Below are 121,846 nucleotides of genomic sequence, written 5' to 3'. Positions count from 1 at the left end.
TTCTTGTACGCATGCATGTGTGACATTATCTAGTCATTGTCTTTCTTCAAAACCTTTGAAATCTCTTACATTTTACGTGAATTTCAAAATAGAAATTCCTGTTGTATGCTTTGAGACAAAACTCATTTACAAAGTAAACTATTGAAGTGATTCAGGGGCAGGAGAATACGAAGTCGTTCTCTAGATACGCCTGCCTGCCGCGTTCCAAGACTGCCTGAAGACCCATGTTTTTTGAAAGTGCTGAAATGCATTAAAGAATTAAGTGATCTTATAGAAAAGAATAATATGGCTTGCTTGGATATTGCCTCTCATTTTTCACATTGAGGAGGAACTGAAATTATATATAGTCACAGAAATGACTGGTCCTCAATATGAATACCAGCCAAAAAATAGCCCCTCTGATTTACTTTTTAAATTTTAAGTCAAGAGCAATAGTCATCTAAAAAAAGTGGTATGTGTTTCTGATTGTAAATGAAACGCATGCCCATTACATGCCCTTTGGAAATCCAGGTAAGTGCAGAGAAGAAAGTGGTGATTGTTCCCAGTTCCCACCCCTCAAAACAAACCACTGCCAACACTGGAGTGTGTTTCTATTTCACCTGTGCACGTAGCGCTTACCATGCTTTAGGTCATACTGTATTCACTTTAGAATATACTGGTTTTCATTTACAATAGTGCATTCTAAGGATCTTTCCATAACACAGGAAGAATTTTAAATTATTTGTAATGGTACAATAGTATTCTACAGTTCAAGGCTCCCATAATTTATTTAACCACTCTCTGTTGTGATGCATTTAGGTTGTTTTAGATTATTAAACATACTATGTCGAGCATATATAGACATTTCAGTGGCCACATACTTGATTATATCTTTAGTTGTGGGATTACTGAATCAATAATAATAATGTGTTGAATGACAAGTACATTATCATTAAAAATGAAAAGCAAAAACATGGAAAGAATGACGATGATTTTAAGAAGCAAAGCAAATGTGTATGTCTTACTGTTTTCCAAGAATTGATGTTAACTATTAGCTCTGATTAGAGAAGAACTGTGATAGTCCCCTACTCCCATCTCATAATGGCAAGGGAGTGGTCTGGAATCCACAGGCACTAACTCATGAAATGCTGTCACCTTCCATCAATTTGGGAAATGCCATTACACGTGGCATTCCTCAGGAGTGCGCCATTAAAATTGCAATAGAAACGGCTCTCCACTGTCTTTGAGACAAAACTCAAAGACAAAACTCAAAGCCAGCGTGAGCTGCGCTGATGAGATGACTATGTGTGTAATTAAGCTATGGACTTTCATATGCACTGAGGAGTATTTTCAGTTACAATCCCTGAGTGGTCACTTTGCAAGCAACGTGAGTTGTCCAACTTGAAAATGCATGAACGACCTAGGACAAGACCCTCAACATATTAGTTTCCTGCATGTGAAACAAGTAAGATAATGATCTCGGGTGGGGGAGGGGCAATGGAAAAGGTTATGTAAGTATAAACTCATTTTAAAGTTATCAGTAACTGATTATCATAATTTGAATATTTAAGATCATCGGTCCTTACAAATTTTACCTACTGTAAGACTGCATGCTAAATTGGGTTTTCTAATCTTTTCTCCCCCAGTTTTAACATTAGAGGAGAGAAAATGCCAATAACAGTCAGTTTTACTTTGAAGCTCATAAATCTTTATGCGAAGAAAGTCAGTGAAGCAGGCTGCGGGGACATTGCATTCTGGGCTGCTGTTAATAACTCGCATGGAATATTGGAATATTCAGCCAATATAACATATCAAATCCATAATCATTGCCAGAAGGGTTTTCAGGGTGTTTTTCCCCATCCATCTAATAAAGTTGATCAGAAAAGGCCAAATTCATAAAGCATCACAGACCTTCCCAGTCTTTTGGTAAAAATACTTTTGAAGCAATTTAGCAGTTTACTTCCAATCTGAAATGATAGAATATTGATCCAATCTTTAAAGTGACAGGATTTAACATGAACAAGAACCCCTAAGTCAAGAACCACCTTCGGCAGAGAACTTCGATAACGTATATTATTTGGTTGACATAAACACTATTAGCAAACAGGTATAATGTGTTTTCTTTTCAAAGAAAATTTTTATGAAACAAGAATGAGGTTATTATATCTTACTGACAACTCTTTATTGATAGAAACTTCAAATCTGCTACTTTTCTTGGATGTTGTGTTGCTATAAAAAGGTCGTTAGTAACAAATCTAATAAATAGTAAACCCTACTCTTCTGATTTAGAATATTCTGACTTGGTGATGCAGTTTTAAAGCTCTTTCCCACTACATTTGCCTCTTTTTCTTTTATTTCTGTTGTTTCTGTCATTTCTACTATTTTTTCCATTTTCAAATCTGGATGCCTATTTTGTGATAGCTGATCATCTAAACTGAAATTTTAAACTGAAGCTTTCGTATCACCTGATCAGGTCACCTCACAACCATGCACGGCCCACATCAATTCTACCCTGGATGGTTTTCTTTCAGCTGCCAGAGGAACGAGGCTGTGTTCTGACTGTCTGTAAGTGGAAGAAAAAGATTCTACTCAGCCCTTCTTCTTATCTTTCCAACCCATTATTGTGACTGCCTTCAAGCAAGCAAATCAGGGGAAACCTTTGATCATTTTTCTTTCATCTCACTTTGCTAAATTTACTTTTTCCTTCAGGAAACTTCTGAAATTTGTCCCTTTCTCCATGAAGTTATTGCTGGGGAAACTTCACCCATATTTTCATGCTACCACTGTGGCTCTTGCAAATTTCTCCTTCCTGCTATGTGTCTTTTCAAACCACAGGGTGGGTAAAATACTATATAAAAACAATCTTTCCCATTAATCATCTCACTTTCTCCCTCGGACAGCCTTTCAGATCGCTTAACCCCTGCACCTTTTTGTTCCTAAGTCGCTTTAATTGCATGCCCTCCATCCGTTTGTTTTCTGATCAGTTTCTTTGCTGCTTTGGGTTTTGCTCAGTTGAATCCCTCTGCTCTCTTCATGGCCACTTATTCCTACCGTTTAAGAAGATGGAGATGATGTAGGTGCTGCAAACATGCCTTATTTGGCACAAAGTGGACCCTCTTCCTTTGGAGAACAGCCAGATGGTTGGAAGGCCAGGGATCTTTCATAGGATAGCGGGTAGATGACACGGAGGAGACAGATAGAGAGCCAGCCCTGTGTGGGGCGAGAAGGGCCAGGAAGTCGGCACAGGGCCCCGCGTGGGCTCGGCACCCCGGTCGGCTGCCCAGTAGCCTGCGTTTCTGGTCAGGCAGGGTGTTGACAGGAAGAGCAGCTCCATAGGAGCCCAGAGATGTATTTCAACACCACTGAGGCAGATCAAAGAAGTTGATCAATTTTCCCCCACTAATATTTGTCACCAAATAATCAATAAACCACTGAAATGCAACCAGCAACAGTCCAGACAATTTCTTGAAGTCTAAATGTCTTAGTTGCCTTTATGGAAATGGATTTATTTTTACTTACTGTTTGATGTTAAACCTCCGACATCCCACTTCATTCTACGCTATGAATGAGGCTTAGCATCCAGCCAGGAAGCAGGCTCTCTTGACCTTTTGACTGAGTTGTGCATTCTAAAATTTTGTTTCTCCTGTGTGTCTTTTTGAACACAAGAGTAGGCTTCCACATAGAAATGATTTTTAGGAAGAATCCTTAGAATCCTAAGGTGGGCCCCCACATGCCTGGTGTCGCCCATGACGGAGCTAAGCTGACTCCCCCGGCACCTGATTCTCGGACGTGCACTTGTCAGCGCAAGTGCCCATCTTTGGTTCCAACGGCATGAGGCCTCCGTCGTCGTGTGCAGGTTTCGGTGGCAAGACTGCCCGCGCCTCGCTCCCAGCGGCTGGCCCCGAAGCCAGTCAGCGCCCCCTCGCTCAGGTCCTCGCCTGCAGAATGGCAGGAAGAACAGCACTTACATTCCATGAGAACTGTGAAAACTACATGAGAATCTGCGTGGGGCTGAGCGCAGGTGAGGAAATGGTTTCTGGAGGCATCTGAGAAAGACTTCCCTTCCTCTCTAACTGGGAGCCGGGCACCCCTGACGGCTGACAGGCGGGCAGAAGCTGGTGCTGGGGAGCAGGACGGAGAGCTGGCAAGGACTGGTTCTCCACAGGCCTCACCGAGCCGCTGAACCAGACAATTCTGGAACCCCTCGTTATGAATGTCCTGTTACACAAATTTGTGTATTTGTGTCTGTTATGTAAGCGAGTCTGCCTTGAGGTTCCTGTTGCTTTCTCACGGACACATCTTAACTAAGTGAATTTGATGAGCTGTCGAACTTGAGAAGAGCAGAAGGGTCAGAGGCTGCAGACCCCGGGGTCAAAGAGGGTCCAGGTCAGACTGAGCCCCACTCATGCCCAGATGACCGGAAAGCCTGGGGACCCTGGGGGCCGGGGTGGCCCACCTGCTGGGGCTCCCGTGAGCCCAGGGGAGCACACCGACGTGCTTCAGGAAAATAAAATCAGTAAGAACAAACTGTTTTACTGAAAGTATTTTAACCCTAACACACCCTTGTCCTGAGAGCTGTTGATGGGCCTGGGCTGGAAGGGTGTGGGGGCTGGTTTCTCCTTGCTCTTATTAATGAGAAAACTTTATAGCTAGAGTTACTTAGGGGCAGAAAATTGAATTGATGAAGATGTGGGCACATACAGCAAGAGAAAATTATTGTTATAATGTCAGTGCATGAAGGTCTGCATTGACATTTTTATCAGTCAGACGAGACAAATGGGCATTACTTTCAACAAGTAAGTTTCTTGACTAAAAAAGCTGGATATTGGTCTTTATGCTACAGGTTTGGTGTGGCAGGGAGTGGGGGGGAGTCTGTAGTGCATTTTTTTGTAATACCTTTTTTAGCAAAATAAGACTGAAAATACGAAGATCTGTAGACCTTTCCAAATTAAATATTCATTAAGCAACACGACTTTCTGGAAATGTCAACAGGAAAGAGTCATAATTCTATCATGATTCTATCACAGTCCATCGGATCTGTTGGCTTGAAGGTTTACACTCTGAAGCCTGGTAGCTTTTCACCTCAGAACATATAGTCTGAATATTGGTGGCATAGGTAAATAAAATGAATTATCCCAAATAATGCCTAGAAAATGGGTATTGTAGCACTGTTGGAAAAAACTAATAATTTTTTATCATGAAATTGTGATAGGAAATAAATGATTGTGTAATTTCTGTAAGACTATATCCTTTATTATTGGTATGAATATTTGCTTACTTTTCCTGTAGCTGGGGACCAACACATTCACCCGAGTGCCTCACCTTTCCCACAGCCCGGTCTCCCCACTGGATGTCCACCGCGACAAGGTTCGGTGATTTTGGACCCTGATCCACGTTGCTGCCGGGCTGCTCATTCCTTTTCTGCCTGCTGACTCCCGACTCTGTTGCGCCTCTTCGTCGTGGTCCTGCACCTGCTTTTGGCCCATTTCCCTCCACGGCTCTGACCCTTACTTTGGGTCTGAGGGCACCTGCAGACTCAATGTGCCAGCACTGCTGGTTTCTGGAGAAATCAGGCAGGCCCTCCAGGCAGCTCAGGCATGTCAGCTGAAGGGGGTCCACAGGGGAGAGGGCAGGACTCTACACACATCCTTCATTATTTGCGCATAATTATTTCCAAAATTTGATTAAAGGTTTCATTTCCTGTAACTGGCCTTTAATTCCTATGATCATTATTTTTTAAATAGCAGTATTTTTATTGTTGGAAAATAAATATAAGCCACAGACTGGTAACACAGATAAAAAGTGTTCATAATTATGTGCTATAGGTGGCTAAAAACTTGGTCAACATATTATTTACGTGTCAGAACTCCAAAGACATACACATTAATTTTTCAGGTGGCTGTTTTGCTGGTGGTTCAGAGATTGTAAGTGGGGAGGACTGGCTGCTCTGGAGGGACATCTTATCCCCACCAAGTCGGGGTGCTGCTTGCACAAAGCAGTGCACTTCAGCACGTGGACATGGGATATGGAAACACAGGGTACAACCTCGTCAGGTTGGGGCGAGGAGTGAAAGCTGCTTGGAGTAGAATTTGCTGTCCTCACCTTGGACCTGACTGGTCCCACTGAGTCATATAAAGCCAAGTCTGGGAGGCTTGAGGGCATTGAGTGACTGGTTCTTTGAAGGAATGAATATCTTTTTTCCCTTTCATCTGCTGTATCTGACATGGTGCCATATATTAAGCTTACAGCTGTTTGTTGAATCAGTGAATAAAGAGGATTATAAAGTGAGGATCAGAAGAGCCCGATGACTAGTGAGACAATAGAACCGGAAAAAAAGAAAAGAGAAAAGAACTGAAGCCTGGTGTTCAGCCTCCAGTGCAGTGTCACGTTTATGCAAACACTCTGAGCGGCTTTCACCAAGCCTGTCCTTCGTGGTAGGTGATGAACATGGGTGCTGGTGGTATGAAAACTCCAGCACATTTCTGTGACAAGGAAATGAGGAAACAGTTTCCAGCAGAAAATTATTTTTGACCTAATTCGAAGTTTTAATGGGTCTCTTCCCACTTTCAAGTTTCTCTTTTCATGTCACTGGTCAAAAGTGGTCGGCGGCCCACGAAGCATACAGCATTCTTGTTAATGACATTCAAGACCTTTGTGACATTGCGTAAAGATGATTCTCTTCTATCTTTCATGGAGCTGAGCTAGGATAATAGTGTATTCCATTCTGAGAAGAAAAAAAAAATGGATGGAATCATGATCCAACCCTTGTATAACTGAAAATTCAGGAACATTAGATTATCTCAGCATTTCTTTTTTGAGTTCTGCTAGAAAATGCATTCTGAGATGAATACTTACTGACTTATTTTTCCCTTGTATCCTTGGCTTTCTTTTCTATATTTCTACCATATAATGAATACTTTTGTGTGAGCCTTTTACACTTTTACTGTAACAAGTCAGCCAAATAGCCGAATAGAATCGATTCAAACAGAAGTGCCTTTCTTTTGCTCACATTCCAATTTTGAAGAGACAATATTGTGTGAAGAAAGGACATTTCCTATTGAGCCTCCTTTTGATAAGCCAGTATGAACATATGTTAGGAAAGGAAATTCATATTATACCAAAAAAAAGCAGCATTTCTGCTGCTCGATTACTGAAGGTATTAGAACTTTTAATGTGCTTGTAACAGTGCCTGGCCACAGAGCACATGCTCTGTATGGATTTGAAAACTAAGAATATAGTCACAGGAGCCAAGTCATGGATGTACGGTAACAAGAGGCCTGGATTCTAGGGTATAAGCATACATTTCCCAAACCTGTAATACTGATCACATAAGAAAACACTGATTTTCATTATTTTGGCTTGATTCTGGAGGCAGTAATTAACAGCTTACTATATCGTGTTTATTTTTACTTCCAGGTGTAGGCTGAACCAGGAACGCCTCACAGAGCCCGTCAGCTAAGAGCATCCTGGGGCCGCTGGGCCTCCTGAACCACAATCTCAGAGGCGGGCCGGGCAGCTGCCTTTCAAGGCCCCCAAGTGGCCCTTGCGCCCGCCAGCCTCCGAGGGCCCCTCGGGTCCCTCCCGTAGGACTGCCTGCGGGGAGGGGCCACCGCCGCATCAGGGGGTGGGGCCAAGGCATCCTCTCCTCCAGGACCCGGATTCAGAAACCTAATGCTTTGCTAAAAATTAAATAAAATAAGAACAAAACCTATATATGGAAGTAAAAATAAATACGATATATCAAGTTGTTATTTACTGCCTCCAGAATCAAGTCAAAAGTAATGAAAAACAGTGTTTTCTCATGTGATTAGTATATTACAGGTTTGGAAATGTACGGTTATTCCCTAGAATTCAGGCTTCTTGTGACCATACAGCATGACTTGGCTACTGTGACTATATTTTTGGTTTTCAAATCCATACAGAGCGTGCGCTCTGTGGCCAGGCATTGTTATAAGCACATTATAAGTTCTAATACAATTAATAATCCAGCAGCAAAAATGCTGCTTTTTTTGATATGAGTTTCAATTTCCAACTATGTTCATACTGGCTTACCGAAAGGAGAATTCATGGAAAATGTCCTTGACTAGAATGAACCTGATTTTCAGCAGCTCAGAACGTGAGTCCCCTTTTCAGATGCAGCAGTAGGGAGACCCGGAGAGGTTAAAGTACGTGATTAAAAGCAGCACAGCTGTGTGTTTAAGAGCCTAAGTACTGGATGCTGAGTGCCGCTAGCTTTCCTTGCAAGATTAGACGTTTAACTAGAAATTCAATGCTTTTGACAAGACGGGAGTTGATATGGATCCAGTTTTAAAACTTCTGCATACAGCCTCTCACCCCGCACAGGACACTATCTTCACGCTTCGCTATCTTGACCTCTACTCTGCGCTGAGTTTTGTGCATTTCCGCTCAGTTTAGCAGGTGTTTCCTCACCACCTGCAATGAGGAGCACACCACCCTGAAACACACACTTTGCCTTCCCTCTGTGCACTACATCGGAAGCATTTGTCATTGACTATTTATATTTTGTCTTAATTTGCAGCTCAAAACAAATGAAAGAATCATAGCTTATCAGATTTTATATTAAGAAATGACTAGTTATTTAATCATTTTTCATATTCAACAATCTTTGTACTTTTAGATTGATGCAGTAAATTAATTAGCTATTTAGCCGATATAAAACCTTAATGTGTTGAGTTATGAATATTTAATATAGCAATTTTTCTCTTCATCTTTATAATATGCTTCTGGTGATAATTTTTGAAGTATGGAACATTGGTACCTAGTTTTCTCTCCTGTTCTAAACTTAGAAATCACTATTTCAAATCTGAGCTGGGATTGTGGACATGATAAACAGAAATCGCAATAGAATGTATTGCCCTTAAAAAAAGCTGAATGCAGACTCACAAATGGCCTGAAAACGGAGGTGCTCTGCTCTCTCTGCTAGTGCACGCCCGCTCATCCTGCCTCGGGCTCACGTAGGCTCTGAAGGGCAGTCCTGGAGTCACTCTGCAGGGGGCCTCAGGTACAGAAGGGTGTTCATGTCATATCTTTAATGGTAGTTAACATATGCGACATTTTCTGTGTGTCAGAGTCTGCTATGTGCTTCAAGTGAATTACTGTCACTTAGTTTTCACAATGACCTATTATTGTCTTCATTTCATAGATAGGAAAAGACTTAGAGAGATTAAATAGGTTTCCAAGGTGACACAGCCAGGGTGTGGCAAAGCTGGCGTTTGGGTTGAGTTGTCTGACTCTACATTTTGCACTGTTATCCCCAGTGGTGAAACTCTTAAATCACTCATTTAGAGGAATGAATAGTTAATTGAATGGAAGTTAATGTGTGCCTCAAGCCTAAAGCAGGATTGGATTTCAAGAGTTTTTCCAACCTCCCTTACCATTCTCATAAGCCTTTCTTATTACTTATTTCTTAGCACTTGTATTTTAAAGACATTCAGACAGGAATTAATATAAACCGTTTAATGACCACATTGTGCACTTGTAAGGCAATAATCATGCCTCACTCGGTGCCTGGCATATAAATAGGAGCTCAACCCAATATGCATAGTGAATGAATCGGTGGAATTGAAACGTATTTCACACGTATGGCAACACGAGCCACTCTGCAGGATTTCCCTGTGACACTGTTAAGGGGAGTGTCTCTGACATGGCACCAGGTGGCCTGCAGGGGGCACTCTCACGCCCTCCACTCCGGGCCCATTGCAGACATCGCAGGAGGGAAGAGGGCGCCTCATATCTCAAACTATTTTGTCTACTTTACCACCCAGTAGGTGGAGGGAAGAATTTCTGGCCCCAGCAACAGCCTACCCAATGAGAGACTGCTCCAACTCAGCCAATGAGCAGCCACGACATGGGGCCAGTTTTCTCCAATGGGCTTTCTGCTTAGAAGGGCCCACCTTCCTCCAGAAGAGCGCGGCCTGCGCTGGACCTCGGGCTTCCCTGTGGCTCCGTAGCCTCTGCATTGAGGTTCTCTGCTGTTCCTGAACAAACCCGTTTTGCTGGTTAGATACCTGGAGCTTTCTTTTCAAGGCTAACACCCCTTTCTGCTTCTTGATTAGCTCTGTGATAGGACTATGATTGGATCTTGCATTTCTCCAATGGGAACAGAAAATACAGTGAACCGTTAACCTAGTGTCCATCGATTTGGACTTAAGGACAATTGAGTCTTGGCTTGCCTGCAGTTTACCTTTTCAGGATTAATGAAGAACGATATACTAAACAAATCACAATAGCGATGGAATCACTGACTCTTGGGCATTTGGTTGGAGCGATGATCCCTGACGTTTGAAAGAAATGCACGTGACTGACTGGACGCACAGGGATGCCTTGATGCAGGAGACTTGTCCGTTTAGTGAGGCCGAGCCGACCTCCGTGTAGGGGCGCTTCGTGTTTTATGCTACAGACCAATGCAGCTACTGCCACCCGACAGCGCCCGACTGCTGCTGGGAGCATTGAGCACCGCAGACTCCCTGTCCTCAGGAGGCTTAGCACCAGCCAGCATTTTAGAGAAAGAATTTTACAGCCCAGGGCGCGCTCCGGCATCCGCTGCACGGACCCCGACCGGACCCCCGGCGCCGGCAGAGGGTGCGTTCCGCCCCCGCGCAAGCTTCCCTCAGGCTGCGTGGGCCGCGGCCCAGGGCGCCCCGCCCCTGCGCTGAAGCCCTGACGGCAGGTGGGCGGTGCCTGCACGCCTGCTCCTCCCCCACCGCCCAGGTAAGCCCCGCCCTGGCGGCCCCGCTGCCTTCCCACGCCCGGTTGCGGTGTCTCCGGGCCGAGCCAGGGCGTCGCCCCAGTGCTGCTGCTTCTGGGGTGGCGGGAGCGCCGGCCCAGGGCGTGTGGGCGCGCCCGGTGGGAGCGCGGGCGGCTGGGCCTCCGCGGGCCCGGGGCCGCCTCGGAGAGCTCTGGCGCTCGAGGCCGCCGCACACTGTGTGCAGGACGCCGGTGGCAGAGGCGGGACACGGCCTCGCTCCAAGGCCCCGGGCTTGTGCTGCGGCGGGTGTGCGAGTGCGGAAACTGGCGGCATCGCGGCCTGTGCCGCGGGAACCCCATAAGGTGCGGGGCGGGCGGCCTCCTGGAGGCGGCCCCTCCAAGGGCGTGAGACCCAGGCGCCTGGGAGGCGGCGAGGCGGGGAACGACCCGAGACCGGGCGCGGAGTTGGCTCCCCCGTGCTTCCGCCCGGGACGTGGCCGAGGCCGCCCGACTGGGCCGCCTGAGCTTTGGGAACTTGGGGTTCGGACTGGCAGGAATTTGTGCCCGAATTCCGGAAGGATCCGTGCATAAGACATGTACTGTTTCGTATTCCTAAGATAACGACGCCTTGGGCAGAGCCCGCCACGTGGCCTCCGCTCGGAGGACGCGTCGTCGGCGTCAGACCCTCGTGGGCACCCACGGCCCCTCCCGGGCGTGCGCGCCGCGCTGGGGGTCAGGCCCGCCCGCCGAGCACGCAGCCTGCATGTCTTGTAACGCTTGTCATCTGGCTACTTTCAGAGCCGAACGGCCTACGAATGACGACATTCAGAGGTCGGACTAGGAGTGAAGGGGGGGCTCCAGCTGGTGACTGTTGGTCTGGTTTTTGTTCTTAGTCACGAACGGTGGTAGGAGTCCCAGTGCTGGGATCAGATTTCCCAAACCAGGATGTTGGAGTTCTTAGCGCTTAGAAAGTGTTATAGGTTTATCATATATAAAGGTATTAGGAGCCCAGTGGATATAGTGAGGAACGGAGAATATTTCCGCGCTTTCTTGGGGCGTGCGTGCATCAGGCGCACTAATCGCCGCACGGACACCTGGAGCGGAAGGTCAGAGGCGCAAAGTTTCATGAAGCTGGTTACGTTAGGCCCGGTCTCCGGAGCATTATTAGATAAACACAGGAATGCGGTGAAGAATGGGCTGGGCGGAGCTAAGACATCAATCAGAAGGCAGGGGGTCATAAAGGCCGGAGGATTAATGGTTTGTGGAAAACGGCGCATTTTTAGATACATTAGGTTGTAGAATTGAGCGGGCATCGTATGGAAGGATAATGGGGCCTGGGGGTAGCGGAGTGAGGGCCGTGCTTCAAGAGTGCAGGGGGGTATTAGGGCGGGATGCTGCGGAGAAAGAATGAGGATCTGCAAACAGCCCCTGCAGGCTTGGACAAGCACGCCCAGCTGGTCACGGGGACGTGATGGGAGAGGATTTTATTTTGCCTTTCTTAAACCTGGGAGCGGCCTGCCCATGCCTGAATCCTGAGAGGTGGCAGTCAGTACAACAGATTGAAAAAGCAGGGAGGAGGTGGTGATGGAGGAGACACGGCGGGTGGCCTGCAGTTGCACGGAGTCTTAGGACGTTGCCTACACAAGGTCGGGCAGCCATTGGACGCTTTGCCGAGGAGCCCAGCGCTGACTACCAGCCTGCTTACACACTAGCCGAGCACCCAGGATCCAGCCTGCTTACCTGTCCACTCTCTGTTAGTCAGCTGATTATCTCCATGCTTGTCAGGTGTGATGGGGATTTCAGTTTGGAACACACAGTGAGCTCAGTGCAGCTCAGAGGAACTGACGTGGTGAAGGGGCATCTTCACGGGTGGATGGTCTCACCAGGCACTTTGTTCCCACACCCATCTCGCCCAGGCTGCCTTCTTGTTAGCCTCCCGTCCCTGCCCGGCTCTCTGTTCACTGGGGGGCTCTGCCCACCCCACCCCCGTCCTGGAACTTGGTATGTTATTTCTTCAGTGGGTTGGTGGGGTGGGAAGACTTCCAGGAACCAACCTTTGCAAGCCAGTCACTGCTGCGAGGTAGTGACTAAATATGAACTGTGTGGCCATTTAATGTCCCTCATGCGGTGCTGTTTCCCACTGGGGAAAGGAAAGGGTCTGGGGAACGGCCAGCTGATCCTCGGTCCGGCTGCTATGGACTCAGCCTTTAATACCCTTTGGAGGAGCCATGACGAGCACATATATTGTTACTTTATTAGGAATTTTTGGTAACAGCCAATGAAGGCTCCTTTGTTTGTTTTTCATTTACAGTTTTAATGTTCTCTGGGTCAGGTGACCGGGGAAGCCCCCTGCTAGTTCCCCCTGCAGGGAAGTGAAGGTGTTTTGCTGCTGTGGTTTTGAGTCATCCAGCACTTGAGTGGTGGCTGGGTGCCTTTACAACCGATTTTATTGCTCTATTTAAAAGAGCCCAAAAGCACTCCTGTTAAAATTTATTTGGCGTGATTCAAGGAGGACCTTTTGTAAGAATCAGCCTCCTGCGCGGTGCGGAAACACTGATAGATACAAAGACTGGATATTAGACAATGTGAGCGACATCTGAAGAGGAGTGTTAATAGGAGGCGGTGGCCACCGTGCGTTTTGTTATCTGGTTTACAGTGAAAGATGGCAAATAAAAACAACAGTAGAAGTACAGCCCTGCAGGAAGCCTGCCCCTCACGGTTTGGTTTGTAACCAGGGCCCCAAGCATGTTTTCTGAGTGACAGTGTCTGTCCTTCAGTGACATTCCTGAAGCACTGCGTTTCATCTAGAGCAAGTGCGGGCATCCTTTTCCTGCACAGGGCCAGGTAGTAAATATTTGCTGCTCTGTGGGCCTCGCTCTTGCCTTAGCAGCTGTGCAGCGCTGAGCTGTAGCTCTGAAGCGGCGTTAGAGGATATGGAGGGAATGATGTGGCCGTTTCCATAAATCATGGATTTTAGAAGCAAAGCTGCCCGGATCTGGCCTTTGGGCCGTGGTTTGCGCACCTCCGAGCCCCCCATTGGACAGAGCATTACGGTGAGTGGGGGTCAGTTCTGTGAGGAGGCGGACTTGGCCAGACACTCGTGACCCCGTGTCTAGCACAGTGCCTGACAAGTAAGAGATAATTGCACATATCTGTAGAATAAAAGAATGAGGAACAAAGGTATCTGATGGAAACTTACCTGCTCGGGCTGGATGGTTCTGTATCCAGTGCTCAGGTGCCGTAAGGTGTATCCTGTGTTACCATGGTTTCAGATAGAGCAGATATTCTGCGGCTGCGTGTTTAATTCAGAGAGATCCCAGGGGAGGCTTGAAGAATGAGAGTGGAGAACAGTGGCCTGTGAGTCTCTCCCAGTAACAATGCATTTGCCTCCTTCACAAGGGATCCTGGGAGGGAACATCCCCGCCTCTCGCCCAGCTTAGGGCTTTCCTGGTTCGCTCTGTTCTGTATTATGCTGGGTCTCTTCGTGGGTCTGCATATCTCCCCACCCCTCCGTCCTGCAGGTTCGCACCATGCCTGGCTCCCACCATATCAGAAGGATGACCGTGTAGGGTGAGAAGTCCCAGCGCCTGTAAGGAGGTTCCTCTCCCACAGGTGCCCCACTTTTGTGACTGTGTCCTTCTCTGTCCCTTAGGCCTGGGCAGTGAGGGCTCCCCTTGCCCACTTAGATAATCACACTTTTAGAAACAGTGTTTTTGTCAGACTGCTCATGTCCTCCGAGTGGAGGCGCCTTTGACTCTGCTGGTACCCTGGTAGCCCCAATATTCTTATCATTTTCTCAGACACCTCTGCCTGTCACTGAGTGACTGTTAAGTCCCCCAGATTCAGTGACTGTGGCTTCTGTTTCTTATAATCACAGGATTTCATGGTGAACGTGCTCCCGGAAGCTGACCCACGTAACTTTTCTGTTCCGAGTTTGGGTAGCGCTGCCCCATCCCTGCCATCACTCACCCTGTGCCACTGGGAGCTCACTGTCCCTACCACCACCCCACAGTGCAGACGCACCACATGAAGGTGACCCACGCACACTCCTCCCGTGGCCCTTGTCCCTGGGGTCTCATGGAACAAGTCCCGTTCCCATTCACCCCGTCCTTAGCAGACCACAGGGTCTTGCATCCCTTTGCCTTCTCCCGCCATCTCAAGCCTGGCGCTCTCCGCTGTGGTCTGAGCCTCTGAGATGAGCATCACCCTATCTACCAGGAGGGCATGTGCCCAAGGGGCATGCACAGAATCAGTTCCTCTTTTCTTGTTTTGCAAAAGGAGTGGGCAACTGACTGACCCCCACTCTGTGCTCGCCTCTCTGCTGATCTCGGCATCGCATGTCATGTGAAGAGCTGTCTTTGACAATGGTTTAAGTTTCCCACCATTAGATTTGTCTATATGTCAATGCTATCCATCAAAGGAAGCGTAGCAAGTAAGAGGCTGTGTCTACTATCCAGTTTTCTTTTGCCTTTCTTCAAATATCAGAAGTACTCTGACCACCCTTGATTGGCCTAGGGGGCACTATCTAAGTATTTTGCTCAACTGTTTATTTAGGTTTCAAATCTGAACATCAGATACCAGCAGACTCATAGAATTTGAGTAATTTATTCCCTTTTTCTCCTGGGCATTCACCCTGCACCTCTTGAGTTTTGGAAATAAAATATATTGAAATGCAGTATTTTTTGGTTGATAATCCAGGTGAATTTAAGGAAATGTTCTGAAGTAATTTCTTCAGTATACCATTCATTTAAGTAATACCATCAATTTCTGTAATGAAAGTGCAGTTTATTTTTTAACAGGCTTCCAGAATATCTGTCAGCTTTAATTCTTCCTTCTGATTTATTCAGTGAGCTCATTCCCCATTTCATTTTTGATTAGATTGCTTTCACCATGGCAGAACTCTGGAAAATAAATCCTCTCGTATTTAATGTGTACTTTGGTTTAATCTGGATGAATAAAAGAGTGAAAACAACCCATTAGAAAGTAATTGTGATTGCTGGAGAGAGAGATGTGACTTTGTTCATCTTTAGTATATTGTTAGGAAACAAATTCCAGAGACTGCTTAATGATTGCTCCTTTCCCCATGCTTTACTTCTATTTTCATGAATACCTGTCTCTTGCAAGACTAAAAAACAAAACAAAAACATCCTTGTGATTCTTTTCGAGTTCCCCAAAATGGGTTTTTGAGTAGCTGATTTACAATCCATTTCTTCTTATCTCTTGGAGCAAGTGGGAAAAAGCTACTTTCCTTCTCTTCTGAAATGTCTGCGTCCTTTACCTACTGTTCTATTATTCATGCATTAGTTTGTATTTTATTTATTTTCTCATTTATCTGCCTCCCCTAGTGGAAGAAAAGCTCCTGCAGAGAGGGCATCCTTATCTCCAGTGTTTGGCACACACAGAAAATGGTGTTGAGGGTTATTAGCTGGCAGAGTGTAAGTTGCTCTCCGCCTGAATAACCGTACACAAATACCTAGTTCGCAGGAAGTTGCTGCTTCCTAAAAAAATTACTTCTCTTGTAAATAACGGCTCCAGAGTTCTCACTCTTACAAAGATTGTTTTGTCTTTTAATTAATAATTCATCCACTGCCCACCATCCATCAATTTATTTGATAATCACTAAACACTATCTCATCTATATGATAAATGGATTTTAAAAATCACGTATGCTTCCAGTGAACTCTCTTCATCAAAATCAGTTCCCCAAGACCAAACTTTTGGTACTTTAAATGCTGCAAGCATGCAAGTAGCCACAGCACAACCCTGGATAGGAAACGAAGCAGCCGTTCCAGCTGAAAGACCCTGGTTTCCTACCAGATTGTCGGTGCCCAGATCTTTCATGGCAGCGACAGACGAATTCCCAGCTTCCAAGTATTTTCCAAAAATATGAGTGCTGCACAGAATTGGCCATGAGGCAGGCAGCTGGCCTCTCATTATTGATGGGCTTACCTAAGTCTCATCCCTACCGATCAAAAGCTAGGGTTCAGTACAGAGTGAAGGAAATGGCTTCAGAGAATAGTTCAAGGGGTCTGAGGGAGTAGTTTATCAGCATTACCTTGGACATGGTGCACTTTCCGGTAATTCCAGTATGTGTTTCTGACGTGGGCTGTCGCCTCGCTGCTGAATCCTGGGCTCACATTCGAGGCTTCCCTCACTCCTCTGCCTCCTGCCGGCCTGCCTGCAAGCCCTGGTGTGTCTCGGGGGTTGTCCAGGGCGCCTCCTGTCTGTGTGAGTCCCCGTGGCTCAGCCAAGTCCGCCTTCCAGCTCTCTGACATTCCTGGTGTCAGTGGCCCCAGCCCCTCGCCCCCAGCATAAGCCTCCCCGACACCGGGAGTCTGTGACACACATTCAGCATAGTTTTGGTGCCAGGAAGTTGTATTAAACTTGGAGTCTGTTAAAATACAGATACAGCAACAACTTTCTAGGGTCTCTCCCCTTTGTTTTCTATTAGTACAGACACATATACAAAAAATATTTGACCCTGATATGAAATGTCAGGGATCATTTTGCTAATTTAAAAATAACTGTGGGATTTCTATTTTTAGCTCCCAAATTTTGAAATAGAAAGTGTGCATGTGTGTGTGTGTACGTGCTTACTTACGCATTTGCATGTAAACATTAAATACAGGTGTAGAATGTGAGGTCTTCCTTCTCATGTTGAAAGACTGAACTTTTAGTAGTTTCAATTAAGAAAATGTTGACTTTTTTCTTTTGTAAGTTTTAAATTGGTACTAACAATGTTTAAAAGATTTTTAAGATATTTAAACTTTTCTACATATTGCCTGGTAATAAAGACATAATGTGAAATCATCATGCTAAGACGCTGTTTTAAGTGTTTATTCTGGTTATTGTTAGTATCATCATGTTGTAGCTTTCAGTGCTGTAACCTTTCAGCCTTGAACATTAAACTCTTCTTGCCACTGAGTGAATGAGTAAATCCAGAGAAACACATTTGCACACACTTCATGTATGTATGTTTTATACACATGTTCCCAGATACACAGACTGAACAGGCTAAACTTTGCTGAGCTTTGACTGTGTGCCAAGCACTGAGTTAAGTCCTTTACATAGATTATCTCCTTAGACTCTCACAACATCCCCGATAAGGCAGCTTCTATATTTGCCTGCTTTTTCAGATAAGCATAACCAAGCTGTCTGGCGTCACAGCGGGAGCGTCCGGCCTCACAGTGCCCCACGTGGATGCCGTGTGAGTCCAGGCTCAGATTCGGGAGCATGGGTCAGTGCATGCAGCCTTCCCACCTGTGCAGAGGTCCGCCCTTATCTCAGACACATGCCGTTCCGCCTCTGCTCGAGGAACCGCCGTGATGGGAGTTCCGTAGCTGCACAGGGCAGCCCATTCCACTGTTGGCCTCTAGATACCCTTTGCAACTGCTCAATGGAAAGTCGCCTCCCTGTAAGTTCATGCATCGGGCCTGTCCTGCCTTTGGAGACTGACGGACCCTCTCTGCCCTCCTCACCTGGTGCCTCAGTCCACCCTCTATGGGTCCACGTGCGCCCCTGGACCCTCAGCGCTCCAGCCACCCTTCCTGATGCTCTTTCTCAGTCGGTCCTTTCTGACAGGTTGCAGCTCACAGAACTGGACACAGCAGGACAGCTGTCGGCGCTGTGCAGAGGCTTCTGGCCTGAGCTGCAGCTCCTCAGTGCAGGTGTCGGGGCCCCTGCCTGCTGTGTGACACTGGGCTCTGTGGGTCGCCTGGGGCCTGTGGGCGCCCCCCTCCTGGCCTGCTCTCCTGCTCTCCCAGCGTAACTGGCTCTCGCCCCTCCCTGTGCGTCTTCGCTGTGAAGTCACCTGCTAACCGAGTGCTTAAATAACCACTGTATTTAAAATGGCAAAAATCCCTTAACTTCTCTCTGAATGTCACATGCCATAGTCTTCTCAGCTGTGTTTACCACAGTTTGTCCTACATACATTGTCCGTATTTTCATTTGTGACCCTCACTCCCTCCCCTGACAAGACTGTAAACAACATGAGCTCAAGAATTCACCTCTTTTCACCTCTGCTCTGTTCTGTGGATGTAGCAGGTGATCTGGAAGCACTTGTTAAGTAAATGGTGAGGTGCCACCATGTTTATGTTGCTGACGTGGCCCAGCCACCAAAAAGCACAATGAATGTTTTCCAGTTTTTTAACAGAAGAAAAGTACAGCTGCAGATGGACAGATTGTTCTTGTGATATTTCAATTTCATAAATGAATTGGTCAGTTCATTTCCTTGTGCTACAAGGGTGTTTTCTGACAGGACAGTTTTCTGACCTGGAGTCTTGGTGTGAGATGATAGAATTCTCGTATTAAAAAAATGCTAGTGAGGTGAAAAAATGTAGTTTATCCCTGGCTTCAGTTTCTGGCAACTCGACATCATGGTTTGGTGGGTAAGTGTATGAGTGTTTTTATTTTGCGTATTTTTATTTTAAAGTAACAACCAATTATTGACTTTCCTGTTCATGCGCCTACCGTAGCTGCTCATCATTCATTTGATTTCTGAGATCTGATTTCCAGCGTGTTATAGCTACACGACTTCGCCTCGAGGGATCACAGCCCCAGCTAAGTGGCCGTCTCTGGGTCAACATGGTTCGGGGTTAGGGTGAGGGGTAATTGGGGCAAAGGGAATGGAAGCGCAGACGTACGCAGGCCCACAGACAGGAGTCCAGGTGGGCCGGAGGGCCGCTGGGAGCTGGCTTGCCTCCCAGCCAGCCAGCGTGTGGTAGACGTGCTACCTCCCCAGAGAGTTTGGGTTGGGTTAGGAAGCCCTCACTCACCTACTTGCTGGAGATCCTGGGGTTAAGATCACTGGCAGTTGCACAGAGTGCCTCATTTCCATGAGAATCCGCCTTTTGTGGCTTAGTGGCTTGTTCCATGAGCCAGTGGGCTGCCTGGTCTCAATGGACTGAAACAAGTGAGGTGCCTACTGGCAGCTGCAGAGAGAACTTCCTCAGCAAAAATGGGTCTCGGGACATAGGAAAAAAATTAAAAGATAAGCTTCCTTACCCAGAAGAGTTGACTCTGGACCTATGAATTATTGGCATGTGCTTTTTTGCTATTGAATGTTTGCATGTCTACCCAGATCAAATAATGCTTTCAGCTGTTCTGAATTTAAATTTGCAGACTCGTGTATGGTCAGAACACCTGAAAAGCCCACACTACTTATTTAAACTTATTTTTAATCTGCTCTAAATGGATTTTAATCACAAAGGACCTGTCAGAGGAGTGCTGTAAATCTATCATGGCTAAATGCCAGAGCACTGCACATATGTACTTGATATATATGTCAAGTGGTGGCCAACTGCATGGCTTATTTACACCCATGTTTTAAATGGGAAGGGGAGTGTTGTAGAAGAATCTGAATCCAGTAGATGCAGGAAAATGCCTCTGATTTTACAAAGTGTGCAGGGACATCATGGATACAAGGTCAGTGTATACTTTGATCAAGAACAGCAGCCATGCTGGAAGCTTCTGTTAAGTAAACAGTTACCTTTGTCTGAGAAGTGAGCATTTGCACACAGAAATGACTGCTTTTCTGGTTCTATCAGAACTGCATTTGTTCACTCTTACTAATGGGGTGTTAAGGAAGACACTGATCAATGCAGTGGTTATACTAATACAATTGGGTAGGAGGGCACAAAGTTAGGGGATTACGTGGTTTCCCCAGCCCCACACACACATGAAGGGCACGGGGACAGCAGGGCTATAATGCAGCACTGGTTCCAGAGAAAAACAGCTCGTTCGTGAGTGCCTCCCACGTGCTGGGACAGCCATCTCTGCTGCCCAGCCAGGACCGACTTTATTCTTTAACGCTATCTCATCAGAATGGTGCTAATACAGTTTTCACTGTATGAGTGACATGAGATGCAGAATCACTCTGTCCTTCTGCTGGCAAGGGGGAGACCTGGATTCAACATGCAGGCTGTCCACTCTGAAGTCTGGGCTTCAGCCCCTCAGCCACCCAGCCAGCTGAGACTGCACATACTCAGAGCCTCCTGGGGGTGCTGGTGGAGTGAACAAGGGGAAGGTGACACCCTGGCCTGCAAGGAACTTAGTCCTACCAAGGGGAAAGAAAAGAAGCAGACGGCTTTAGCCAGGGGACAGAATCAGGGACTAAAGTGATGGGTGGACCAGGGTCAGAAGAGGAAAAGCCTACATGGGCTGAAATGGTTAGGGAAGGCTTCCTGCAAGAGGTGGACAGTGGCATATGCCTGAAGTGCTGTATAAAATCTCCACCACAATATTATATCCTTTAGTGTTGAGGTTCTGATAAGAATTTTATGAATGGCATCCCAGCAGAATCTTAGCATTGTTTATATTTTTTTAATTGTTTTTTTATTAAGGCATCATTGATAAACAATCTTATGAAGGTTTCACATGACCAACATTGTGGTTACTACATTCACCCATATTATCAAGTCCCCCCACACCCCACTGCAGTCACTGTCCATTAGTGTAGGAAGATGCCACAGAGTCACTGCTTGTCTTCTCTGTGCTGGACTGCCTTCCCCATGACCCCCCTACATTCTGTGTGTTAATCATAATGCCCCTCAATCTCATTCTCCCTCCATTCCCTCCCATCTTCTCCATCCCTCCCCTTTGGTAACCGCTAAGTCCCTTCTTGGAGTCTGTGATTCTGCTGCTGTTTTGTTCCTTCAATTTTGCTTCATTGTTATACTCCACAAATGAGTGAAGTCATTTGGTACTTGTCTTTCTCCACCTGACTTATTTCCGTGAGCATAGTACCCTCCAGCTCCATCCATGTTGTTGCAAATGGTAGGATTTGTTTTCTTCTTATGGCTGAATAATGTTCCATTGTGTATATGTACCACATCTTCTTTATCCATTCATCTACTGATGGACACTTAGATTGCTTCCATTTCTTGGCTATTGTAAATAGTGCTGCGATAAACATAGGGGTGCATATGTCTTTTTGAACCTGAGATCTTGTTTTCTTCAAGTAAATTCGTAGGAGTGGAATTCCTGGGTCAAATGGTATTTATTTCTATTTTTAGTTTTTTGAGGAACCTCCATATAGCTTTCCATAACTATTGAACTAGCTTACATTCCCACCAGCAGTGTAGGAGGGTTCCCCTTTCTCCACATCCTCGCCAGCACTTGTTGTTTCTTGTCTTTGGATGGTGGCCATCCTAACTGGTGTGAGGTGATCTCTCACTGTGGTTTTAATTTGCATTTCCCTGATGATTAGCGATGTGGAGCATCTTTTCATGTGTCTGTTGGCCGTGTGAATTTTTTCTTTAGAGAGTTATCTGTTCAGATCCTCTGCCCTTTTTTTAATCAGGTTATTTGCTTTTTGGGTGTTGAGGAGTGTGAGTTCTTTATATATTTTGGATGTTAACCCCTTGTTGGAAATGTTATTTACAAATACATTGTCCCATACTGTAGGAATCCTTTTTCTTCTACTGATGGTGTCCTTTGCTGTATAGAAGCTTTTTAGTCTGGTGTAGTCCCATTTGCTCATATTTACTTTTGTTTCCCTTGTCCAAGGAGATGTGTTCAGGAAAAAGTTGCTCATGTTTATATTCAAGACATTTTTTTGCCTGTGTTTTCTTCTAAGAGTTTTATGGTTTCATGACTTACATTCAGGTCTTTAATCTGTTTCAAGTTTACTTTTCTGTATGGAGTTAGACAATCCAGTTTCATTCTCTTACATGTAGCTGTCCAGTTTTTGCCAATACCAGCTGTGGAAGAGGCTGTTGTTTCCCCATTGTATATCCATAGCTTCTTTATCATATATTAGTTGGCCATATATGTGTGGGTTTATATCTGGGCTCTCTATTCTGTTCCATTGATCTATGCATCTGTTCTCGTGCCAGTACCAAATTGTCTTGATTACTGTGGCTTTGTAGTAGAGCCTCAAGTCAGAGAGCATAATTCCCCAGCTTTATTCTTCCTTCTAAGAATTGCTTTGCCTATTCGGGCCCTGGCAGTGGAGGCAGGCATTGTGGCCAGGAAGGAGGAAAGAGCTCTTTCCTCCCAGCAGCCCCTGCACTGCTGTCCTACAACCACTGCCATCATTCCAGGTGCTGAGCAGCTACAGAGAGTAGAGCTTCTGGGCACTAGAGGGCACTGTCTAAACAAAATCATTATTCCATAGTAATTATTAGGACTATGAAATGGCAAGAGAACATGGTATAAACCCAAGTCACACAAACATCAGAAAGAGAGCCAAGTGAAGCTGAAATCACCAATTTTCTTGGTAAAGATTTTTTGTTTGTTTTGTGGGTTTTTTTGTTTATTTTTATTTTTATTTTTTTGAAGAACATTATATTTACTAGGCTCTCCCCTACCCCAAGTCCCCCCCACAAACCCCATTACAGTCACTGTCCATCAGCATAGTAAGATGTTGTAGAATCACTACTTGTCTTCTCTATGTTGCAAAGCCCTCCCCTTTCCTCCACCCCCCACATTATACATGCTAATCATAATGCCCCCTTTCTTTCCCCCCTCACCTTTGTCCCTCCCTTCCCACCCATCCTTCCCAGTCCCTTTCCCTTTGGTAACTGTTAGTCCATTCTTGGGTTCTGTGATTCTGCTGCTGTTTTATTCCTTCAGTTTTTCTTTTGTTCTTATACTCCAAAGATGAGTGAAATCATTTGGTATTTGTCTTTCTCTGCTTGGTTTATTTTACTGAGCATAATACCCTCTAGCTCCATCCATGTTGTTGTGAATGGTAGGATTTGTTTTCTTCTTATGGCTGAATAATATCCTATTGTGTATAAGTTTTTTTCCCAGAGCAGCCAGATATGGATCCCTGCTTTCCACAAGCAGCCAGAATCCCCGTCTCCCCAGGAATGCTGCCTGTATTAACTTTCCAACCCGGTAGTCATGCGAGTCTCATGAAAGCACCGTGAAATGTAGGTTTGTGCTCCCAGCGCAGATCTCTGGAGCTGGGTATTCAGCCGTCCCAGGCCTCCACTCCCTCCCTGCTCCATTTGTCTTCCTCCCACCAGTGACCTGGGGCGGGGGTGGGGCTCGGGTCCCGTGGAGCCACAGGTCCGGTACATTACCCCGTTCGCTGAGGTCTGCTCTTTTCTCCAGGCATGTGCAGTCTGACGCGTCCTCTTTCCTGTTGCTCTCTCAGGATTAGTTGTGCCAATTAAATTTTCTGATTGTATCCAGTTTTAGGAGGAAGCCTCTGTCTCTCCTCTCACGCCACCATCTTTAATCCCAATCTGATCGGTAAAGAGTTTCAAAATAAAAATGTTCACAGAGACATATAAAAATATTCAAGATCTCAGGGAGGACTTCAAGAAAAAGAGAAACTTTGAAAAATATAGTATCTGAAATGAAACATAAAATGGATGCATTTAAAAGAGTAGATGAGGTACAGTAGATGGTAAATGGAATAGAAATTAGAGAAGAGAAATATAAAGAAGCTGAGGCAGAGAGAAAAAAGGAACTCTAGAAATGAAAGAATATTCAGAGAACTGTTCAATCAATCCAAACAGAACAATATTCGCACTATACAGGTACAAGAAGAAGAAGAGAAAGAAAAAGGGATAGGAAGTTATCAATATCAGTTACTCAAAACAGAACCCATTATTGTACCTATATTGACTGTATATATAAATTTTCAGCACTTTATTTTATAAAGTAAGTGTCTAAGGAGGGGCTATCATGGATAAAGCTCCAGTGTTCACAGAATTCTGGCTGCCAGCGTGCTCAGTAATGGGAGAATCCCACTTGCAGTGAGGGGCTCATTCACATGTGGCACTTCTGTGCAGGAGGCTTGCAGAAACCTCAGGACTGAGACAGGCCCAGGAGAGTGGAGAAGGTGCAGGGCAGTGTCAGTGGGGTGGCCCTCCGGGATCGTGCTTGTGGGCTGGTTCTCATGTCCTTTCCAAGCTCCTCTGCCTGTCCAGCTTCCTGGATGAGTTCGGGCTTCGTTGCACGATGATGTAACAGCCTGGGTCCCACAGTCGTGGTCAGCCGGGCAAGCAGCCCCGGCCAGTGATGCTGCTCAGGGGCTGAAGTGCCCTCGGCAGTGGGGGCCATCAGCGCCCAGAATTCCTGACATCTTGGTGTTCCTAAAACCACTCACAGGTGTGAGGACTCTCAGGGAGATCCTCGTACAGCCATCCGCTTGTCCCTTGATGTCCCGCAGTGAATCTGCCACATGGTCTCAGCAGCTTGTCTTTCTCCACCCTTATCATCACCCATCACAAACGGCACATTTTACCTCAGAGTGCTTGTGATTGTTGGCATGACTCGCTGTTAATAATGAAAGTTTAATTACGACCGGATTTCAGAGGACAGACAGCACGAGGGCCGCGTCTGGGACCCCCGAGGGCTATCCGCACACCCTGTAAAGCAGCAGTAGATGCAGCAGACCTAGCACTGCACACACCGGGCGTCCTCCTCCTGGGGACCCAGGACGGTGGCTCCCAGGGCTTCGGGTGGGGAACCTGGAGGTCATGTGGTCTCCCCGGCGTCATTCTTTGCTCTGACTTTGATTAAATCTCTTATCAGATGGACTTATGCTTCATTTTTTTCTGTTCTTATCCTCTGACCCTCCTCCATTATAATGAACATTAAAAACAAGGACTACATCTAATTCGTCTGTGGTCAGATTCTAACACAGTGTGGCCTCGAGCGTTCTGTACATTCACATGTCTGTGGAACTGAATGACTGTCACCGAGCTGACAGACACCACGCAGAAGGTTTAGAAGGCTGACCACAGGCTTGGTCTTTGTTGGTAAAATACAAGGTTAATGGCGTATTGTTTTGGTGTGTGGCAAACTTTTGTATTATTTCAGTCTGTTTACCTTGGTAAATTCTATGAGAATACACGTTTTATCTTTAATGAAGAAAACAATTGATTCTAGGAATATTACAACTGTGGTTAAAATTACTGTGTTATGTATTTGCAAGTTGCTAAAAGACACTTGGAAATCTCACTAAATGTTGGCTGTTAGCAGTTACCAGGGTGGGAGAGGTAAAGCTCTGCTTAAGGTAGGTTTTTTTATAAGTAATGCTTTGTGAAAGGGATAAAATCTCTCACCATTCTCAGTAGTTGAGTCTAACATGTTGTTCAAGTTCAAAGTTGGACTTACGTTCATGTCACAGAGTACTCGGTGGGGCCTCGCAGGTGGGGCTCAGCAGCCAAGGCCCCCACGGGAGGCTCAGCACTCAGGGATTCCAGCGGGGGGTGGGGTAGGGGCTGCATGATGTACGGGAAAGAGCATGTGTTGCTTTGATACCAGGCTTGGGCTGTACCATTAAGAATTAAAATAACTGCAAATTCCAGGTTCCTAATCTGTTAAAAAAGAAACAAAATATCTGGTAGAGAGGAGTGGAAAGTAGAAATACTGACTTCATAGGGTTATTGTGAGATGAGCAGTGAAACTTCCACAAATAAAAGTGCTTTTTATCATTTTATTCTTGTTCGAGGGTTGAGAGTCATATGCAGTTTTGGGGTGGACCACAGCTTGGAGAAAGCAATTCCAGCCTTTGACAGTGATCCTGTTTGCAGGCCTGGAGGACGGCAGGGATTCTCTCTGTGTGGCCCTCAGACCAGCAGCGTCAGGATTGACTGGCAGCAGGTAAGAAATGCGGTTATCCACCAAGTCCTGATGTAATCGGAAAAGACGGTGGTGGAGCCCCTGAGTCTGTTCGCTGAGCCCTCCGGGCATCCGAGGCAGGTCCGAGTGTGAGAACCACTGGAACAGGATAAAGAAGGGACAGTCACTCGCCTTGGGTTTCCTGGACGGCTCTCACCCTGCATCCCTGAAGGGCTGCTTCCCGTGCATCGCCTTTCCAGTGATCGCCTTTTCTTGGCTTCTTCTCGGGTGTTTTGTCCACATCAGCAGCTGCAGGCCAGCAAAGGGGAGTGCACGTGCTTGTTTATTTTTTTGTCTGACCTTTACTCATGTTCCTTTCAAGGGTTTGCCCTTGTCACTCACTGTTCAGAGGAAAAACTCGGATCCATGACGATGCAGGCCCACTGTCCCACAGGCGAACGGCAGTAGCCAGAAGCTCGGGGGAAGCGTCCAGCAGGTCTCCGCGGCTCCCCGCGCATGTGCCCCGCTCAGGGGTTCTCCTGGCCTGGGTCTTCTCCCCCGTCGCCTCCACATTCTGAAGTCAGACTCCCCAGCCCCCTGGGACGTTCGCTCTGTTTGGGTTCCACCTCCTCCAATGGGGCCCAGAAGCCACCTTGTAGGACCCACCTTGCTTCCCTCTCTGGGGAATCACCGCCCTGCGCTGCGTTCCACCCCGTATTCGAAGATTGTTTTATATTTTGCGTTGTTTTCTAGTTGACCAAGTGGAGTGTAAATCTGGTCCTTTTAAACCCCATCTTACCTAGGAACCCACTGTTTTGTCGAGGTAAGATTTGCATTCAATTTAATGGAAAATATTTTGCGTGCCGCCGGTGGTCTGACAGGTCAGCGCACCCGTGGGACTCGGCCCTGCATGACCGTCGCTTTGGGAAAGCCTTTCCCACATCTTCCCAGTTAGCCCCCTTTCCCATCTCCTGGATGACGCGTTAGTATTTTTCCACCACTGGTTAATTTAAATGGGATCTTAGAGTATGTACGTTTTTCACGTCAGTCTTCACTGTTCACTCAGAATAATGTTTTGAGACCCTCCCACCATGGTGAGCACGTGAAAACTGAGGAAAGGAAGCCTCCTGGTAGTGGTGTGGGGAGGCCTGCGGGGGGAGCTCCATGCCCACACCTCCTGGCCAGCTGTGGCCCCTTTACAACTGAGTAGGAGGGAATATCTGCCTTCAGCAACAGTCCAGCCAATTACAGACTGCTATAGTTCAGCCAATGAGCGGTCATGACAAGTGGGACCAGTTTCACCCAATGGGCTTTCTGCTTAGAACAGGCCCCTCCCACTTCTTCCATAAAAGCGTGCATAGGCGTTGTGCTCCAAGCATCGTGCGGCCGTGTGGTGGGCGTGCCTCTCCCGCCGGAGCCCTCAGCTCCCCGCGGCCCCTGTGCGGCCCAAGGGCCCGCCGCACTGTGCGCACTGTGTAAGGTGAGTGCAGGCAGGCCACTCCTGTTCCCGGCCGAGTAGTGCTCCGCGGTGTGCCCTTCGGGTCCGGGCGGCTGGAGCGACAGGCCATGGTCCCCGTCTGGGTCTGTCGGGCGGGTGCACAGGGGCGCCTGCTGGGCCGGGGGTGACCTCCCACTGGGGCCCGAGCCTCCCCGGTGGCCGGGCGGCGGTGCGCATGAGCTCCCAGGGCGATGGCTGCTGCTGGCGGGCCCCACGCGCGCACACGCAGACGGTGAGCATTGCCTCCAGTTTGTGATTTTGCTCTCCATTTTCTCAGTGATGTCTTTTTTTAGCAGACCCGCTTCTGCTGAAGTCTTAATTTATCAGTGTTTCTCTAATGCTCAGTGCTTTCTGTGGCTTCTCTGATCTTTTCAGTTACCCAATTTGTACTGTTTTCTTGTAGTTTTAATTTTTATATTTATATTTAAGACTATGACTCAACTAAGTTCAATTTTTGTGTAAGATTGAAATAGATGGCAGGGCTTATTTTTGCCATATATTTAATGGCTCCTGAACTCTGTTAAAAAGACTTTACTTCCCCAATAGCCAAGGTGTTTTTTTCAAAAATGAGTTGACTGGGAAAGTATGTGTCTAGTTCTCAGCTTCTATTTTATTTCATGTTTTTGTCTATATCCTAATACCTTATTGTCTTCATTGCTTTGCCTATATATTAAATGTTGCAGTTAAGCAGTTTGATGTTTCCAGATTTGTTCTTTTTCAAGATTATTTTGGCTATTCTAGTTTTTTAAAATTTATGAAAGTTAGAATTTATCAAGTTCTACAATGAAGTTGATTGGAATTTTGATTAGGATTGTATATATGTCAATTTGAGATTTTAAGCTTTTAAAAATCTTAATAATATTGTCTTCCAATCCATAAACACAGCATCTCTCTCAACTTATTTAGCTCTCTAATTTTCCTGGAAAATGTTTTATAGTTTCAAGGTAGAAGTCTTTCACATCTGCTTTTTAATTTATTCTTAATTATTTTGCTTTTTAAAAATTCTAACTTAAATTGATTTTGTGTAGGCATATAATAGATTTTTGCATATTGACCTTGTGTTCTGAGACCTTGCTAAGCTCACTTATAAATTCTAGCAGTAGTTGTTTAAGATTCCCTAGGGTTTTCTGAAGGCATTCATGCTGTATATTAGTAAATAGAATCTTACTTGTTTCTCTCCAACCTCTCTGTATTTATTTATTCCTGAAATGAGAAGGGTGCATATCCCTGTGTTTCTGTCTTAGGGATAAAGCATTCAGTGTTTTGTCCTCAAGTGTGATGTTTCCTGTGAGTTTTGTTACTGTCATAGTAAGTTCTCTTCTGTCATTTGTTTTGTTTTTGTTTACAAAAGTTTTTTAAATAATGAATCAGTTTGACTTTCTCAAATTTTTTTATGGAACTGTTAAGTTGATCATATTTTTTTTAAGCAGTTAATTCTGTTAGTATGTTGAATACAGTGATTGATTTTTGAATGTGAAACTAATCCTGCATTCTTGTAAAAGCTCCTTGATGGTGGTGGTCATGATTCTTAGGTGTTGCTGGGTTTGACTTGCTAGTTTTGCATAAAGGATTTTTGAATCTGTGTTTGTTACATACTGGTTTCTAGTTTTTCTTTTTTTGTAATCTCAAATTTTTATCAGTTTTGATATTAAGAGTTATACCAGTATACACATCACATTTTAGAACAAGTGATGTTTCCTCTTTCTGTGTTTCTCAGAAAAACTGTGAAGTTCTATCCTCCCTCCTATATTTTTTGAAAGATTGTGTGTAAACTTGACATACTTTCTTCTTTTATTATTTAATAGAATCATTAGTGAAACTGTATGGATATGGAATTTTTTATGAGGTTTTTAATCATTCAATTCCTTTAATAGGGATTTTGTCAGTATTGCTCAGTATATTTTCTCAAGAAATCTATTCATCATAAGTTCTCAAATTACTACCATATATTGGTCGTAAGTAAGAAAGTACCTTTTTAATGATTGGAGAATAGTGAAAATCCTTCTGTTATTCTTGACCTTAGTTTGATTAATGTCTTTTCTTTTTTCTTTATAAGTCCTTCCAGACATTTATCAATTTTATAAATTTAAAAAAAAACTAATGCCTTTTTAATTTTCTTCACTGTTTTCATATTTAATCATATCCTGATTCTATCTTTATATCCTTCCTTCTACTTCCTCTGGTTTTAATTTTATTTTTCTAATTTTCTAAGGTAGAAATGTAGGTCCTTGAATTTAAACCTTTCATCTTTCATAAAATAAGTAATCGGAGCTATAAATTTTTCTTTACAAGCTGTTTTAGCTTCCTCTAATTTCAGGATGTTTTTATTATCATTAAGTTTGAAATATAATTTAATTACATTTCTAATTTTTTCTTTGTCCCCTATCTTACTTAGAAATGTATTGTTATTTTTCATGTATTTGAGGGATTTTCTAGGTATTAATGTTTTTCATATCATGTAGGATTTTAGTCTTTTTAAATTGAATGAGAATTGGGCCTTACCATATGGTCTGTCTTGTTTAATGTCCAGGGTGAACTTGAAAAGAATATGTTTGCATCTGTATTTACAGGCTGCTCTGTAAATGCCAGTCAGTTCAAGATGGCAGTGTATTTGAGATCTTTTATATTATCGTTGTTATTCGAGGTCTAGTTGGCGTGTCCGTCACCGAGAGCAGTGTGTAAAGTCCTCACATGTGACTGTGGATTTGTCTCTCTCCCGGAAGGTCTCAGTTTCTGCTTTGTGCGTTTGGAAATTCCGTTACTCCTGTTAGGGGCCTGCACACCTAGGCTTGCTCATCTTCCCAGTTAACTGACCTGTTTACAAATGATTATGAATTGTTCCTCCTCATCTCTGGCAGCATTTTCTTGTCATCAAGTTTCTTTTTTCTGATACTAATAGAGCCATTAAACATTTCTTATATTCACTGTTGGCATTTTCAGTTACTTTCAACACATTTTCATCAAAATAGTTGATCACCTTAACCTACATAGTCACAAGTAGCCTTCAAACATGAATCAGATAACTTAGTAGAGCATCTAGGCAAAAGTTTTCTTTGGGGATAAATTGCCAAATAAATGGGCAAATTAATGATTTTCTCTATTTCAGTAAAGCTTTTGTGAGGGAATAAAACCCAACTCTACAAGTTTCTCATAGTAATGAAAGGACAAATAGATTTAGAGTCAGATGCCGTGATCAGTTAAAGGCCTGAATTTTTTACTTTATAGCTTGAACTACTTGGAGAAATTCTAGTGGTTTTAAACAAATGATTTTGATTACCCTGGAGTAAAACTGAGCCACAGATGCAGCTAAGGCTGGTTCCTATTGTTTGTTTCATTTTTAAGATGAAACGGATTGATGTTATTTTCAATAAAAGAGCTCTTCTGTAGCTGATGGAAAAAAAGGTTCTAGAAATTCTCACTACAAGTGGCGTCACTATAAAAGGGAAAAAGGGAAAAGGTGCCAGTGCAGCGGCTGTTGGCCTGCACCTCCCAGGGCACCCAGGCCTGGCCCCAGGGTTGTCCCGAAGCCCGTTCTGGGACCTAGTGAACTTGTTTGGGGCTGTAAGCTCAGGTTGGTCAGATCTGAGTTGTAAGGTGGAAGGCAAGTTCTGGTAGGAGTTTGGAAAGTTCCTCATGGTTGCCCCGGAGAAGTAGACAGCAGCTGTTAGGTCCCCGATTGCTGACGCTTTTGATCCTGAACAGGCCCCGCTGTGTGGGTGGAGACAGGTAGCAGCTGCCATGGTGCGAAGAAAGCTGGGGACCAGCTGCTGCTGCGGTACCCTGCAGGGTGTCTGGGGACACATGCCGTCTGCTGCTCCTTGTTGCCCTGGACTGTGCTGTGTGGACCCTCTGGAATGGTCTGCAGCTTCTCCTGTGCCTTAGCTGGTTAGGGATGCTAGTGGTACTGAGGGGGCAGGGCTGGGAGCATGGCTTCTGGGGATGGAGGGCTGGGAGCATGGTTCCTGGGGACGGAGGCTCGTGGTGGAGAACATTCACAGCTGTAAAACAGGGTTGAGCATCTGGGCCAGAGCAGATGGAAGCAGACAGGTGTGGAGGCGAGCCTGCGGGCCGGTCCTGAGCTGTGGCTTACCCACAAGGGCCATACTGCCTCTGTGTTTGGGGCAGGTTGAGAGGCTGAGTTTGCAGGGACAGAAGTGCAAAGGACAGCACAGGAATGTCTGGAATCACAGTCCCAGTACTTGTGAGACAGCCGCTGGCTCTAAATAGGCTGTCTCAGGCTAGTCAGGGCAGAACTGCACTCTTTCTAAGGTGGGTGTCTAAGTAGAAAGTAAACGAAATATGCGACTTGTAGGATGAAGCCCCCTGAGAGCCCGAAGCCCGGGCAGCTGCACCCTGAGGCTTGTGCCCTTCCTGGGACGGCTGTGGGAGCCACCGGCGGCAAGCAGGATGCCTTTCCAGAGTGACAGTGAGCCTTAAGGAGACATTTCTGGGGCTGTCGAGCTTTCTTGAGCTTGTCCCTTACGTGCATGCAGAGGGGTGTCTAAGCAGGCACTGCATAAGTGGCTAGAAAAAAAATCTCATTTCTCAGTGTGTCGTTTATACAAAGGATCTTTGGGTGGGGTGGGTTGCCTGGCCTGGGGGACTGGGCCGCCCACCCGCCTGCTGTGTTCTCCTCTGTTCCCGGAAGCACTGGCCCCGCCCTTGCGGCCCCCAGAAGCTGCGGGACTGGCCAACCCTCTGTTGCTCCTTCTGGTTGTTTCTTTGGTTTCTGTCTTCATCCTACGGTCTTTCTCATTTTATGACTTTTTCCGTTTATAGAGTATAGCCTCATAAAGATTCCCAATTTGTGGAGCTTACGCATTTGAGGTATGTTGATTATCGAACTCGTTAATCGAACTGTAAGAATGAAATGTTCTTACACTTTGTGATGAGGATTATGTCTGTATCAGGGTGTGAGAGATCTGTGTACCTAGGAAACACCTATAGTTCTTCCATTACTCTTAAACATAGGTGCTAGTGGTGGGTGTCAGGTCCTCCATCTGCGAATTCACTTTGTGGGGGATGGTTGCTGACGGTGCCCTGTGTACATGCCTGCGTTTCTGAATTGCAGTGCGTTTGCTGACTTACAAATGTGTGAGACGCACTTTACTGTGTGAATTTCTGCGTTATTCCTTGCAGGAAGCCAGAGAAAACCTTTCCAGTGACAACGAATCATTAAGGAATCTGAAGGCGGGGGCTGCATAAGAGAAAACAGTGTTAGAACCTATAGGCACAGACATTAAACCTCAGACTAGCTAAGTCTCTCAATAGGAGGAAAGTGATAGATGGTTGACCTGCTTCGCGGGAAAAGAAACAGCAAGAAGTAGGAAAATCAGACAGCCTTGTATCTTTACGAGCCTCTTGTCAGGCAGACTCTCTTTGCTGGGAAGGCTTTTAAAGGCCCCCTAAATAATTCAAGTGCACAGATTTGAAATCCTGAGTAAGTCCGGTTCTTTTATGTAAAATGTTCACATGACGTCTATCTGCTGAGCACCTCACGGGACAGTGATGCTGACACTACACCAGTCATGAGGGAGTTGGTCAGCTGGATCCGATCCAAAACTACACCTTAGACCTTGTCCAAGCTACTGAACTGATCATCCGAAAGGTTTTGGAGCACCTATTGTTCTGGCATTGCGGAGGCCCTCTGGGCCCCGGCCCCTGCTGGGTGGGTGTGCACCCCACTGCCGGGCCCTGGGGCCTCTGTCCCCACACCTCGGCTCTTGCTCACCTCAGCGGCCAAGGGAGCATCCAGCCGTGCGTGCAGCTCCGACCCTCCTGGGGCAGCAGGCGTCACTGTGGGGCTCACATGACATAAAGTCCGGCCTCCTGCCTTACAGCTCAGCCTCTGACCAAAACTGGGGGTCACATAGATTCTGTCTCCCTTGTAAGCTCTTTACTCAGAAGTATTTCGGTGAAAGTTCACGGGTGTGCTGTACAAAGGCCTAAGTTTAGCGGGAGTCTGGTCACGGGAAGCGGTCAGTAGGGTTCCTCACCGAGTGAATGAAGGTGGGAGCTTCCGGGGAGCTCGTTAAATCCCCCTCCTGCACCACAGCGTGTAACCGCCAGGCTCTGGCCTGGAGCCCTCTGGGACTACTGCCCTGCGCCAGTCCACTGGCCCAGGGGCCCCGGAGAGGGCCCACTCTGCCTGGAGTCCTGGGCCGCCGTGGCTGGGGGCTCCCTGCCTGGTCGCATAGGAAAGCTTTTCTGCCCCCCTTCAGGATCCACTGTGCCCTTGGACTGTTGGAAATAAAGCCAGCCACACCTGAACGAAGGGGCATGCACTTGCCTGTGGGCACGGAGGGCCTGGTGGACGTGGGGACAACTGGCCGGGCAGGTAGGCCGGAGAGCCTGGGAGACGGAATTCTCTTTCCACGGCGATTCGCTCAGGTCTGAAGGCACTTGGGTGTTTACAGCTTCTCAGTATGTTTGCTGTGGCGCTGTCTCGCTCTCATCTCCCCCCCCTCCACCCCACACTGGTGACCTGCTGGTGGCTTTATGGTGGACGGAGCCTCAGAACAGAGGAGAAGGTCTCCGGGGGATGGAGCTTCTCACCGTGACCACAGAATGATGGGTCTGGAGCTCTGCAGGCTACCCACAAAACCCACCTTCCTTGTCCCCGTAATGTCGGCCTAGGAAGTCTACACAGGCAGTATTCCTATGGGGTTAGTGCCAGGACATTCTCCTGTCTCACATGGAGTGTTCTGAAATGTTCACTGTGGAGAACTTGGAAGTGGGGAAGTGGGGCCGGAGTTCCCCAGCTCACGCTCAGGGGAGTGTCCGTGTTTTGGCGAGTGACCGGTCTGTCATCTGCCCTGCTCTTTCCCTCTGTCCGTCTCTCTCTCTCCCTCTCTGAATCTATCAGTATGTCCATCTCTGTGGACTGTTTTTTTTTTCAGATTTCCAGTTTTATCATATTTACTATTTTACATTTTACTCTGCAGTTAACATCATGTGGAAGATATTTTCCCATAGTTTTAAATATTTTCAAAAACATTTTCAGTTCAACTGTGTAATATGTTACAATTTAATTAGTGCCTCTCTGTTGGTAGGTGTGCAAGCTGGGGACAGGTTTTTTGTTTGTCTTGTGACTATAACTAATCGTGTAAGGCCAGCAATGGGCATAAAGTTTTGGATTGTAGGGACTGTGGTCGTTTCTGTAAGATAAAATTTTAGAACTTGTATTTTGGGGCCAAAGGGGGATAAGTATTTTGAAGGTGTTTGATACATATTAGGAAAATATTTTCCTGGATGACTGTCTAATTTAAGCTTCTGTCATTCTTATATAGAGTGACCTGGGGCTTTTAAAACTTTTCATCACTGAGATGAAGCTAACTTGGAGCTGAACTAACTGTAGAATTCAGGATTTTAATTCTATACAATTTTGACAGCTCAGAGAATTGATTAGTTGAGAGCAAATAAAGTTCAATAGAGGAAAATGAGGGAGGGTAGGAGAAATAGGGCAGATAAAAATTGCCAAAGTACTGTTCTCAGAGCAGCCCTTTCTTCACACATTGCCTGCAGGAGGATCAGAGGCCCGAGGGAATGTGCCTCTATCTCCCCCAGCCCCCGGGGGACTTTGTTTTGGAAAGGAAAGGAAAGCCCATTTGAACTAATGCTCTATTCCACAAACACTGCTAAAATTCTGTATTTTCAGCTATTAAGAATTCAAAGACACTAAAAGCCTTCTTGGGGAACATTAAATGTTCATTTTAATTATTCACTATAATTATTTGAGCATCAGTTGAATTTTAAAAGGCTTTCTGAAAGATACTCATCTCCTCAGTTAAACAGATAATATATTTAGGAAGCTAACCTTTTTTTCTGTGAAATTTTTGGGGAAATAGAATTACCTTTCATTTGCCACAGTGAAATAAAAACAGCATATGTTTGTATACGCACACACTCCAAAACATGAGAAACAGTTAAAAAAAAGCCTGCTTCTGCCTCGTCATAGGTGCTTGTGCGTGTGTTCTGAGTGGGGTTTGCCCTGGAGAAGCCTCTGCCCAGTGAAGGAGGCGGCCCGGGGTGGACGGCCCGGACGGCTTCCTGGGTGATCTTACTTCTGCTGAGTGATACTCGTTCAGTGTGGCTTTAAGACTATTAGCAAATCACGTGTGGTGACTTAAAAATGAGAACATTTAATTAAGCACCTCATTTACATCAGTTAATTAAATATCTCTGAAAAAGGAGAAAGGCCAGGGAGTTTGCTGTATTTTCATTATCCAGAGACCCTTCTCCACTGTCCCGAACGTGTTGTTTTCCTTTTTCTTTTTTTTTAGCCTATATTCTCTCCATCTGTTAACTGAGTGCCAGACCCTTTTCTGAGAAACACTTTGAATAGGGTGCTTGCTCTTTTTGTCGTTTTGGGCCTGTTCTGTAGGCAACAGCAGGCTGCCTTCCCTGGGAGGGGCGCCACGTCTCTGCCCTGCTCTCTGGAACACCGGCAGCCAGAGACTGCTGCCACACCCCATGAGGGGGGGTGCGGGGGGTTAGAATGAGGGGCGCTGTGACCCCAGTCTATCTGTCCTGACCACATCTCGCCCTTGCTCTGTGCTATGGCTGGGAAAGGTGAGAAACACAGTGGCTGTCCTTTGCCTTTGGAAATCCACACTTCATAAATTTTCTTTCTGATTTGATATATTTGGACAATTTAGAAAAGTGTAATCAGGAAATTACTAGGGCAAATGCAGGAAGTTTTAAAATTAGGGACTTAGGAAAATTTGACATACAAAAAAAAAATAAGGTCACCAGTAGTGCTGCAGTAGATAAATCCTAAACTGTCTGCTTGTCAGTCCTGGTTTTCAATTATGAAAATGGCTGTGATGAATACATCGTACACACATTTTTGTGTTCATCTCTGATTATATAAGCCACCTTTTGCTACCTGTCAGCCTGTGTATTTTTGGGGCTAAGTCATAGATAGCAGGTAAGCACACATCTTGGTAGGCAGGGATTGATCTGAAAAGAATTTCTGTGGTGGCATCTCAGCTGCCGAGGCTTGTGAGCAAGGAGATGCGAAAGCGAATGGGGTTGGGCTGCACGACCTACAGACACACACACACACACACACACACTCACTCTCTCTCTCTCTCTCTCTCTCTCTCTCTCTCTCTCTCTCTTTCAAATCTCCCTTGGAGAGATTCTGATATGTGCCCTGGTTAGAAACAAGTAAATGAATTAATGTGTTTTTTCCACCCCAAGAATTTGTCAGCTTGTCTGTACCTACTGATTTGAATTTTAATACATTTGATATGCACATGTATGCATTTTTTTCTGCATATTTTTTAATATTGTTTTTAGTTCCTTAGAAATTTTTTTCCATTATTTGGTGTCAAGTTGTATTATAAACTTAACTAATTAGTGTTACTCTGCAAAATCAAATTTTGAGCAAATGAGATGTAATGCAGAAGTTAAAAGGAGTTCCTGTAACTTTTTCTCGTTAAGCGATAGGAACGAACCAGAATGGGTGACCCGGCGTGGAGTGTGAGGACCGCAAAGCTGGCCCTGGCCTTGGCCATCATCCACTCGAAGCCAGCAGGCAGCAGCAGCAGAGAGTACACGGAGCGCCTTGCCAGGGCCGTGTCTGGGCAGGAGTCGAAGGTCGAAGCCTTGGAGGCTGAAGTCCTGGAATTACGTCAGAAACTTCTCCTGAGCAGGATTTGTTCAGGGTTGTCCAAGAGCGGTGAGTGTATGAAAGTACCAGTTGCTAATACAGTGATCTGTTTTATTTTAGCTCCACAGTTATTTGGAAATTGTGTCGTTTCCTAAAACTACACTTCTTCCTCTGGAAAGACATCTTTACTTGTAGTCATTCATTAGAAGTTCACTATCATTTTCTAATGAAGGAGGCTGTGTGAGCTATCGGGAGGAAGGTGGAGAATTAAAATAGTTTGGACATGAAGGCAATAATGTTTCACATTTACTGCATCAGTTAACTTACACGTCTCCTTCTTCAGCCTTATTATTTTATGTCGCTTTCATATTTAATAATTCACCTGGCAGTCATGTATCAAGTACTAGCTGCGGGCCAGGCGTGCAGTTGGTGGTGAGTGCCCAAGACATACGAGGATGCGCTGTCCTTGCCATTCAGTGTCTGCCCTTCTAACAGGGAAAAGGGAGCCAGAAGTAATTAACTCAGGTGTGGTGAGTACCATTCAGAGATGCTGATGGTGCAGAGGAGGAAGCCATTCGTTCGTTCTGCCTGGTTTCTGCCAAGCTTCTCAGGCTTGAGTCAGGGCGGTGGTCACTGAGCAGAGCACGACCAGAGGCACAGCAGTGGACACATGGCCCATCCGGGATGCTGCCCGCATCGCTGTCAGCATGCACGGGAGCCGGAAAGTGCAGACATGACGGGAGAGAAAGGCAGAGGTGAATTGGGACCAGGTTCAGATGGGCCTTGGATGTCAACCTAAGGCTCACTTTACTGTATTTCCTGTCGGTGAGATGGCTGTGCAGTATTAGTCTCCCCAGGACCCTATGGGAGTGAAAGGAGGGGACGGCTAATAATTGCATGAGGACAGTGGTGTAAAACTAGGACTCAGGTGAGCAAAATGGACATGTGGTTCCCTGTTCTTCGGGAGCCCCACTTTCTTGACAGAGAATCGACCCTCCTGTTGGAACTGGGAAGCATGGTTCTGGTGATTCTGTAAACATGTAAAGTGCATCACATTTTCCCTGGTTTCCAGTTAGGCTTCACATTAGATCCTTGCTTGTGATCGTGGCCCTAGACAGCCTCCCCATTATAACCCCTGCCCCAGCCGCCTGGGCTTCCTTCCAGCCCTGGAGGCGCCACACGCTGTGGCCTCTGTTACGTCCTTCTCTGTGACTCTCCAAGTGGCTGGCCTCTTCCGTTCCTAGAGTCTCACTCTGAGGACGCCTCCTCGGAGACCCCTCCATGTGCAGGGCACCCCTGCCGAAACCTGCTATGAGTTGTTTGTCTATGTGCCTGGCTGCTGCTTTATCCCCTGAGCTGGTCTGAGGTCACCACGGGGCGGATCCCAGAGCTGCTCAGTGCCCACCGGAAGCCTGGCACGAGAATGTGCTCGACGCCAGCTTGTCCCGTGGGAGCGGAGCCCCGAGGGTGTTTGGTGATAGCGGCGGTGGGAGGCCCGGAGACCAGTGTCACCAAAGCCCGCATGAAGAGCGATGAGGTGGACCAGGCCTGCGACGGAGCGAGAAGGAAGCTGGCCGCATGTGAATGACTTCAGAGCAGACGCCTCAGACACCAGTCAGTGGCTTCGGGGCACAGGTAGGGGAGGGGAGGTATTTGGGGTGACCGAGGTGGGCGACCGCAGCTTGCTGAGATGACCGTAGGGCCTCTAGGTCACGAACATAGCAGTAAGCTCAGAATAAAAGGTCGAGTCTGGGTCTGAGTGTAGGCTGATCCTGAACATGCAGGGGTCACCTGGAGGGAAGGCAGGGGTGTGGCCCTGAGACCCAGAGGGGGCGGGCAGGCCAGGGACGCAGACACAGACCTGGGGTTCCATTTCGCTTACTGAGTAGTTGAAGGTACAGCAGATGAGCCTCACCTGGAGAACAGAGTGGAGGGGGCGCCCCGTGGACCCCAGCATCCGGGGTGGGCAGAGGACAAGGAGTCCTTGGGGGAATGCCTGTCCCATTGGGACTGCTCGGTAAGAGCGCGCGCGCGTCTGCTGAGAGTGACAAGGTGCGTGCTGCCTTCAGTTTAGGGGGAGCAGGAACTCTCGCCGACCTAGTGCCAAGCTGTCCCAAGACCCCAGCACTGGGTGGGCAGGAGCGGTGTCCTGTGATTCACGGCCACAGTTTCGGCTCCCCAGGGTCTTTCTAGGGAGTGGGCTCTCAATACCCAGTGAATGGCAGACATAATCAGTTTTTTAATTTTTTTCTGCATTTGTACTGTTGACGTAATGGCACACGTGTGAAATCACTCTGGTCATCGGAAACTGACCATCGCCAGCATCTGTGACATCAAAGCCGGTGTTTAGCCTGAAGGGTCTGCTCGCAGCTCTGCTGGGGTGGGGGCACTCTCTCTGGAGCACGGGTGTGCCAGAGAGAAGGCAAACAAAGTTGGTCGTGGGATGATGCCACGTCTTGGTTTGGATTAAGCGCTCCTCGGCGGTGGGAGGGCGGGCAGCGGGACCAAAGCAGCCAGATGCCTGATGCACGCCTCGGGACCGGGGCGATGTGGCAGCTGCCCGGTGCCCAGCTCCTTCCCTGTAAGGAAGCTGCCCCCTGGCTGCCCGTGCAGAAGCGCCCCACCTGACATTGTTTCTGCAGAAATGTGCCCATGTGCAGTGGGTTGATCACAAAATTTAGACTTTTCTTGCCGATTTGGTTCTAAGGTGAGTCAGGGGCCAGTGAAAGGTAGAAAGTGATCTTCTGAGCTTCTGATAAGGATTTGCCTCTTTGTGTAAATAGATTGAGGCTCATGAAAGAGTAATTAAAACATCTTTACATCGACCACTTGCTTCCTATGTGGAGGCCCCTGCCACATGAAGATGTGCTGTCTGGAATTGTGGTAGCCACTTTGCAACTGTGATGCAGCAAATACACATGGGCGCCGGCCAGGATGGTGAGGTTTCTGACCCATCCCAGGATGGGGCGAGGCGGTGCGGGTCCTTGGCATCGCCCGGTGCTCAGAGCTGCTCCAGGGTTACTTGAGGAGGAGCGGTGGCCAGCGTGGGATGTGGCTGAGCTGTGGCAGTCCACGTGTTCCCTTCCCTGTGTCTGAGCACAGCCCAATCTGTAGAGCAGCCGGGGGCCAGGCCAGTGCACACCAGAGCATACCGCTGCTTCCCCCAGCAATCTTCTTGGTCTGTGGGAGGGAAAATGAGAGAGAAGAGCTACGTTCTGTACACTGAACGTCCTGGTGCAGATGGCCTCATACTGTTGGGAAGGATGCATCTACATCTGGGTAGTGGGTGAGGGAGACCTGAAATAATTAGGCTGGCCAGGAGGTGTTAGTGGCCATTCTTAACTTTAGATTAGGGGTTGAAGGGACTGGTGACAGGGCAGGTGGGGCCTTGTTAGTGGGACAAATGCACAGCACTACCATGAGCAGATTAGAGTTAAATGTGGGGGAGCGTGTGTGTCAGGACGGGGTGGGGGCAGGCCGGGGGCCTCTGGACAGTGTTGTGCAGATGTGCTCAGAGAGGGCGCACGTGCGGAGCTTCAGAGTCTCTTTCCTCTAACAGAGATGCACTCAGCAGCTTCATGAGTGACAGGCGGGCTACGGGGTGGCACCCGGCTGGAGCAGAAGGACAGCGGGAGAAAACTGGGACAGTTGATTCATAAACTTAGGTGCCCTTTTGGAAAAGACTCTTGGAATGCAGAGCGTGTGTAGCGCCCCTGGGGTTGTGCAGGGCAGTGATTGGTGTGGGTTGGACTTTGCTCCAAGTTTGGGCTCAGGGGAAGCAGCCCACCCACCAGGTGGCATCAGGAGCCCCCTGCCCTTTGGTGCGTGTATCCCCTGCTCCTCATGTCCCTCTGTGCTGCTCGTGCCCTGAGGTTTGGGTCCCCAGCCTTCCAGTGCCTGCCCCAGGCTGCGCCTCTCATCGCAGTGAGTCTGGATTCAGGAAAAGGTTTGTAGCTAGACTGGTGTTGACGGGGGCTTGGCTGCCCTGGCAGGCCTCACCAGAGGCAGCAGGGGGCTGTGGGTCCCGGCCCACCAGCCCCAGCCCCAGCTCTCTGGCCTCGCCGTGCCCCAAACCATGTCCTGCCTCACAGCCCCATTCATGGAGCTCAGCTGTATATGTCAGGCAGTCACTGATTTATGGACGTTGAAAAAACACGGAGAGTGAATAAGCATTTCCTGCTTACTGTTCACATAACGTTTTATAAATTGTCAAATATAATAACGATGGAAATTCGCTTAAAATTATAGTTGATTTAAGACATATATGCATAATATACATAAACATCAGAGAATGTGTCCTTGATTTAATACAGATTCACATGAAAGGCTCAAAAATAATTTACAGTGAATTTATAATTATGTGTTAGACATGTTCTCATTACATAAACATTCAATTAATCTTTTGATGTTAGAGACCATCAGTGTACAAAGGAATTAAAGTCAGAAAAGCTCAGAATATTAAGTGGCTTTAAGTGTGAGGAGGCGATCACCTAGGAATGGGAGCTTCTTAGTTACCTTAGCAGGAGGCCTGGTGGGGAGAGAGGTGGGGGCAGGAGGGCCGGCGGTGCAGCAGGTATGGGCCCGCAGAGCCCACTCTGTGAGGGCAGCGAGCCTTCTGCCCCATGCAGTGCTGCACAGGGCCCCCACCAGCCTGCCTGCATCTCCCCGAGCACCGGACGGGGTCCTCCATCTCAGCCTGAGCTGGGCTGCAGGAAGGTGTCCGGGTCCCGGGTGACCCCCCAGGTGGCGGTCTGTGTCCCCTGCATTTCTCCCCATTCCCCTGTCCCGCCTGACTGGCCCTGGTTAGGCCCCTGTTTGCTGTGGCAACCTTGCCTTTCAAACCTGGATCACAGCCCAGCATCAGATCTTCTCATTTACCTGAGGAAAATCCACAACCCTTAAAATGGGCTGCAGGCTCCCCCATAATTTGGTGCCTGCTTGTCTCTGGCCACCCCCTCACCAGGTGTCCACCTTCTGCACTGGGACACACACAGTTTCTTCCATGTCTTCATGGTCGCAGGCTTAGGCAGGTGTTCTCACTCTCCTTTTCTGTCTGTGCCCTTTTTTCTGTGTAGTTTTAAGATCCCTGCACTTTTGCTCACTGCCTCCCTCACCTAGAGTGGGGGGGGTCCCCATACTGTGCTGTACTTTTCACAGCGTTTGGGAGCCAGATGATGACTGTGTAAGCCTGTCTTCCCACAGGACCTAAGCCCTGTGCTTGCAGGGCCGCGCCCGCTGGCACCCCTGTGTTCCTGGCACCAGCACACAGCCTGGCTCAGGGACTGGCATGGGACACTTGGGGTTTTTGCTAACGTGCACATTTGGACATGATTTGTGCGACTGCTAATACCTGGAATGAAATGGCCTTGGGAATCTGTCTCCAGAGCTGTCAAAGTCCCACAGTGATGGGGGATCCCAGAGAGCAAGATGCAACGTCCTAGGGAGGGAGACCCATGAAGATCAGGTGAGTGCCTGGACCCTCACCCTTGAGGAGCTGGCTGCCTGTAAATGTAGGGTAATTGGAGCAGAGTGACGGGAGGGATGATTTTGCTTCCCATCTAAAACTACTCAGAATACCTTTTCATTCCTACGTCTTTGTTCATATGTTTTTGGAATAGTTTAACCTGTAGCAAATTTTAATCAAGTCCTTATACTTAGGATTATATTTGTTTTTTGGTACCATGAGGATTCTGAATTAATATTTGGATCCTAGACATCCTGAAATTTACTTTTTAGAATAAATTCAATGTGCAGTGGACAGAATCTGGATGATAGTTCAGGCTCGGAAAATTTTGGACTAGTATCAGTTCCATCATCCAAACAAGAAGGGCATGGGATGAATAGGGGCTCTGGAGCGGGTTTGGGATTCGGCACGTCTGGCATGCTCCCCGGTGGCGTGGAAGGCACTGGTCTGAGGGCCACAGTCTGAGTAGCAAGGTCCTGGACAGTTTTGGGGGGTCATCTGTGAAGGGAAGGAAGAAGGCAGTTGGTAGTCGGGGAGCATGCCCGGTGGAGGGAAGGTGCTCCTGTCCAGGTGGCAGAGACCCCACCCTGGTGCTCTGCAGGAGGGAGTCTGCAGAGGGGACAGTGGGAGATGGGGAAGGAGGAGGGTGGAGTGGCAGTCTTGGTGGCCAGGGCCCAAGACTGGAGGAAACGCACCTCTTCTCTGAGGCTTCTGAGGGGACACAGGCATCCCTGTGTCCGTGGCTCTGCACGCTGGCTGCTCCCCCAGAGCGCTCCTCTGAAGCACGTTCCCTCCCTGCTCCGGCACCCCTACTCGTGACGCCACCACCTGGTCTGTCTGCTTTTCAAACTGTGTTGGATTCATCCTTGCCTTTCTTTGCTTCCTGCCTCAGCTGGGGTCCCAGGGGTCCTCCATGCCTCCTCCTTTGGTCGTAGAAGAGGAAATGAGGGAGGCAGGTCTGTAACCTGCCTAAGGTTTAGTGGGTGGGAAATGGGATGGGGTTCCTGTAATCCTAGAACATCTTTGTAGTATTTTAGGGTACCCTTAAACCAGTGGTTCTCAACTCTGGCCCCAGAACAACTGCAATCAGCATCAGGCAGGAATTTGTTAAAAATGCAGAATCTCAGGCCCCACTCCTTACTTACCCACCTCAGCAAGCCTAGGGTCTCACAAGCCTCTGGGTGGTTCTGGTGAAAACCTAGAACCACTGGTTTAGACAAAAGTGAGGTGTAAGTCTGGGGGGCATAACAGGACCTCTCTGGGAAAGGGCCGCTGGGAACCTCTTCGTCTCTTACCCGGAAAATCCAAGTGATAAATCAAGAGGGATTTGGAAGAGACTTAGTACCAATTGATGATATTTGAACCCAGCCACCAAAGAACGGAGAGCCCGACAGAGCTGAGGCAGGCGGGAGAAGTCAGGGAAAACAAAGACGCAGAAGAGTGACGCCAGCACAGCCCTGAAACGGTGCCTCGCGCTGTCTCCTACTGCTCAGCGAAACCCGCACAGGAGATCCCCTGAAAGCATGACGGGAACCCCAGGAGTGTGAGTTGTAGGTTGTCTGGACCTCCTCCTTTCCCTCATTATCCCTCGTCCCGTCTCCCTGCCTCATCCTTACTTCCCTTGTCCCTTCCAGTGAGCACCCATGTGCTCTCATGGAGGATTCGGCATCTGCCGTGTTTCTGGGTGCATGAGCTGGGCAGTTGTATGAGAGCCCCACCTCTTTTTTGCAAGGGAGACTTCATTTTTTATACTTATTTAGAGTAATATAAAAGTTGCCTTGTAGGGGATAATTGTGGGGTAGGAAATGTAGTATACTGTATACTAGAAATCAGTAGAAAATTTAAATTCTGATTAAACTGTACTGTTTTACCTATTGCTATAAATGAATGGTAGCATGTTATAGGCAGGAAGGCCAAACACGTTTACTCATCAGTAGTTTCCACATCATGCATGTGGATCTGTAAGCACAACATATTCGCATTGCATTCTGGGGTATACTGAGAGCTAAACACATAGAGCTGCCCACAGCACAGAAGGAAATCGAAGGGACTCCTGATGGTCGTGGAGACTGAGCCCACAGATCAGTAAGATTCTACAAAGCCAGCATTGCACGCAGGAGCTGGGAGGGTCTCCCCGTGGGGCAGGTGGGGCTGCAGGGTGACAGGCGGGGCCCTGCTCCTTACCAGGAGGGGCGGGACCTGCGTTTCCTATTGCAGGCAAGTGGCAGGCTGGTCATGCAAATCTTGTGTTTTGGAAACAGCATTTATGTGAATTTTTAAGTTCAACTTGCCTGTAAGCATTTCTTAGAGTTGCTGCGGAATTTCAGTTCCCCACAGAGAAGCGTGTGCTGCTGCAGAGGCCCTGAGGGTGGGGGCTGTGCTCAGCCACTGAGCACGTTCCTTACTTCACATCATCGATTATTCTGTACTGAGCGCGCAATGATTTTTCAGTTTTTTCGGTCTCTTCCATTTCTCTTGGAGTCAGAGAGAAATACTGCCTGTGTCTAAGACATTCAGGCTAAGCCCGCCAAGTTTTGTGCTTTGAAATAAATAAGGGAAAAGGATTGCTTCCAAACAAGCCGCTCTTCGGCTCTGAAACGCCTGGCTCTACCCATTCCTCGTTATCTTCCCATTAGTAAGTCACCTGAGGGCAGACCACTCCGCTTTGTGTCCTCCAGGGGGCTGGGGGCACTGAGATCTTACACAGGGTGCTTTCTCATGGGTGTTTCTGGGCCTGATATTTAAAACACCACCTGTGATTAGGCTGGTAAATATTTGTAGCAGAAGTATGGGATTTCCTATGTAAAATGTAATACACGAAACGTTAACTTGTACACAGTTTGACAACCACGTCGTGAAAAAGTAACTGGTAAAAATTTAATCATTATTCTACATACTTTTAATTGTATTTGGAGTTTTTCTAATTTATCAGTAAAGCAGAATATGCAGATTTTAAGCATCTTTCCTGCCTGTCCTTGTTATTCTGATAACAGATACCTTTTCTCCTGGAATTAGGTATGATTTGTCCATTTCTTCTATAAAACAAAATTTTTGACAGAATGCCTTATGCTTCACTCGTCATGCTAATTAGATGCATTTTGCATATTTTAATACCTAATTTTTGCCTTTAACATCCCCAAATTTACCTCTACCTGTGCATCCTATGAAGTGTTTGTTTTCATCTGATGGTTTTTTGGCCTGTGAACCACAGGGTGCCTCATCGAATCTGTAATTTCCAGGCAGGAGCTGGTCCAAAGTAGGCGAGGTCCACGCTGGTGGGTGGCCTCGTGTGGCCGGCCATGTGCCCTCTGATGTCTGGCAGGACAAGAATCCCGCAGGACCTGGCCCTAGAGACCTGAGGGCTCAGTGAGCTGTAATTTCCCAGCCCCTCCGAAACTTCTCTTTAAACAGGTGTTTTGTCTGTGCCCGGATGCCTGTGGTGGTGAACACGGTGATGCAGACTCACTGATCACTCACCTAACGGCAAACGTCTTAGGAACCCAGGCCGTGGGTGCCCACAGGTCGGTGTGAAAGAGCACAGTTCCGGCAGTCGGATTAACAGTTGCATTCATTTTGAGTGACTTTGTGACAGGCTTTGCCTGCTTGCAGTTGTTAGACACCTGCTAGAGGTCTGGGCAGGTGCCCTGTACCCTGTTGTACGTCAGCCTGGGCTGTGGGGTGACCAGAGCCTGGCTTCCGGGTGCAGCCCCGACCCGGCCTGTCAGGTCTCTGAGGGCTGCATGAAGCATCGATGGTCTTTCACAGCCCCGAGGTTAATCTGCAGAACAGCCACGATGAGGAACACTGGTTTAAGGCAGACTTATTTTCTGTATTTAACCCAAATGCTCTTCTTACCACCCAGTTTTAATTCCCTTGTTTTTCTGGAGTTTTCTGTGTCTTATGCTGCAGTTCCCTACTAGAAAGAAAAGAAGACACAGATGCTGGCCCTTCATAGGGGACACATCTGACTGTAGGATTGGTCTGAGCTAACCTGCTCCGCTTGTGAGCTTGGGGACTGTGGGTGACACCAGCGAGAGGGATGGCGGGTTGACAGGTGTGTGGGCTGCTGGGGGAGGAGCCGTTGAATTGTCTGTGCGGCTGGGCTGGGATTGAACTTGCGCCCTTGGTGGGCTTTCAAGCTCTATTGTGTGAATAGTGAGCATCTACAGAATGAAAGCTGGCATTTATTCTAACCCTTTTTTCTTTCCGAAGGGTAAGAGTCACAGTGCCTAGCTGCTTCCACCCTGCAGAGCAGGACCATGAGGCATATCTTTATAATTATTTTTTTATTAAGGTATCATTGATATACAATCTTATGAAGGTTTCACATTGAAAAATATTGTGGTTACTACATTCACTCATATTTTCAAGTCCCCCCCACATACCCCATTACAGTCACTGTCCATCAGCATAGTAAGATGCTATAGAGTCACTACGTGTCTTCTCTGTGCTACACTGTCTTCCCATGATCCCCCCCACACCATGTGTACAAATCATAACGCCCCTCAATCCCCTTCTCCCTCCCTCCCCACCACCTTCTTCACCCCTCCCCTTTGATAACCCCTCACCTTTGGAGTCTTGTGTCTGCTGCTATTTTGTTCCTTCAGTTTTGCTTCATTGCTATACTCCACAAATGAGTGAAATCATTTGGTACTTGTCTTTCTCCGCCTGGCTTATTTCACTGAGCACAATACCCTTTAGCGCCATCCATGTTGTTGTAAATGATAGGATTTGTTTTCTTCTTATAGCTGAATAGTATTCCGTTATATATATGTACCACATCTTCTTTACCCATTCATCTATGAGGGACACTTAGGTTGCTTCCATATCTTGGCTATTGTAAACAGTGGTGAGATAAACATAGGGGTGCCTATGTCTTTTTGAATCTGGTAATTCTTCAGGTAAATTCCTAGGAGTGGAGTTCCTGGATCAAATGGTATTTCTGTTTTTAGTTTTTTGAGGAACCTCCATATTGTTTTCCATAATGGCTGAACTAATTTACATTCCCACCAGCAGTGTAGGAGGGTTCCCCTTTCCCCGCATCCTCACCAGCATTTGTTGTTTCTTGTCTTTGGATGGTGGCCATCCTAACTGGTGTGAGGTGATATCTCATTGTGGTTTTAATTTGCATTTCCCTGACAATTTACAATGTGGAGCATCTTTTCAATGCACCTGTTGGCCATCTGAATTTCTTCTTTGGAGAAGTATCTGTTCAGATCCTCTGGCCATTTATTAATCAGGTTATTTGTTTTTTGGGTGCTGAGGCATATGAGTTTCTTTGTATAGTTTGGATATTAACCCTTTGTCAGATATGTCATTTACAAGTATATTCTCCCATACTGTAGGATGCCTTTTTGTTCTTCTGATGGTGCCCTTTGCTGTACAGAAGCTTTTTCATTTGATGTAGTCCCATTTGTTTGTTTTTGCTTGTTTCCCTTGCTCGAGAAAATGTGTTCAGGAAAAAGTTGCTTGTGTTTATATTCGAGACATTTTTGCCTATGTTTTCTTCTAAGAGTTTTATGGTTTCATGACTTACATTCAGGTCTTTGATCCATTTCAAGTTTACTTTTGTATATGGAGTTAGATAGTAATCCAGTTTCTCTTACATGTAGCTGTCCATTTGTGCCAACACCAGCTGTTGAAGAGACTGTTATTTCCCCATCGTATATCCATGGCTCCTTTATTGTATATTAATGGGCCATGTATGTGTGGGTTTATATCTGGGCTCTCTCTTCTGTTCCATTGATCTGTGGGTTTGTTCTTGTGCCAGTACCAAATTGTCTTGATTACTGTGGCTTTGTAGTAGAACTTGAAGTTGGGGAGTATAATTCCCCCGAGCTTTATTCTTCCTTCTCAGGATTGCTTTGGCTATTCAGGGTCTTTTGTGGTTCCATATGAATTTTAGTATTATTTCTTCTAGTTCATTGAAGAATGCTGTTGGTATTTTGATAGGGATTGCATTGAATCCACAGACTGCTTTAGGCTGGATGACCATTTTGACAATATTAATTCTTCCTATCCATGAGCACGGGATGTATTTCCATTTATTAGTGTCTTCTTTAATGGCTCTCATGAGTGTCTTGTAGTTTTCAGGATATAGGTCTTTCACTTCCTTGGTTAGATTTATTCTTAGGCATTTTATTCTTTTTGATGCAGTTGTGAATGGAATTGTTTTCCGGATTTCTCTTTCTGCTAGTTCATCATTACTGTATAGGAAAATGCAACAGATTTCTGTGTATTAATTTTGTATCCTGCAACCTAAAATCTTTGTCTAGTTTTGTATGAAGGAATTTTAGCTACAGAAAGATAACGGATTTTTTGTTTTCTATCTCAGGAGACCCATCTTCCCAGCTTCAGGCTCAGGACCCTGGAAGTTCTGAAAACACAGTGACTCTGCTGGAAGATTCTGGGTGTGATTTGTCCAACGAACAGAGAACTGAATCTTCAGAAGTGTCCCAGGAGTTTGTGGAGAGCCGTCCCCCCACCCTCTTTCCGCTGCTGCCCTCTCTGAAAAGGCATCATGGTGCTCCAGCAAATCCTCTCTCTTCCCACATGCAATTCTTACAACATCTCCTTGAACTGAAGACCTTGACGGAATCAGGGCGTCTGAAAACAGACTTCAGCCACTTTGAAAACGACTCTTCCACAGTATGTGATTCTGTTTGCCAGTTGCTAGATGGCCTAATCACTTTTTACCGTAATCCCAAATTTCCTTTTTCAAGCTTTTGGACAGAAGCTGTTGACACTTTAGCTAGACTGATTAGCGATTTTAACTACTCTAATCATATTCTTATGAAGTGTTCCAAGAAGTTGGAAGAATTTGAGAGAACCTTGCTCCACGATATTGTAAGGAACAGGAATATAAATCGGGTAAGTAATAAATCTCTTCTCTCCATGAAATATGTCAGTGGTTTTGGCGCACATGCGGCCTGAATGATGTCTGCTGCTGCCTCTTAGTTTTGTGACTCAGAGACCCTGGTTAGACCTTCCCGTGCAGCCACCTGCAGCCCCTGCCCGCCGTCAGGCCCCCACCCCGGCTCTGCTGCAGCCTCACTCTCCTCCCAGATGCCTGCGTCCAGCCCACAGCAGAGGCACCTTCAGGCTTTTCACTGGGTGTCTGTGTTGCTCGCCTTCTGTTCCCTCATCTGCGTGTGCTTCCCATTGCTCAAAAGGTCCTGACGCTTCATAAAGCTGCCAGCAGTGGCGTCTCCTGGCCCCGGGCTTGGCGAGAGTGAGCTCTGATGACAGGCCCCTGTGCCGTACAGAGCCCGTTCATTTCCTGGCGGCAACTCCCAGATCCCTGCAGGCCAATGTTTTCTGTGCTTTGGGAATCTCCGTGGTGAGTGCCTGATACCCCGCGGGCCTCTGCAGATGGGCAGGATTGGACAGTCACACGGCACACGGCTTTATTGTTTTTCCCCTTATGTGACATGGCTGAGGAGGCTTGGCCCAGGGATTCCTTTCCTGCAGGTGACACTGAGGTGGCCTGAGTTGTTTGTGGTTTGGCTCTTGAGGCCACTGGGGAGGTTCTTTGATTTTTTTTCTCTCTTCCTCGCTATCTAATTCTCCAGGAAATTCCAAATGCCTTCAAACTTTTATCCTTTTTAATTGACTACTAAAAATATCACAGAGGAGAGTAAAAGCTGTAATTCATTACTGACTGTGCTTCACTGTCGGGAAAGGCCGCTGGGACTTCCTCCTCCTGCGACCTCACTGCTGAGTGTGTCCTCGGCCCTGTGCTTGTACAGTGTCGGCTTGGCCCGCATTTTCAACTCTGACAGAATTTGAACTCATGACCTAATTCATTGCATACACGTTTGTTCTTTTCTATTATATACGATTTGATCAATACTATAGAAGACTTTACAAGCAAGCTTTTGCCATTTGTGACCAATATTGCATTTTCTGTCAGGAAAATTGACATTTTTTTCTACTTGAAATGGTTTATCAGGAAATACCAGATTTTAGTAGCATCTGAGATAAATACTCTGTGTCCTAGCCATCAATAAATATTTCAGATACTTAAAGTCCTTAGTATTTTTTGCATATTTTTGCTTTCTTCTTTCAAAACGACTTGAAACAGGCTGATGTGATTTAGAACCTCCCAGATTCTGGCATTTATGTCCCTCATCAGGTACCAGATGATGCCCATGTCTTGCAGCCTAATCTTTGCTGAAGGGCTCGGCCCCACAGGAGTGGCCCTGGGAACCGTGCGGCAGTAGGAGGGCACAGGAAGAGCCTGGGGTGCTGCATTTGGGTCTGAGGTGCACACTCCCCATGCCATTTACTGCGGGGCAAGCCATGTGGCCTAGCTGGGCAGCATGGAAGGAGGAGGGGGTGGATGGCCCTGGTCTTTTCTTGGCGAGATAATGCCGTGTTTAGAGAAAGTGAGGTCACTGTCCTTATCACTGAGATGACTTGTGGATAAGCTTTAAGTGGCATCTCCCTGGGGATTTTCCTCCAGCAGATGCCTCTCGGGTTAAATCATCCAAACTCTTGCTGTGACCAGCAGCATCACTACTGTCCACAGTGTCCAGACATGTTCACAGCATCTTCATAAGAAAAATCGATCAGTGGTCGCTCTTTATAAGTGTTTTCCCAGCCTTGTTAGCTTTCCTTTAGTGATGAACAAAATTTCCAGAAAGGACATATTCTGACCTGGAATATAGGCTCGGGTAGCTCCTATTACTGCATTTTTATCAACACCACCCTTGGTTGATTAAAACAAAATGTCATAGTTCAGAAAAATTTTCCTTCTTTGAAAAAAACTTGTTTCCATAGACTGGATGTGTTTAATTAAATTGAATTGCTTAAAAACTTGAGCCCTAATATGATTTAATCAAAGTGAACTTGTGTTTGTGCAGTGTGATAGGAAAAGGTGTGGTGTGAATAATACTCTGACAGAGGGATTTCACATATGTATAAGTTCATGTGTAGCTAGGTTTTAAATAAAAGTATTCAATAACATTCTCAGTATGTTTAGTAATAAAATTGTTCTGACTGTAACTTGGTTTTTCTTTCATGATCAATAAGAATTTGGTATTGTTCAAAATCTTCAGGTCATCATGTGAATACCAGTAACCTGAGGGCTGTTTGTATTCAGAAGATAGGAGGTTGAAATGAGATACCCTGGCACTTGTGAATAATTCCCTGATATAAGCTTGTTTGAAATGATTAGTACGTTTAAGGAAAAATACATGATATGTGATTTTTTAGATTTGGATAAATCCTATTCATTTTTGTGCTGTCAGCAGGGGTCTGCGTGGCCACCCGGGGGTCCCAGGGAGTGTCCTGAGCTGCTCTGGGTCGAGCTGCCCACCCCACACAGGCCCAGAGGGCACCCCTCCTGCTGGTCCCCCCTCACTCGCTTGGGGTCAGCAGTGCTCACCCTTAAGGTGTTTGGTGCCCCTAAGTGGTCCTCTGACAGCCTGGCCTTTTCTCTGTTTCCAGGCCTCCGAGCGTATGTGTCCCTCTGGTTAAGAGCGTGGGCTGCCCAGCGCTGTCCGGCCACTTTCTTCCCAGGCCAGGACACCGTCCTGCACGCACCGTGCTGGGGGGCTCGTCCTTTCTAGGGCTGTAAGGTGATCTTCATCTTAAACTTTCATTTGTTTGGAGAGATGATCATATTAAGTTAAATACTGAAATCTCTATGACCATTGAGCTTTTGGGTATTTGATATATATTGATTGCTAAATCTTAAGAGATGTAATAGTAAGTTATTTAGAAAGCTCTTTCTTCAGATTCCTAATTTTTTTTAGCCAAAAAGCAACTCTTAGACATATTAGTTGTGAAACTGATAATCAAATTGTGTCTTGTAAGCAGAACAATGTTCCCAGAAAGTGCCCACATCCTGACCCTCGGAGCTTGTGCCGTATTTGTTATGTGGTGGGTGGGTTGGGAAGTAAGGTTGCTAACCAGCTGGTCGGGATGAGGCGATGACCCTGGATACCCACGTGGGCCCAGGACTCACAGGCCCTTGGAGGGGAAGAGGGAGCAAGAGAGTCTGTTCAGATCAGAGGGACTTGAAGAGGCTGTGCTGTCGGTCTTACGGACAGAGGACGGCGTCACGAGCCGAAAAATGCAGGTTGTAAAAGGCAAGGACGTGGTGTCTTCGCAAGGCTGTGCGAGAACACAAGGCTGCTGACGCCTTCACTCAGGCCCAGCACGGCCACAGCCGAGGTCCCGCCCTGGGGGCCCAGCCTGGGCAGGTTGGGCTCTTCTAAACGGCCGAGTTCGTGGTAGTTTGCTGCAGTGGTAACAGGAATACAGTGTGTTTACTGTTTTCACAGTGTCCTCATGGGCTGCACCATCACCGTGCATCCATGCCCACAGGCATATGCCACTGCGCACCCATGCCCATGGGCCGTGCCACTGCGCACCCATGCCCACGGGCATTCACACAGGAATTCTGGGGGGTCAGCATGGTTCGCGTTCTTCCTTCCTCTTGTGGGTAAAAAAAGTGAGGCTCAGAGAGATTTCTGGGGCCGCCAAGCTGCTGAGCAGTGTTGTCAACACGAGTGTGGCTCTGCTTGCATCCCAGCATCTCCCCTCACTCCTGAAATGTGGGAAAACTGACCCAGATGATAGGGTTCGTGAAGATCCTGCCATTGCAGCCCCCATTCCTGCTCTGCCCCCCTCCCTCCTGCCTGGATTCCTGCCTCCTCGGATCTTCCTCTAAGCCATCCTCAGCATTGTCACGATAAGTCCTTCAGCGGCTTCTGTGGACTTAAGTGCGCGCTCCCCTCCGCCAGGCCCTGCCCACCGCTTTGGCATGATCTTCCTCCTTCCGTCCTCAGCACCCTTCACTCCAGCCAGACAAAACGCGGTGATTCTCCAGGTACTTTCTCTTCCTTTCCTCCCATGTGCCTTAGTCTGTCAGTCCTCGGGCCTGGGACGCCCTTCACCCAGATGCCTGGTCTGAGGAGGGACCCTGGTTCATGGGGACGCAGCACCCTTGCGAGCCGGGCTCCGTGGTAGCTCCTCCGAAGGCCGTCCCTGCTGCCCTGCTCGCCCCTCTCCCCGTGTGTCGGTCAATATCTCTCACGTAAACCCACTGCAGTGCACTTTACACAGAGCGTCTACCGACTTGTTATACCCTCTGCTGGGGGCCAGAGGCCCACGGCATGTGCCCGGCCTTACCCTGTAAGTGCCCAGCACTCAACGTGAGCCTCCTGCTGGGTTCAGGGCATCTTGGTGCTGTTGGGCTGCGGTGCTTGGCGGCACTGGGCCAGCGTCCTCAGGAGCCTCGTGCTCTGCGAGGCAGCCTTGGTGTCCCTTGGCTGGAGAGAGCAGGCTCTTGTTCACTTGCGTCGTGTCCATGGGCATCTCTGGGTCACTGGCATCTTAGCTCCAGATCCGGAAACCAGGGCCCCACCTCTGTCCTCCGTTGGTCTGTTGGCCCACAGCGGGCCCACCTGCCAGCCTTCTTAGTTTCGTTCCATAACGTCAGGCCCAGAGTTCTTAGTGGACGTAGTGAGAGGAGGAGAGACGAGGAGGTCTCCTCCTGGAAGTAGCAACCTACGGATGTGTGTTTGAAAGCCAAGTAATACTGCCCACTTGCAGTGACCAGGAGCGGGGCAGCAGCCCTCCCACCTCCCCTCAGAGGCCGCCACCCTGTCCACCTGGACTTTTAGGTGACAGCCTGTGCTGCCCTTCCCGGGCCGACATCTGCCCCGCCACCTGCTCTGCCAACGCAGCGGGGCCTCCTTCGCCCTCATCAGTGTCACGTACCGACGTCGTTACAAGTGTGCGATTTCTTCCGCACCGAGACATGTATATGCAGTCGTCTCATTTGCTCGCGGTACAGCTTTTTCTCTTTCTCTAGAGGTAACTGCGTAGAAACAGTCTGTTTCCATTTGCTCAGTTTTCCGTGTGTCTGTCATTGATTCTTCTTTCAGCTTGTAAACTTGCCAACGATATGGCCAAATTAGGTCATTTTGCAGGTCTCGCTGCTCTCTTACACCCCGCCTCCCATAGTGCCCGTCCTCCTGCTGGAGCCCGCGCTCGCGCTCGGCCCCTGTGTCTGCCGCCCCGGCGCTCGGGCCCTTGCTCCCCACCCCCGCCATGACCCCTGTGCTGCCTGCCAGCGCTGGAGCTCATGGCCCCAGGCCTCAAACTCACATCCTTCAGGAGCTCGCATACAGCAGGTTCATGGGGTGTAAACTTTTAAAAGATTTGTTTGCCTAAATATCTTACTCTGAACTTTACTGATGGATTAGGCTAGACTTCCATGGAAATGATTTTTTTCCCATGGAAGTGATTTTTCCATAGAATTTAAGACATTATGCTGCCAACTCATGCATCCTAGTGTCGTTGCTGATGAAAATGCCAATGTAATTCTTATTTTAATTCCTGGAATGTGATCTGTTCCTCACCCTGTGTACCCCCAGAAACTTCAGGATTCTCTCGTGCCCATCGTTCTATACCACCTCCACATGGGTCTGTTAAAATCCTTTGCTTGAGTCCTTGCTGGGTTTTTGAATCCAGGATTTCATCCTTCATTTTTGGTTATTTTTTGAGTAGTTGTTCTCATATATTTCTGCCTTCTATGGCCTCTGTTCCCTTTTTCTAGAACACCACTTAGTTTTGCCCTGTAAATTTCCCTTCTTTTGGTCTGTTTATTCTTTTTTTTTTGCTTTTTTTCTGGGGAATTTCCTTAATTTCTTTTAGCCATTCTATTGAAACTTTTTTTTCTGCAAAGATATTTTTATTTTCTGAGTTCTTACTCTCTTGATTGCTCCTTTTTATGGCTGTAAGGTCTTGTTTTACATAACAGTAACATAGAAGTTGTGGCTATTGTCCTTGTTCCCTGCTTTACCTCCGTTCTCTTCTGGTCTTGATTCCCCGTCTCCGTTGGTCACTGTTTTTCATATTTCAGGCTTTCCAGTGCCTTGAGCTAATATTGAACGATGGGTGAGATTTAAGATAGCTAACAGATGAGGGCAGGTGCCGATCGGTGTGCAGGCTGCTTGGGCAGAGCAGTGGGTCTGGAGGAAGCATGGAGAACCCTGGAATCCCACAGGTTTTCAGGTACCAGGGCAAAGAACCCTACATGATGGAGAAGGGCCAGGTAATGAAGGTTCTTGTGTGTGTTCTTCAATATTGGAGTTCCCTTTGCCGGCCCAAGCTCTTCAGGTTTACAATTTAATTGCATGTAACTGTGTGTTAGGAGCACATGCTCTTCTCCCCAGGAAGTTGCTCATAGAGTTCATACAATTCTGAGAGGGTACTGTGAACCCCAAAAGTAGACACCATCTGGGGCATCACTGAGGCAGATGGCACCTCCTCCTCACGCAGATCCTACCCACTTGTGAAGGCATGGCTCAAATCTCACTCACCCATAAATTCTTCTCAGTTGATCCTGGAATGGGCTCCTTTTGGGAACTTCTATAGCCAGTGGGTATTATTACTATCTTCAGTTTATTGTTGAAAAAATTGACAGCATGCAGGTTAAAGGGCCGCTGACAGCCCTTAATTAAGCAGCATGGGCCACCGGGGTCTCAGACCTGCAGATGTGGCTATAAATTCTCCCCTCATTCCACTTTATCTTATTTTCATCATTAATTTTCAATATTATCCATACATTTTTGCCCTAAATGCAAAAGAAATGAGCCGACTTCAGTTTGTAGTTTAAAAAACATATTTCTTGGCAATCAAAGACCTTACCAACATTTTTCTGAATTTTATAAGGAAATATTTATGATTTGCTTAGATAAGTTGCTGCATTTTATTCTGTGCAAAGATTTATGTTTATAGAAAATGAAAAGGAAAAAACTGTATTGTTGTACTTTACAATATAGGATCACCTTGTTTTCTTTATTGGCTATAAATAACAGTCCATTGGAAACTTTATACTTGCATATAGAATCCTATAGCCCTAGTTTCTAACTGCATGTGAACTATATGGTTTTACTTGTGTCTGCCTAAAAATAAAAATGTCTTCCTCTCTGTTTTGACAAGTTTTATGAAATACATTTTAAATTTTCTAGCTTTTTAAATGGGATTTGTGTTTATTTTTAATTCACTTTTTTACACTAAGTTCAGAACCTGCCTCAAGCCCCCCCAACCCCCATAGTTATCGGTACTCATAAGGCTTGAAATCACAGCTATTGAACGGGTGACTTAGAGAAATCAAACATTTTGAGAACGTAAAATGACTTCTCTTTTATTTATAGGTAATAATGATTTAAAGCAGAAGACTTTACTCTGAGCATACAGAGATTCATCCCTAACCCACTGACATTTCCCCCACGGGCTTTCCCAGGGCCAGCGCACTCTCGGGGGGCATGGGGCCCCTTCCTGTACTGGGAGCTGCAGTAGAACGCACACACGCTGTGGCAGGCGGAGACAGGGTGCTTGCCCGCAGGAACTCATAGTCTAGACAGCCGCTCAGTACATGGAGAGGTGAACCTGAAGGGTCAGGTAGGTGGGGAAAGAAACAAACAGCACAGTGGGAGAGAATAGAAGAGAAGACCTGGTTTATATTGGTGGGACATGGAAGGCCTCACGAGGAAGGAGCTTCAAAACAGAATGAGAGGGAGTTTGGAATGAGGACTTTGGGTCAGGGGCCACACATGGTCTCTGAGGCAGGATGTACCTGAGTGACTGCAAGGAGGCAAGACTGTTCAGGATGACAGAGTGAAGGGCAGAGAATTGCACAGTGAATTTGGGAAAATGTGGGCCTGCTGGGCTGGGGGCCCTGGTGGGCTGGGGGCCTGGTGGGCTGGGGGCCCTGTTGGGCTGGGGGCCTGCTGGACTGGGGGCCTGGTGGGCTGGGGGCCTGCTGGGCTGGGGGCCCTGCTTTGCTGGGGGCCTGGTAGGCTGGGGGCCTTGGTGGGCTGGTAGGTTGCCCTGCGCATTGTTTCCTGGGCTGCTGAAGCAGTTGCCATAAACTCACTGGCTTTTAGGACCTGAATGTATTCCCTTACATTTATCTGGTAAGGGGATACTTGGAACTTCTGTAGCCAGATCTCTGGTGGCCAGAAATCTGAAGTGAAGGCATCGGCATGGCCACAGCCCCTCCAGAGATGCTCCCAGAGAGTCTGCCCTCCGTCCCCCCAGCTTCTGGTGGCTGGGGCATTTCCTGGGGGTGGCTGCATCCCCCTCCCGTCTGCACCTGCCTTCTCCACGGTGTGCCCAATGCCCCTTCGCCTCTGTAGCGAGGATACCGATGATGGTACTTCAGGACTCCCTGCACACCCCAGACTGCACATGGAGACCCTTGCCTCCGCCACCTCTGCAGAGACCCTTTTCCTGAGTAAGACGACGGCCCTCTGGGGGCAGCTCTGCCTGCCAGCCCACCCAGCAGTCGTTTTGATTCTATTAAAACAGTGTCCCCTTTCTGTAGACAGCTCACCATCTGTTCCCGTAGTGCCTCAGTCTAAGGATGGTTAGTCTCGTCTCCCTCGCACAGAGGCGTTCAGACTGATGAGGCCCCGAGACGGGCTTCCGCTCAGCGTGGGGAGGTTTCTTCTTGTTCTCGGCGAGGTTCCCACGAACAGTTCCCGTCTCTTCCTCTGGCTCCCGTCCTGTCGAGGGGTGACTCTGGAACACGTCCAGTCACCTTGCTGCGCTGAGGGGCCGCGCGGCCGCATGAGGAGGGGAGGGCCCGGAGGGGCGCAGGGAGCGCGGGCGGAACGGGGGGCTGCCCCGTCCCGGCGTTTCCAGCCGGAGGAGTCGGGGCCCTTTGTGAGCATTTAAGGGCGTGTTTGGTCGTCTGCAACTTGTAGCCCAAAACTTCTTCTGGATGGGCCGTGGGAAGGCCTGTGTGCCTGCGAAGCTTTAGTAAGAATGAGCGCTGGTAACAAAATGTGTTTTAGAGGGAGAATGCGTAGGATTTCGCTGTGGATTCCGTGTGAAGGGTGCCGTCGAGGTAGGCATCCCACAGTGCTCCTGGGTTTCTGGTAATGAACAGCCCGGTGAACAGAGGTGCCATTTACTGAATCCAGGGGCCCGAGGGACGGGGAACAGTTCAGGGGAACAGGGGGCACCGAGTGCCCTCTCGGAGATGCTGAGTTCTGCGGTCACGACAGGTGTGTCGGGTGGCGTGCCAAGCGAGGCAGTGGCTTTGTCCATCTGGATCTCGGAGGAGAGAACTGGCTTGAAGATAAATATAGCCCTCATGAGAATACGGAGGCTATTTAAAGCCATGAAAAATGAATCACATTTCTCATAAAGTGGGGGGGGCTGGGGACTGAGCCCTGAGGAGCCCCGGCCTTTGGTGGCACGGCAGAGACGAAGGCGCCTGCGAAGGAGACAGAGCACAGAGGGACTGCGAGGTGGGGGGCGGGGAAAGCCCAGGCACGAGGTGGGGGGCGGGGCTGTTCCAGAGGAAGGGGGCCGGTTGGTCCCGCTGCTTGTCACTCAGAGGTCTGCTGGGGGGAGGGCTGAGAGGTGTGCCAGGTCACGAGCTCTTCGTGTGGTCGGTACGTACGTGTACAAGGTTATTTGCACTTTTGTCACAGAGTTGGTCAGATCTTAACGTTGCTGGAGGCCGTGCCATGCCATGTCCATAAGTAGCCCGATTTGTTGATTTAATGCTGGGAAACAGCATAAAGAGCCCAAAGTAGTAATTTACAATTACACATCCTTTTAGACTGTCTTGTCATTGTGTTTGAATGTGTGGGGTGGGCTTGCTCGGGACCAGCGAGCCTCTTAATCTTCTTCCCATGACCAGTGCATGTGGACCCACACAGTAGGACACCTTGACCACAGCTGCCCTTGCCACGTATGGACCCACACAGTAGGACACCTTGACCACAGCTGCCCTTGCCACGTATGGACCCACACAGTAGGACACCTTGACCACAGCTGCCCTTGCCACGTATGGACCCACACAGTAGGACACCTTGACCACAGCTGCCCTTGCCACGTATGGACCCACACAGTAGGACACCTTGACCACAGCTGCCCTTGCCACGGTTGCCTCTTCCTTGGTTTTCCGACTCAGTTCTCTCTGTCAGAAGCTACTTTTATCCCCCCCTTAGTTCTACACTGTAATTCTAGTTCTACATTTCTGTTTGGAAAGTTCTGGAAACAGGAAACAGAAGAACATGGCTTTGAGATGGTCATAGTTAATCTTGTTCACACATGGAATTCAGAACTCTTTCAAGCAAACGCTATTTTATACTAACGAAGACACACAATACTCTTTGAAATTTGGGAGTGTCTGGGAGTCAGAATTTCCGGCAGTAGGCACCTAAGGATGTTCCCTGGACAAGAGCTGGCATTCCTGGGGTCTGCGAGGGGTGGACACTGCCGTGGATCCGCGTCAGAGCAGGCTGAGGTGCGGGTGGCCAAGGCAGCCTGGGAACAGGGCGCTCCCATTACCCTCTCACGGCTTCTCATTTCGGGTTATATGGGTGCCAGGCTACCCATCAGCTTTTCTAGCTTGCTTGTGATTTTGGCTTAGTGCTTCTCTCTTCTCTGTATCATGACCTTTCCAGATGTCCCGTACCTACAGCTGAGTTAAGGGCTTAGCGTAGTCCCCAGCATATGATAGTCTAACTGAATTAATTAGGTCTAATTCCAGTATAACCTTACTGAAATGAATAATTGAAGTAATGAGAATAGCTAATATTCCTTCTATTAAAAATGTATGTTGAAATACATCCCAGAATCACCAAATATGCTCAAGTTGCCTCACATAGGAACATTAATATTTATATGTAAAATACTATTAAAAAAAGGTAAAATCCTGGTAAAATTCATCTGACAGTCCAAATCATATACTGGTTTTATATCATAAATTCAGGGTTGCTTTTGTAGAGCTAAGCAGACATTTCCTTCCCTTCCCTTCATTTCTCTAACTTCTGAAGCCTGTGATCTGTCCCTGTCAGTGCAGCACGCTCTTCATGGCTCGGCACCTGAGTGCTTGCTCCTGGGCTCCGGGGTACTTCAAGCCTTACTGCTCAAACTGTGGTCCAGGGACCAGCCGTACCGACATGATCTGGGAGCTTGTTAGAAATGAAGAATCTCAGACCCCATCCCACATACATGGAGTCTGATTCTGCTTTTTAACAAGATCCCCAGGTAATTCAGATCCACGCTGAAGTTTGAGAGCATGGCATTAAAAGACAATTTTGATTCTACCTCCCCACTAATTAAGGCCTACATTTATTGAATTCTTGCTAAGTGCTTTGCATAGATCATTTCGCTAGATCCTTATAACAATCCAGGAAAGGTGTTTTTATTATCCTTATTCTGCAGACGGGGAAACTGAGGCAGACCTTGCATGTAACCCGCTCAAAGACTCCGTTCTTAAGCGCGACAGTAGCTCCCTCCCCAGGGCCACGGTTTCCTTTCCCCGAGTTCCTAGGAGCCCCTTCCCCCGAGCTCCTAGGAGCCTGTGCTCAATTTGAGCTCCACTCGCGGGGTGTCTGTCTTGAAAGCTCAGAGAATCTCCCCATTCCCTAGCTGGAGGAATCTTTGAGAGGAATGTTCGCCTCCGCTCTGCCCGTCTGCCCGGAGGTGTTAGAGCTGCCTGGGTGGGTTGTCTTCTGCTGAGTGAGCCCCGAGGAGGCGTGGGCCCCTGGGGAGATAGGATGGAGAGAGCCCCAGCATTAGGAAGGTGGTCTGCACTCTGGCCTTTGCAGTTCCCCTGGGACATAAAAGTCGCATTGCTGGTTAGGGGCATGGGACAGATGAGAAAAGAGGAGGCTGCCTGAGGCCCTTTGGTCTGGGCACCCTGAAACTACGAGAGTGGGTGGATCTTCAGTATCCGCTTAGGGCATCGTGTGATTTTAGACAGAAGATGAAGGCTCTCCATCTCACAAAACATACCTTCTTCATCTCAGAGTTTTAAAGCAGTCTTGTTGAGTTATAAAATCAGCTGCAAATACTTAAGTATGCAGTTTGGTAAATTTTCATTTACTGAGTTTGTGTGACATTTTTTTCACAGGAAGCAAACAGTTTTATACCAAAAAATGCAAAAATGAAAGTATACAGGAGGGCTTACACCTATGACTGAATATTAGCCAAATGATATCGAACCTTTTTTGTTTCTGTTTTTAAATTGAAGTATGATCAGCCTCTCCCCTCTCCTCAGGCAGCCATCCGTGTGTTCTCGATGTCTGTGTGCATGTTTCTGTTGCGTTTTTATTTGATTCTGCATATAACTGCAATTATATGGTATTATCTTTCTCTATTTGACATTTCACTTAGTGTAATACGCTTTAAGTCTATCCATGTTGTTGCAAATAGAGAGATTTCATTCTTTTTAAGGCTGAGTAACATTCCGTTATGTGTATGTACCATATTTTCTTCATCCATTCATCTGCTAATGGACATTTAGGTTGCTTCCATGTCTCAACTATTATAGAAGCTTTAATGGACATAGGGGTGTATTAGTGTCTTTTCAAATTAGTGTTTTAATATTCTTAGGATAAATATCCAGAAGTGGAATTGCTGGATCATATGATAGTTCTATATTTATTTTTTAAAGGACCCTCCATACTATTTTCGATGGTGGCTACAGCAATTTACATTCCCACCAAGAGTGTAGGAGGGTTCCCTTCTCTCCACATCCTCACCAACACTTGTTATTTCTCATCTTTTTGATAATAACTGTTCTGGCAGGTGTGAGGTGGTACCTCACTGTGGTTCAGTTTGCACTTCCTGATTATTAATGATGTGGAGCACCTATTCATATATTTGTTGGCCACTTGTATGTCTTTTTGGGAAAATGTCTATTCAGGTCCTCTGGCCATCTTTCAATCATATTTTTTATACTAACGTATGAGATATTTATATATTTTTGATGTTCTGTCCTTATCAGATACATCATTCGCAAATATCTCCTCTCATTCAGTAGGTAGCCTTTTTGTTTACTTGATGGTTTCATTCACTACAGAGAAACTTTTTAGTCCATTGTACTCCTGTTTATTTTTGTTTTTGTTGTCCTTGTCCGAGGAGACATCCAAAAAAATATTGCTAAGATCAGTGTCAGAGAGCTTACTGCCTATGTTTTCTTTGAGAAATTCTATGGTTTCTGGACTGACAGTCATGTCTTTAGTGCATTTTGAGTTAATTTTGTATATGGTATAAAAAAGTGGTACAGTTTCATTCTTTTGCTTGCAACTGTCCAGTTTTCCCAACACCGTTTATTGGAGAGACTGTCTTTTCCCCACTGTATGTTCTTGCCTCCTTTGAGTAGCTTAATTGACCATCTAAATGTCAGTTTCTTTCTAGGATCTCTGTTCTGCACCATCGATCTGCACGCAGTGTTTGCGCCGGTACCGTGCTGTGTCGGTCACTGTAGCGCAGTTTGAAACCTGGGAGTGTGATTCCTCTAGCTTTGTTCTTTCTTCTCAAGGTTGTTTTGGCTACTTGGGGTCTTTTGAGGTTCCATACAAATTTTATGATTATTTTTCTAGTTCTGTGAAAAATGCTATTAATTTTTTATAGGGATTGCATTAATCTGAAGATTGCTTTTGGTATTGTGGACACATTAACAATCGTATTCTTCCCATCTGTGAGTATAATATATTCTTCTATTTATTTGTGTTGTCTTCAATTCTTTCGTCAGTGTCTTACAGTTTTCAATGCACAGGTCTTTTACCTGCTCGGTTAAATTTACTCCTATGTATTTTATTCTTTTGGATGCAGTTATAAATGGGATTATTTTCTTAATATCTCTCTCCAGTAATTCATTCTTAGTGTATAGAAATGCAGCAGATTTCTTTATATTTTTATTTTGTATCCTGCAGCTTTACTGATTCATTTATTAGTTCTGACAGCTTTTTGTTGGAGTCTTTTAGGGTTTTTTATATATAGTATCATGTCATCTGCAGAAAGTGGCAGTTTTACTTCTTCCTTTCCAATTTGGATGCCTTTTATTATTATTTTTTTCTTTCTGAATTGCTCTGGCTAAGACTTCCAGCTGAATCAAAGTGACAGTGACCACCTTCTCTTGTTCCTGGTCTCAGAGGAAAGGCATTTTGAGCTTTTCATTCTTGAGTATGATGTTAGGCGTGGGTTTATCATATACAGCCTTAATTATATTGAAATATGCTCTCTCCATACCCCTTTTGTTAATGACTTTTTTTCATAAGTGATATTGAATTTTGTCACTTGCTTTTTCTGCATCTACTGGGATGATCATATGATTTTATCCTTTATTTTGTTAATGTGGTATATCACAATGATTGATTTGCAGATGTTAAACTCCATCCCTGGAATAAATCCTATTTGATTATGGTGAATGATCTTTTTAATGTATCATTGAATTTGTTTGGCTAATATTTTGTTGATGAATTTTGCATCTATATGTATCAGGGTTATTGGCCTGCAATGTTCTTTTTTGTAGTAGTATCTCATTTTGGTATTAGAGTAATGCCAGACTCTAAACTTAGTCTGGAAGCATTCCATTCTTGAATTTTTTGGAATGGTTTGAGAGGGGTAGGTATTAACTCTCGTTTGAATGCTTGGTAGAATTCATTCGTGAAGCTCTCTGCTCCCAGACTTTAGTTTGTTGGGAATTTTTTTATTACTAATTCAATTTAATTGCTAGTACTTGGTCTTTTCAGATTTCTATTTCTTCATGACTCAGTCTTGAAAGATTATATTTTTCTAGAAATGTATCCATTTCCTCTAGGTTTTCCAACCTGTTGGTATATAATTATCCTATTAGTCTCATGTGACCCTGTTCATTTCTGCAGTATAGGTTGTAACTTCTCTCTCATTTCATAATTTTTTTTTTAATTTGGGTCATCTCTTTTTTCTGGCTAAAGTTTATCAGTTTTGCTTATCACTTCAAAGAACCATCTCTTAGTTTCATTGATTTTTATTCTATTGTTTTTAAAATCTCTATTTCATTTATAACTTTTCTGATCTTTATAATTTTCTTCCTTTTATTAATTTTGGGCTTTATTCTTTTTCTAATCACTTTAGGTATAAAATTAGATTGTTTATATGAGATTGCTTATTTCTTGAGGTAGCTTGTATCACTGTGCACATTCCTCTGGAACTGCTCTTGCTACACCCCATGGAATTGGGAAGGTTATGTTTCCATTTTCATTTGTCCCCAGGTTCTTTTTGATTTCCTCTCTAATTTCTAGTTGACTCATTGGTTTTTTTATCGGCATATTGTTTAGCCTCCACATGTTTATGTTTTTTCCAGTTTTTTATTTGTAATTTATTTCTACTTTGTGGTTGAAATAGATGCTTGATATGATTTCAGCCTTTTAAAATGTGTTGAGATTTGTTTGTAGCCTAACATTTGGTCTCTCTTGGAGAATGTTGCATGTGCTCTTGGAAAGAATGTATGTTCTGCTGTTGGGGCTGGAATGTTATGAGTATGTCCATCTAGTCCATCTAGTCCATCCAGTCCAGTGTGCTGTTTAAGGCCAATATTTCCATGTTGATTTTCTTCTGGATAACAATCCACTGATGTTAGTGGGTATAAAATTTCACCACTATTATTGTATTGCTGTCAGTTTCTCCTATTGTATCTGTTAACATTTGCCTGATATATTTAAGTGCTCATATATTGGGCCCATAAATATTTACAAATGCCATATCCTCTTTTTGGATTGACTTCTTTATCATGTAATTCCCTTCTTTGTCATTTGTCACCATCTATTTTAAAGTCTGTTTTGTTTGAAATAAGTATTGCTACCCCACATTTCTGTTGGTTTTCTTGCATAGAATAAAATACCTCTTTCCTTCCCTCACTGTCAGTCTGTGTACCTTTCGATCTGAAGCGAGTCTTGTAGGCTGCACATGGATGGGTCTCGTTTCTCTATCCGCCAAGTCACCCTGCACCTTCTAATTGGAGAATTCAGTCCGTGCACACTTAAAATGCGTGACAGGCCTGCACTTCCTGCCTTTCTGTCGATTGTCTTCTGGTTGTTCTGTAGTTTGCTGTTTCCTCTGTTCTCTTCCCTTCTGTTTTGTTGCCTTTCATCAGTGTTATGTTTGAATTCCTTTCACCTTTTTTTGTGTATACGTACTATAGGTTTTGGGTTTTGGGTTTCAATAAGTTTCACATATTTTTAATATATATATAGACATCTATGTATATACTGGTTTAAGTTCATGGTTGCTTAAGTTCAAATGCAATCTGAAAGCATTATATTTTTGCTCCCTCCCCTACCTGTGTTTTATGTTTCTGAAGTCATATTTTATGACATTTTTTGTGTGTAATCCTTACCTAGTTGTTTTAGCTATAGTTAACTTACCACCTTAATTACGTAATTGCCTTTACTGGTGAGATTTTTCTTTTCCTGTATTTTCTATTTCTAGTTATGGCCTTTTTTCTTAAAGTCCCTTTAACATTTCCTGTAAGACTGGTTTAGTGTGATGCAGTCCTTTAGCTTTTGCTTGTCTGTAAAACTCTTTTTCTCTCTCAGTTCTGACGGATGACCTTGCTGAAGAGTGTATTCTTTTGGCTGTGAGCTCTTCCTTTCCACACTTGGAGTGCACCGTGCCGCCAGCCTCGGGCCTGCAGAGTCTGTCCTGGGAGCTCCGGCTGAGGGCTCTGTGGGCGTTCCCTTGTGCGTGGCTGGCTGCTTCTCTCTTGCTGCTTTTAATTCCACTCTTTCTCTTTTAACTTATGACCTTTTAATTATAATGTATGTTGGTGTGTATCCCTTTGATATCCTCTAGTTTGGGGTTCTCTGTGCTTTCTGGACCTGAATGTATTTTTCCTGCTCCAGGTTGGGGAAACTTTCAGCCATTATTTCTTCAAGTACATTTTCCACCTCTTTCGTTCCCTCTTCTCTTCCTGGAACCCCTGGCATGTGAACAACAGTATGATTGACGTTGTCCGACAGGTTTCTTAAACAATCCTTGTTTTTAAAATTCCGTTTTCTTTTTGTTCTTGTGATTAGGTGATTTCCACTATCTTGTGTTCCAAGTTGCTGATCGAGTCCTCCGTTCCTCTAATCTGCTGTTGATTCCCTCTAGTTTGCATTTCGTTTCAGTTATTGTATTCTTCAGCTCTGACTGGTACCATCTTGTTTTCTAGCTTCTTTTTGAACATTCCCTGTGTTCATTCTTTCCTGAGTTGCCTGAGCATCTTTATAAACACTACTTTGAACTCTTACCAGGTAAATCCTCGTCTGTTTCACTGAGGTCTTTCCCTGAAGCTTTTCTTGTTCTCTCGTTTGGAATGTATCCTCTGTGCCCTCGTCTTGCCTGGCTCTGTGTTTTTCCCTCTGTATCAGGCAGATCCGCTGCCCCTGCCCCTCCTGACGGAGAGACCTCACAGAGGACATGTCCTGTGGGACCCGGAGCGCCGTCCCTGCTGGCCACCCGAGCCGGTGCCCTAGATGCACTCCTCCGTGGGCGGTGGGCAGGCGGTGATCTAAATCTCACCAGGCGTTAGCTGCTAGAGGAGGTGCCTGCCAGTGTCACGGTGGCCATAGAGCGGGTGCCTAGCTGTGTCTCTGTCCCCAGCTTCCTGCCTCAGGCAGACACCCTGTGACCAGCAGGTGCCTCTGCTTCACTGTACCTGTGGTTTACAGCTGGGGTCTCAGCACTGGTCCTGCGGTGGGTGAGGCTGCTCTGAACCCGCTTGGAGGGCGTGCTCCTGGCTGTCCTGGCGTCCTCCCTGCTACCGTCAGAGCCGGCGTCTGGGCGAGGTCTGCGTCTCTGCGCCCCTCCCTGTCGTGCATCAGGGCTCTTGGGGTGGGGTTTCCCTTTCTTGAGAACGTGCAGCCACTCCCACCCATCACAGTGCTGCCCCTCGTTCCTCCCGGAGGCCCTGCACGTCCACATCTCCAGGCCCTCCTGAGGAAGCTGCTCCGGGTGTAGGGGTACGTCCGTTTGCTCCTCCGCGGAGGTGAGCACCGCGTCCTCCTGTACCACCGCCCTGAAGTCTCCTGCTGGAAGCCTGCCCCCTCTGGTTGTTTAGAGAAGGTGCAGCTTCCTGAGAGGGGAATGGGGAGCACGGGGCTGAGCCAGTGAAGGAAGGTAGGGGGGCCACTCTCTAACTGCACAGTGTTGACCCGTTTCCTGCCACCTGTAGGCAGAATGGTTATTCTGTGATTGAGCTGGAGGCATGGCCATTGCCCATACGTGCTTTGCACATAGAAGAGACACATTGAAAAAGAGCTTTGAATGAATAACTTGTTGAACCATAGGTAAAACTGCTTACTACATCTGATCAAACGTTAGCGATGTCAGAGTCATAGCTGAGTAAGCCCAGCACACGTGTTGTACTTACCTAAAATCAGAAGGGTCGTTATACTTATTTTTAAAACCCGTTCTCCTCATTCCTAGTGCTGTAGGCAGCTGCAGCTTCGTTTGGCCCTCTGACCTTGCAGGGGGAAGCATGGCTTGACTTGTCTGGAAACAGAATTGAGCTTTCCTGGAGATTCAGTGATTGCTGCCCAAAAGACAGGGTTTCCCACCTCCCTGTTTCCCAGCAGTCACAAAACAGTGACTTTAGGTTCATCGGAGCAAAGGATTTCAGTTACCTGAATCAGAGTGCAGGTCAGCATATATAGGGTAATATATGCTTAGTCTGTGATAGGTTTATACCTAAAGACAGACGGAAAAGTGGCAAAAAATTAAAAATACACATTCCTTCACGATAACTAGCTTGTTTTACTTTTCAGATGTGTTCAAGTTTTTTTTTTCTGTGAGTCTTAATAACCACCATGAAAAATCTGATGAGGCTGACCTTACTTACACGTAGCTGCAGTGGTTTCTGGCACTAGTAGTATAGCAAATAGTAGTAGGTATTCCATCTTTGGCTCTGTAAATATCTGACACCAGAATAGGCTTAAAATGGTCTGTTAATTTCCTTTACTGGGAGTTTTACGTTGTATTGTGGAAGTGAGTTATTCTGAAAAATGAGATCAATTTTTGTCCAAAGAAAAATGTTTCTTTTATGTTAATCACTTTCATTAATATTTCTGTTACTTCATGATAAGCAGTTTTTCTTGAGAAAGAACAACAGATTGAACAAAATACTAGGAAGTAAATTTGCCAGTCTGATCTTTTTATTGTTTCAGAGTAAAATCAAATAATAAAGTCAGAACACCTAACTACCAGCACAAGCTACCCGTAAACCCAGATTTGTATGCAGGTGATCATGAATACATGTTTGCTAACGCTTAGTCTCAGCCCTCCGCCAGGGGTTGTGTTCCCTAGGAAACAGTGCTGAAACTCCCTTTTTATAGCACTCTAATCTTAAATAATTGAATTAAGAGAAGCCAAGAACCTCAGTGTAGAGTTTGTCTTCAGATAATTTCTACTGACTGGCATGAAATTAGCAGTGGTCCTTCACATGTTTCTTTAAAAGTATGCTGGTGCCTGAATCCCATGCCAGAGCTGCTGAGATGGACTCTGTGGGCACATAATGTTCGTTAAATTTCACAGATGATTCTAATGTTCAGTGTGACAGGGAACCCCTGAGCTCGAGGCAGTACACTTAAAACACAAACACATTCACGTTACTTAGTAATTGGAAGGACGAGATGTTTCTTGGGTGATTTACTGTGGGTCTCGAGGTCTCGGGCTGTGTGAGTGCTGACTCCCCAGTGTGATGTTGTCTGGTATGAGCTGTGACCAGGAGAGGCTGTGACTTGAGCAGCCACCTCATGCTGCTTGTTTGACAACTCCTGGGTTGGCACAGCCTGACTCAGCAGTCAGGAGAAATTTCTCTCTTCACAGACAGAAAACGTTTTTAATTGCTATTTAAAAATAGATTAATGCATCTCCTTGAAGTATTTCAAATCTGTGAACATGAAGCTTCATTCTTCTTGACTTAATTAAATACCAAGGGAATTAATACTGATGAGATACGGTACATTCTCAGGGACAAGAGTGCCAGTTAAAGCTGGTAGTACAGCCATTCAGTCGCAAGGGTTGTTAAGAAGCTCTTTTAAATGTGCAGTCTGGGAAGTCAGAGCAATGTCCGGACGCTGAGTGCTGTTAAATGTAAATGTCAAATTAAATTGACTTACCCTGGGTACTGTGTTCTTTTACACACGTGATAAACAGAGGAAAAAATACAAAGGACAATCTGCGTCCTGTTCAGTTGCCATCCTAGTCAACCCTTATTAATCCTGTTTGTCTCGTACTTCTAATGAACTTCCTGTCCAGAGCAGCTGAGAAATCACTTGGAAGACGCGTGTACGCAAGGCCTGAGGCTCACTAGGTGCTTTCCATTAGGCTCCCTCCTCCCATTCCAGTCATCTTTGTAAATAAATATGGGTAAAATAAATGCTAGCACCAAAACTCCTCCTTGGGATGAAGCCCTGAGTTAAGACAGTACCCTGGAATACTGGGAACCCTGAGGCGCTTAGGTGGGACAGTTTTTCATTACTAACAGGTCACAAAATCTATGTGGAATTGCATTTTATCAGTGGAAGATGGATTAGGAAGGATGAAATGATGTTTTATGGAGACGCTTCGCTTTTTTTTGAAGCTTTATGCAAATGTTTTATTTTATTATCAAACACAGCTCTCGAGTGAGAGGTGATACATAAAGGCCATGTTCATCATTAAATCCTTGTGAAGATTTGTCTCAAAACAATTCCCAACTATAGGTCATAACTTGAGGATAATAGACCTAAGTTGGTATCTGGAGGTGTCATATCGTACATACTTGCAATAAGTTCTTGGGAATGGGGGAAGGCATAGCAAGAAGAATAAGAGGCCATTGAGAAGGAAAATGGGGGGACACAGACTCAAAATGTATTTCACTATCCCTTCCTCTGCTGTTGACTGCCACCTGATTCTGTAAAGGAGCTGGCAGAATGGACGAGCAAAGACATTATGTAGGAGACTGTGACTGCCTGTGTCATGGACATTTGCTAGTTTATGTGAGAATCTGGGAGACATTATTACTAGCATGGCTGTTTGGGGGGTGGGAGAGGTGAAAAGAGCTTTCAATTTTCTTTTCTCTATAAGGAAGGCCTTTGACCCCAGGGTAAGAATGACCTAGCACATACAGTTTGGGGGAAATGGGTTGAGAGAAAGGTGGAGAAAGCAGCGGCAAGGTAGAAGGCAGGGAATCGAGCCGGGGGCTGCCGTTCTTGCTACGATAGCTGGATATGGTCATCAGCCTTGCCGGTGTGCCCAGAGCCCTTCAACACCCACCAGACATCAGGACCACCAGGAGGCTCCCATCGGATTTACAGTGCTAGGATCTCAGTACCCTCAGATTTCATTCCGGATCACTGACATAGAAACATGTGAGGCACAGCCAGCGTTTAATCTTATTTTTGCCTTTGATGGTCTCTGACTTTGCATACCTAAAGGTCTTTTTAATTATCCACTACTTCTGTTTCAAAGTAGGAAGAATAAAAATAAGTATAGTATGGGAATTATTTGGTTAAACTGTTTTCTTTGATTTTTTTTAAAAGAGCTATGGGGGAAAATTCACTAAGGAGAAAAAATAGTGGCATGAAGAGTTTTTATTAGGAATGCTTTAAATTAATCAAACTCTGAGGGACTGTCATGCTGACGACAGTGAGTTCATGTGTGCTTATTTAATTATTAACAAAGTCTCATTAAGAGAAAATTATAAGCACAGTAAACCTGACTGTGGAATATGAAGATTAATGTGTGTTGAATAAATTGCTGATACCTTTCTTTAGAGGAGTCCAAGTGGGGACTGGCTGTGTCCGCACACACTGACATTGCTCTAAGTAGAGGTGTTGGATAATCGATTTCAAACCTTCTCATTTTAAAGTAAGAAATAGTATAGCACGGCCTCTCTCAGCATTGTAGCAGACATGCTAGGTGATGTAATAAAGCAAGACAAAAGTAAGTATTAAGGATTAGCAGGGAAGACACAAAACTGTCCCTATTTCTATGTAATAAGATTATGTAGTAAATCCAAGAGAATCTACAAATTATTGGAAATAACAAAAGAGGGTTCCTAGAATGAAGTCATTATTCAAAACCTAAACTTTTTATACCAGTAATGGTCAATTAAAAAATTGATAGGAAAAATTCACTTACAATAGCAAGAAAAAACATACAAAAGTAAACGCAGAAGAGATTTTAAGATCTTTGTGGGGAAAAAAATTAAGAACATTAACAAAAGGTGTAAAATAATTAAGTGGACAGCTATACTGTGTTAGTGAATAAGATAGAATAGTAAGGTAAGGTAAAGATGCCAGTTCTCTCCGGATTTATCTTTAAATATATGTATTTGGTGAAAATTTATGTTCTATGAGCTAGACTCGTCAATTCATAAATGATTCTAGTCAGAATACTGGGAGCTGCTGCCTACTTCTGATAATGGAGGCTTTCTCTTCTCTGTAGAAAAAGTAACTTTGATTAAAAAACATTAGCTTGCATATTGAATATCAATGAACCTCAAATAGAATAAAGACAAGTACAAACAGACACATAATAGTCAAACTACTGAGAGAGTCCAAGAAAAATATTTGAAGCAGCAGAAAAAGAAAAACATGGGAAGATAAACATGTAGCTTTTCACCAAGAGCAACTGAAGCAAGAAGGCATCAGAGGACACACAGTGCTGAAGGGGAAAGGAAACCAGCACCAAAAATTCTATATCCGTCAGATTTACCTTTAAAAATGGGGATAAAACAAAGACATTTCCAGATAAAGCTTAAAGAGAGATTTGTTCTTAGCTGACTTGCACTTCAAGAAATACTAAGGGGAATTCTTCTACTGAAAGGAAGTGAGTCCAGATGGTGGCTTGAATCCAGGAAGGAATGAACAGTGCAGGGAAGGTCAGTCAGATATATGAGGAAATTTTTTTTTCTTTATTACTTTTCTTAAAAACTACTCAGTAAATTAAAAATCATGGACACATATATATACAGAGCACTATATTGTGGGTTCATACTATGATACATATTGTAATAATAGTATGAGAAAGTGTAAGTGAAGCTAAACTGGAATAAGCTTACTGTATTTTGCTGGAAATAAGTCAGGAGTGATTTGAAGGAGATCTTGGTGAGTCAGAGATGCATATCGTAACACCCAGCACAACACTAAAACTCACTCAGATAAGTACCACTAAAAAATCAACAAATAAAAAGTATACATTTGATGCAAAAAAGGCGGTAAAAAAGGAATGGTAGAACAAAAAAGCATAAGATAAATATAAACCAATAGCAAGATGGTAGGCCTAAATACCATATATAAACAAATAATTACTATTTTAAACATATTAAATATCACTTATTTAATAGGTAGGATTATTAAATATTAAGCACTTAAGTATATTTTAAATGTAAAAACTAAACATGCTAATTAAAAGGCAGAGATTGCCAGACAAGACAAAAATGTAAGCTCCAGCTATATGCTGTCTGTGAGGTACTTTAAACTAAAAGGCAGAAATAGATCGAAATTAGAAGATTTTTAAAAATACGCAAGGCTAGCAGTAAGCATAAAAGAGATGAAGCGGATACATTAATATCAGAGTAGACTTTAAGAAAACAATAATACTGATGAGAAAGAGGGATACTCATAATGATAAATGTGTCAGTACTTCAGAAAAATACGTGCACCTACTTGCAGAATATGTGCTTAACCACACGACCACAGACCGACAGACTGAAAGGAGCAGTAGATGATGTGACAACCCTCCTGCAGTAAGTAACAGAACTAGGAGGCAGAGAGCCAGTAAGCATGTCAAACACCATCCATCATCTCGATCTGACTTACACAGACACCTCCAGCCCGCAGCACAATGCACGTTCTTTTCAAGTACTCATGAAACCTTCATGAACATTGTCCATTTGCTGGACCATTGAGATCCTTGCTTGTGAACTTTCATGAAAGTTCACTCATAGTAGCCCCAAATTGGGAACAGCCCAAATGTACATTTACTTGTGATTGAACAGAATGTGGTACATCCACACCAGGAGGTGCTTAGACAATAAAAGGCACAGGCTGCTTGCATATGTCACAACATACGACAGTTCTAAAAAGAGCATGCTAGTGAGAGATGCCAGACAAGGAACGCTGTTACTGCGTGATTCTGTTTATATGAAATTTCTAGAAAAAGTAAAGACTAGTGACAGAAAGCAGACCAGTGGGGGGTGTGGATTGAATGCTTTATGTCTTCCAACAGAATTATTTGTAAGAAAAATCATCATTTTAATATCAGGACAGTGATGGTTTAATACAATAATCTTTAAGAATCATTATTTAAAAGTTCAAATCAGGGGCCCTAGTTGTATTGATCTGCTCCAGCCCCTCCCCAACTTGAGATCAATTTTTAAAAGTTGGCTATGGTTAGTTTAACATATGCCTACCTTTTTATTTTCATTTGGATCATGTTTGCATACATATTTCTTTATTATTTTAATAGTATTATTTTACTTCTGTCATAGTTAATAGTATGTTCCAAATTTAAAGGAGACATGGCTCAGAGGGTAAAAAAAGAAAGAAAAAGTCTAGGTCAAAACATACTCTTTAGGTATTTTGGAAGACTGCTTTAACAAGGAATAATCCAATTCACTTATCTTCCAACTTTGTTCCTTTCTGTCATTCTACATGTGTAGCCTGTGTGTTATCTTTTTCCATACTTTAAAATGATTTCCCAGGGATCCACAGACTTTTGGCACCAGCCTTTGCTCAGAGTGATAACCTCTCTAGCATCACTAAGAGGGATCCCCCCTTATCCACACACTGTGCTGGACAGTGGGTTCAGGAGGCCACGTCATGTCGGCCTGTTATGTGCAGGCACCGGGAGGCGCTGATCCAAGCAAAGGCAGATTTGCTCTCCTAGGAATTTAAACTTGGACACGAGCCTGAGTCTGCCGGGGAACACTAGAGCTTCAGGGGTACGTGATCCAGAGCTTATACGCAATACTGAGTTGTGGGAAAATGGGGGAATCCAGATTCTACAGGGAATGGAATTGACTAGAAAAGTGGAAACGATTGAAACTGGACTTGTGATGGTCTCTCTGCAGTGTGCACAGATGTCATATGAAGATGAACACCTGAAACTTGCATAGGAAAAATAATATCACTTCCTCCAAAAAAAATCCTGGGAGAAATAAAAAGTAGTTCCCCAGAGAGTCGGAGCCGCACTGGCGACTCTGTCGCCCTGAGCCCATCTGTGCTCCCAGCAGCCCGCCCGCCACGTCAGCTTCTGCCGGACCGTCCCTCGTGCTCCTGTTACTTGCTTTCTCTTTCCTTCTGCCTGCCCTTCCTTTTAATTTTCTCCCAGCATTTTTTTTTGAGGAAGCGATATTATTTTTCTTATGCAAGTTTCAGGTGTTCGTCTTCAGGTGACATCTGTGCACACTGCAGAGAGACCATCACAAGTCCAGTTACCATCCATCACCGTGCACTCGACCCCTTCACCCACTGCCCACCCTCCAAACACCTTGCCTCCGTGACCACTGGTCGGTTATCTGTTACCTGCAGGCTGGTTTTGTTTTGTTTGTTCATCCATCTTTTTCTGTCTGACTTACTTCACTTCAGTAATCCCTCAAGGTCTAACCATGTCGTTGCAAATTTTCATTCATTTTTGTGGGTGCGTGTCATTCCATTGTGTAAATGTACCACATCTTCTTTATCCATTTATTAATCGATGGGCACTTAAGTTGCTCCCTTATCGTGGCTATTGTAAATAATGCTGAAGTGAATATGAGGGTGCTTATGTCTTTTCAAATTAGTGAAAATACCTGGAAATGGAATAGCTAGGTCATGGGTAGGTCCGTATTATTTTTGGAGGAACATCCATACTATTTCCCATTTACAATCCCAGCGGTAGTGTACGAGGGTTCCCGCTTTTCCACGTCCCCTCTAGTACTTGTTATTTCTTACCTCTTTGACAGCGGCCGTTCTGACGGGCGAGGTGACAGCCTCCCCGTGGATCTCACTCGCATCTCCCTGATGATAGATGATGCTGAGCATCTGCTCACGTGTCTCTTGCCATCTTGATGTCTGTTTTGGTGAAATGTCTGCTCAGAGCCTTTGCCCATTTTTTGATTGGGTTATTTGGTTTTTATTGTTATGTTGGAGTGTATGAGTTCTTTATGTATTTTAGATATTACACCCTTATCAGACACACGGTGTGCAGATATCTTCTCCGTCAGTAGGCGGTCTGCTGTGGGGTACCGCACTGGCATTAGCAGATCAGAGGGAGAATCCCAGCAGAGCGCTGGCCAGCCCCAGCCGTAAGATGGCCTGAGCCCACAGACTGGGCTCCAGGGCCTTCTGTCCCCTGGGACGGTTCCTGCTGCCCCTCGCCAGCAGGTGTCTTACGGTCAGTAAGTGGCTCTTCACCTGCCATCTATGCACTTTTCAAATGGGTGTTTTTTCCGCTGGTTTATGGATTGAGTGAATCTGTGTGCAAGCCCTCTATGGGTGGATTTTCTGTTCCCTACAGATTTATAGATTTCCTGAACATAATTGCTGTTAATTTTCAAAGCTCCATGTTTTGGGGGTTCATCTTTCTCTTGTGCAGGGTGTAAGGTTTGGAGTGTCTGATGTTCAGCTTGAATCCCTCACTCCTCAGGGGGAAGTCCCGTGCCGTTGATGTGTTGCCCAATGGTCTGGGGTGGAGTTTCCTCTCTAGTCTGCGTCTGCCTCTATTTCTCTTTTGATGCTGTCCTTTTACATTTGTTGGGGAGGCTTTATTTATCCAACTGTGAGGTTTCTTCTGGAGGAAATTATTCCACTGGGGTTACAGGTGTCGTGTCTGTAGGAGGAGACAAGTTCAGGATCTTACATGCTGCCATCTTGAACCCAACCTCTCTTTTTTACATTTTTTAATGCAGTTCTCCATCTGTTGCCTAGCCCCATCAGTGGGTCACATTCCTTGCTGTGTGTTAGAATTATCTGGTCAACTTTTAAATATACTGATGTCCAGGATGTATCCCAGACAAATCAGAGTACCTGGGTGATGGAATTCAGGTATTCATGTAATTTTAAAAGCTTCCCAGGCGATTCTGAAGTATATCTGATCTGTACATGATAGTTTTCTAGTCTTCTTAGAATCATCTGTGAAGTTGAATCATCTGTGAAGTTGATTTAATAGACACCTATTCACATGCATGCTTATCAATGTCATGATTTTGGTATAATATGCCAATCAAATGTATTTTATGGGGCACTGATTTTGGTCAGCAGCTCCTATCTCTACTCAACAGCACTGTCAGGCATCTGACATTGTGCGTGTAAAGCACTTCAGCATCATACTGAGTGGTGTGTTATTTCTAGCTTTCGTTATTAGGCAATGAAGTACAGTTAGAGTAATAGAAGACACTGTGATCTTGGATTTGAGAAATGAGATTATTCAGTTTAAGAGGAAATGGCTTTAGGTTGGAAAGGTAAAGGGTACATGAACAAAATGACAGGACCTAGACACACAAAAGAACTCCTTCCTCCCTGCCGTCCCTTTAGCCTTCTGATTAAATTGAACCATAGGTTCTGAGTATGAATGAGATGGTACGATGTGAAGATCGTCATTCCCTAGTATATATTTCCTATTCGAGATGAATCATTAAAATTTCATGAATTTTTCAACCTCCTACTTTAAATAATGCTATGATCATTTATTTTCAATTAGATGTTATTATATAAAAATGGATATTTGTGTCATCAAGTTTAAAAAAATTTTGTGAAACGACTGCTCAGGGGTTAAGCAAAAGATAAGAATTGAATTTGAAATTCTAGTTCTTTAATTACTTTTAAATAATAATTAGAACTTTGCATGCATTCTGATGAATAATTCTTACTTTTATAAAAAGCAGGGGAAGAAAGCCAGTGTAAGCACTAGTAGGTTAGACCAGGAAAAAAACATACTTGGGATTAAGTTTTAAACACCTTGCAGTTTAGAATCAGGGTTATGGCTTCAAGAAATGAAAATTCAAAAGGATGAGGGCAGATAAGTTAGGGATAATGTCATAAAGTTTTTAAACATATTCTGGTCTCTTACACAGGTAGTATGTGCTGTTTTCCATCTTCCTTTAGGACAGGACAAGAAAGCCATTCTATTCTGTACCATACAGACCTTACGAAGACGGTCTCCTAACAGCAAAGCTTGTCAAGCATGGGAACATCACCAGCGGAGGGGGGTCAGACCACTCTCTCAAGGCCCCTGAACGTAGACTCCCTTGTCCTTCCTCGGCGTGTTGACAATGCTTCGTCCTAAGAGGAGACGGCTGAGTTGCCTGACCTCTAACTGCCCCTTTTGTCGGGGCTGTTCAGCTTGCTGTGCGTAAAGAGAACACAGGGCCAGAAACTTCTTAGGGTCCCGGCAAAAACAAATTAGGACTAAAGGAAGAATATGTATGTAAAGTGCACATGAATCATGGTGTTAATTTCCATAAAGCCTTGTTTCTTCATATTTACTGCTTCAGACTCGAAGGACAAGAAATCGGGTTCTGCTCGTGAGTCCCATGCCGTCGTGCTTCCCTGCAGGTGCGGGATCTGTGGTGTCTGGGGGCTGACACGGCAGTGTCCACGGCCCTTTCCTCTCTCCCACCGCACGTCGGCAGGGACAGTGCCTGTGGGAACGCGGAACATGGGGAACCGCAGCATGGGACGCCGCCTCGGCTTTTCCCAGGTGTATCCGTGGGGCGTCCTTAGCTCTGCCAAGAGTCAGGGTACGCACACAGGGCATGTTTCCTGGTTTCATAAATAGGGTTTTATTGCAAAACAAATCCAGACACAATGTTACATATTATCCCTGGCTGCTGTGGCAGAACTGGGTAGGTAGTTACAAAAGAGACCTATGCCCACAGCCTCACGTACACATTATGGGACCGGTTCCAGAACATGTGCCCACCTCTGTCACAGGCCGTGGTTTGTCCCCCCTGGGGAATGGCCTGATCAGGCTGATGACCCAGAACCCCAGCGTGGGCGGCCCCGGGGGGTCTGGCTCCTTGTCGGAGCCCAGCTCTCTGCACGAAGATGCACTCCGGAACACTGCTCTGGAAGCTAAACAGGGGGTGAATGAGCACCCTCTCTAGGGGCACGGGAGTGAGTCCGAAGTGAGTTCAGATTACAGGTGAGATGATAAGTGCCTGAAATGACATGGTTGCAAAGGGATAATAAAGATAGGGTCTCCGTTAAAGTTATGAGAGAATCAGCTGGACTGGACTTGGTCATTTTAGTAAGTCAGGCATTTGCTTGACCAGCTTCTCTTACTTTTCAATTTTGGTTGTTGAAAATTTTAAACGTATACAAAAGTAGAGATGAACGATTGGGGTGCCGGGGCGGGCCCGCGGGGTGCCTCCCGACAGTGCCCCCCAGCCAGTGGTCACTGTGGGCGCAGCCGCGCGGCCCCCTGTTCGCTGGCTTGTCGGCGTGTTTATCGGACCGTGTGCCCAGCAGTGAATTCCACGCTGCACGTACATAAACGTTCTACCTTCTAATGAGTAAGAACCGAGTGGGCAGAGTCACGTGACGGGGAATCGGGGTGAGGCTCCCTAGCTCAGTAGGGAGGCCTTCGTGGCCCTCAAAATAATAGCCCAGGGGTGAGGTTGGGGCGGACGGACTGGAGGAGTTTGAGCAGGGTGTGTCCTGGCTTGATTTTCACACAGATAAGCTGTCATTTCTTTCTATTTGAAAAGATAATGTGAACTTCCTTTATTAGAAGGAAGCTTTATATTGTTTTTAGAATTCTTTCATTTTTGTTCACTTAGTTGATTCTCAGCCTTGTAAGATTGGCAGGAAAATATCATTCTCCCCATTTTATAAGCAAGAATATTGGAGCTCATAGCAGCTGGGGGATAGACTGGGAGTGAGGGTCTGGGGGGAAGTGAAATGAGGCTGAACTCTGTCTTTTCCTGTATCTGCTACCATCTTTCCATCCAGTCAGGCTGACCTCCTGATGGTTGATACCAGGGAGGACCTAAGTGTCTTTTATTGAGTTCAGATAATCATAATGCTGCAGTTGGGGTTACCAGGTGAAAAACTATATTGGGATATGCTTATACTCTGAAATTACTCATTGTTTATCTGCAATTCACATTAACTGGATTTCCTATATTTCGATTTGCCCAGTCTGACTGCTCTGGTTGTATCACACAGCAAGATTTTCAGCTTCCTTCGTGTCCCGTGCCACCAAAAAAAAAGAAAAAAGAATCCCCTGGTAGCATGTGAACTTGGCATCACTGTAAATGCAAGACCAGACCTGCCACACACGAGACCCATATTGGCTGCATGGCCAAGCGGCGGTCAGCACACGGGAGCCAGATCTGTGCGTGCTGAGCAAGTCTGGCTCCGACTTTGCCCAACATCAGGTGTGGCATCTCATTAATGTGCACACAGCTGTGGCAGGTGAGAAGAGGCATGACAAGATCGTTTTAGTGGGTGTAGAGGTGAGCCCGGGCAGATGGTCTAGCGTTTTCTCCTGCCAAGCAGCAAAAATCTGTAGTTAACACTTGAGTGGATCTCCAAGTCATCCTCCAGGCCACCTGCCGGGGACTCGGGCAGCCTTGCTTTGGCCTCAGAGTGGTGCATGTTCAGGGAAGGGAATAGGAGCCATCTGTCGCCGTTCACCGTGACTGTGCACTGGCCTCCAGGCTGGCTCAGTCCAGAGAAGCATCTGTAAGTAAAACTGTGTAGGCACTTGAGGGCGGGCACCGAGGCGTCTGCCTGGCTCCTGAGAGCGGAAGGCAGAGGCAGGTCAGCACCCTCACAGCCTTGGCTTTGACATCAGCGCTCACCTGCAGCTCATACTGAGCCCCTAGGCTATTATTCTAATAATGTAAAAAGCAATCAAAACTCAGCTCTGGGAGGCCTTCTTAGTACTTGGCGCCATGGAGTCTTACTGCTATTAAAGAGAAAGTGCCTAAAGAATTGGACGCCCTGAATTCTTAATCAGAGGGTAACACATAAATAGATCACAGACTATAGAAGGAAGTGTCCACAAATGAAAACATTCTTTCTGGTGCACAAGAAGCAGTCTCTGTCCTTATTTGTATTTTGGATGATGAATGGTTTCTATTTATATTGCAAGAATCCATGGTCTGCCTCAAAATTAATGTGTTTGAATATGTATTCTTGATTAGATCTCTTGCTGTGAGCAGGCAAAGGAGGGAAAAATCTACTTAGAATCAGAACTACTTATATTGAAATTGATTGCATGATTGGATATTCCAGAGTATTTAATTAACACCCAGTTGTACTCTAATTTATTCTTTTAACAGTCAATTGAATTTGTGCAAATAGATATCGGATACTACATCCCACTGTTTACAGATACACCTCCAGTGCCCGAGAACAAATTCATTTAAGCCTACATGTGTCCTTGGTAGTTTAGCATGTAGTTGAGAACACAGACTCTTATTATCAGGTAGCCAAATAGTCTCGGTTTGAGTCCTTGCTTTGCTACTACTTGCTGTGTGACCTTGGGAAAGTCACTTCACCCCTCTGGACTTAATTCCCTCATCTTATGAAAGAGGGTGAATAATGATACCTACTCCATAAGGTTGTGAGGAGTAAAAGTTAATTGAGAGAGAACACTTAAAATTCTAAAATAATAAACTCTGTAAAGTTATGCTTTATTATTATAAAACTCCTCATGAGGTTTGTAGCTTCTGCTGATGATGAGGTCATTGCAAAATATTCCACAAAAGAACATCTGAAATGTCACCCTGGAAGTGAATCTTAACAATATACTTTAACATTTTGATAGATAATAAAAATGTTAAATGCATATGTAGCATTTTTTAAATGGTGTTGTTGTATGCAAGTAGTTAAAATAGTTTTCTGAGATCTTTCTGTAGGCAATTAAACTCATACAGTATATAAAGTTATGCGTCTTAGAATTCTGAGAGATGTGTGTGGAAACACATCTATTTCTGTTCAGAGGAAGGTATAATGGGAAGGAAGAATCTTTTTCTGTGATGTTATAGCAAAAGTATATTGCTCACAGCTTTTCTTTGCTTTATTTATTTTTTCCCCAAGTAGTTGCTTTGCGGTTTGGGCTTAATATTCAGGAATGATTCCTGAAAAGCTCAACACTGGGATTTATTTATAACAGCTGTCCCGTAATGGCTGTCATGAACCCACATCAACAGCTATTCTTTAGGGGATCCACAAACATTTCCTAGATTCCCTGGTCATCAAAAGTTTAAATATGAAAACTAGTGAATGTTTATTTTGACTATATGATTCACACTGCTGAGTGATAATTAATGTATTAATTTGAATGAGAAAGAGATTAGGAAGAAGAAAACGAAAGGGCATATACTGAACTGAAGGCATAGGTCACGCTGTAGGGAACTGTGGCCGCTCCCTGTCCTCGAGTTCACCCGTGGTCCGCAGAGGAGGGAGTGACCTTCTCTTGAAGTGGGTCGTCTAGGGGAGATACAAGTGACTCCCCCGAGGCAGAGGGCGGGTTGGAAAGCGGGATGAACATCAGGGTTCTTATGCCGGGAAGATCTGGCGATTTCCCCAGGGAACTGCAGAAGGGGACCCCTGTGCCCCCATCCGGGGTTCCGCCCATGCCCATTTGCAGAGTGGACGAAGCCATGTGGACCTAATTCTCAATCCCCTGAAACACCGCCATGGTAAAACTGTTGACAGAACAAAGCTAAGTTTATAGAACACCCGCTTGACATAGTAGATTCCCAAAAGGAATAATTAGGGAACACTGTATACAGGATTTTAGGGCAGGAGTTCCGTGATTCTCAGATGGGCCCTGCCAGGTGGGGGCCAACTGGGACTGGGCAGAATCTGTGACGTCACAGAGCTTTGGCTTGATGGTCATTGGCAACGAGGACCCTGGCAAGCCTTAACAGCTGATTGTTTGGCTTGGTCACGGTCTTACCTTCCAGAAGCAAGCAGTTTTTACATGCCTGGCCCCAGTACGTTTTTAATATAGTGACAGAAAACTTCGTACCAGTGTTGTTGACATAGTGTCAGGGAGTTGTGCCTGGTCCCAGTATTGCTTAACTACTTAACTGCCGGTGCTGCTTCCAGCTTCGCCAAAGATGCTTCCCTTACATTTGAACAGTGTCAGTGGAAGAGGCGACAGCTCGTCACCCCCAGGCCTCTGGTGCCTAGGCAGGAACCCACATGTGAGCACAGCCCTAACCTCGGGAAAAACAAGCACAAAGCGGCTGGGTGCTTCCTTCCTCCTTCTTGCCTGCCCCTTGCTGCCCCCAGAGGCTGGCCCCGTACCTTCTTCAGGACGTTCTTCTGCAACCATTCCGGGACGCTGAACCCTGATTCGCTCCACAGTCACGTCTCCAGAATGTGGGGAAGCTGGGCGACCCGTGGAACCGTCTGTGTTCCGAGTACGCCTTTCTTTGGACAAGACCTACAGGCACATGAGGAAACTCTAGTTAGTAATACTCTCGTATAACTGAAAATTGCTAAGAAAGTAAATCTTAAAAGTCACCACCACAAGAAAATGAAATTTTGTAACTGTGTTTGGCGATGGATGTTTTACTGTGGAGATCACTTTGCAATTCATACAAATATCCAGCCTTTATGCTGGACACCACGACTAAAGTTGTAATGTGATGTAAGCCAGGTTTACCTCAATTAAAAAAAAAACGCCTTGCGCATGCCCCAGGGTGTGTCATCTGCCCTTGACCCCACGTTCAAGGGTCACAGAAGGATCAGCGTGACGATGTTATGCATCTATGACAGTCACCCAACAGACCACAATAACATTGAAATATATGTTCAACATTTGCCTTAAAAGTAAAGCTAAAATTTTACAACAGGATTGTTGTAAAATAGAATGAAATCCTAGTTTTTTCTGATTTATATCGACTTGATTGAACAGACCATCAATGGGAGAACATCCTCAGTGTCCACAGACCATCCCTGAGGACACTGTCTTTCCTAAGAGATGGGCCGAGGGCACGGGCTACAATGCGCCAAGTCTGCCCCCCTGTTCGCTGCTGGCTCCTCTTGGTGGTCAGCAGTGCCGCCCTCCTACGTGACTGACCGCCTGGGCTGGGGGCCAGGAGAGCCCCTGCGGAGCTAGCCTACGCCCTGCAGCCTGTGCTGGGGGAGCTAAAGGGAGGAGAGGGTGAAAGGTGAAGGGAAGTAAAGGGTGGTGGAAGCTTGTCAAAGCTTTAAAAGTGACACCACTGGCGCTAGTCAGGCCCAGGGGGCAATCGGGTGGGATTAAGGGGCAGGCGTGAGCCCCCACTGTTTGCTACAGGGGCTCAGGACGTAGTCTTCATGATGTCATACACATACAGGAAGGATTACACTCTGAGACAGCAAAAATAAGCCCAGTACCAGCCTCGCCAACAGTGTCCCTAAGAGAACATAAACAATTTCCAACAGGGCGTTTGTAGCCAGCTCACAGCACAGCTGCAAAATAATAGTTCCGCCTTGTTCATAATTGCTGATTTCTTACCAGTGAATCTTGGGCCCTGCCTTGTTCCTCCCTAAACAGATATTTGTTCCTCCAATAAACAGAGCACCGAGGTATCATTGCTGAGCTGTCCCGGGCTTTTTGACAGTGTTCCACCTGGAGCTGGTTCCCCGTTCCTCATCGTTCCTCAGAGTCACGCAGCTCAGATCCAACCCGGTATACGACTCCTCCCAGCTCCCCTCCCGCGATGCCCCTGAGGTCCCCCAGGGTCAGGTGCAGCAGGCTGAACGCCCTGGAGTTTGACTGCAGGAGCGCTCTGTGTCTTTGGCTAGTGGATTTCTACAACTTAAAAATCTCTTGGAGAATCCACATTTAAATACATGCTTAAATATCCGTATTTAAAAATCTCAAAGGAAGGAGATTCTGTAGTCTTTCTTTCAAATCCACTTGACAAGTGTTGTCAGTAAAATTTCTCACTCTGATGCACATGAAAATAAAATATAGCAATAGGTCCAATGATGTTTTGAAAATAGACATAAGCAAAGAGAAACAGGCATCTGCCAGAACCCTGAGTGGAAAAGTTTCATGGCTCCATAAAGTGCATTCCATCCCCAAGACTTATCCTGACTCCCTTCTCCAGTTTCACCCACACCCACCCCCCGTATCTGAACCACCAATCTGTTCTCTGTATCAGTGAGCTTGGGTATTGTTACTTCCCACCTCTCAGTGAGATCAGATACAGTATGTGTCTTTCTCTGTCTGACTTACTTCACTTAACATAGTATTTTCAAGGTCCATCTGTGTTGTCTCAAATGGCAGGACTTCATTCCTTGGTTATGGCTGAATAGTACTCCACTGTGTGTGTGTGTGTGTGTGTGTGTGTGTGTGTGTGTACACTACATCTTCTTTATCCATTGATCCATCAGTAGACACAGGTGCACCCATGTCTTGGCTGTTGCAAACAGTGCTGCAGTGAACATGGGGGTGCAGATATCTTTTCGAGTTAGTGCTTTCATTTTTTTTATATATAAATATTCAGAAGTGGAACTGCTAGATTATATGGTGGTTCTATTTTTAATTTTTTCAGGAACTTCCATACTGTTTTCCATAGTGGCTGCATCAATTTCCTACCAACAGTGTAGGAAGGTTACCATTTCTCCACATCTTCATCAACACTTATATTTATCTTTTGGCTAGTGGCCATTCTGAATGGTGTGAGATGATATTTCACTGTGTTTTGATTTGCATTTCCCTTATGATAGTGATGTGGAGCATCTTTTCATGTGCCTATTGGCCATCTGTATGTGTTCTTTCAAAAATGTTCATTATGATCATCTGCCTATTTTTTTAATCAGATTGTTTTTTGCTATGTTGTATTGAGTTCTTCGTATTTTTTGAATATTAACCCCTTATCTGTATATGACTTGCAAATATTTCTTCCATTTATTAAGTTGCCTTTTCATTTTGTTGATGTTTTCCTTTGCTGTGCAGAAGCACTTTTTTTTTTAAGTCTCATTTGTTTGTTTTTATTGTTACTGTCTTTGCTTTGGCATCAAATCCAAAAAGTCATGCCAGACTAATATCAAGGAGGTTTACCACCTATGTTTTCTTCTGAGAGTTTTGTGATTTCAGGTCTTGCATTTAAGTTTTTAATCCATCTTGTGTTTATTTTCGTGTGTGGTGTAAGATAGTGGTCCAGTTTCATTCTTTTCCATGTAGGTGATCAGTTTTCCCAACACCATTTATTGAAAAGACAGCTCTTTCCCAATTGCAAATTGTTCCTTTGTTGTAAATTAATTGACCATATGTTTGTGGGCTTATTTATGGGCTCTCCCTGTTTAACTGATCTATGTGTCTGTTTTTATTCTAATAGTATACTGTTTTGATTACTATAGCCTCATAAAATAGTTTGAAATCAGGAAAGGTGATGCCTCCAGCTTTGTTTTTTCTCAAGTTACTTTGGCTCTTTGGGTTTTTTTTTTTTTTGTGGCTCCATATGAATTTTAGCATTATTTGGACTATTTTTGTGAAAAATGTCATTGGAATTTTGATAGGGATTGCACTGTCTCGATTGAATTGGGTAGTACAGATACTCTAACAATACTCTTCCTATCCGTGACAATGGGATGTCTTTCTGTTTATTTGAATCTTCTTCAGTTTCTCTCATCAGTGTCTTACAGTTTTCAGTTTATTGGTCTTTTGCTTCCTTGGTTAAATTTATTCCTAGGTATTTTATTCTTTTGATGCAATTGTAAATGGATTTTTAAAATTACTCTTTCTCTTTAGTTATTACTGTAAAGAAATTCAGCAGATTTTTGCATATTGATTTTGTATCCTGCATCTTTACTGAATCCATTTATTAGCTTTAACAGTTTTTGGTTTAGTCTTTTAGGGTTTTCTGCAAACAGAATCATGCCACCTGCACACAGTGACAGTTTTACTTCTTCCTTTGTAAATTAAATACCTTTTATTTCTTTTTCTTGCCTTATTGCTCTGGATAGGGCTTCCAATAACATATTGAATCAAAGTTGTGAGACTGGGCATCCTGTCTTGCTCCTGACAGAGAACAGGTGTTCAGTTTTTCACCATTGACTGATGTAGGTATGGGTATGTCATATACTGCCTTTATTTTGTTGAGGTACTTACTCTGATAGCCACTTTATTGAGAGATTTTATCATAAATGCATGTTGAACTATGTCAAATGCTTTTTCTGCATCTATTGAGATGATCATATGATTTTTATTTTTCATTTTGTTAATGTGGTGTATCACGTTGATTAATTTGAGCATGTTGAACCAACCATTCTTGTGTCCCTAGAATAAATCCCATTTGATCATGGTACATAATCCTTTTAATATATCATTGAGTTGGCTTGCCAGTGTTTTGTTGAGGATTTTTGGATCTGTGTTCATCAGGGATATTGGCCTATAGTTTTGTTTCCTTGTGTTCTTGTCTGGTTTTGCTGTCAGGATAATGCTGGTCTTGTAAAATGAGTTTGGAAGTTTTCACATCTCTTCAGTTTTTTGAAGGAATGTTGTAAGGATAGGTATTAAATCTTTGAATGTTTGGTTAGAGTTCGTCTGGTCCTGTACTTTTTTTGTTGGGATATTTTTAATTACAGATTCAATCTCCTTAGTAATCGTCACTTCAGATAATTTGTGTCTTCCTGATTCAGTCTTGGAAGAATGTATGTTTCTAGGAGTTTATCCATTTCTTCTAGGTTGTCCAGTTGTTGGCCTCTACCTGTCCGTCGTAGTCTCTTATGATCCTTTGTATTTCTGTGGTATCAGCTGTAACTTCTCTCTCATTTCTGATTTATATCAGTCCTCTATTTTTCTGGTAAGTCTTGCTAAACGTTTGTAAATTTTGCTTATTTTTTCAAAGAACCAGTTACTGATTTACTGATCTTTTCTATTGTCTTTTTAGTCTCTGTTTCATTATTTCTACTCTGATCTTTTTTATTCCTTCCTTGAGGCTAGGTTGTTTTACTTGAGATTTCTCTTATTTCTCCAGGTAGGCGTTTATCACTGTGGACATCCCTCTCATTATAGCTGTTACCGCCTCCCAGAGGTTTTGGTTATGCCATATTTCCACTTCCTTCTGTCCTGTGGGTGCCACCAGAGTCAGGCCCTGAAGCAGCAGCCCCTGGCAGCGGACCGGTAGGACCAGCACACCTCTCCCCTCCTGGACGTGGCAAAGAGCTGGAGGAGGAGGATGCCAGCGTTGTTCCCATGGGCCTCCATTCTCGGGGAGCAGCTCCACTGGGCCCTCTACATGCGCCAGACCAGAAGCCTGCCCTCTGGACAATGAGTAGGCCTCTTCCACAGGAAGCCTTGGGGTGTGTTCCAGCTTGCCATCTGGGCAGTGCCCTGGGGTGGTGGTCTGCCAAGGACTGAATCTCCAGTGTCACAGTCTGTGGGACCCAGGAACGTAACCCCCGGCCTCCAGGGCCAGGCAGTCAAGGGGTGTCCCCGGCTGACAGCTGTGAGTCCCAGGTCGCCAGTGCGCATAGGAGCCCCTGGGACATGGGGGCTCTGGAGTGTCGCAGAGGGAGAGCAGGAATATGGCTCCCCAGTCCCCCCAGAGAGCGCCCAGCAGGCCCCTGCTCCTCAGACCAACGCTTCAGAATAGGAACTGAGTCTCGTCCATCAACTCCAGATGACTCCAGAGGGCGGCACCTGTGCTGGGTCCTTGGCAGGCGAGTGTGCTGACGGGCCCTTGACGAGCTACTCCTCGGCACACCACTGCCTCGGGGTTCCCCTGGGGTGAGCCCGATGGTCTCAAAGCCAGATGACTGGGCGCTTGTTTCTCAGGTCCTATCTAAAACTTTTGTCATGGGGCACGAACACTCCACTCTCCCAGAAGAGGCTCCTGGCTTTGAGCCCCTTCCTGGTTGGGGGTCACCACGCCAGGGCCAGGGCTGTGGAGAGAGGGTGCCGAGTCTCTCCCACCCACTTCAGTGTAGTCGCCCTCTGCCTGATGTGATGGGGGGGCTCTGCCAGCTTTTAGGCTTTTGTCCTAAAGAGGTACTGTCCCCCAAAAGCTGTAGATTTGGTGTGCCCCTAACAGGTGAGTCTAGGATCTTCCTACCTGGGCATCTTGAACTGGATCCCCAAACTTCCGTCATTTTTGGTTGTTCTCATGGTAAAATGAAACCCTGTTTAGTGATGATTAGTAGTTTAAATCTAGCCGATTCCCTACAAATGTGTTAGACTGAGATTCTGCAAACTAATGTGTCAGAAAGACAGCATTGAATTTAAAGAGATCCCTCAGTGACTGGAGTCTGGCATTCAGTAGAGATTTTCTCTTCAAAGACTAGAGGTTCTTAACAAATCACCCCAAAACTTTGTGGCTGCAGAAAGCAGTCATCATTTATTATTATGCTCAGTTTCTGCGGACGTATCATCTGAGAAGGGCATACCTCAGGGTCTCCCATGACCTGGCAGTCAGGCAGGAACTGGCACAGAGGGCGTTAGCTCTTCATGGGCCCGGGCCTCTCACGGAGTCTCTATCTGTCTGCATGGTTTTTGCACATGGCCCTCTCGGGCTTTCTCTCAGCATGGTGGCCTCAGAGCAGCTGGATTGCTTGTGTGCTGGCTGAAAGTTCCAAGAGCACATTCTGGTGGGCAAAGAAGAAACTGCATGGCCTTTAAAATTGTTGGGATTCATGCAGGATCACTACCTCTGTTAATATTGCAGCCTGCCCAGTTCCAAGAGGAAGGGACATAAACTCTGCCCGTCCATGGGAAGAAGGCCAGAGAATTTGGGGCCATATTTTTAAACCACCACAACTCTATGCAGTGACTAGTAAGGTGGATTTGTGGGATGGACTGCAGTACAATGTTTAACGTGGTTTATTTCCATGGGAATTGGAAGATGTTTACACTTAGTCTTTCCAACTGTGGATGCATAAAAATAAATGAATAAACAAGAGGTTGAATAGCAGGCACCAGTACAGCTTTTTTCATTATTTTTTCCCTTCTTTTCTCTCTTAACCCTCAACTGAAGATAGTAAAGTAGGTTAACATTTTCCTTTCTGTTCTTTTTAAGAAAGTAGAGTTGATACCAAACCCCTTGTGAGCCCTTGCTGAGCACTTATTTCTGTATAGCAGTCAAGAACAAATCTTGAACATCTTGCTGGCAGGTGCACGTGACCCTGAAGGCACTTGATGGTTATTTTCACTCAGCTCCTGGTTTTATGGCAAAAGCTAGCACCAAGGTGCTGATCAGTTTTAAAGATAAAGGCATTTCAGGAAACTCACGCTCCCAATTTCATGCAGTTTTGTCAGCAATTAGGTATTTGATGAGCACCTGCAGGATTCCCAGTCTCCACTTGTGTTACCTGCTTAGAAGGGAAGCTGCAAAAAACTAAGACCGAGTCACTTTCATAGTGACTCAGTTCATAGTCACGTGACTAAAATGAGCATTCAGTCCTTAGTATGCTAAATATTAAGAGGCAAAGCCATAGAAATCTAGTAGGAATTCATAAAGGAGTGGGGGAAACATGATGGGGGGCATATTAGGACAGATCAACTGCTGTGATAACCCCCAAATCCTGGGGGCTTGCTGCAGTGCGAGGTTTTTCTTCTTGCATCTGCATTCTAAGCCGGTGTTTTTGAGCAGCTTCACAAGTGTCCTTCAGGAACCTGGCCTTCCCTGTTTGGTTTCAGATCCCCTAAGTTCTTGGGGTTCTGTGTTGGCATCTCTGCATCCAGCTGGAAGACAGGCAGAGAAGCGGTATGTAAGACGTCCTCAGCTGTTGGCCAGAGCTCCCTCACCAATTGCGAGCAGCTGGCAAATGTGGTCTGATCAGAAGGAGGGGATCTAGTGAGTGGCCCGCAGTCTCTGCCACAGAGCTCATCTATTTCAAAGCAGTGTAAGTCCTAATGAACTAAAATGTTCAAAGACATAGTTACTGTTATGTTCTTTTATATTCAGTATAATAATGCAGAGGATAATGGTGCCTGGCGGTTTACATTGAATAGCAAAGTCAGTATTTGTGTTTTACCCTCTGTTGTCTCTAGCCAGGTAATAAAGTGGCATCCTTGATTTTGTGCGAAAAGAACTGTGCTGGATTATGTATGACCTGAAGGGGGAAGCAAAATAGTCTTTAAAATATAAATACGACGAAAATGCCTTTCAGACGACAGCAAGAATGTCCTCAGGACAGGCTGGAATTGAATCAGACAGGAGGGTGTTTCAGAGGGTGGCGTGCACCCCAGCGTGGCCCAGCTGGCAGCGCCCTGAGGGAGGACCCGTGGGCCTCGAGTCGCGTGGGAGTGCTGGCGTGGGCTCCCCGCCTCTGGCCCTTGGCTGACCTGAGGCTTTGACCTGCCTTCTTAATAGGAATGGATTGGTGTGGGTCTGAGCCTTTCAATTCTGATATGATAAATCTTAAGCTGAAAAGTATGAATAAAAGTGTAAGTATTTCTTGCTAATAATAATTTTAAATATTCACTTACAAGAGAATGAATAAAAAGCCAAAATTGGGTTGACAGTGTATTAAAACCTCTAGGCGGGTAGTAAACTGGCCTAGTTCCCCCGCCTGCACCGGGAAGCGGTGTGCACAGCCCCGTCCTGCGGAAGGAGCGGGAGCAGCAGACGCGGGCGCGGCGGGGAGGGAGATGAAGGCGCAAGGTCGCTTTAGGAATTTCAAGGATGAAAAGGAGTAAGTGATCATTGCTCATCTATAATAAGTAGAAATCAAGGGCGAAACAAACTTTTATGAAGAAGAAAGAGAGACCTGCCTAGTCTAAAATGTCAGTAAGAAAAGCAGCAGTAACCCTTTTTGGTTAATAAAAATGTCGTGGCCATAAAACACTAGCTCCATACTTGAGGTGTCCAGCGGAAGTGACCGAAAAGGCCCCGTGGAGGCGGCCGGGGCCCGGGGCCGGCGGGCGTGCGGCGAGGGCGCGTTTGGACAGGAGTTCCGGCCTCCGGGAGCAGGAAGGCCGCCCCGGCCCGGCGGACGCCGGCGCGCAGACCGCGGGGGGCGAGGACCCGGATGAGGGAGGCACGCGCCCGGCGTCGGAGGAAGGCGTCTCCCGGCGGCCCCCGCGCCGCCCCCCGGCGGCCCCCTGCCTCGTCGCCCGGGGCCGCCCCGGAGGCCTGAGGGGCCCGTCCTCCCGCCGTGTGTCCGTCCGCCCCGGAGCCCCTCCCGGCGACGCCTGCCGCAGCCGCCGGTTCCGCGCGCGCGTTTCACGCCCGCAGCCTGTGGCCCGGGTTCCCGCGCTGCCTCGGCGGCCGCGTGTCCATGGCCCCGGGGCCGCGTGGGGCCGCGTCCCCGGAAGCGGAGAGCCCGCAGGATCCGTCGGAAAGGGGGCCGCCCTTGCGTGTGGCGTCGCGGCGAGTCCCGCACGTCTCACGGGAGATGCGACCATGCGTGAGTCACATTCACCAGTCGGACTAGTTTTCTTGAGCTTTTTAAATGGAAATATCCGTATAGGTACGACTCTAAACTTGAATTGAATTTTCACAGGCCTCTTCCAGAAACTCAAGATTTTCTCTTGGTCTTTGTGAGTTTACCCTCATACTTTCTTACACTTTTTAAATGTGTAAGTATTCTGTGTTACTACGTTATTGTAATGCTTGTGATAATTATCAATATCGGTTAAAAAATGGGCAGAGGAACTTAATGTGCATTTTTCTAAGGGTGACACGCAGCTGTGATGAGATCCTCAGTATCGTGCTCCATCAGGGAAATGCGAGACAAATCCTCAGTGAGCCATCGCCCGACACGTGTTAGGGCAGCCGTCAGAAAAGGAGATGACGAGTGGGCGAGGATGCGGAGGAAAGGGGGCCTCTGCGCTGTGGGCGGGAATGTGAACCGGTGCAGCCTCCGTGGACCGCAGGACCGACATGTCTCAGAAAATGAGACGTAGAGCCAGCGTAAGAGCGGCATGCCTGCTTCTGGGTGTATGTCCAAAGAAATGAAGTCAGGATCTTGAGGAGATTCCGTTCCCCACATTCACTGCCGCATTATTCACAGTAACCACACATGGAAACATCCCAAGTGTCTGTGGACGGTGGATAAAGAGGGTGTGGCGTGGGCACCCCTAAAAGACATCAGTCAGCCCCCCCACAACAGCGCAGATGGACCTCGGGGCCTCGATGTGACGTGAAGTCAGTCCGGTAGGGGAGACCACAGCTGCACCGTGTCCTGTATGTGGGATCCCCAAGAGCTGGACTCAGAGACAGAGACTGGAACGGCGGCTACCAAGGGCTGTGAGGGGGAAATGGGGAAATGGTGGTCGAATTTCAGCTGTAACATGAGTCGGTTCTAGGATCTATTGTACAGTATGGTGATTATAGTTAATCATATTCTGGTATATTCTTGCGAGATCCTAAGAGAGTAAGATCTTAAATGTTCTCACCCCAAAAAAGAAATGGTAATTGTGTGAGGCGATGGAGGTGTTAACTAACCCTCATGTGGCAATCATTTCACAGTATATGGCTATGAAGTCATGACACTGTACATATCAAACATTGTTATATGTCAGTTCTATCTCAGTAAAGCTGGAAAAAAGTAAGTTGATTTGTAGTTGCACCTTCTGGTTGCCAGAAGAAATCAGCCCATTTTCTCAGCTGTGGGTTCCCTGGAATGCTCAGTCGTGTGGATTTACCTGCAGGCCCCGTGTGGCTGTGGCTGCCTTTCGCACCCCCAGAGGGGCCTGTTACGAGTCCTCCCACTGCAGTGGCACTTCTGCTGGGGGCCAGCTGCCCCCCGCCCTTCACCAGGGCATGAGCCCTGCAGGCCTTACTTGAGAATTCTGTGTCACTAGTACTGTTTACCAAAAAAGGCAGCCCAGCTGATCCATTTCTGAAAATTGCCTGATTTCATCTTACCCTCTTTATCTCCTTATTTTTATCTGGCCTCTGAGGATCTCCTTTTCTTTCTTAAGAATCCAGCAATGCATTCATATGTATTGTTTAGTCAGCATGACAGTTAAATGCACTGTCACAAGCCCAGAAACGAAGCGAAGGCCTGTCGCTCGCCGTCTCAGTGACACGCTGAGCACCTTCTCCGACAAGCTGACCCGGCGGGAACTCGGTGCCTGGGAAGGCTCCCGTCAGAGCCCCGGTCTGCGAAGCCCCGTGTCAGCCCCACCTTCCTAGGTGGGACCCATGTGAGTGATTTCTGTGCAAGTAAAGATAAGCACAGCTAGACACAGCCATTTGTGTTAATTAACATCTCTGACCTTAAAAAAAAAACCCAGAAGTATAAGCCTGGAGGTGGTGGGGTTTATCGTGTAAGATATTAATCAGCTTTGTGTCTGACCTAGCAGCCTTCTTCAAACATTCTTTCCTTAGACCCAGCACTCAGGCCCCCGGTGCCCTTCACCCTCACCCAGGGTCACCACTGGCGCATGTCCACCCCCAGGCCGTATGGGAGTCACACTTTTAACTTTGTGAAAAGTATCCTTTACATCAGGATCCAGCTCGTTTGCATTCTGATACCTTCCGAGGTCTGTTGGCCACCATCAGCAGTAACTGCGGAGGCCAAAGGAGCCTTACTTACTTCATGCATGCATTAACTTCAAGGTGGCGGCAGGGCTGCCTTAGCCCCGTAGTCCCTGGCGCTCAGTCAGCACCCGCTTAGAGGAGGGTGAGTGTGCAACCACCACGCCTGACGGTCACAGCTCTCGTTCTGTGGTGTCCTGGTCTTCAGAATCACTGCATTTGCACAGTCTCCTCTCTTGTTGGGAATCTGAACATGCAGTTATTTTAAAAACATCACTTTGTGTGACTGATTGCAGCAACTTTTACTCTAAGCTACATAACATACTTATTTTTGTAGTATGTGTTTTTTTGCATGAATGACAGCTTGTGAAAATTGTTTCTCAGGGTTTACTGTAGATTGAGCTTTTCTTGTCCACCTTCACTGCTATTGCACTGAAGTTTTAAGGTCTTTGTAGAAGAGCTTCAGTTCTGCAGCGTAGCATGGCCCCTCCCTCATGCTGGTCTGCCTGAAGCCTGGGTCAGACTCATTTCTGCCTGCGCATCGCCTGCCTACGGTGGTCGTCTCATTCCCATCAGCCAGTTTTATAGTAATAGCTGTGCTTGATAATTGCTTAACTCAAGAGTTACTGCTTAATTCAAGAGTTTTATAGGTGTGCCTGTAGCATTTATGAGAAGAGGGTGTTCATACCTGTTTATTTAACTCAGCTTCCCAGAAATAACATCCCCTAGAATATTACTTTCTTGTTTAAATAGACTTCAGTTTTATTGCTTTATACAATTGATGCATATTAAGTATAGAATGATGGAAAGAAAAGGGGGTGGAATGTAATGTAAGATGCTTCAGAATGTAGGAAACACTAATGCCTCGCCCACCCAGACAGAGCTGAGAGCGTCTGTCCTTGCGTATCTGAGTCTCTCCTTGTGCCCCTGCTGTTCATCTTGCTTCCAGTGCGGGCCTGCTAAGAGAAACTGACAGTGGGCACCTAGCAACTGTGCTTCTTTAGTTCAGTGGCAATCAGTAAACATTCTTACCAAAAATGGCAAGCGGCCGAACATTTTCAGCATTCTAGTGTGTATCCGTGGTCAGCTCCCGTATGACCAGTTTCTGTCACTTGTGCTGTGGTGATTATACACCTTGGAGCTCAAACTGTTTTCTTAAAATTTATCTCACCGAATTCAGTTGTGAACCTGCTAGCCTTCACCTGTTTTCATTACTCATTTTTGAAGTGTATTTGGTGTATCTGATATCAGCAGTGCCTGTACAACTTTAGACAGACGTCAGTGACTCGAGACCGCAAAGCCTTCCAATGAAATGAGAAGGCATATGGCCTCTGCATCTCCCTCATTCCCCTGAACACAGAAGATGCCACGTTTTACTATTTCCTTTTGACTTGCATTCAAGCATCACGAAGTCCCCAGTGATAGGCAATTGGCCGTAAGTTAGTACAGGCCTTTCTGCCTGTAGGCAGGTGGCTGCTTAAACGCTTGTCACGTAGGTCCCAGAGCGTTCCCAATTCCCAGTCACATTGGCGTGAGCAAGTCATTTCCTAAGATGACAAAGCCTAACTGAAACCACCACCTGGCAGTGTCCGAGCCTGCAGATGTCGTCTAGGAAATACAAGCACCCCTGTTGAGGTGCCCCTGCTCCTGGTGGGGACTTCTGGGGTCTTCTGGGTGGTAAATATCCTTAGCTCCAAACAAAAATAGTTTTAAATATCTATAATTATAATTCTTATTTTTAAGAGGTTACAGGAATTTAAATAGATAGAACCTTTTATGTGGCTCTGTTATGTTTCCCTTACCTGGGCCTGATTGTAAAGCTTAAAGAGTTCATTAGAAACCTGGTTTTGCTGCTCACAGCATTAGCTGTCTCTGTCCATATTATGCAGTTTGATTTGCATGTTTTTGTTCAAATTATTGATTAAAAATGTGGCCACAGTGCCTCTGATTGCTGAGATCACGGTCCCTCACACGGGGCCCGCTCCCAGGGCCGCCTCTCTTGCCTGCCGCTTGCTCCCGGGTCCCGTTCCTTGCTGCTGACCTTCGGGAGGGCTGAACCCGCCCGCTGTTGGCCGTTCTTCTAAGCGCACTTCCCTGCCGCCTCCGGGGCGTCACAGCCGTGTGTACGCACAGCCGTGTGTCCCCTGGAAGACTCGCCGAGCCCCAGCTGGTGCTTCCCGCCCCGTGGCGTCCCCGAGGTGCCTGGGACCTCCACGCGCACCCACGCAGGGTCTTCCAGCCCCACCGCGCCCGGTGCCCGCCTGCAGCCCTGACAGTGGGGCTGCGCCGTGTGTCTGTCACATGTGCCTGTTTTCCGCCGAGAACAGAGCTTGATGTAAGCATTCTTTGGCCAATTCCTTGTTTGTCCTGATTTTCACTTTTTCCTTCTTTCACGAACTGGGAAGTACTCTTAGGAGATAGGCACCCCAGAGAGTCTCTTACCACTGTAGTCCCGAGAAACGGAATTCTCTGGGTGCTGACGCCTGAGGGGCAGACTCTGGATGCCCTTCCCTCTCTCGGCCTCCGTGGGCACCTGCGGGCTGAGCCCGTGCCTGCCGGCCTGCCTCTGTAAGAGCAGCAGTGGGGAGAAGATGTGCCGCACCTCCGTCTGGCTATTTTCTTTCCTTGTGGTTAAAAATAGTCAACATTCACTGGGCATTGCTGTGTGCCAGGCACTGGCCCATGTACTTACATGTATTAACTCACTGTTTTTCAAAACAGGACTGAGAAATAGTAGCTATTCTTAGCTCCCTTTTACAGATGAGAAAACTGAGGTACAGAGAAGCGTGCTGACGTCCCAGGGTCACACGGGGAGGACACTGCAGGCCCAGATTTTGAACAGCAGTCTGGCTCCCAAGTTGAGCTCTTAATGATCAGATTACCTCACCTCCCAGGGACGGGGATAATAGTAGTGTAGTTGTAAGAATAGTAGTTACAGGGGCAGAAAAGAGATACAAAGCCTCTGTGGGTTACGTGATGGAATTCTTAGAGAACATATAGCTGATGACAGAAGCCTCAGTGTATCCCAAATGTCCCTGAGAATCCTATAAGCAATACCATTGTGATAATGATAGTTCAGTTACAAATTCATTTCCAGTCTTTACTGGCTAGGGGCAATTTTTTTTAGAAGCAAAAAGGGAACTGAAGAAGATGCCATATGTAATCTATTTTTACTGCCCAACCACAATTCTTGGACTTGTCGATTTATCTCATTCACTATAGGAGGAAGGTGTTGAGACTTATTACATGTTTTTAAGAGAATATATACTAAGGTAAGTTAAAAAGTGACTGATTCTAAAAAGAAATTAAGATAATTCTATTTGTAATATCAAGAAAAGCAACAAAATACTTGGGAATACATTATCAAAAGTAGTATAAGATATCTTTGCTGAAAACTATAGAACATTGTTGAAAGAAATTTTTAACGAGGAAAATATTCCATGTTCATGGATTATAAGATCAATGTTAAGATGGTGGTATTTCCCAAACTGATTTGGAGATTCACCACTATCCCTACCAAAATCCCAGACATCTTTTCTGCAAAAATGGACAAGCGGATGCTAAAGTTCACATGGAAATGAAAGACCCAGAATAACCAAAATCATCTTGAAAAAGGAGAACAGAGCTGGGGGACTCCCATGTCCTAAGTTAAGAACTTGCTACAAATCTACAGCAGCCCAGACACTGGTGCCGATGTAAGGGAGAGGGGCAGAGATCAATGCAGGGGAATGGACAGTCCATCAATAAGGGCTTTTATTTACAGTCAGTGACAGGATACCAGGACAACTCAGGGGGGTAAAAACAGGTTTTCAACAAATGGTGCTGGAACAGCTGGACGTCCACATGCAAATGGGTCATATTGAATTAACTCAGAATAGCTTTTGGGTCTGAAGAGCTAAAACTGTAAAGGCTGAGAAGCAAACATAGAAGTAAATATTTGTAACCTGGGGTGAGGCATTTGTTTCTTACGTACAACACCTAAAGCAGGAGTTCCCAGAGAAGAAAATAGATAAGCTTCGTGCTGTTAATGATGCCGTCAAGGGAACTGACACATCCATCACACAGAATGGGAGAAAATATTTGGAAATCATGTATCTGATATGGGACCTGAATCCAGATTATAAAAAGACCTCTTACAGTTCAACAGTCAAAAATAATAAATAACCAACTAAAAAATGGGCAAAGGATTTGAATTGATATTTCTGTAAAGGAGACCTATAAATGGCCAATAAATACATGAAATCATTAGTCATTAGAGAAATGAAAATCAAAACCACTTTCCTACCAATAGGATGGCCAAGATCAAAACGGTAGGAATAACCTGTGTGATGAAAATATAACAGAGATACGGGAAAATCTGAGCCATTGTACATGGCCAGTGGGAACCTAAAATGACCCAGCCGCTTTGGAGAAAAGTCTGCCGTCCCTCAGAAAGTTAAACACAGAGTTACTGTGTCACTGAGCAAGGCAGCTCCTAGGTGAGCCTCCAAGAGAATCGGAAATGTGTATCTACCCAAAACTTGTGCGTGAGTGTCTGCAGCAGCATTATTCCTAACAGCCAGAAGGAGAAAGAAACAGAAGTAGCCTTGTAAGGACAGTGGACTGTCCCTTAGGTGTAAAAGGCATGAAGTACTGAGCATGCTCCAAAATGTATGACCTCTGAGGAAATAGTTATTCTAAAAGAAAGAGGTCAGACACAAACGCCACATGTGGAACCTGCCAGTGTATGAAATGTCCGTGCAGGCAAATCGCAGAGACAGGATGTAGCTCAGTGCTTGCCGGGGGCTCAGGGAGCAGCGTAGAGAGCTGACTGCTGGTGGATTTTCAGAGTTGTGGAATTCGTGGTGTTGGTTACACAACTGTTTTTACACACACACACACACACACACACACACACACACACACACACACACACACACACACACACACACACACACACACACACACACACACACACACTCCAAAGCTGTTAATTTAAGAAGATCAAATGGCCAAAGTCATCGCCAGTAGATGGGGGCAGGGTGTTGTAATCTCTGAGGCTCTCAATGCCAACTTAGCCTAATTCGTCTGGAAAGCAGAGGCTAAGACATGGTGAGTTTCAGACTTTTCTCCTTGTCCTTCGCATGTATTGAGAACTGTACTTACCAGGAACTTCGTTAGCTACACCTCCCAGATGCCAGTCCTTTGTTTCCCTGGGCAGAGTCCCCATGACCGCAGTCAGTGGAGAGAGCTTGCAGCGGGAGTGGGGGCTGCAGGTGAGCCGCCCAGGAGCTGGTGTGGGCAGGAGGACTTCAAGGTGGCGGTTCTGTGTAGAGAGGGTCTCAGCGGGTGATCAGCAGGCCGGCTGAACTATCAAGGTCTTCAGGGGCCCTAATATTCTGGATGGGCAGCTGGTGCTCAACTCCAACCAATGTCATGCCCGCACACGGTGCAGCCTCCAGAAACAAGAAAGCCTCTTCCTCCTACAGCGGCCTGTCAGCAAACTCTAATGAGAAACCTACTGTGCTGCTTAGGTATAGGAGACGTGAATGATGCTATTGCTGATCAAAAACTGAAGGGTGAACTTGGGGCTGAGAGGCAGTACGTTGATTGGCTCACGCCCTGTAATTGTCCTATGTAGCGCATCCTCATACAAGATGATACTATGTTTTATTTTCTTTCAGCTGCAGTTACTTCAAATAAATCAAGGAGAAAATAATCTTTTATAGTTAGCCAGACAGTTATCATTTTTGATGCCCGTCATTTTTCCTGAAGATTTAAATTTCCCACTAGTATCATTTTCACTGAGCATAAAAAATATTTCTTTTAGCATTTCTTAAGCTATGACTCTGTTGGTTACATATTTTCTTAATTCTACTTTTTATCTGAAAATACATATTTCACCTGCATTCTTGAAGGATTTGTACGGATATAGAATGCTGGTTGGCATTTCTTTTTCTTTCAGGCCTCCAGTCCCACCCACCCACCACAGCTTCTGATGGGAAGTCCACAGTAGCTGGAATTATGTTCCGTGTATACAAGGGGTCATTAGCTACTTTTAAGTTTGTCTCTGTCTGATTTGCGGGAGTATGGCTCTGATGTAGGCATTTTTCTCATTTTTTTGCTTGGCGTTCAGTGAGATTCTTGAATGTGTACATTTAAGTCTTTTCACCAAACTCAAGAAGTTCTCAGCCATTATTTCTTCAGACATTTTCTGCCTATTCTCCTCTGTTTCTCCTGAATTCAAGTTACTCTCATGATAGACCTTCTGTATTGTCCCCTACGTCCCTGAGATTCCGCTCATAACTCGGATTGCATAAATTCTGTTAACCTATATGTGAGTGTGTAGACTTCCCCTCAGTCACCTTCATTCTGCTCCCAAGCTCATCCACCTTGAATGTTTTTATTTCATGTACTCTTACATCTCTACGTGGTTTTTTACTAGTCTCTCTCCGAGGGTAGCCTGTGTCCTTTCGGTCAGTACTGGCATTAAGCACAGTTCCAGTGTCTGTTTTAAAGTCCCTCTGTGTAAACCACACCATGGAGTCAGAGTAGCTGCCACTTCTGGCCTCACTGAAGCACCACGGAGGTGACGTGGCCACACTGTGAGTCTCAGAGCTGCAGTGCTCCTGTCCTCAGGAGACTCCTGGCTCAGGGGCACCTCCGCTGCTGTCCCCGGGCCTGGCTACATCGCTGCAAACTGTGTTGTCATTCAGAAGGGACGCCCTCAACCTGCCTTCCACCCCAGGTAATTCTGTGCCTTACAAAAGACTTTCTCACTGGGGCAAGCTGCATGCATCATGCAGTGTACTGACTGGTCAGCTCCAGGCCCTGCACCCTACTGGCAGGAGGTCTGAGTGGCAGTTTCTTATTTCCCAACCTGGACCAGCTGGAGAACTTCATGTACTCCTCTGGGCCCTTCTCAAAATTTACAGCTCTGTGATTTACTCAGTATATGCACTGAAGTGGCAAAAAGGTGGGTGTATGTTGCCTCAGATATCCACAAAGGCCCATCAAGTGTTCTATCTTTTTATTAGTGATAAGAAATACTAAAGCAACTTGGTTTTCACTTAGGGAGTGGTATTCAGACATGCTTCAGACCTGGAAACTCCCCAGGTGTGTCAGACACTGGAATTTTGGGTTTTTCAAGAACACACTTACTTCTCCAGGGCCTTCAGAACATCAGCCATATCAGCATATCATCGACACCGTGCAGCAGCAGGGTGTCCTGTGGGCGGCATAGTGGCCCAGTCCCAGCAGCGTGACTTAGCCTTAAGTGGGACAGAAGCATGTTGTCTCCAGGTGAATGCACGCTGCTCCTCCATTTCATCCTGTTTGGACAGTAAAAACACTCCCAGCTCCAACCTGCTCCCCAGGTGTCGGGGCGGCGCTGACCAGGCTGGGGCACTGGGACTGGGCAGTTAGATGCACCAGCTGACTCACCCCTGGCCTCCCCATCAGCCTCCCTCCAAGCCCAGTGTATTTGCAAAAGCACAGGCCCATTACCACAGAAGGCAGGAAAGGCCACTTCCGTGAGAACATTCACAGAATTCTCAGCCACCTCCATGGGTCTGGGCTTAGTCTTTGCTCTCAGGTGAACCTCAGCTGTGCTGGGGAGACAGTCCTAGTTCATAGCTAAACTATGGAAAAGCCCTTTATGGCCAACTTTTCTTCTCAGCAGTGTTCTCCAGTGGGACCATATTAACTCGAGAAAATAGACTTTATTCTAGTATTTAACTTTCCAAGGGCAGTGAATTACACTTATACAATTTTCATATTTTCACCCTGTATATTAGAACATGTGACACTGAGCACTTCCTAAGGGCCTGATAGTGTGCTGAACCTCCCGCAAGGTGGGAGCTGTCACAATGACTGTTTTGCAGGTGTGGAAACCAAAACATAAAAGGTTAAGTAAGCTGTTAACACTAGTTAATAGTACTAGTTAATAGGCAGCAGAGCTGGTGTTGGCTCAGGCAGTGCCGGGCTCCAGAGCCGCAAACCCAAACCCTGCCCTTCATCCCCACTGAGTCAATTAAATTCTAAGGGAATCTTCATCATTTCATTCCCACTCTGAAGCCCTTTTATTTTACTATGAATCTTTCCTTCACTTTAAGCTGTTCCCTAGAGTCTTAAATATTGAGAAAGGAGTAGGTGAATGGCTGAAGCAGCAGAGAGCATGCTGAGCTCAGGTGAGAGCACTCTTTCTGTCAGGTGCAGGCTCGGATGTTGTATAAAGGCTGAAACGTGTCAGTTACAGAGGGTCTGAGTCCTAGCCAGTTAGGTCACCAGGAAATAACAACAATAAGTAACTATGCTTCTTATGGTAATAAATTCACGTGATGTTACTGTCAAGTTGCTGTGGGGCAGTTGGGATTCCTCTGGCCAGGATCCTCACCTGATGATGTAACTGGCCTGTTGCTGGGCTGCGCTTCCACGCCTTTAGGCAATAAGCTATTGCACTATATAGAGAGCTCGGCCCAGCGCTCCGGGCGGAGGCAGAGACGCTAGTGCTCCACCTACCGCCGGAGAACAAGCCGGGTAATAAACCCTTTCACCCCAAGAACGTTTTGCTGTTTATTCTTTGGTCACACTGAATCCATAGCGAACTTGTCCGGGGCTGAAACCCATTGGCAAGACAGTTGATAGTTGATTTAGAGCACCATTATTAAGAGCTAGTTTTACCTGTCCAGATTTATCATAGAAGTTTCTTTTGAACTCTGTAATCCATTCACTTATTGTCACTGATTAACTTCTTTCTAAAGTATATTATTAAAATATCAATCTGAGAAATATCTATGTTAAATGTTTATCCTCAAGGACACAGGTTATATTTCCTAGTTTCATATGGCATTATTTATTTAGAACTGCCACTTAACTATTTCATAGTTAAAAGGAATGTCCCCACAATGTGATTTTAAGTTCATGTAGAACAAGGTACGTGTTGTTTCTGTGTTCTGAGATACCCCTTGAAGCCTCTGTTCTCCCAGATACATTAAAGGATAGATTTAATTAAAGTCCAGCTGTGGGTTATATACACCTTAATGTGATCAATAATCAAGTGGCTTTTCTCCTAATAACTCTATAGAATATAATTTGTTGTCTGCCACTGTCCTTCTAAACTTCTTTCACGGTGAGTATTTTTGCTGCCTCCAGATGAAAATTCCGAGTTCTCCTTTTTTTCTCCTCACCCTAAAACACCTCTGTTTTGACTTGTGGAGACTAGAGAAGTCCCTCCCTGTCCCTGTCCAGCATGCAAGTGAGACTCGTAATGCACCATACCTCTCCCTAAAGACACGGTCAGACTTCTTCCTCTCACCCTTTTTATATGTCTTTATCTATGTATCAACATATCTATATCTCTGTGTCTGGTGTATTGCTTTTTCCATTCTATATGTAGTCTATCATCTAAATGATCCCATTATCTTTTGATACTTCAGCTAAAACTTCCATTCAGCACATTAGACATTTCAAAATATTAACTGCTATGGGAAACTTCACGCCTTACGTTATTGTTATACTTTTTGTCTCTTTTGTAGTTTTGCTCAGGCTGACCCAGAATTGTGTGGACACAGCACGGAGCCCAAGCACATCTTAGAAAGTGCCCAGGTGCTTTGGGAGGAGAACTCACTCACTGTACCTTCAGTTTCAGGTGCAGTCTTACGTCTCACAGAGTCTGGTCACCCTGGGAAGTTGCCGCTTGTTGAGAAAATCTGTGATCTCTCTGCTTCTGTCGGAAGTAAACAGGTTCGCGGAGGACCTGGGTCCCGTCAGTCAGGTACAGAGAACCTGGACCTGTGGCCCGGTCACAGCCGGCGCCTCCCTAAGCCCTCCCCCCCACCCCTGCCCTGCCCCACCAGGCTCCACGGAGCCGTCGCCTCACTGCTCGTGGGTGTGAATACTACTGCTCCCTGTTGAAATTCAGAAAGATGTGTTCAGAAAATAGTTCTCAAAGTGTTGCCATCGCATCATCTCCACTGTGTATATGGGCAAAGGTTCCTCTGGTGGCAGCGGGGGGTGCTCGGCTGAAGGGACTTCAGTCTCCCCAGGCAGCCCCGTGTCCCTAAGGCGAAGCAGTGTGGGCGGAGTGAGGGGCAGGGATGCTGACAGGAGATCGGCCTCTAGCCAGGGCGTCTTCCACCTGATTGTTCACGAGAACCATCTGGCTTACTTTGAAGTGCCCCAGTGCCAAGCCGCGTGGAGGCCTCGGGGCTGAGAGGTAGGCCTCAGTGCTGAACTCCTCGGGCGGCTCAGGGCACAGCCTGCTGGGAACCAGTGTCCGGGGCCTTTACCCTGTCACTCCATCCATGGCCGACAAATGTGTCTAGAGAACAGAAGTCCTTCCCACACTTGAACGTTGACACAGGTTATGTGTTCGCCCTGTCAGCTCATTTAATAGTCCCCCTGCCTCTGTGGCGGAATTAAGTGCAATGAATAGAAATCAGAGACAGGTAGGAATGTGTTGGTAAAGAAGGAAAAAACTAATAGTAGATAATGAATTCATGTCAGTTGTAATATATCCCGCATATACAATCAACTGTGGACCAGACTTTTGAGAAAGTTGGTTTGTGTCATCTCATCCTTTCATCTTTGTGAGTAGCTGTGTTTATTTGGGTGCAGTTTTTTGGTTCTTGAAAGAACTGTTTGTATGATACTGAGATAAACTTCCCTAATATCTTGACAAATTATCGTGTGTATTCCCGTTTGGGGTCTTACCTTTGTTAATTGATTAAAATTAAGAGTTAGTATCTGTCATCCTTTCTGGAGTGACAGAACGTTCGCATCATGATTACTGTATATTTGCCATCTTGTGATGTAACCACCTTGGTTTTCCATTTATTTTGAAAATAACTGAAGAAGTGGCTCCTGCGGGAGTCCACAGACTGTGGACATAATGATTTTCTATGTCCTGCAATGTTTGGCTGTTCAACACTGAGAACAAATTCAAGACATTGATTTTAGTTTCTCAATCATGATGTCCATAGGACCTTGTGGTGGAAAACTTTTAACTCCTTCTTGAACAGCTTTCTCCCGCCTTGCAGATGGAATTCAGGCAGCTGCCATCTAGGATAAGCCAGTCAGTGAACTAATAGTTACAGAGCAGAGTGAATATTTCTACAAAAAACAGCAGGCCCATCTTTAGTAAGTTTTCAGTCAATAAGAATTTTATCAATAAGTTTACAGATTTCTCTGGGTATATAGACGGTGTGTGATTTTCATAGAACCAGCTTTCTGATGAGGCATTACTAAAATTTTATCCTACTGAGAGCTGATTTATCAGTATATTTCATCTTCACACTCTAACGGACACAGAAAGGTGACATGGACAAAGAGGTGCGAACATCCACTTGTAGTGGATATGCCTGTCCTGTGCTGAGAGTCACACGAAGAACCCCGGCTCCAGTCTGGACCCCTACCAACAGTGGCCTTGAGCTGCAGACACACAGGCAGGTGGCTAAGACAGCACTTTATGAAGAACTGAAACCAATAGGAAGATGGTCTCCATGGTATAAAGTGACACCAGACAGGCAGAGAGAGTCCAGACACAGGCAGAGAGCTGGCAGACAGCAAAAAGCTCTGTGGAGGCCCCGGCTTTGCCCAGGCGGAATAGCCGCCCACACTTGGGAGCAGACGCAAGGCTGGGCTGTCAGACGGGCCTGTGACTCAGAGAGCTCCTGCTGTCTGTCAGCGTCACTGACAGCTTTAGCCGCGGGCAGTCCAAGGGCATAGATGCAGCAGGGAGAGCCATGGCCATCCTGTGGGGTTCCCGGGTCCCTGCTTTGGGACCCGTCTCTGTCCGCAAATAACAGATGAGGCCCCCACCTGAGATTTCGTGGGTTTCTCACACAGAGGGAGTGTGACTTTGCTAAACATCTCCATTTCATAACCCAGAGAATTTTACAGCTTATGAAGCCTCTTGAAGGAGCCATGCCTCAGAGATAGAGTCTGTTTAGGATAAATAATTCTTCAGCAAGGGACTTTCTCCTGAGGGTATTCAGTGATAAAATTTCCTCCCACCAGCAAACACTAATTGAGAGGAGATAGGTGTAGCCATCAGCCTCCTTCTCTTTCTCCTCGGAATGTCCCCAGAAAGTACCCCCCACTTTGTCTTCTTCCTCCCGGCTTGCCCTCAAGTCTGGATGCCTCCTGGAGGCTGGTCTGTGGACCAGTCAGCTGAGAAAGCACATTGCTTTATAAAAGTGTGTTTCATTGTGGATGTGCTAAGTAGGTCTGTGGTAGTTCTCTCAAAACAAATCTGTGTAACTTATAATAAAACAAGGTGAATACCAAGATTATATGATGAACACCCTGTGACATCAGTACCAGGCGTGGGCAAGTATGTGGGGAGATGGAACTCTACACTGAGCAGACGTGAAGAAGTCGGCCCCTAAGGCAGGGCAGGGAGGCTGCTTGTGGGGGACCCGCTTCTGGGAATAGCAGTGTCCATCGCTAAAACATGGCTGGATGCGGTAGATCAAAAATGAATGTTCTGTAACAGTTGAAATAAAGAAATTAGGTCATGTATTAACAGTGCTAAATTCTGAAGGCATAATGCTGAGTTATAAGGAAGAATGAAGTATTCAAGGGGAGAAATACCTAAATATACTGAATTTGAAAATTATACAAAACTGTTTTTATACACACACACACACACACACACACACAAGAGACACTCTCCCAGTACTTCCAGAGTTTCAAAATGGCTTTTAAAAATACAGAATCTGAAATAAATAAGAGAAAATATTAGTGAGTGTTAGGAATATACAGTGTGTATACTCAAGAGCTATATGCGTTTTGCATTGTGAAATATTTTTATGTTGAAAATGTTCGTGTTTTCATCTAAGTCACACCACAAATTAGGTGTGAGTCCCTTAGAACCAGTCCCTAGGCTCCCCTGTGGGAGGATGACCATGCCATTACCTGTGGAGGGCAAGAGGGATCTATACTACTGGACCCTTTTTATCCCCTTTTCCCTGGCACTTTGATCAAAGCTGACTCTCCCAAGGAAAGAAGCGTCTGCATGACAGAAGAGTGCAGGTGAGGCAGCAGGTGCTGATGGGGAGGCTGCAGCAAGTTACCCAGAAGACCCAGCTGAGATCATTCAGGAAGGTGGCTGCACTGAACAACAGATTTTCAGTGTAGACCAAACAGCCTTCTATTGGGAGGTGCCATCTAGGGCTTTCATAGCTGGAGAGGAGAAGTCTGCCTGGCTTCAGAGCTTCACAGGACAGGCTGACCCTCCTGTTAGGGGCTCATGCAGCTGGGGACTTTAAGTTGAAGCCAATGCCCCTTGACCAGCCCCCAAATCCCAGGGCCCTTAACAGTTGTCCTAAATCTGCTCTGCCTGTGCTCTCTCTGTCAGTGGAACAACACAGCCTGGATGACGGCACATCTGTTTACAACAGGGTTTACTGAATATCTTACGCCCACTGTTGAGCCCTACTGCTCAGAAAAAAAGATTCCTTTCAGAATGACTACTCACTGACAATGACCTGGTCACGAAGAGCCCTGATGGGGAGGGACAGTGAGATGAATGTCATTTTCACGCCTGCTGACACGATCCATTCTGCAGCCCATGGACCAGGGAGTCATGTCAACTTCCAAGTCTCATTCTTTAAGAAATACATTTTGTAAAGGCTACAGCTGCCACAGACAGTGATCCTCTGATGGATCTGGGCAAAGCTAATTGAAAACCTGGAAAGGATTCGCCATTCTAGATGCTGTTAAGAACAGTCATGATTCGTGGGATACCAACGTTAACAGGAGTCTGGAAGAGGTTGACTCCAGCCCTCCTGTGTGGCTTTGAGGGCTTCCGGACGTCAGTGGAGGGAGTCCCTGCAGACGCGGCGGAAACAGCAAGAGAACTAGAGTTAGAAGCGGAGCCTGAGGGTGGGACTGAATCACTGCATCTCATCATCAAATTAACAGACGAGGGGCTGCTCCTTACGGACGAGCAAAGAAAGTGGCTTCTCGAGACGGAATCTGCCCCTGGTGAAGGTGCTGGGAAGTGCTGAAATGCAAAAGGAGTTAGATTATTACATAAACTCAGCCGACAAAGCAGCAGCAGGTTTGAGAGGATTGACTCCAATTTTCAAAGTTCTACTGTGGCTAAAATGCTGCCAAACACCATCACCTGGTACAGAGAAATCACCTGCGAGAGGAAGAGCCATTCGAGGCAGCAAACTTCACTGTTGTGTTGTTTGTAGAAATTGTCCGTCACCCCACCCTTGGCAGCCCCCACCCTGATCAGTCGGCAGCCGTCCACACTGAGGGGAGACCCTCCCCCAGCAGAAACGTTATGACCTGAAAGCTCGGGGGATGGTGAGCATATTTATCAATAAAGTATTTTTAATGGAGTGTCCATTGTGTTTTTAGATATAATTCACACTCAGACTACAGCATAGTATAAGTGTACAGTTTATATGCACTGGGAAGAGAAAAACTCAAGTGATGGCTTACTGTGACATTCCCTTTATTGAGGTCTGGAACCGAACCTGCAGATCTCCGAGGTGAGCCTGCACAGTGGGGACAGAGTCTCTTCAATTCATGGTGTTGGGAAAGTGGACAGCGTCCCGGCAGGGAGTGAAACTGGAACACCGTCTGACATCACACACCCAAATTAACTCAAAGTGGATTAAAGATCGGCATGTAAGTCCAGAAACGGTAGAACTCCCAGAAGAAAGCACGGGCGGGAGTGCCGTGACACTGCCCTTGACAATTGTTTTCTTGGGTTTACCACCAAAGCAAACGCACCAGAAGCAAAAGTAGACAAGCAGGACGACATTGAACTACAAAGCTTCTGCACAGTGAAGGACACCATCAGCAAAATGAGAGGGCAGCCTACTGAATGGGAGAAGATATCAGCAAATCATATACCTAATATCCAGAATCTGTAAAGAGCCTACTAAAGTCAATAGCAAAAAAACCCACAATTGAATTAAAAAACAGGTGGAAGTCTGTCCAGGGCCACCCCACCCTTAGCAACCCCAGACAGACATTTTTCCAAAGACACAGATGACCAACAGGCACATGACAAGATGCTCCACATCGGTAGTCATCAGGGGATGCAAATCAAAACCACAATGAGATGTCACCTCACACCATTAGAATGCTCACCATCCAAAAGACAAGAAGTAACTTGGTGAGGATGTGGAGAAAAGGGAGCCACTGTTGGTGGGGACGTAAATTGGTGCAGCCACTGTGGAAAACTATGGCATTACCAAAAAAATTAAAAAAAGAAATATCTTATGACCCAGTAGTTCCAATTCTGGGTATTTATCCAAGAGAACAAAACACTAATTCAAAAAGATACATGCACCCCATGTTCATTGCAGCATTTTTTGAAAGCCAAGATGTGGAAACTTACATGTCTTCTGGTGGACGAATGGATAAAGAAAATATGATATATATGTACAAGGGACTATTAGCCAGAAAAGAGAATAAAATCCCACCACTTGTGACAAAATGGATAGTCATGGATGGACAGCATCGAGGGCAATTATGGTAAGAAACAAAATAGAAAAATATGTAGTATGATCTCACTTAGATGTAGAGTCTTTAAAAAAAAACTAGCCAATTGTTATAGAGAACATATTGGTGGTTTCCTGAGGTGGGGGGTAGGAGGGTGTGTGAAATGGGTGAGGAGTCAGAAGGTACAAATTTTCAGCTATAAAATGAGTAAAAGTCATGGGGTATAATGTACAACACAGCAACTATAGTTTACAGTACTGTTTTGCATATTTGAAAGTAGCTGTAGGAGGGTGGTTCTTGAACGTTCCCACCACAAGAAAAAAATCTTTGTCTCTATGTGTGGTGACAGATGTGGACTGGACTCACTTGGTTATCATTTAGCAATATAAATGAAATCAAGTCATCACACTGTGCTGAAACTAATATGATGCTATGTGACTTGTACTTCAAGAAAAATAAGAAAGTATCAGTTATTTGCATGTATTTGCTTCTTACTTCCTTGGTGTGAAACGGAATCTTGGCTTTGGGGTGTTTGGTATACTTTAAGAGAATACTGTTTATTGGACCACTTTGTGGGGAGACTTTAATCTCTTCATCTGTGTATTACAGCAGAGAGACTGGGTGAGTGTTTCTAACACATTTCTTAATAAGCAAGTGATAGATCCAGTTTCTGTCTTTATGCTGATCTCTGTACCCCTTGTGTTGTGCTTCCCACTGTCCACTGTTCAGGTGACGCCTCTGGGCCAAGTAACTTACACGAGGCACCCACATTTAACTTGTGACCATGTAACCGATTGCACACAACCCGGCCCTGCTTCCCCGGACCTGTGCAGACTCAGGGTGAGGTCGCATCTGGTCACTTACACATCACACCCCTAAACTGATCTGGCACTGAGCTGTACCCTGAGACGGTCCCTAAAATCCCACCCACAAAGATCCCTACATTGCCATCAGCGCCGAGGTCTTTGGTGGGTGGCGGAATCAACATGCAGGACGTGGTGTGTGCGACACTCCCTGCCAAGTGCCCTGCGACCCTCCAAGTCACGGGTCAGAGCAGTTGTGCCAGGAAAGGATTCGGGACTTGTCAGCCAAAGCCATTCGCCAATAGTCTGAAATTCCTAAAAAGGGGAAAAATCCTCCTTTGCTCTCCCCCCACCCCCCCCCGCAATTCCAGTCAAAGGAGCAGGAAGAGGGAAGGCAGCATAAGCAAGCGACATACTTCTTTTCAGTCTGAGATTTTAGTCTCTTTCTTTGGCTTTTTCTGAGCTGAACTACAGCCAGTGTTTTTGAAAAGGAGTTTCTTGTCTATCTGCAGGTGCAAGCCGGTTACGACGTGACGCGCTATGAAAATATTTTCTCCCTGTTCTGGATTCTGGAGCAGCTTCTTCAGATGGAATCCGAGGAGGGCGACCCTTCAGGCATCGGGCGCGATGACCAGGAGGCCAGGGCGTTTCTGCGGAAGCACGATGAAACTGTCCTCCAACTTTCTGATGCATTTCCTTTATTTACTCTTTACGTGTGGAGACTGGGCGTTCTCCTGAACTCAATAGAGAGAAAAACTGTCGAAAATAACCCACTTCCTTAGCAATTTGTCAAATGTCAAAAGCATATTAAAGGTCAATATATGAAGATCTTAAAAGATTTTCAAGAATGATTTTAAGTGAATGAGCATTTTAAATAGATCTCTAAATATAATCATTATCTCAGTTTAATAGTTTTAAATTGTGTCTCCAGAAGACCGTGGGTCGCAGGGCCACAGTGTCAGCTGGCAGTGCCCTCCTGGTTCCCAGGCAACTATCTTACACTCTTCACTCAATATAATCTAACTCTGCTGTTCTCTAAAATGGGCCATTAGTTGTATATCTCATAAAACATACTTACATTTAAAAAATTTCATGCAAGGGATACTAAAAGGTAACAAGATCTTAAAAGCTCTCGCTCATCAACACAGTATTTAAGTAGTTATAAATGAGACTTTTAAAGCTTTTTTGTCTTTTAGGTGGTTTCACCTCTGTCATAGTGTGCCACCTTAGAGGGGCTCCTGCGGAAGGAGAAAAGTCTTCAACAGTCGTGAACCAGTGGCCTTTAACTCCATACAAGGAACATATTTGTCCAGTTCCTTTGAAAGTGCTGATTAAAGTGTTTGTTTTTCAACAAATGTTTGTTTTGATTGTGTTGATTATATACAATATTCTTGGTATTGTTAAAATGTTTTAAGTCATGTGTAAGTAAGTGTTTAAGGATATTTTACAAACTCTAACATCTGTCCAGAAATACACTTTATACTTAATAAAAGTCTTGGTTGAAGTTTCCAGTTACATGGTTTCATTCACTTTATTTCAGTTAAAATCATAACCAGCTAGCTCAGTGAGCACACATGCTGTACTTCCCTATAGTGTAATTTAAAGCATGATACAAATTTGCTTCATTACATGTGACTGTTTCAGAAATTAATTACCATTCCTAAGCACCACTGGTATTTAAAGACAATGAAATAGTATCATTTGCCGGTTATTTGTGGAGTAATTACTAGCTTTCTAAAACGATAAAGCCTTTTTTAGAGTACTGAAATTCAGTGTACACATCCGGCAGCTATTGTCACACGACGAACAGCCACAGCCCCAGTGGCCCACGGTGGCACGCAGGCCCCTCTCATGTCTGTGAGCACCTGGGACCCGCGCTTGGGAGCCGCCCGGCTGGGACGAGGGCTCTGCCCCGTCTGCGGGTGCCCCGGGGCCAGGCTCCGTGTGTCCCGGGCTGTGCTGCTGCGGGCGCCCCTTCTGGGACCCGGGTGGAGGGGAAGCAGCTCTGCCGTGGCGGTGGGAGGAGCTGGGCCGGGAAGCGACCCCTCGCGTCTGCCCGTGTGTGTCGGCCGAGCGCCCCGAGGGGGCAGGTCCAGGGAGCTCCCCGCGGGCCCGAGTGGGAGAACTTGGAAAGCTGTGCAGCAGAGGCCGCGGGGTCAGGAGCGCGCGGACCCTGGGGCAGATAATGTGCTGCCCACACGTACCGGTCAAACACCAAGACGCTGCCGATCCCGCACGCGGAGGACGTTCTCCAGTGGCTTCCTGGGACTCAGGTAAGTCACTTCCGCTGATGACGCCAGGCCCAGTCCCCGACGGGCGCCGGCGACGGCCCCTCCCCGCTGCGGTCGGCGACTCGCCTTCCTAGGGAGCCTTTCCCGGGGCGACCGCAGGCGCAGTGCTCAAGGCCCCGAGGAATGAAAATGTGCCTGTGAAATGTGTTCACCACAGAAGAACAGAGGTGCTGGCATCATGGTTACTGTACGAAATGGAAATACGGTTTCTTTGCACTTGGTATTGCTTTTAGGTACAGACGTGACTTCGGTTACATGGCACCCCGCTCCCCACCCACCGCCTGGTGTTTCCGTCTGTAGCCGCACTGACTGTGCAGGGAGCTTAGTTTTGAGGACAAAGTCTCCTGCTGGCAAAGAAGATGAAATGCGGCATCTGTATCTGTGTTTCAGTGAAGGGGTGAAAGGGAATGAATGAATGAATAAGTGAATAATTTAAGCTAGAATTAACAATACTTAATATTGTAACAATTAAGGTTTGATTGATGTCTAATGTTACAATTAAGATTTGGGGAATAAAAATAATGGAGACAGTAAAAACAAGCAGTGCGACGGGCGCAGAGGCTGACCCTGCGGGCACGGGAGGTACAGGCGCCGCCACCTGCCGCGGACCCACAGCCTCGGGCCCGGGCGTCCTGGAGGGACTGCGCCGCCTGCGCCCAGCGCGCTTCCCGTGCCGGCCTCCTGCCCGCGGCCTGGTCGCCTCCCGGCGGGTCCGGAGCTGCCCCGCCGCCCTCGGGGGGTGGGCATCAGTCCCCCGCGCCTGATTCCCTGTCCTGAGCATCTTCGCCCATTACTCACCGACGGTGAGTAACTCAGATCAAACAACAGGACCACAGGAGACTCCTCCTGAAATAAGCTGACTGTCCTGATGAAAACCCTCACAACATGCAACGTCCACGTACAACACAGCTTTTACGTGGAACACATTCCACTCCCAGTTCTCCCCATGCGTGAGGTTTTGTGTCCCAAGTCATCAGTGATGCACGGGGTCTCCCGCCCGGACGGCCCCCAGCGGCGCAGCCTCCACCCGGTGCCCAGGGCGCGGCCCCGCGGGAGCTGCACGACTACCAGCGAAGGGCGCCCCGGGCTCCTTCCCCTTTAGTATCTGGAAGAAACTGCCGTTTAGGGAAAAGATGGCCTGGAGAAAGTTACGTGCATTGCTCGGGGTGGAAAGGACGGAGGATTTTCGTGTTGGGCTCATGAAATTCTGACTGTTGAATAAATGAATGACTGAAAATGGTGGGATTTCACGTATTGTCTCCTATGAGGTGCTTTTAGGGGCAAGAAAGGGGGACCAGGCAGCCAGCACAGCCCAGGGCTGGTTGTTCGGGGCTCCCCTCTCCGTGCCAGCCCACGAGAATGAGGAAGGGGGTCACGGAAGTGGGGAGGTCACCTGGGCGTGGAAATGAGGGGTCAGCCTTTCGCTTCACTTCCACCATCACTGTCGCCCGCAGCTGTCAGACCTTCAGTCACTCCCAGAACAGAGGGGCCCTTTTTGTTCGTGGGCACTTCTGCTGACAGTACAAAGGGAAATTCACAAGAAATGTTCATGTAAATTCGAAGGGATTATATGGAAAATATTTTTTTCTGTGTTTTCTCCTCAAAATGGGGCAATAGAAGCTTAGCAGTAACCGAAGAGTGAAAGCAGAATTTATTAACGGGCTGAAGGGCTGTCATCAGGTGAGGCTGCTACTCAGAGGGAATATGGAAAATCCATTCGAATGTCAAAATGCGTATACTGTCGAGTCAGTGTTTACACGGATGGTATTCTTCCCAATAGGCAATTATCTATCAGGAACCAGATCTGACCCCTGCTACCAGAAGATTCAATGTGATTTAAGTTTCACTAACTCAATTTTTGCAGACAAAATGACTGGTGTACTAGCGATTCTGAGGGTAATTGAGTGGGAAGAGAAAATACAAAGGCATTTAGTACATGATGTAGAAAAGATTAAAACTCTGAAATGCTAGAAAATAATTTTTTTCAATTTAATAAGGCAAGAAGTGATATAGTGATGAATACAGAGGTCTGCTTCCCTGAAAGATGTTCTTTTTGATGGAGTAAACATTTTAAACATTCCTAGATATAACTGGCCCTCGTCCATCCGCCTACAGCATCATATACCTGCCAAATGTTGGCTTATAAATGTCAGCGTGACACCTGATTTATAATTAAGATGATTTAATTCTCAGTGACTACAAAGAAACAAAGATCATTACAAAATGAGCTTCCCAAACCACAAAATGGCCTACAGATAAGTCTTTCTACATTCATTTACTACCGAACTTTTCAAGCCAAATATAGATTTTTTTTAAACACCATTGAAGAAAGTCTTTCTGTTCTTTTTCTTTTCTTTTTTTTAATTTTAAATCCTGAAAACTAAAGACTGACAAATATTTATAGCAAACATAAATGAGTATCCTGATTATCCTATGGTGTAACAATTGTAACTTCTAACTCTGTGACCAAAAGAAACCATTGTAGATGTGCAAAAGGGGACATACATTAATTCAAGAATGTTTGTACCATTAGTGTTTATAATAAACAGCAAAATTCCAAGTAGTCATAAATTAGAAAGTGGGTGAACAAACTGGGTTATCTTCAATGGAATATTATCCATCAGTTAAACAAAAGAACTGTACTAGTATGGATGAAAATATGAATCCATCTCAAAGATTACATATAACATGAAACCATTTTTTACAGAATTAAAAATAATTTAAAAGAATTTTTTATGAATATATATAGATGTGATAAACTATGTAAATATTAATATAGTAATTAATGAAATAGGATTCAGAATGATGTTAACCTCAAGTTCACAGAAAGCAAGGGAATGGATCAGCCAAGATAAATGATACGCTTGTATGTAAGTTCTTGTCAAAGACTTCCTAGGTTTTTAAATTCGTAAATGGTTATTAAACTATAAAATATAACTAATGAGATAAAAGAAGGAAGGAAGGCTACAAATGGACCCACAATGAAAGTGGGTCACAGCCCCAGGGTCATGATTAATCCAGTTCTGTTCATTTTGCTGAAAAAGAAACAAAAACAATGATAGCAGTGCTAAAGCACAGAATCCCTGAATACATCGGGTTTCTTCTGTGCAAGATATCAAGATATTGGACTTAGTTCTTTATATTTTCCAAGTTGAAAAGAAAAAAAAGAAATCTAACTGTACATTATAGTGTCTATTTAATCAGGCATTTAATGAACAGTTTCAAATTTTGTATGAAGCACCTTAGGTTGAGCCTGCTTTGCACCGAGACCGATTAAGATCTCTTGATCACTCAGACTCAGAAATACGCAGCTCGCAGACTGGCCACAGTTCAGGCCGGTATCTGACCTATGAACTGGCCAATCACTCCGACTCCGTATTACCCTGAGTTATTAGGCAAAGGATTAATCTGGGCACGCAAAGAGGTAAAACTAAGTTCCATCAGAATCTCAAGTGGGAACGAGCTGGGCATAAATACACCCTTCAGTTAATATGAAATAAATGCAAAGTTTGCTGTGAAGCAGTTTTATAAAGCAAAGCTACAGTCCTTTACAATTTCTATTTTGAATGATATGATGATTTACATAGTATTTCATCATATGCTAACCCTACATAAATTCTAAAATATTCGAGAAGTCCGGGAACTCCTTCCCGGTTCCAGTTCAAGACGGTGAGGTAGGAAGCTCCTGAGCTCACCTCCTGCCCTAGATGCCCTGAGTCTACAGCCGCCGGTAGAATCGCCTCTTTAATAACCCCTCGAGGCTGGCTGGGTGATGCCCCCCTTGGGGCAAATGGGAAGGAAGCCACGGGGAAGCAGGAGAGGCCGGCGGGCTCACCGTGCCCCGCTCGACAGGGCGCCCCAGCCGAGACCGAGCTCCACACCCGGAACTCCTCCCGAGGAGCGGGGGGTGCAGGCCCCACACTGGGCTTCCCGACCCTTAGGACATGCATCTGAGGGACAGGCCCCCGAACGTCCGGCCCGGACCCCGAGACCCGCGGCCCACGGTCTGGACGGTAGACTGAAGATGCGTTTATTCCTTCTGCAAAAGCCCTAGAGACGCCGCAGTAATGCGCCTGGTCCCTTTAGCATCGTTGGATTGGAAATGACGTAAAACGGCTGCGCTTGAGGCTCGCGGGGCGCCTGTGCGGGGGCGCAGGGCACGGGGACGGATGGGGGGACGGCACGGGGAGGCGGCGGCGCCCCCGACTCCCACGCGCAGGAGGGACCCCTGTCTGCCCATGAGGAGGCGAGTGGGGCTGACAGAGGACTCACCCCTTATAGCCTAACTATCAGGAGCTCATTACAATTGGGTGCAAACTCCTCGCGGAGATCTTGTCGCCCCAAGTTCAGGAGAGCACGGCCTGCTGCACAGCGGGGCGCTGTCAGCACGAGGCCCGGCCTCCCCCGGCCTCTGCCCCAGACAGGCTCCCCTGCCCTGCCCTGCCCACCAGCGACCCCGCACCGCACCCCCTGAGCCAGCCCCCCAGGCATGCTGGGCCCCAATTCGTCACGTTGTCGGGAACCAGCCTTACACACGCGCACCGTCCGTGAAATTCCCATCTCCCTTCCACACCTGTCAGGTCCCTGGCGGATCTCTTGCCCCCTATTCACGTCACCTTGGTAGGCTTCTCCTGCATCCCCGGCTCCCGAGCTGTCCTGCTGGCCTCCCGGGCTGCCGTCACTCGTGGGATCGTCCACCTGGGGCTCGCGGGGGGCCCCCTCTGTGCCGCGCCCACCTGAGAGGTGGGAGGGCACCCGAAACAGAACCGACAGGAGCATCCCTTCCTCCTTGGGACTTAGATTTAGGGAGCGGACTGCGCCACGGAGAAATGAAAGTGCTCTCGAGTGGTGGTAAATGCTGTGAAAACTAAAGTGGCAAAACCCCACGGACGCTTCCCTGAGCCCCCTTTCCTGCTGGAGGGAGTGGGGGGGCCAGGAGGCCCGAGGAGACGGCCCTGCAGCATAGACATAAGGCGGCGGGTCATGGACGATGTGGAGATCATGTCAGGCAGAAGCGCGTGCAGAAGCCCAGTGGCAGGGGCAAGTTGGGGGGCCTAAGAGGAGTGAGCAGGTGCACGTGGGGGGGGGGGGCGGGACAGCAGTCCCAGGCGGTCGGGCCGACTCGCTTGGGGTCTTCTCGGTTCTGACTTTAATATATAAGTAAGGACGTGGACATTTATTTTAAGTGTTATAAGAGAACAGAAAGGTTTTGGACACAAGACTTATGTGATCCAATCTTCATTTGCAAGGTTAATCCGGCCATTATTCAGAGCTGGACTGCAGGGGGCAGGAGGCGAGGCAGCCAGTGAGATCCGTCTCGCTGAGAGAGAATTAATGCTGGCACTTATTTTATATTTTGTTGCTTATGTTTTTTACTGTAACTGCTTAAAGGCAGACCTTGACTTATTCATTCTTTGTTGGCAGTATCTAGCAAATTCCAGGCACATACTAGATGTTCATTCAATAAATGCTTAGAGAAGGAAGGTAGGAAGGAATGATTGAATAAATAATGGGTTCTCTGAGTCTTGAATCTAGTTAAAAGAAACAGGTAAGAAAGCATTCCTTTTTCCAAACAATACAAAAATAAAAGATGCATTTTTTTTTTCTGTGAAAGGCAGAGATTTGTTTTTCTATTACAAAATCGACAATGTCAGCTCCCACTCATGTTCCAACAGTAAATGAATGTGTGTCCATGAAGAAGGCTTCATTTTGCTAAGACTGGCTGGTTGGTGTGAAGGGTTTTGGGAAACAGGAAAACAGAATGGCTTAGTTTTATTGGAAGTAGGCAATATCCTTAAATAAGAGAGAAATAATTACCCAGCCTTCCCTTAGAGATGAGGGCGGCTTCCAGAAAGTCAAGGTCGTGGGGCAGATGGTGGGGTGGAATAAAACAAGATAGAGCTCTCATCTGAAATTAGTTTAATTTGGGAAGAAAATTTTGACTTTCACAGATGTACTTGGAGCCAGCATAAAAACGAGAACATGTTGAATCTAAATCAATGTCCCAGACTCCGTATGTTTTTGTTAACTGTTAGTCAAATGCTTTCCTGCTCTATTTGGCAAAATGGTCGTAAAGAATAACTTCAAACCTACATAAATTGATTAACCACTCTAGAGGGATTTTTAACAAGACGGTGTTTGGGACCCTAACAACCCCAACTCAGACACCATCACAAGAAATTAAACATTTGAACAGCTTCACTCATAAATCAATCCTTTGGAAAATCAGGAACAATGGGTGAGTGTCACCGTGTCTGAGTCACTTGACTCTGCCGTCAGGTTCAGAAACAAAGCATGCAATTCACCTTGCCTAGAAAGATGGTAAGGACGTCCTGATGAATATTTCCAGAAGCTACGATGTGTCTCAGAAGTCGGGGGTAAAGCATTCAGACAAAGGCTGAAAGTCCACATTTGGCGATGTCTGAGTACATGACGGGCATTACAGAAACCTCCGCTTGGAAGACCCCTTAACCCCAGCACCCTCTGTCAATCACAGTTGTGTTTTCACAGTGCCCGTGGGATCTGTTCTGATCTCAGGGTGTTGGTACATGGCAGTTCCATATTTGCATCATTCATGTAGAAAACACTGGGGTGTCCTAAATTCCTGTTTATCTTACGTACTTCACCTCTAATTCCTCAATGAATCTATCAGCTTCATCTTTAAAGTACATCCACAACCCGCTACTCACCCCTCCGCTGCCATCACTAACTTCCTCCTGGATTCTGCAAAAGCATCCTGGTTTGTCTTCCTAACTTGGGCTTTCTGGAAGCCCACAGTCCCACCCTCGTCTCTAAGAAGGAAGGCAGGGGTAATTATTTATCTCTTATTTAACTGCGTTTGCATGGAAAGTAACACAAAATAACCTTTTTAAAGCCAATTTAGGCAAAGCAGTGCTTTTTCTTGTGTGATTCTGTGATAACAATATAATAACCAAGCAGGCAGGGAAACTACAGGATGGCCCTGACCCCCAAACACAACAGGACCAGCTGGAAAAGTCCCACTCGTGACAGCGGATACCTTCATCGTGGGACCCGAAGCACAAATAAATGAAAGCTCCCCAAACAGCTCCACTTTGCATAGCTGACATTTACTGGGTTTCTCGTGTGTCCCGTTGACCTTAGCATGTATTAGGGGTTGTATTTTCATGGTATGAATTATGCGTGAAGGTGCTGAATGTGATATTTGGCTATAGTAAATATACATGTTATTTTCAAATGTAAGAAAGTTTTTTAAAAAGTAACGACTTCCTCCCGAAGCCGGACCCCACTGCGTTCAAAGCCAGCTGTGACGGGTCTGTGCGCCCTGCCGCCCCGTGGCTGCGCCAGCTGGGCCGCTGGGCCCTGAGCTCGCACCCTTGACGGGCTCACGCGCCAGTGTCTGCACACAGCTGCACAGTGAGTTTCAGACTCTCAGTGTTTCATGAGAAGAAAATGATACTAAAATACTGAAAAGTCGCCAAAGGTGGTGTGGAGAATAATTGCCAAGAGTGAGGGAGGCAGAGGTGGCCATTCCGCCAGATATTCGTGACCTGCTTCAGTGGTTCTAAGCTGCTTCGAGGAGGCGACTCCCCCGGCGTGTGTGGCACTGCCGTCACCCTGCCTCCCAGCGGGGCCTTGCGGCTGTAGCCTGCCGACAGAATTGGGCGAAAGAAGTCGGGACGCTTGGGGCCGAGGCAGTTTGGACGTGGGAGGAGCTCTCGGGCGCCCTGTCCCTCTTTCCCAGGGGCACGTCGGCCCAGGATGGCCTTGGAAGACGTGGACAGTGGTACAACCTCCAACTCTTTGGTCCCTGGATGACTATATGAAGTAGAATTCGCCATCCCACCAGCCAAAAGCGCACACACAGGACTTTGTATCAGTAAAAAATAAGCATTTTTTGCTTTTGGGCGCTGAAATTTGCGAGTTGGTTTGTCGAGACAGCAAGCATCGCCCTGTCTCATATGGTGAAGACACACTATGCAAGGCTCCAGAAATACAAGACATTTTCATAAATCAGGGGTAATCTCTGCGTGCAGAGGGCAGGGCAGGTCTGAGCGCTGGCCTCTCGTTAAAGCAGTTCGATCAGCCCAGACAAACAAACCCCAAATCAAGTCGTCTTGGGTATAAATGAAAGTTCCTATACAGTTTTCCTAAGCGTTGTAAGATTTTTTTTCCTCAGCTAAATAGATTTATGTATATTTATCATTATTTTTATATTCTGTTATCACCCTTAAAAATCATAGTTTTAGCATTAGTAAAATAATATTTATATGATCATAGAATGCACTTGCTGTTATGGATATAAACCTAAAATTTGCAATTGCTGTCAGGAGTATCATTTTCTAATACATCTAGGATTATGAAAGAACAGGTTTAAAAAGGAGATCAGTTTCACTTGCTGCTTTAAAGGAGTCGGCGTGTATTACCTGGTTTCCAGGGAACGGCTGTCTTTCAAACAAACAGCTCTTTTAAAGAGCTGTTTTTCAACTGCCTTATTACACCCATGCTGTCAGCTTATGCTTTATGGGGCAGCACTCAGGGCCTCTTAGAGACAGAACCCGGGCTTAGGGAGAAATGGGCCTTTTGAGTCCCAAACACTCCAGGAGCCTGTGCAAGACCCTCAGGCCCAGACCACCGTCCCGAAGCCGGTGCCGACGTGTCCCTGTGACCAGGTGCCGCTTCCTGAGCCCTGTGCTTTGTTCCCCCTTTCATGTCCCCTCCACTTGCTCTTTCTGCTATTTGGTAGAAATAAAAAGAGATGAAAGTAGAAACGTGAGTTCTGCTGCTGTTTGAACTTTGAGAAGGATCAGAAAGGAGACACAATAGATCTGCAACACCTGTGAGCAGGAAGAGATAGGACGGGTCTGAGGCTGGACACCGCTTGGAAGCTGACACGTCAGCCTGTCACGGTTCTGGGGATGCTGCAGAGACGCGGGACGCCTGGGTCAGAAACAGAGGAACTCGTGACTCACATGCACCGGTGATCAGGGCATCGGCATGCATGCTTCGCTCTCAGATCTCACCCCGCAGCGATTGAAGAGGGTGGGGGACACTGGCTCAAACGGGCCGTCTTACAGGAGAGGAGCCCGAGCCCCGGGGTCTCCTGCGCAGCAGCTGGCCTGCCAGTCCTTTGCTCTGAAGGACAGCACTGCTTTCTCTCCCAAGACCAAGGAAGTCGATCTTTCCAAAGAACCATTTCTATCTTCCAAGGCTACTTATCATATAAACATCCTTGAAAAGAAAATAGTTCAGTACAAAAGGGGACAAACAAGGTCTCATCTGCAAAATGTATAGAAATGCAAGAAACTCAGACATGAGAATTCTCTCTGCCTCCCTTTGTGTGTGTGTGTGTGTATACATATTTATACACATATGCATGTGTGTATTTATATACA

The 121,846-nt window shown here is 46.0% G+C and overlaps 1 protein-coding gene across 2 annotated transcripts; it reads left to right on the top strand.

Annotated features, from left to right (window-relative positions):
* Positions 1 to 26,112: 26,112 nt before the first annotated feature.
* MEI4 (meiotic double-stranded break formation protein 4) lies at positions 26,113 to 111,687 on the top strand. 2 transcript variants are annotated; one of them, XM_017656248.3, is made up of 5 exons: positions 26,113 to 26,250; positions 37,154 to 37,391; positions 49,121 to 49,656; positions 103,554 to 103,685; positions 110,694 to 111,687. In XM_017656248.3, the coding sequence occupies exons 2-5, from the start codon at positions 37,172 to 37,174 to the stop codon at positions 110,961 to 110,963; spliced, it is 1,158 nt and encodes a 385-aa protein (XP_017511737.3). In that variant the 5' UTR covers positions 26,113 to 26,250; positions 37,154 to 37,171; the 3' UTR covers positions 110,964 to 111,687. The 2 variants fall into 2 exon arrangements, with proteins under 2 accessions (XP_017511737.3, XP_073080504.1); XM_073224403.1 differs by lacking the exon at positions 103,554 to 103,685.
* The last annotated feature ends 10,159 nt before the right edge of the window (positions 111,688 to 121,846 follow it).

The sequence above is a fragment of the Manis javanica genome, chromosome 16 (assembly GCF_040802235.1).
Source record: "Manis javanica isolate MJ-LG chromosome 16, MJ_LKY, whole genome shotgun sequence".
In the NCBI taxonomy this organism is placed as follows: Eukaryota; Metazoa; Chordata; class Mammalia; order Pholidota; family Manidae; genus Manis; species Manis javanica.
The sequence above is the reverse complement of the archived record's forward strand: the minus strand, read 5'-3'. Positions and strand labels throughout refer to the sequence as shown.

What these genes read in the sequence shown, in the direction of transcription:
- MEI4 (XM_017656248.3), top strand. Translation starts at nt 37,172, where the DNA reads ATGGGTGACCCGGCGTGGAGTGTGAGGACCGCAAAGCTGGCCCTGGCC. An exon ending in TTCAGGGTTGTCCAAGAGCG is followed by an intron (nt 37,392 to 49,120) that starts GTGAGTGTATGA and finishes TTTCTATCTCAG; the next exon opens with GAGACCCATCTTCCCAGCTT. An exon ending in GGAACAGGAATATAAATCGG is followed by an intron (nt 49,657 to 103,553) that starts GTAAGTAATAAA and finishes CTGTACCTTCAG; the next exon opens with TTTCAGGTGCAGTCTTACGT.